Below are 135,192 nucleotides of genomic sequence, written 5' to 3'. Positions count from 1 at the left end.
TATCAGATCCATAACAAATTTAAACTATGGCACATACCAGAATATTCCAATAACCCTAAGATAGTGGTATCGAATTCCGGTTCGTCCAGTTTATAGATTCGTCAATACCACAGTCGTTCACGAGAATTCCGCCAAATTGATAAACGACCTGCATCACTTCGGACTTTCCTCCCACACCAAGCTGACACAATTCAAGCCTCTGAGATACTGTTCAGAACTGCGTTAAAACACTCTCTCACTCCACACCCTTTTCCCGGAGCCCAGTCAGACAATCTAGGGATCATGACATAACATTTGCATGCACCAGACAAACCCAATAACAGTATGTACTTGGCTATTCTGATACAACACTATTGCATAGACTCTACAATTAAATAGTTACAACGATGCGGCGCGCACCAATCAAGCATTCAAATACGAAAAGGGTTCTTGTTAAATATCATGCATCGGGGAATATTGGTTGTGAGTTCTCCCCTGTTCCGTCACACACAGCGTGGTCTATTAAACTGAACATGACCGCAATAGTGGCACCAGACGGCTTCCATTTGCTCCTAAAAAGTAAATTTGAACAGGCCGGTCTTTTTGTGCATGGTTTCAGATACTGTGAACTCGGAAGATTACGAAAAATGTCGCTCTTTTGATAAATAGTGTACGAGATGAATTGGTTATGAAAATCCAATTCCAACCATCACTAAGCGCATTTTCCCATTACGTACGTCAGGGAACATGGCATGGATCATAAACAATGTAAGCTGAAGACTACGAATGGCAGCTTTGACGATTTTCCCAAGTGCTGGTGAGTCACTGTGCCAACATTTCTGGGAAAAGACCCATAGAGCCTCACATTATCCTTCTCTCATGAGAGTATGTAACACCCCGAGAGCATAAAAAAGTACATCCCCTTTCTTTACGATTGGATTATAATTTTGTAATACAAAGAAATATTGCAGAGCTTCCAAACCCCATGATCGAAAAGCCTTGATCAAGGCCGTAACCTGCATGGGCGAGTGTTTCTATACCATAATTAGACACAGCCAATTCGATACCCTTTAGTTGCGTTCAATCGCAGGAAGTGACAGATTTCAGATACCAAACAGTGAAAGAAACAAAACATGGCGCGGATACATTTGCATACAACGCTGTCTCATTTTTAAGGCAAATATTTCTAACTTGATATTGTATTGTATTGTATTTGCGACCATACTGTTTATTTTTCAAGAGCACATGCTGGGTCAGATGCAGTATCTGACGTTGTAAAAATAACATTGTTTCATGGCTGGGGTATAATATGATCGATGAACTAAATCCCAATAACATGTATTGAATCTAAACTTTACAGCAACATGACAGTTGGTTGCATATATTTACAAACCTTATGACAAGTGGAATACGTGGTCATGGTTTTACTGATATGGTAGTCACTTTTGAAGATCTTCCCAAAAATAATTCTGTGGAAAATGGTTTTACTGCCGACAAAATGTAACTTACTCACACTCGATAGGTGATATAAACCATTGGTAACTAGTTTGCATCTTCAGGCAGACATAGATCCACTCTACGAACATATTCTGTTCCCTGCTGATGCTCAGTGTGAAGCGAATTGTCCAGAAGGTTCAAATTTTCATCTGAGGTTTATCCTACAGGCAAAACGACAGCCAGTTCTAACTATGTAAGATATAATTTTGTAATAAGAGACACCAATAAGACCCAGAAAGTAGCAATAGTATATGCTGTTCCCTTACGAAACTCACGCCAGAAGTTCAGAATGTAGTCATTTCGCCTTGCATTAAAATTTTTGAACGGTTTATAAACCCTTGCCATCAAAGCGGAAACAATATAGTGTAGTTGGCTTACACATACAACTGTTGATTCTGTCGCAAATCCCTGCATCAGTTTTCAGATATCCCTTTTGAAGTGAAAAGTTATAGTAATCCCTTGAGGTCAGTATCAACCTTTGAGATGAGAGTAATCTTGTCTTTCCACCTCCCTAGTGTTTGATGTCATAACACAAACCCTTGAGTGATCGCTTTCTATTGGTTCACTAGTGCTTTTTTACTTTAACCAAAGATAGAAACCCCTGCTTCTTCCTCTGATCATAGCTCCATCTTTGCAAGCAGATACTCATTGTGGCCTTATTTCTTTTTCAACTATGAAGAAGGAAAGTATTGAGATGTTCTCAGAGGAACAAGATTAATAACGTACACCCTTGTTGTTTGAAACTTGTCACAGTGATTTTCATCCGATTACTCAAGTAGGAATTCCTAAATAAATCTTTGTTTTTTTCATTCTTGGGGGAGGGGGGGAATCAACAAAAACGAAAACAGACATATATTAATAGGAACATTTTATCCCAGAAATTGTGTTCCAGTGATGTGACAATCTGGTATTTCAACACTCTCATATGCACATGAGCTGAGTGACAAAGACAAGATACATTCCATTTCCAATGACAGACATACGTTTGAAAGTTATATATATAAGAAACCAACACAGTGTTGCGGTGACTGTCTATATGTGCCTCTCGCAATTTCTAACTGTCTTAAATTTAGATACAGATGACATTGTCCTTCTAAGCCGATATTGCTATATGGCTATGTTGCTATGGATTTCAACAATGCTATTAAGTAAGAGAGCAAAAATCGTTCAGGAAGATATGTTTATGCCCCGGGAAACTAACAGATATACAGTTATTTGAACATTAAGGATAATAACGGAACATCAGCAATGTTTTTCCAGTTATGCATTCCTAGTAATATAACTTTCGCACGTGGTTGAGCACTCAAGCTCATGTTTCCACCAATTATTGCTGACATACATGGTGTACGTTCACAAGTGACTTAAAATAAAAGCGAGAAAAACATTGTCCACTGTACGATTCCGACTATTTGATAAGCATGTGTTTATGAATTGCTAACAAATAACGATGATACAAGGTTTTCGCAAAAAGGTCAGCGTTCCTGTCCGCTGGGGGCACCCATCAGAAACACATTCAAAGGCAAGTCAATGGTCCACCTGAAGAAAACACGGAAACATACGGTACAAGCAGAACACAACTTGATGTGTCAGAAAAAATAACTTTATATTTATGAGTGAATGAGTTGGGTTTTGAGCCGCTTGTACATTATACCAACAATATCAAGGCGCGGGACCCCCATGCGTTGAACCTTTGTAGGGAATTGAACACGGACCTTCGACGTGACGAGCGAATGCTTTTAACGAATGCAACGAGGCTAACTCGCCTCCCCGTTTTATATTGTAAATTCTGTATATCTGTTTACATGATGTGAGAGTCATGGTTACATTTGTGAATAATAAAACAGTTGTTGAATGCCAATGATTAGTCATCACGCTTAACAAATGAAAAAAAAAGTTGAAAGGAGTCCTAAAATAGAGAACTGGAAAACACATAATACCATAAAACAACTCATTAACATACATCTTTTTGGTACAACTAAATTGGAAATTGCATCTTACAACATGCAATATAATCCCACGTGGGATATCTTGATTGCTTGTTTTTTTTACCGCAGACTTTTGATGTCAAGACACATGTGTAGTCATAGAAACACAGAGACATGGATTTATCTGGAGCTTTGTTATAACAGACATAACCATATTTTGATGACGCTTCCAATGTTGTTTCAACGTGATCCATGTTGTGTAAACAGTGTTTTGACACGTACAATAAGATGGTAGCGCGAGGGCCTTGTTGGTCTAAGGCACTGCATCTTGTATTGCAGGGTATTGTCTCCCTAAGCTGCAAGTATCCACTCGTGGATTCGAGTTAAGATTGGCACCGATAATTAACGTTCGTCTGTCAAGGACTAAATACATGATTAAGCCATTGACCACGTTCTCTATCAGTGACAAATACGTAAATAGTAATGGCATCTGTGAAAATGAGGATTAACATCAAGGCTTCTCGATCTGTCATCGGAAGAGTACATTGAATCTAAATGTAGCGAATACATATGTGTGCTATTCATGGCAGTTCACTTATTTATATATAAAGGAAATATTGTCACCAAACATCAGCGACATACACTGGTAGTGGAAATACTCTTGTTCTTTGTTCTGGCCCCTCCCAAACAACCCAAAATAAAATGCTTTAAATTTTGAGGCCCAATGCGTGCTAATTGACGAATTGTTTTTGATGGAATGCTGTCCATCTCCTTCATTGAGTGGATGGCAAAGTAGTCTACTCCATAATCAGGATATACCAGTGCTAAGCTATCTACTTTTCTCAAATCTCATGCCTCAATATGAGTCCTAAAATTTCCTAACTCCCTCGTCCACCCATTCTTTAGCCTATGTTTTACAGGGTAATCTGTTTATTTTTTCTATATAAAGATTATGTTTTACATTACTGTTTTATGAGTAGTTATTGCAGTGATGCCATTAAGAACATTTACTGGTTCGTGTCATTTTGCTTCATGTACCAGGCAAATGTCAGCTTATGTGGGTGAAAAGCTCGAGGAGAAGCAGATCAGACACTTGAGGAATTCACCGAGCACGGGTATTGTGTTTGTAAAAGTACAAAGACACTGCCAAAAAACATTGACTTGAATACCATAATGAACCATGACAAATTTGCACCGCTATTGGTCGAGCATCACTGCGACGGATACACCGAAAATCCATTGCCGTTTTATTCCCATTTTTGCTACTAGTGCCGACAAGTACCTTTCCCCGACGCTGATTCATACACACATATAGTTCAGGACAATATGAATGAGCCAGAAGTGTTATGTGACGCTACTGCCGGAAGGGGTATTGTCACGAATCTCGCTAAGACGTCTGAAGAATACAGGATATTCTTATTCTCGGACCGTATATCAATCATACTGACATATTTTTTATAAAAAGGATCTTGTGATCAATCTGTCTAGATCCAAAGAACAAACACTACGTTCTTTTCTAAAACTGAAATTACATTGAGTTAGAAATATTGGATGTTGGCTTCGGTGAGACCGTCAAAGGATATTGGTAGTTTTGGTCACAGAATGGTCACAATTGCAACATAAATCAACATTTTACCAAGACTGACCTTATCAAGTTTCCTTTGGAGCTTATCATGACCAGTGGTTTATCCGTGTCTTAAAATAGAAGTTTACTTCTCCATCTTCACCATGGGCATTTACAGTTGTCAATAAAAATATGAAGTAGTAACGCCATAGAGCGTATGAGGTCAAATATGAGGTCACACATACCGTAACACAGCGCATGTGAAAAAGATAATATATATTGACTTCATTACAGGGGTATAACTAAAATACTCTGGTCAGGACATCACGTTGTCCTTTGATGTGTAAATGTCATTTCCATCCCCCGCAGCCAAGATAAAGCTCCCTTTGTTTGATGTGGCGACACGAAAGGCCTACTCATTGCAGTCAGACGCAACAGAGTCCACACTCCTTGGCGATGCATCTTTCAGACTTGTTAATGTCACCGATATGCATGGTAAATACAGTCGTGTTAGTGAATAGCATCTGTCTGGTTTTCTATCGTAAATAAAGGAATACACGACCTTAATCTTCATAACCGTCGACTATCACGTCTGTTAATAACTTCTAACATAATAAATTGAATGCTATATGCGCCTTCGTCGGGACTCTCTTGACATAACATGTCACATTTATGAAATAGATATTGGTTGTTTAGTTTAATTTGACGCGACTGATTGTACGTTAACGACCTCCGAAGATCGGTGTAGTTTTTATATATTAAAACATGATATGACTCGCTATTATGTGTAAGTGATATAAGTGGCTGCAAATGGTTGAAGTGGTAGTAAAATATTATGTGCTGTCGTGGTCAGATTCTGATAACGGTCGGCGAAGCGAGTAATTTAGAGTTATCCGACTTTGTGTAAACATGAACGATACTGAAAATCAAGTTGACCAGACACACACTTTCTTCCGATTAGGCCTACATGGTACCCGTTTCTATCTATTACCACGATGATATTTTGGTAAAACAAATTGGAGACCTCCAGAGGTTTCTGCTGTAAACGTTTTTACCAGGTGGTTCCTCAGAGATTTCGTAAAATTTGATGGATTTGGCCCATGATACTCTTATTACTCATATTGCAGTGTTAACAAAACTTGTGAGAAGAATTTAGCTTCTTTCCTCTGACCTATCTGCGTCAGGATGTGTCACAGATTTGTCATGTATATACTTCCCACCGCCCCTTTGAAGCCCATACCAGCGTTAGAAGAGCCGTTCAGTTGGTAAGTATTGATTGGGTTGGAGCCTTGCCTAAAACAAAGTCTGTTAATCAGTATTTGTTGACAATCATTTGCGTTTCAACCAGATTCGCAGAAGCTATTCTATTAAGGAGATTTATTGCTCTGGTTATCCGAAAGGCTTTGATCAAGTGTTTCACCATGGTTAGCTTACCCAAAGTATTTAAGTATAATCAAGGGTCAAATTTCATGTCAGGGTTGTTTCAGCAGGTCATGTATGAGGTGGTTATGGTTAAGAGAGAATTCATCAGATTCTTACAAATATGATCTTGATTTACTACTTTGAAAGTGAGGAGTGAGATGAAGGCATTCATTTATTGCTGCTTGCAGCTTTGAAGACTTCTAAGGAACGATTAGGGTTTAGTCCTTTCGACACACGGCTAGGGGACCACTGAAGCATCTGAAAGAGTAATGGCTTAATGACCAATCAGATTTGAATTTACGAGACGATGTGTCTACTGTCCGAAACAGACTTCCAAATAGACCACCAAATGAAGTTATAGCAGGACAAAGTAATAACCAGCCATAAAAAACATTTTGAAAGTTTTACCGAGGCCCTGACTATTGTAATCATGATAACTTTTTAGCAAGACTAGTATGACGCTCATTGAAATTTTCGAAGAAAGAGCATGCTCGATTGTGCTTCAAAAGTCGTGAAATGAAGACTCCAAATGCTGGAGTTGCTGGATTATTGTTAGACATAATGAGAAGGTTGACGTCTCGGGCATTGGTTTTTCCAATCTACATCTTTGTCATAGTTCCAAATATGAAACAAATTAGGCAATGTCAATGGTATCCTTTCTTTCTGGGTGGGTAAATCAGTGGAAGGGTGTTGGCTATTCGACCGTTAATGAACGATATCAGATCATCAGACCTGAAGCTTAAGTTAAACTTCTTGGCCACATTCGACAGAAGGGCGATCTTCTATCCAAGCGGGGAATGGATACCGAGTTGTAAACTCCCAATTCCTGTCACTATTCCGGATTCAAGATTGGAGACAGGGCTGTTTCAAGACAATCGACAGTGACAACATTCTGAACATTCGTGAGTGCACTTACATTAATTAAAGGGCCTGTTATCTGTTATTCTAATGCTGCTTTCACTTGTTTGACCAATTGTTTTGCCCTTTGTATTTGAAAAACTGGGTGTTTCGATACAATTTATTGCTTATTCAATGATGTTGTGTGGTCACGTACTCGTAACATCATCTCGTAACACTCACAAACAGGTATATACAATTGTGTCATATACGACTATGACCATCTGCAGTGGGTGGTCTGTTTAACACATTTCCTTCATTTTAAACTTACGGCTGTTTTAAGGACTACTTTCCTCCACAAGGCACCAATGCCTCGTAAACCACGACCCCAAAAGACACACATACACACACGCACACACACACATTATCTAACACCTGACCTGAAATAATACAAAGGCTTATACTATGCTCATGTATCGACAAGTGATTCAATACATGATGAAGGCTCTCAGATACTGCTTCTCACCAACGAATCGAAGTTTTTGTAACCAATAATTACTGTTCTCCCAATGAGATTAACAAGACTTGATTTTTTAAAAGGATATTGTTATTTCTCCCCGTGTTTGATTTCCAGACCCCATTCCATTTTGAAAATAGATATATTATAATTATCTTGTAACGATAATTGAAATTAATTCAGGAAAACGAAATGTCTTACATCGGCTCACCCCAATGCAAATTGGTTTTGTTAACGTTTTTAGGAAAAAAACTCCCATGAAAGAAAACCTGGACAGCTATCCTAGCTATACAGTTTATGTTTCTAGTCAAACACTCAGAATTGCGATTATTAAATTTAATAACTAAATATTACTCATATGCAGGTCCATCATAGATGATACAGCTTAAAATAAATCCCAAAATAAGTCTGTCCCAGTTTCGTTCCTTCAAGTGAGTGAGTGAGTGAGTTGGGTTTAACGCCGCTTTTAACAGTATTCCAGTTATATCACGGCGTGTCAGCTTAATGTGGGAGGAAAGCCCGAAGTGATGCAGGTCTCAGACGTTTACCACTTCGGTGAAACCCACGAGCACGGGTATGGTGCTGACAAACCTAGAAACATAATCGGGGCGAACCGGGATTCGAACCCACAATCATAGGTGTCTGGCGTGCCCAAGGGACGCAACTCTGCACAGCGAATCGCGGCGCCTTAGACGACTGGGCCACCCGTGCCCCCCGTTCCTTCAAGGAACAGAATATAAGCTTGAGCTGAGATGATCATATGTCATACAGTAATAATTATTTTAATTTCACGATTGTAGCAGATAGAGGGTTAACATCAGGAATTCATACCTAAATAATCCCAAAAGTTAATGTGAAATATATTTCTAGATCTGATGTGAACTTTGAAGCCCCGTCGATTCCAGTTAAGAATGAATCCCAGTAAACCACGCTATTCTGAGCTACTTTCGATTTGATAATATGCCCCCGAAAATAGCTGTGATTCATTGAACTGATAACAGCGAGGGGCGGTTCGGGAGCCAAGTGGTTAATGCATTCGCTCGACACGCCGAGGATCCGAGTTTGAATACCCACATGCGTACAATGTGTGGAGCCTATTTCTTGTGTCACCTTCTGTGATGTTGCTGAAATATTGCTGAAAGCGGCGAAAATCCATTCCCATCCACTGCTAACAGTGAAATACGCATTCTTGATGGTAACATAAGAATACATCTTCATATTTGGGTAATAATTTTGTGTTAGTTGAAGTGACCTCATCTATACTAGTTTGAAGCAGCCAACAGGACATTTATGACACAATGAAGGTTGTCATACTTGTAGTTTAAGGAAGCGACACATTAAGATAGACGATGAGTTTGGCTCAACCTCATTCTGAACGCTATTTCCGTTGTATATCAGAATGCCAGTTTAAATGAGGCGTAGGGAATACGTTTATCGCTTTGGACGAAACCCACGAGCTTAGGTATTGTGCTGACAAACCAAGAATCATTATTAGGGGAAATCTGGGTTTTGAATGCACGATCATGGGCTCGTGGTACGACTAAGGGAAGCAGCTGTACAAAACGAGCCGAGTGCAACAATTCATGCTTCTACGAACAGATCATAATACTCACTGAAGTTGATCATTTCCTGCCTACAGCAGATCCCGTAATGCGTGAAGGTCGGCATCGATAACACCTCAAACTGGAGTTGCTGAAGATGCATTACTGGTATTAATTTTATTTTAGATGTTTTGGGGTAAGTTTAGTCCTATTCTTTTATATTAACCGTCAGTCTCCATGTCTGGAGGAAATGCCAGTCACCTAATCAAATACACTTTCTGCCAATCTCCGTGCACATGCACAATGTAACATCGTGAGAAATGTTGACAGCAACACTGAACCCTTGACACAATTAAGATGGATGCATTTATGCAAGGAAAAAAATATATTTCTTCAACATACTTAAAGTGATATGCTTTCAGAACGTATTTAGAATCTAAATCCAAACTTTAAAAGTGACCTTTTTAATCATTGATCTTTTGTTTTTACAACTTCCATCAGAGATGTGGAGCTTACATTTCTCCTGCAAGGACGTTTAAATCGACTGTTAAGCTTATCGAAGTTTAGAATAAACGTGTGCATTTATTAACCGCGCTTAAATATGTTTTTCCAATGAAATAAGGAGACAAGTATGATACAGATAACAAAACAAATATTATGTATGCTGTGACTTTATTACAGTGTCACGTTTGGTGGTACCAGCAATTTATGCAAGTCATGATGATTCGTGAATATGTTTAGAGGCAGTATTCAGTATTCAGGCAATGTCATGTCGAGGAAATGATCAGAATGATCAACACACATTGTACCCATGGAGAATCGAGTTACAGAAAACGCTTAAACATTTCTCAGAGCAGTACACATGTAGTGTTTAAGCACTGACACTTATATCACGTACTATTAATATGTCCAGAATATGCGAATTCAAGAAATGATTATCTGCAACAGTATTTCAAAAATGGACCATCTCCAGAAAAAACTGTACGATATATTCCAAACCGAAAATGCGAACGTGTTATTTAAGTTATCTGTGTTGTTATGTTATGACCGCATATTTCTCATGAATGCTAGGAAGCATATATATAATTATATAATTATATATTAATTATATATATGTGTATGTTTGTAAACCCGTTCTACATGTTCTGAAACTACAATGTCAAGGTTGCGCTGCAACTTGTACTTTTCATTGTATACATGATGTACTATTGGTATTTTTCCCTTGTATACAAATAAACTGCCTAAATACAAATTGTCTGTCTAATACTGACACTCGACTGATTTATAGTTGGCTTAGACACTAAACAAACACTAAAAGACAGACAATATGTTCCCTTCCATATATTAAACTGCAGGACGAAAAGGAAGGGCCTTTATTAAAGACGAAATGAGGCGCATTTCAAAGTAATGGCGGGCAACTGCAACCCGAAATGATCTCATACATATTGTTCATTTTTACATCCAATAACAGAAATCTGCAACGTCTTATTTAAAAAAGAATTATGTAGTATCATTGTAATTAAAGTTGCTCAGGGAAAGTACTTCATATACAGTTGCACATGTGATGTAGGATTTGTATTATTTGAGAAAGCCCCAGACGTAGTACTGGCATTTTTATCCGAGTATTGGTCTTAAAACCTTAAATGCAATACTATGCTCATATATCGACAAATGATTCAATACATAATGAAAGCTCTCCGAGACATACAAGCTTTCTAACTAAGGAATCGCAGTTTTTGTAACCAATAATTACTGTTCCCCCTATTGAATTAACAACAATTGATTGCAAGACATAGTTATTTCTCCACTTGTTTGTTTTTCAGATCCCATTCCATTTTGAAAATAAATACATTACAATTATCTTGTAACGATAATTGAAATAAATTCAGCAAAACGAAATGTCTTGTATCAGGTAATTGCTTGAGTGTCACATGACGTACATGTTCTGCGTTCTCGTGGAATGTTCATTGTACCAAGAAGTCCTATTTCTTTGTCCTGTACAACGGTAAATACAAAATGATTAAGTGTCCGCCTATGTGTAGACTTAGAACATCAGACTACAATGGAAATCTGTTGAAAATATGTTGTCAACAGTAACACAATATTTCAATTACCACAGTCTTGTAAGCGCTCGTGTTTGTTAATGTCAATGGATTCCCTTATTATGATAAAAAGCTCCATTAAATACTCAAGGCAATTAGTAAAATTGTAGCATTTAAGAAAGCCCAAGATGTAGTACTGGCTGTCCAATATATGCACATAATATATGCAAATACAATATATTTGTCAATTATAAACAAAAAGTCGTCTCAAATGCCCACAAAAACTGCATTTTATTTGACCACACCACCATCATTCTATGGCAGCAGATTTTAGATTTGCTTTGCAGTCACCCATGTGTTTTACACTAGCACGTTTGACAAACAGATAGATAATTTATTCACACAAAACTCTGAGGCCACAGGCACATGGCATACATCACTCAGGAAGCTCTAACTAAGGGGAAGATCATACACATATTTCTGTTTTTCTTGAACGCCTTCCATCGATATTCGTCATGTTGAATCCAACAAATCTAGTGTCCAAACTATTGTGGTACAACAATGGATACAACAGAACACATTTCATTAATTCCAATTACCCTGTATGAGGTTGTACTGACCCATAACGGTGTCACACGCATACTCTTTTGTGAGGGTTGTAACTACTTCCCATGCATTCGCTCCCACGTACATTCATACATCGATTAACCACTCTCTTTGTGCACAGTCCTTGAATGCACAGAAAAGCAGTAATGTGACGGCAATAATCGTGGCTGTTTGGTGTATCTTTAGATAATCATGGTAAGTGTGATATTTGTCGGTTGCGGGTGTGAAATACAGGTTTATGTAAACGCCTGGTAGCGCGATTCAAGAGAGGAAGAGAGAGCCTCGGAGATTATCCCAAATCAGGAAAACTTTCAACTGCCGGTGACCACAAAGAAAAATGTTGATGAAATACATGATATATTCATGGATGATCGATTACTCGCGACGCGTCACCATTCCACATAAGAAACGCCCAAAGTCCATCATCTCTCGTGCAAATGTTCATCTTTTTAAAGCAGACCCAGGTGTTTTTTTGCAGCGATCTTTAACTGTGGATAGCTCTTGGGTTGAATACGATCAGCCACAGCAGTGGATTCTAAAAGAATCTTACTGGTGGACTACCTCCTGATGCGCCAGTGAGACCATTCATGGCGAATATTATGCTGAAAGGTATCTACGTTAGCGTATCAAGGCTAAATGTGTATTTTCCCTATCAGGACAACGCTCTTGTGCAGACGTCTGCAATGTACATATGTGGCTTGGCACCGTCAGATTTCCACTACTGTGACCATAATTTGATGAAAGGACTGCCTTTTCTGTTGTGTGACTTTTTACACAACAAGGAAAGAAACGTCTACGCCGGCGGGATCCAGGCACTTCCGCATCGTCAGCAAAAATGTGTGGACCTCGGAACGGATGCCGTTGATCCTGTATTCAATCAATTCAGTCCATCGTAATTAGGCCCAAAACTTTTCAGCTACCCCTCGTATGACTACTTTGATAAAGCCCCCGAGCACAGGTATGGTGCATACAATTCATTATCGGGTATTCGAACCCCAAATCATAGTATCATAGCACGCATATGGTCAATTACGGACATTCACAATATCCAGCAAATAAATCTCTTTTGTTCAACCTGAGGCAAAATTATATTGCAGATTTTTATGGAACATTATTTTTTAAGAATATATGAAACATTGCTACACAACATTGTACTGCCTGCTGTTAAAATTACATCAATATGACGGAGACATCGAAAAAGCACTTGTTGTCGCCTTTCCTTGGATAAGTACTTACCTAAAGCTGATTCATGGTTCATAATAATATAATTCGGAATTGTTTTGTGCCGCCGCGGCTGGAAGGGGTAGTGTCACGAATTGTACTAAGGCATCTGAACGATATTAGGGTATTTCATTCTCGGACGATATATAAATCATACTGGCGTGTTTTTTCCTATGTAAAATGATTTCTTTTTATTAATATATCTTGGTCGGAAGAACCATCTTCAACTCCTTTTCTGCAAAAAACTGAGACTGAATTGAGTTAAGAATATTGGATTTGCTTTGTGGGTGAGACCGTCTGGCGATAAAGGTTATCATGGTCATAGCGAGATCACAAGTGCAACATACAAGTGCATGAACGTTTCACCAAGGCTGTCTTCAGTAGCTGTCCTTTAAAACTGTTCAATGTCATGACACAAAGGTTATCCGTATCTTAAAATCACCATGTGGAATGGCTATTCTCCATAACCTAAAAGATTTATAGTTAGTTAATAGTTATATTGAAAGAATGTATGTTGGTCTTGAAAGAGGAACATCCCTAGTTAGAGCGTGAAAAAGAAGACTTGGTTACACATGACGCCATGCGACACGAAACTTTTACATCGATATTCTAACGTACGTTTGAGAACAAGCTAAAGGTGAGGTGAGATGAAATTGGGTTTAACGTCTCGTCCAAGATTACTGCGCTTATATAGCGACGTGCATGCACGTGTATGTGTGTGTGTGGCTGCTTGTACTAGTCCGGACTGCTTGTACTAGTCCGGATTTATAGTGCTAGCACACTGAGATATCATGCCGCAGTTTAACATGGATACCCCACTCAGACACAGTATACTGACTCCAAGCCGACCAGTCCTTGTTTTAGCCCCTTAATGCCGAGCGCCAGACAGGGTAACAACAAGTACCATCTTTTAACGTCGTTTGGTATGACGTGGCCGGGGATCGAACCCCGGACCTTGCGCTCTCCGGGCGGACGCTCTACCACTAGACCACGGAGGCGGCCGAGAACAAGCTAAAAGTGCTGTAATACAGGCTGGAAGCAAATGTTATAAATAGAGGAGTACGGGAGTGAATATCACTCTTCCTGTATAATGGTTTTTTTGTATCGCTGAGCACAATTAAATAAGATATATCTAATTGAAGAAAAGCGATAAAACCCTTTCCAAGGTTATACAAAAGATCTGCCAAAGGGTGAACCTGCCCTAAAGGTGGCACCCAAATACAAATGTTCACCTGACAAAAACACGGAAACATATGGTACAAGTCAAAATAGAGACAGCATCGAACATTTTTATAACGGATGCGTCAAATTTGGAAATGTCCTCCTCATTTCTACCATAAAACTTTTTTGAAAGCTTTACTGAGGCCTTGAAAGTTGTAAGTTTTATTTTTAAAAACAATGAAAGAGAGTCGTACATGTATGCTCTTTGAAACTTTGGAAGAAAGGGCATGCTCGATTGTTCCTGTAACGTTGTCAAATGTAAACACTAAATTGGAGCTGAAGGAATATGCCTTGACAAAAAGGAAAATGTGAAGTCCCTCTTGTCATACAGTCTTGTGGAGAGGTTTTGTTTCACCACGGTTTTCTCACCCAAAGTAGTTCAGTCTCATGAAGAGAGATTTGATCATACTCTTACAAATATGATCTTGATTTACTGCTTTGAAAGTGAGGAGTGAGATAAAGGCATTCATTTATTGTTGTTTGCAGCTTTGAGGACATTTCAGGAATCATTAGGGGTCAGTCCTTTCGACACACGGCTAGGGGCCACTGAATCATCTGAAAGAGCAATGGCTTAATGATCAATCAGATTTGAATTTACGAGATGATGTGTCTACTTTCCGAAATAGATTTCGAAATAGACCACTAAAGATGCCGCGAAAAAATGAAGTTTTAGCAGGACAAAGTAATAACCAGCCATAAACGCATTTTGAAAGCTTTACCGAGGCCCTGACTATTGTAATCATGATAACTTTTGAGCAAGACTAGTTTTGCTCTCTTTGAAATCTTCGAAGAAAGAGCTTGCTTGATTGTGCTTCAAAAGTTGTGAAATGTTGACACCAAAAGCTGGAGCTGGTGGAGTATTGTTCGACATAAAGACAAAGTTTACGTCTTGTGGATAGCTTTTTCCACTCCGAATCTTTATACATAGATCTGAATATGGGACATATGAGGCGATCTCACTGGTCTCCTTTATTTCTAGTTCAGGAGGCTAAATCCGTGGAAGGGAATTGACTATTTGTTGGTTATTGAACGATATCAGATAATCGAAAAACCTGAAGCTTAACTTCAACGTACTTAATTTGACTTTGCCAATCCGAGCTGAAATACCGATTCATGTGCATGAAGAAACAGATCAGCAGGAAGGAGAAAACAACTGGTACCTATGGAGACGCCTTCTTCTTGCCTAAATGTCTTTCTTCAATAATGTATATAGATGATGTCAATGAGGAAGTCCAGCATTTCACATATTGCTTTCTGAGTAAACTTCAGATGGCATTTGCTTTCATTTGTGACAAATTAACCTGAATCACTGAGATAGATATGTCACTATACCTATGGTCACCACGTTTGTAACAAGAGCCCCATGGGTCGAGCAGTGAAGTTTTTCCTGAAGTTTGTCATGTGAGATAGTGGTGTACAAAGTTAAATTAATTAATTATTAATTCTACTTGTCTCAAATACCTTCTGTGAATATATAGAAAGTCCATCCTTGATTGTATTAAGGTTTATGGTTAATCTCTGAAACAGGTATTTGGTGGTACATATTACTAGCTATAGACCCAGCAATATGTATCCCTTTTTTATGTTTGTGGAGTTTTTCTTAATCAAATACAAAAGATGAATGGAGACGTCTTCTGGTTTTAGAATCAAGTCAAAAGTTTATAGTACTGATACTTGGCAGACTCCTTCCTCAGTTAACTAACTGACCTTTTGTGTGACGTTATGTGACATGTCACTTATATCAAGTTCTTTGATCAAACAATTAATGTAGTGATGATTACATGTAATGGTTATGTTATTAAAGGCCTTGTCTGTGGGAACAAGTTGTGTGACAAAACATACTCAGAAACAACGTCCATTCGTCTACCCAAGATTGGTTCCACTTACGTTTTCTTGTGCGAGACAGACATGTACATGTACATAAATATTTCCATGATGTCAGATCCAGGCATGTATCTAATGGCCAATTTTGATTGAATTCATGAAACTTCAATTACCCTTAATGCAGATTTAACGTTACATTTGTGAAACTCGTCCATGCACTAATCAAAGAAGACTTCATGGTAGCAGACAAAAGAATACATTTTGAAAACATAATGTATTGATTTGATAACACACATATGACTAAAATAGTCTGGTAAGGACATCGTAGTGTCCTTTGATGTGTAAATGTCATTCCCATCCCCCGCAGCCAAATTAATGTCCCCATTGTTAGATGTGGCGACACAAAAGGCCTACTGATTGCAGTTAGACGCAATGTCAGGTTATTCTACGACAGACTACTGCGCTAGACGATGCAGCGTTCAGATTTGTAAATGATAATATAAATATCATTGTGTCAGTGGATTTCACTTTCACTCCACATGTCTACCAACCATTGAACGTTTTAGAAGCTCTGCTCCGGTTTTGAATGCTAATTAAATACAAAGGGACTAATTCTACGTTATGCACAATATTAAACTTTAAGATGTGTAACATGAACACTAAACTTGATACTACGTATCATATTTACCCTCCGAATACTATCCTGCCTCTTTCTGTGTGTACAGTCAGCATATTTAGTTCATAGCTGACATTAAATGTGCTGAGCAAAGACAAGTCTAACATTAAACAATACATCCATTAAAAGGCAGATTATGAACGATGGCAAATACAAACGGTAATGTACTAGATTCAAATTGTGAACTTTGCTCTTTCATTCATGAAAGATATCAGTTATTACGTTTTGTGGTTCAAATGTACATTTTGAATAAATCAAGTACCCTTGTTACGTTACATTCTTTACATTAACATTTATATTTACCACTAAAGTATTGTCTGAACTACATGTATACATGCATGAGTGATGTTTGATATACTCAAATCTCAGTCATGTATCACATTCTGAGGTAACAAAGCGCATTGATGAAATTAAGACTGATATTTTATCATAAAGGTTGGTTTCCTTTTTAAATGCTGAACTCAAGTGGTTAGACACTGTTCTCAAACGTTCAGAAAAAGCATGAACATTATCATTACAGCGTTGTCTGACGCACAAATCAACACATTCAAGCAAATTGTGTTGCAAGGGATTCAAAAAGATGCATCTTCACATTTCAATAAAAATTAATGTGTATAATGACTGTGTTCAATTCGGCATCGCCGTAACACAACTCCATCATGGCGATATACACCAGAATTGGCCAGATGGCATGTAGTTTACTCACAATTTCTAATAGAATGTTTCTTATCAGAATACGGGAAGTTTGTGTTGAAGAGCAGCTTTTGTCGAGGCATCGACTTTACAGTTGCCACTGATGCCAACATGACTGTGCAGCCTACAACCTACACCCCGTTATTTTATATTCGGCAATAGCAGAAAGAATTCGGCAATAGCAGAAAGATTTAAATATGCATCTTTGATGTGGGATTGCATGCGAATGCCAAGTGGTTGAATTTTGTTTGGTTTTCTGTCATACAAATGCTGAAATGGAGGACAGGATATTGGATTAGATGGATTGGAGTGAGGTTTTGTGATGTATTGTAAAGCCAGTTTTATTCGTCTCAGATTAAGACAAGCCCACTGTCAATTGGTGATGTTTAAATACTCCAAGACACAACCGAAGTCCCTGATGTTGAATCGTGTCAAGTTCTCGGATATATTATATACTTGATGAAGTACCGTTAATGAAGCAACCATAATAACGTTTAGACCTGATCAAAGTTCTTTAAAAATGCAGTGTTTCTCTATATCTCCATCCCTCTTAGCATTTGATATCACCATAAGAATAGCAAGTACTTTCAAACATTTTGCTTTAGGACTTTTTAAAATCTGAGGTAAAACTCAGATGTAATGCCCAAAACCTTGGTTTCTTTGACCACTTTAATTGGAATATTATTTAAAGTCAGTTTTGGATCTGTATGTAATTTCCGTTTATTGCAAAAATGAAAACAACAGGTATTAGTTTTGGAAAACAGTAAAACCGTTTCTAGAGACCATTTATGGATTTTAATGACAGAAACTTGAAACTGTCTCTCAATGGTATTCATATTTGCACCACGGCATGATATATTGAAATCATCAACAAATAACGAACCATTGATAATTTCATTTGAAACTTTAGAAAGACCGCTGATTTTTATGCTACGAAGTGTCACTGATAAAATACTGCCCTGAGTGACTCCCATTTCCTGGTCATATATCGCATATAATGTGGAGCAAACTCGAACTATCAATTTTCTATTTTCCATTTATTGTATCATGATAACAAATTCCAAACATTTGTAGACTATATTTCAGCACCCACTGACTGAATATGATAGTATTGCAAGGAAACGAAAGTCAATGTATATTTTTTGGCTTCTAATACTGGCATAATTAGTGTACTGTGATGTTTTATACCCTTTTGAACTTCTTATCAATTCTGAATCAATCTGATGGAAAAATAATTGTAAGAAATATATAGTCCAACACTATTCAACACTAATCGGGACTTAAGGTATTATGCAGTTTATACATTTAACTGTATCGTTAGTATACTTTTAGAGAAGTACTTGAAGTTGATTGGTTTGTCATATATTCATCAACGGTTGGGTGGGGGGTGGAGAAGTTGATTGTACTATTCCGACGATATCATAAGCATGTGTTTATGAATGACTATCAAACTTAATAGTGCTGACACCAGGTGTTTGCAAAAAGGTGAGAGTGTTCTGCCCCGCCGGTGAACGTGGCACCTTTGAGCTATGGTACATGTTCGTGCGGGGGTTACGGAATGGGTGGTCTATACGGAGGCTACGGAATGGGAGGTCTGTACGGAGGCTACGGAATGAGTGGTCTATACGGAGGCTACGGAATGGGTGGTCTATACGGAGGCTACGGAATGGGTGGTATGTGCGGAGGCTACGGAATGGGTGGTCTATACGGAGGCTGCGGTATGGGAGGTCTTTACGGAGGCTACGGAATGGGAGGACTGTACGGAGGCTACGGAATGGGTGGTCTATACGGAGGCTACGGAATGGGAGGTCTGTACGGAGGCTACGGAATGAGTGGTTTATACGGAGGCTACGGAATGGGTGGTCTATACGGAGGCTACGGAATCTGTGGTCTGTGCGGGGGCTACGGAATGGGAGGTCTTTTCGGATGGGGTGGGAGGACTGTACGGAGGGATTGGTGGTTTAGGAATGGGATTCGAAAAAGTAAATGTAATTTATGTTACGTCTTTTGGTTTTTGAATGAGTGTCTTCCCACTTTACTAATCTAAGCTGGTATTAACGTGATTACAAAACGTGACAAATGACTTCGTAAAGAACGTTGATTTCATTTCCTTGGAAACCTGTTTTTTGTGGCCGGCGCTGGATACTGCTAGTGCTAAGCTAGTCACAAAGTCTGCTTCGTCAGTGTTTGCGCATATTGTATTTAGGTATTACATGTATCATGTTAACGACCTTGTTTTTTATTCATGGTGGAAGCACATATCTAGTCGAGCTTTATACTAGAGTATACATGGAAGTGTGTTCCATTAAATCTCCAATACAGTTACTAAACAAGCTTCAGACTAAAACATCCTACCAAATTGAATAATCACTGCAGTCATCTTTTTTTCCGAATATCAAAGCCTTCTTCTAACCACGTGTCAGTCAACCACTGCATGAAGAAAAGTATAAATGACAAGACGCTAGACTCGCTGTTCAGCTCGATATTGTGGCGCCAGATCTTCCTAAACACTACATCAGATGCTCAATCTATTACTTTTACTGTCTTGCAAAGTATATCTCAGTATAAATTACCCATGAAGAGCCTTCCGTCGATCAGATTACTAAAAACAAGTAATATTTTCTTCATAATATTCCGACATTAATATATTTCTACAAGAAAAATCAAAACTATTCCTTCAATGCAGCCTATTTCGATACATCTTATAACTACTACATGTACCACGTATTATTTATCATCATCAGTGGGGCGGTCGGGTAGCCTAGTGGTTAAAGCGTTCGCTCGTCACGCCGTAGACCCGGGTTCGAATCCCGACATGGGTACAATGTGTGAAGCCCATTTATGGTGTCCCCCGCCGTGATATTGCTGGAATATTGCTAAAAGCGGCGTAAAACCAAACTCACTCACTCACTCACTATCATCATTAGTTTTACATTTTGAATTGCTGTTGGGGAAATATACCTTTAAGGGCGGTCATTTTGGGATACTATGTTGGATAATGCTGTGGTTGGTTGGATTGTTGTTTAACGCCACACTAAGCAATATTCCAGCTGTATGACGGCGGTCTGTAAATAATCGAGTCTGGACCAGACGATCCACTGATGACATCATGATCATAGATCCACGCAATTTGGAGACAATGACATGTGTCAAACAAGTCAGCGAGTCTGACCACCCGATCACGTTAGTCGTATTCTACCCCGGATCTTCACGGGGCGTTGGTTATGTACGATGTGGTTTTGTTATCGCCAAGTCCACGAAGGTTTTATTGGGTTTAGTTAGATGTTTAACGCAACAGTCAGCAATGTTCCAGCTATATAACGGAGGCCAGGACATCTGGATAGCTGGCCGCATCCAGTGCATAGATAAATCAATTTACGTTATCCAAGGGGAGTAAAGTAGGAACCTACAATTGAAGAGGATAACTTGTAGGATAGAAATACCATTTCACGATAATGGCAGCAACAAAAAGTGAGGTATTGGTTATGTACAAAAAGGTTTAGTTTTCAGCAGGTATATATGGAACACGAGGAGAATTTACCGAGGGACAGCCCTTAACGACATAATTAGTTTATTATTATTGTTAAATGGGAACTAGGCTCTCGGGCCAATAAGCGGTCTCAGTAAGTTTGCGTGTAGGTCAGATTTATACTCGATAGAACATGCATGGGACGAGTTGGATCGCTGCGTACGATACCGTCATCCTGAACCACAGACAATATACCAGTTTCACATGTACTACAAGCCCAACGTGTGATGCGTTCATAGAATGTATGTTGATGGTGCCAGGTGGTTCTTGGCGGATACGATATATATTGAGGTCTCATTACCTTATCCTGTGTAATTTTCTGGCTTTGGTGAGTTATAGATAAGACATGATCATTTGCCATGCCTGATTATCTACAAGAATAGAGACATTTGTTCACCGAAAACGCATTGCCATTGTTGTTGATATTACGGAGTCCTGTATGAAGCTACAGTACTGCAGGAAGGTGTGGTGTCACGACACTTACTAAGACCTCTGAAGAATAAGGTATTCTTGTTCTCTGATCATATGTCATGTTTACAGAGTTTTGTTTTAAATTAAGGCAAAACGGCTCTTTTCATATGCCCTTGACTCAGAATGGCTATCGTCAAATCTGGAAATAAATTTGCTTAAACATATTGATATCTCTTTGTGAGTGAGACCGTCGGGTGGTAAAGGTAATCATGGCCACAAGAGCAACATACATGTTCGTGAACTTTTAACCAAGATTATCTTCTATCATTAATTTTTCTTATTTTATTTTATTTTTTCGTTTATCAATATCTAAAACTAACCAGTTTGGCTGGTTATTTTTCATTTAATAAAGAATACGTACATCAATTACATAAAATGAATTGTTATGGCCTTGAAAAATAATATGCCTGTGCGATAGTTTGCAGTTATGCCATAGACCGTTATGATGTATTCAACCCGTAATACAGTTAAGTGCTGAAGTGAAACATCGAGGTATATTTTGCGATAGCATTTTCTTTCGACGTACTACTTTCCGTCATAAGGCAACGCGACTAACGTACTAAACACAATGGTTGTTTCTTCCGGTACGACTTTTAATATCAAAATTGTTACCCTGCAATTATAGTGAAAAGTTAATTGAAATAATTTAATCAAAATGAAACGTCTTACCTGGAGCATGTAATGTAAATGTATGTTTTGCGGAATAAACTACAGCTTTCCTGAAATTACGCCTGAACAATTTATCTCAGGCTATTCCATCAACGTTCGTCTGTTTCTCGTCAAACAGTGTCCATTGTACGTTTTCGACTATATGTCAAGCATGGCAGAACATAATTGAAATAATGAGGAATGATTTTAAAAAATCAATGCTCACAAAATGGCACCATTAGGTTTTCGTGGGAATTGGCTATCTGACAGTTATTTAGTAACATCAGATCAGCAAGGAGAGGAGCACAATTGGTGTCCATGGGGATGCCAACATGTACTTCAAGTTTAAATTACCTATGCCCAAATTTTACAAACAGGTTATATAAGAGGAAGTCCAGCATTTCGCATATTGTTTTCTCAGAAAACTTCAGATGACATTTCATTTTTGACTCACTGAACCTTTGAAGATAGTGATGTAACGATACTTGTGTGACAAATGGAATGACGTTTTTCCTTAAGTTCGTCGTATAGGATTGTGGTTTTAAGAATCCTCATGCTACATGTATTAATTCCACTTGTCTCGAACACCTTTATGAACATGAAGTGCTACGTGTCAACTTCCAAATTGAAACCAGTCAGAACAGATATGTATTCGCACAAGAATCCAATGTTAAAAAGAAATGTTCCTTCCTTCAAAGTAGTATGGTTAATCTTTGAGACAGAGGTTTGGTGGGTCATTTACCGGACCCTTTAATATATATTTTTGTATGGACTTTTATGGAGCTTTGGAATTCTGTACAGAACATGTGTTCAGGTTTTAGAGACGTAGTAAAAACTGAGACGGGCCAGATTCTGATTATTTGGGAATTAAACCACTAGACCAGCGACCATTATGCCCGCTTCTGCCTCCTCTAACGTATTATAATAATCATAGACAGTGACCATTTCCTGCCTCATGTAACATCTGAAAGGAATCACCTGAGAAAACCACAAACGACCTCAAACTGGAATTTGATACCAGTTACTGACGATGCGTTATTAATGCCTCATGGTTTTCATTTTAGCTTCGACAGTTTGTCAGCTGAGATATTTTTTATGGTGGGATTAGACTGACTGTTAATTCAGGTTCCTTGTCTTGAGGATATGCCTGTACTCCATATGCCACTCTTCGTGCGCATGTAAAAATATGTTGACAGCGGTACAGGTGTCTTGGTAAGTCTTAGATGAATGCGTTGTGAGACGGAAAAAATGTAGTTCTTTAACACACTTAAAGTGAAATGCTTTCAGAAAGTTGATCCAAGCAACGAAACCACTTTTTATTGTCTAAAAGCTTTTTTGTCTGTGTGGTGATGTTTTTGTTTTTACTTTTTCCGTCTTACATGTACGAGCTTAGATTTCTCATTGAATGTCATTAAGAATCGAATAACATGTATAAGATATTTTTTCAAACAGAACAAGCAAATAGTTGTGTGCAGTAACTGTTGATAAATGCACTTGAAAAACAAGATTTCGCTGTCAGCTATAAGAAGTTTTTTTATTGATTGATAAATGTAACAACACATATATTACCATGTTACGATTTGTTATAATAGCAATCATTTTTTCTTCCTGATACTTCAGGAATAATCACAAACGCCAAAATGACAAAAATCACATACATACAATTGTACACGATACCAACATATCTTTGCCACTTAGGAAGCAAACAAAAGTAGATCTAATCTACTGCCGAGTGTATATCGCTCGAGTGTACTTAATCTCACATTAATGTGAGGTGGTTGTAATATACTGAACAAATAAAGAAATGTGGTTGTACGTTAAAATCGCTGACACTTCTGTGTAAATATTTCAAGTTAAGATTGTCTTCGTTCCCAACTACCTCCCAGCAAACATGAGTACCACGGTCGACATCTGGAGAGCGAGGATCGGCTGTTATACTCACCTCCTAGGGCACAGGCAGATCGAACATCTTCAACCCTAATACCCAGCATCAACATGGACGAATGGCACAGACATGGCTTACCGGCTTCTACTTCGTGCAGTATTACTACTCAGTTGAGGCATGCAAATGTCTCGGATCATGCAGTGTATACAAGACATAGTTTCCAGTCTTTGATATGAATATTAGCTTTGTGTCACTGATTACAAAAGGTTCCCATTGTCTACATATCGAAAACCGAACAGCTATAATGAGGGACCCGTGAAGATCCGGGGTTAAATAGGTCTTCAGCAACCCATGCTTGCCGTAAAAGGTGACTATGCTTGTCGTAAAAGGCGACTAACGGGATCGGGTGGTCAGGCTCGCTGACTTGGTTGATGCATGTCATCGATCCCAATTGCGTGGATCGATGATCATGATATTAATCACTGGATTGTCTGGTCCAGACTCGATTATTTACAGACCGCCGTCATACCTGTTCGCAATACCTCCCCACAGCCCTCCAAATATGACCTTCATGCCACAAACCTTCATTTTTGGCAATTTATTACCTATATCGGGTGATTTTATCGAAATATTGGCTCAGTCGCGGCTCAATGTCCCTGAGCGCTCTGATTGGTAAATATCCCCATGTGTGTTTGTTATGGTTGGAGCGCGGACCAATCACAGCACTCGACGCCATTGAGTGCGGAGATTTTTGTATACTTCCGTGACCCACAGCCGCGACTGAGCCAATATTTCGATAAAATCACCCGATATAGGTAATAAATTGCCAAAATTGAAGGTTTGTTGCATGCAGGTCGTATTTGGAGGGCTGTGGGGAGGTATTGTGAACATGACATGCACACATTTCCATTTAATTTAAACGATACAGCCGATTTCAACTTCGGCCAAGATGGCGAGTGACGTACCTTGTCTATTTATATATATGGGTCCACTGTTTCAGTTATATCCCTATCCTGCTTCAGGGGCCTGTGGAGAGAAGGTGCGACATCAACAAACTACAAAAGACAAAATTATCACAAGGAAAGAACAGAATATAATCCGATTGGATGTTGAAGCGGTTCATGAAAATGGGGAGTATGTTACGAATGAGTTCAGAGAACCAGAAAACCGTGTGGAGGACTTAAAAAAGACAGAGCAGGAGAACCCACATCATCTATGGTATTCCAGAAAGTACGAACGAATCCTATAATACATTTAAGTACAAAACTGATGTTATTCATTCAGTCAGAAAATAACTATGTGATCCTATTGACATTGAAGGATATGGAACGGGCACATCGAATCGGACATCAGACACCGGATAAACCACGACAGTTGTTGCAAGACTGATTCAATGGGAGGATAAGATGAACACTCTGAATGAATGTTTAAAATCTAACGGTTATGGTGTAGACACGGAGTCAGGAAACAAGAAAATGTAAAAATAAGAACCCGGATAGACAATATTTCTTTAATGAGGGAATCTGTTCCGAAACAGGGGTAGTCGGGAAGCCTTGTGGTTAAAGCGTTCGCTCGTCAAGCCGAAGACCCGGGTTGGATTCCCCACATGGGTACAATGTGTAAAGCTCATTTCTGGTGTTCCCCGTCGTGATATTGCGGGAAAATTCTAAAAGCGGCGTAAAACCATACTCACTCACTCACTCAATCTGTCTCAGATTGTTAAGCCCTGCAGACATATGCATTATGACCTTGCCCAGTGAACACTAACTTTGAAGACTACACTGGGCAAAGATAGTATAATGCTAACAGATCCGTGACGTGCAAAGAGTGCTTTTTACACACGAAAGTAGATTCTGCTTATAATATTCCATACGATGGTCGTGCTCGGGTTAATTGTTGTAGGAACGACTGGCACAAGGCTGCATTTTGGGTGTGCATCCATATGGTGGTGGTGGGGTGATGGTTTAGGGAGGAAAATTCGTGACAACCAACGGACGAGACTTGTCAACGGCCCGATCTACAGGGATGACGTTCACCAGCCAGTAGTGCGTAGTGTTGCCATTTCCTTCGCAAACAGCAACACGGAACAGTACGACAACGCTAGGCCGCACACTGCAAGTGTCGTCCAGGAATTCTTGGCTGCGCACAAAATCACCGTTCATCCATGGTCAGCTCGCTCGTCAGATTTAAACCCCATTGAACATTTGTAGCATCATCTGATCAGGAGGCGTCCTCCACAAATCCGTCAACAGCTGGACACCGCTCAGAACGGATTCCCAATGACATCATCTGTCGGCTGACAACGATGAGAAGGCGAATCTGGGCGTGCACTGGGTGCTCGTGGTAGCCACATTCGCCATTGAGAATGTCTTATACCTGTGGACCAACACAAACTGATCATGACAATATCTGCTTTACTCTGCTCATCATTGTGTACTGTGTACTGTGAAATTGCCTCTGAGATTTTGTGTTAGATACTCATTGATATGATACATGTACATCTAACGTCGAATAACCTTCTCTTGTTTCATGTTTAGCCACCATCAGTCAAGGATGTATACTTTTGCGGGGCAGTTTATGTGGCAACAGAAGTTTATTTATGGTAATAATAATAATTGTCAGTAAACTTCCATTATCTATTATTCATTGTAGCCTACATTACATTTAACACACAATGGATGAATTCATACTTGTAATGTAAAGAATCGACACATTCAGAAAGAATATGACTTGGGCGTGTTGCGGTGATGGTAGCATTATTGACAATAGTTTCCCCGTCAGTCGATCAGTGTGAACTCGAATTTCATTCTCATCCACCTGGGGAATAATACTACGGCATGTCAGCTCAATGCGAAGCAGGATATACACGTTTACCCCTATGGAGAACACCCAGGACCACTGATATTGTGTCACAAACCATGGATCAGAATTAAGGAGAATCTGGGATCGCAATACACAATGGGGGGAAAGAGCATTCCAGTATCCTTAGGAAACAATAGTTTTACATAGAAAATGTGCAGCGCTTAACCTAGATATACCTTTTACTCCAATACACCAAAATGTAACATCCCAATAAATAAAAGCGACAAAACACTTTCCATATTCAATAGCAATCTCTGCTAAAAGCAGAATCGGTTAAACGATTCCGACCATATGAGCATGTGTTTATGAATCACTATCATACATTGATCAGAAATGTTGACAGCAACACATATATCTTGTTTCAGATGATGCATGTGTTAGACGATCAACTGTTTTCTTCTTAAAGTGAAATGCTTTCAGAAATGACATGCATTAGAAAGGTGATCTAAACGTTTTTTTTATCATTGAACAGCATCTTTGTCTGTTGATGGTATCTTTGCTTGTGCTAGCACTTCGGGGTTGACGTTTAAATTGAGTTTTAAGATACTATTCTAAAATGGAATAGTAAAATGAATGTTACACCTGCACTGCAAGAATGTTATCCCAAGCTCTGTAATAAGATAAGACTAGTTTTTAGTGGACAAACAAAGATATTATGTTTACTGTGGCTTTATTACCATGTTACGAGCGATGGTAATAACAATTAATTAAAGTCATGAAAATTCGTAAATATATTCAAACGCCAATATCGATACAATGTCACACAATACCACCATATATATCTTTGCAAATTAGGGAAACATACACCCTTAGAAACAAAGTCAAAAGCAGATTTACAATGCAGTCATCCCTTTATTAATATTGTTGTTTTAAGCTGCCTGACTACTGGCATGTCTGACTAAAGGATACCTTCACACCACATTCCAAGACACATCATGTTTGTGTGGTTCCAATATTAAACGGAGTCCAGTTTAATTTTCAAGTGTCTGGTTTAACTTCATTTATTATGCCTCAAAGTGAGATCACTGATCAATCAGAAAGCAAAACTACTATCCCCATATGAACCCGTTTACCGTCAGTAAAAATCCCAGACGTTGTTACTGACCTAATATGAGACCGTCTACCGTCAGTGACAGCCATCTTGGATTTTCCAATACCGACGTCACATATTTCACATGACAATTCTGGTACAGAAAATCGTTATTCGACGCTATTTTTATAATACCATTAATTGTGATGTGCAAAGACATTATTTGTTAAAGAAACCACTTTTTTAATAAAAGTATAGAGAAAAAAAGGCCCACAGCGGAGGTCACTGAATTACAAATAGGAACGTCATAGAACATAATATAAGATGACGTCATAAACAAGAAACGTGACGCCAATGACGTCACATGGTAAGAGAAAAGATAGCAGCCTGTGGTCAGGGAAAAACGGACTGCTATCAATTTACAGTAGCCTCCAGATTTCTGATAAAATGCGGGCATATTTGTGATAATTCTATCTATTTTAGCTATAATACCTGTTTAAACGTTCACATTTATTACACACATTATACATTCCATTGTTAAAGTTTGTGTTTACATTAAAGCGTTGTATCGGAACAGATGTACTGGTCCTGTCAGTACCTGTTGTAAGTGTCAAATGTTCATTTTGACATGACATATGCGCGATAAAGATACCAAAGAGTGTTTTGAGTGAATTGGGTTCAACGCCGCTTTTAACAGTATTTCAGTTATATCACGGCGTGTCAGGTTAATGTGGGAGGTAAGCCAGAATTGATGCAGGTCTCAGACGTTTACCATTTCGGTGAAACCCACAAGCACGGGTATGGTGCTAAAAAACCTAGAAACATAATCGGGACGAGCCGGGATTCGAACCCACAATCATAGGTTTCTGGCGTGCCCAAGGGACGCAACTCTGCACAGCTAATCGCGGCTCCTTAGACGACTGGGCCACCCGTGCCCCGCAAGTAGTGTAAACTTTTCGGCATAATAATTTTTTTATGGTGTCTTTAGATGCCGTATACGGTGTCATACGGTTAGCAGAATACATATTGGGCTCGGCTCACGCCTCAGCCAAATTGGTTTCTGCTGATCTAATATGACAGCGTATACGGCAACTAAAGACACCATAACTGATAGTATTCCCCCTTGCACATAATACTGGTGTCTTAATTTGTAACGATACCACGTCTATATTCTGCATGCACCACGGGGTGTTTGTCAGGGTTTATTTGTCCGCACCCATACACATAAAATTTCTTCAACATTTTGGGTTTCTTGGTACCTGTTCCATAGTCTGTGAAACATTGAACGTATTGGCCACTGGACCCTGTCTTCTCCCATTTTCCAGCATGCAGGTGTTACGTTTTACAGACATAAAGGTTCTTGCATTGGTTGTTTGTCGTCAACTCATCTTTGTTCCAATACTTGGTGATAACGTTTATATGTCATGATACCCTACTTTGTCTTAAGAGTACATATGCAAATAATAGTCGATATATGATCTATAAGAATTTAAAGACATCTTCTCTTGTCTTTTATGGGATATTTAGCCTGTTCCTATTAACGTTGAATCCTCTAGACATGTTTCATGTTTTAAGATCTATGAACTCTGTATTGATCTCACAACACATACCTCATAAAGCTATTTAATGCCACATATTTGAAAGTGGTCAACAGCGATCACAAGCTGGTATAATTATATTATGATCGATCTGGTGTTTTTTCATCGACAATGTAACAACCGCATGTAGCCTGTATCAATAAAAAAATATGTTCATCCTTTTAAAATGATAGTTATCGCCCTCGTTGCCTGCTTGGCTGTCGCCAGCTGAGCGTTTGAACTATGGCCTGTACGGGGGCTAAGGAATGGGAGGACTGTACGGATGCTACGGAAAAGGTGGCCTGAACGGATTGGGAGGACTGTAAGGAAGCAACGAAATGGTGGCCTGTATGAAGGCTACGGAAAGGATAGCCTGTACGGATTGGGAGGACTTACGGAGGCTACGGCGAGGCTGCGTAAAATGTTGATCTTTACGGAGGCTACAGATTGGGAAGACTGTAATGGGGCTATAGGTTGCGAGGACTATACGGAGGCAACGGAATGGGTGAATTGTACGGAGGCTACGGAAAGAGTGGTCTGTACTGAGGCTACGAAAGGATGGTCTGTACTGAGGCTACGGAAATGGTGGCCTGTACGGATGTTACAGATTGGGTGGACTCTACTGACGCTATGGATTGAGAGGACTGTACGGAGGCTATGGATGGGTAGTCTACACGGAGACTACGGAATGGGTGGCTTGTACTAAGGCTACGAAAGGCTGGTCTGTACTGAGGCTACGGAAATGGTGGCCTGTATGGAAGCTACGGATCGGGGGGATTGTGCGAAGGCTACGGAAGGGGAGGCCTGTACGGATGCTACGTATTGTGAGGACTGTGTGGGGGCTATGGAAAGGGTGGCCTGAATGGAGGCTACAAATTGGGAGTACTGTACGTAAGTTACGGAAAGGGTATCCTGTACGGAGGCTACGGATTGGGATGAATGTACGGATGCTACGTAATGGGAGGAATGTAAGGGGACTACGGTAAAGGTGGTCTGAATGGAGGCTACGGATTGGGAGCACTCTACGGAGGCTACGGATTGGGTGGACTGTACGGAGGCTACGGAATGGGAGGACGGCATGTACGGAAGAACTGAAGCTTCCAATTAGGTTTTGGAAAAGGTAAATGCTAATAAGCAGGTCTGACCCTCATATTTACATAGAAGTTAGTAATTCTTAATGTCTACCTATTGTCTGCTTTTGTAATTATCGTGTCTGTTTTGCATTACTTATCTGTCGGTATGTGGCGATAACTTGACAAATGTCACTCCAGCGTCATACTTTATCTACATCATCAATATGTGTGCACATTGTACATTTATGTATCAGTTATGACATTTTAAAGTCAGTCATGTAAATAATGTCGTGTTATAATTCATATCGGTGATGGTTGCATGTCATGAACGAATGAACGCAAAATTCGGTTCACGAGTGGTCGAGTGTTATAAACAGTATGCCTGTTGGTGCGTTTTATTTTATCAAAATTACATTTACTGAATAAGACTTCGCATTGACCATACCTGTCATTAAATAGTCCTTGAAGTCATATATACGTCTGATTTCCGGAATTCACAGCCATCTTTACGCCACGAATGAAGAGAACACTGGTTGAAGAACTGGGCCAAGATCACAGACGCACTGTTAACTTAGTTATCGGGTGACATATCTATCTGCTAAATGTTCTAGCATCAATACGAGGGCTTGTCACGGAGTTCCAAGTCTGAATAACTTTTCAACTATGGGCCCTTACAAAGTGAACTAGTCAATGTAGTACAATGTTTGTGTCGTTCATTGCAAGTGTATTTGGTCTGTTGAGGTCGTTTCTGTGTCAGTGACAGCCAGTTGAACGTGACAGGGGTCCAAATGGACACATGAATGAATAGAACGAGTACCGAGCAGTCATTACGTTTTTTACTTCAGAGAAACGTAGTGCCCACGAAATGCATGACCGCATGTCACAAGTGTCATGGGATAACTGCCCTTGGAATTCCATTTTTTAAACGTTGGGCAGTTATGGTTAAGACTTGGAGAACTAGCCTTGATGATGAACCCTGGTCTGGACGTCCCTCAACTTCCATCAATGAAGATTCAATCAAGGAGAAAGAAAAACTTATACTGTCAGATAGACGTATTACCATTGCTGAACTAAGCTGTGGATCCATTGAAACTATTATTCATGAACATTTACAGATGAATAAGATATCTGCTCGTTGGGTGCCAAAGTTTATCAATTCTGATCTTAAGGTTTTTCCTAACATTGCCAGGAAAAATTTAGAGCTAATTGAGGGGGATTTCGTCAAATTCAAAAAGAGATTTTTTACGGGTGATGATACATGCATGGATCTACCACTATGATCCCGAGTCAAAACGTTCATTCATGGGATGTTTCCATCCCATTTTTTCCGACACCAAAGAGATTCAAGTCTTCAAGATCAGTGAAGAAACTTATAGACACTGTATCCTGGGGTGCAAAGGGTGTGATCCTTGAAAGTCAAAAGACGATTACCGGTGCCTATTTTGCTGATTTGCTTCATCGCCTGAGAAATCATATAAAAGTAAAGCGGATAGGTATACAGACTGCTTGAGCCTCTTCTCTCACCTCCCGACTTGCAAAGGCTGCTGTGCGACATTGTGGGTCTGAAGAGCTTCCTCACCCTTCATACTCGCCAGACCTCCCTCCCGTTTCCTAAACTAAAAGAACACACGACAACGATGACCTCAAAGCTGCCGTGAATGGGTTTTTCAGGGTGGCTTCAGAAAACTTCTTCCCGACAGGAATTGAAAAGCTTCACTATCGATATGAGAAGTGTATTGAATACAGGGAGAATTGAATTGAAAAACAAAATAAAAAACACTTTCACAATTGTTGGTTTTGTTTGTTAGGCTAAGAACGTTTTCACCAGCCCTCGTATGACAGACACAGAAAATGCATTACCACTTCATCGCCTTTGATGATTTTCACGGAAAAGTTCTCCTCTATCTGAAGCTGATTTAGAGTTCAGAATAATGTGAACGAGTCAGATGTGTCGTGTGACGATGTTACATACAAACGTAGGATAACAATCTTCGAATATTTTCAAAGTCCCTTGTCTGTTGCAGGTTTGCTCACTTCGTTTTCAGAAAGAGAAATTTCTTTGAGCTAGAGTTTTGCTGACTGACGGCATCTCGCACTGCAAGTGTTTACGTGTGGCTTAGATGTTATCAGCTATCTGTCAACCTGGATGATGAAGAGTGTCCTGCCCGATGGTGTCTCGGGTGCCGATTAACGACTTGCGTGCTTTAGGAGGTCGCGATGGGTCGGATTGCCGTTGCTTACATGGATCCATTGGGTTGTTATCGGCTCTTTGTCTACCAGGTATCGGCAGTTACAGGATTACGTATCTGATAGCGTCTCGGCTGCCAATAAGAAAATGTTCAACCTTACTTGCACTAAAATATAGGAATTACTAAGCTTAATTGTTCGTGATTATTATCTTGTTTTATGTTATTTGATATGCCGCTCAATTTGTAATGTGACGAGGAAAGCCCTCCATACGGACTTAGAATTCCAAGTTTGTAAAAACTTTAGTCATTCTTAGTTATACTAAATCGTAAACATCATCAAATTAGACATTCAGCGTATTATTCCAATTAAGGTGGTTTATATATATATATATATATATATATAATTTTATATATATATTATATATATATATATATATATATTATACTCACGACAAAGAAACGCGAATATCATGTATGTTTTTAGATTGGTTTGATGCACAAACGAACATACTTGCTTATTGTGTGAACCGACGCGCATGTATGCATCACATGTAACGTCATAGATCCATGGCTCGAGATGCACCATTTGCCTCGTGCAGGATTAGTTCAGAAATCAGGTGCAGCATATCGTGATAAGAATAAAGACACGCTGTGGTAAAACATGACTGATTGTTGGTTTTGTCATTAATTGGTACACATTGGAAACATCTCTTCTTAACACACAAACTTCTTTGTGTGTTTCTATGGTTTGTATATTTACGTAGGTGTAGGTGTACCTTCGTCATAAGTACTGAGTGCCCTGTTCTGAGAAAGGACATATTAAAGTCGTATATTGTAACGCGTAAGCACTGTAAGTTCTAGAGGTAAACAATTAACACCCGGGATGCAAACACCCGTAGATTAGCAAACATGCAGTAGCCGATACCCCAGTCTATACTGAAAGGACAAAAGGAGCCGAACACAACCTATCCACATCAACACCAGCTATATGTCCTCTGACCGTCAGTTAGCAGCAGCCTAGCTACAAAATGCTGTAAGCAAAGCCTTAACAGATTTGTGGTAATCTGACTAACAGGCTTTTGCAAAGGTGAGGCGAGGTGAAATGGGGTCGCGTTCAAGAATATTGCACTTATATAATATAGCGACTTCCTGACGACTGATCACTGTCCAATCACAATGCAATGAGCGTCTACCGAATCCCAACAGAAACAATGCAACATAGCTACAATCACTGTTGAACAATAAAATGCACTGCCACACAAAACTATTTTAGATTTCAATTAGAGTTATCTGTCCTTTACTGTGCGGCCGCCATGTTTGAAATATTAACGACAGCACCTATTACAGTTTGGTTCTTTTCAATTTCCATGTTGGCATTAAATATTCATTCTTCGTTTTGTTGCCTCTGTTTGTGTTCTTGTAATAGCTTTTTTAATACAAGACCATGTACACACAAAAAGTTTGAAAAGGAAAACAAAAGCCTGGTCAACGTGCCATTTCTAAAATCTGGAATTGATGAAAAAACAGTATGAACAATAAGTGGATGCGAGTGTGTGTGTGTGTGTGTGTGTGTGTGTGTGTGTGTGTGTGTGTGTGTGTGTGTGTGTGTGTGTGTGTGTGTCCTATATATTCGTATGTCAAACATTGTTTTTAAAAGAACTATTTTTGTAAGAACAACCATCGTGAAGTACCTTTTTTCGAGTAATATATTTTGTTAAATATATTGGATTTTCTTTGCAGGCAAAGCCGTCAGGGGATGAAGGTGCAGACATGTATGTAACAGTGGTTATAGAACAATCACACGTGATGTAAGTGCGTGGACATTAACTTACAACATTTATTTCGAATCAGAGCGAATCAATAGCATGACACCAATGTTATATATTTAAAAATTATATTGGTTTATTAAAGTTTTATTAAGTTAGAAGGGATATCAACACCTTTTCTGTAGTTGAGATTAAATCGAGGTACAAACATTGAACTTTATGTAGGTGAAACAGGGACAAAGGTGAGATCACAAGTAAAACAGACAAAGTGCATGATTGTTTAAATAATTCCCTCTAGGGCTTATCAGTATCAAAAAGTTTGTCATAAGAATACCCGTCCTCGTGGGTTTCACCAAAGTATGCTAATATCAAGTATTAGAACAAAGATAAGTGTTGACAACGTCCACTGCAAGAACGTTTATGTCTGTAATACTTAACACCAAAACACACCGTATAGTTTGCCTCAGGCAGTAGTGCCACACGCTCACGGTGCCATTCCTGATTTTGACATTTTCAAGGAAGGTCGATGAATCTCTGTGGACCACTATTTCTGTCAATCTTATTGATTCTGCTTATCAAACAGTTATGATGCTCATCATACAGCGATCTTGGCAAGATGGTATCCGTCAGAAGTCAACATGCAGTGACCAATACGTTCGATGTTTCACAGTCTATGGCAGCAGGTTATGGAACGGGTACCAACAAACTATAATTGTTGACGATCGACCCCGATCAGGGCGTCCCAGGTCAAGGACAAGTGTACAGCATCGATTGATCCGAAACCAGGCTCTAAATTGCTGCTAACGTTCATTTGGCTATTTGAGTAGGAGTTACGGGTCAGAAATCGACTACAAGCAGCTCATCTCCATCCGGCCACTCGTTGTGCCGCCTCTTACAAATCGTAATATTGCCCACATACGTCAATGGTGTAGACAACGTCGAAAAAGTTGTAATCGTCGCTGGTCACGTGTCATGTTATCTGATGAGTCCCGATTCAGTTTGCACTTCCTTGATAGGCGTGGTCGTGTTTGGCGACGTTGAACGAACATCAAGCCAATGTCAGCCTGAGACCTCCTAACAGATGGTGGATTGGTTATGGAGCAGGGTGGCATCACTGTACCTGCGCGAACCTCACTTTATATTGTGCAATGAAGTTTCACTGGACAGTACCATCGGGACAACATTCTGACACCCTTTGTTGTATCTTTTTCATGGCGCGTGGGTCTACGTTTTGTCTTTCGGACGATAACGTCCGTGCTCACCGTGCACAAATCGTCAATGCTAACCTCCAGCAGCACGACATCCATAGAATGCCATGGGCAGCAATGAGCCCAGACCTTTCCCCCATTGAACACGTCTGGGGCGTGATAGAGAGACGTGTGCCTCAACGTCATCGGCCACCGACCACGTTAGCTGGACTTGACCAGGCGCTGCAATAAGGGTGGGGCCGACTACCTCAAATCGCAATAGTGAGACTCGTTCGCATCGTCTAGTGAATGAATGTTTCAAAAAATAGTTATTACTACTCACTGCGGATCCGAAAACGTCAAATTTGAAATGCCTCACCCCTATCGTCCTTCAACATTATTGGCGGTCATAACATCTATTGTCATACTTATCTACCGGTTGTAATGTTCATTCATTTTTTCACTAAACTATTGCAGGAAATTTTGGAAATTTTGAGGCTAGTTTCGAGTATCCTCGAAATGTTCAGGGATTTCATGAAATCCTTTATTTCACAATCTTATTGTAACATATATCCATGTATGCAGAAGCATGTAGAGCGGCAAATGATTCAATTTATTCGAAACGTCTCTGATAGTGATAGAAATACAACAGTTTCCATTAAAAAATCAAGGGTTTTTTTAATCGGTAATTGTTCTCCCTGTGGGGTTAGCAACGATTTACTTCTCTCTCGTTCTCATGACACAGTTATATGTCTCCCCGGGTTATATTTCCGGGGCTCATTTCATTGTTAACTTGTTACATTGCAACATCCTGAAAAGATAATTGAAATAATTTCGGCAAATCTTTATGTCTTGGATCGGATCCTCCCAGGGCAATGCAATAGTCAATTAAACGTTGTGCAATTTCTGTGAAATAAACCACTGCTTCCGTTAAGAAAACATTGGGCAATTGTCTTAGGTTATTCCAATGTTTCTTGTCAAAACCTCTTCATAAAGATTGTTAAATTTAATTGTATTTTATTCTAACTCCATGTGAAGAACATTTTTCTTCCCGATATGAACGTAAATCACGAAACAAATGAGCATGACGACTGAGACTGACGGGATTCTTGTTTTCACAGAATAGAACAAAACCTAAGGCTGAATTTTCTTAATGTATCAGGTACAGTAAAAATAAAATTCAATGGCATGATCTTGGCAGAAAGAAGGTTAGCAACAGGGATTTTGGCTTTTCTACGAGAGCCCATTGGGACCATATTAGTATTTTTATTTTTGGTTCACTTTTAAAAGTCGTAATAACGAGAAAAAGGTTGTAATTACGACTTCTCAAAACTCGTAACTACCAGAATGTTTTCGTAATTACGACTTTTCAAAACTCGTAATAACAAGAATAATGTCGTAATTAGGATTTTCAAAACTCGTAATTACGAGAAAACATTGTAAAAGTCGTAATTACGAATTTATTCTGGTTATTACGAGTTTTCAAAAGTCGTAATTACGACTTTTAAAAGAGAAAAAACAAAATGGCAATATGGTCCTAATGAGTTTTCGTACTTTTCAGTTATTAGCCAACACAGTTACGAAGATATTTAAGTATACTTGTCCATTGAAGCCCTGTGGTGATTCTTATTAGGAATTGATCCTCAGTAGATCATGAAATCCTAGTCTTGTTTCGATTCTATTATATGCCCCCTTGAAAGAGTTAGATTAATGCTGATTGTTACGACAAACTCATTGTCACCCCGTTGAAAAAAAGGTCTAGTCACGGTCTAGTGACCGCACTGCTTCTCTCGCTTTAATTGTCCGGCCTCCATCACCACTCGGGAAACCCCGGCGGTCGTTGTTGTTCAGTGCCTTTGCATTCCTTGTTTGAGAATTAGTGCTTGCTACCTTATTCATGTGTTGGAAATGTTGTTTTTTGTGATTATGATTTTCACGCGGGATTATCTAGTACTATAGATATTTGTCATGTATTTATGGTAATTTTTGCCATCTCAATAATTGTACATATCTGGTTGTAAATCTTTAGTGATACTCTATGTTCAGCGCTTTATTTTGGTAGCTACATCTTCCCTATTGGTTTAGTAGTTAGTTTGCTACTTGGGTTTTCCCTATGTTAAGAAACACACCAGGCTGAGTCCGCCAGGCTATAGCATTACCCGGCTGACCCGGGAATGTTGTTCTCACTGAAGTCCGCGCACATGCACAAAGCCCTTGTCAAAATCTTTACCCTCAGGCTTTGTTAGCCTGTTTACGGGTCGTCTTGCTACTGTGTGGTCATTCGAAACTCAGGTTTCGTTCGTAAATGATTACGGGGCAGCGTTAATCTAGTACTGACTTACTGTGGTTGTATTGAGCTAAACTTATTAGCTAGTGTTTTTCATGCCCAGTTTTTCTACAAATCTGCGGATGACCAACCTTCCTGCGATTGTCTAATGCTAGAAAAATGCTTTTCTGGCTATTAATAAATACGAGTCATAGGGATATGAAAATAGCATATATAAAAGTAACGAAAATTGACCTAATCTATCCTATCCTAACTGACACTGTGATTGCCATTAAAATGTACTTTTACAACTACAATGATGATAAACTTAGAAAATATTTGTGTGTCGCCATGCATATATGAAACGGCCTATAACCTGAAGTAATTACCTGACACCGGTACCTGTCCAAAGGTGATGACCTCACACCGCCCCGTGCATTCTCACAGGTGCAAATGTCACCCGAGTTGGGGGTGGTCTCAAACTACTTTCTGTTGTACTTAATTGACATATGCGTTGATAGGGTAGCAATTAAGGATATGTACTGCATTATATTTGCTTTGGAAAATGATGGAATAGTTAAAAGCTGTGAAACGGAATTAGTATTGGAAGGTTGCGGTTTTGGAATCCAGAAGTATTTGCTGTTCTACAGATCATTTTTTGAGGTAGCATCTATCTCCCCTGATCACGAATATGAATCTGTACTATCACCTAAAGGTATGATAACTGGTTCAACAAGGCTGATGTCTAGCAAAGACTGTGTTGATCTTCCCTTTGACATGTGTGAGTTTATATGTTGTGTTATGTCTTGTCACATACCTTTCACAGTTAGCCAAGATAGGCACTACAGGGTTGAGCTCACAATGTTTGACTGGCGTACTTAAGACAACATTACTAGTTTCTTATTCACCCGAATTTGCTCCATGATGGTCTGAAGTCGACAATGTCATATATTCCTCTACAAGCAGCCTTCCGACTACTCACGGTTTTCGCGAAAGTATCTGATTCCCGGACGTTATATAAACAGACGTTCTCCATGACAATGACACTGAGGTTGTTTGAAATGGGCAGTAGCTAATGTTCCAACCAGTCTATGAACACATCACCTCCTATCATTTCCTTATGAAAATCACAAGTTTTCTTTTGCGCCTCGAAAACTAGAATTGTATACCAGTTGCTGAAGATGCGTTATTAATGCCTCCTAGTATTCGTTTTAGTTTCGATGTTTTTTGTAAGCTGTGCAATTTCTTTTTTTAGTGTGCTTAGGGACTGATTGTTTAACTGGATATTGTCTGACAGTTCCCATGTCTGGAGGATATGCCTTTTAGCTGATCTTATACACCGTCTGTCACTCTCAATATTGACAACACACAGGTTTCTAGGTATGGTTTATAGAAGTAATCTGCGTAGAACGCAAACGTATTTCTTTAATCTACTTAAAATAAATGCTTCCAGAAGTTTCTGACAGTTGATCCGAACATGAAAGTATCTTTTCTCCCTTGAACAAGCATTTTTGTCTGTTGGCTGGTCATTTTTAGTTTACTGCTTTGATGTACACCATCTCACATGAACCAGCTTGAATCTCTCCGGTATTGACGTTTTAATCTAGTTTTTTAGATACCTTTGCAGAATAGGATTTTTAAAATGAATGTGTTCAAAAGATGCTCCTGAGGGAAAAAAAAGATGCGGTCTTTAGCAAACATAATAGTGATATCAAGTGATGAAAAGTGCCAATATCACAGAATGAAAGAAACACAAATAGGTAACTACACTACACTTGATGTCACCATTTCTTGGCTAAATAGATATCAACCGTTGAATTACAAAACCACTAATTATCAGTCCAGTTAACCCAGTCTACTATTCGGTGAGAGACGTTTGCACCACGTGGAGAATGAAATCCTGGTGACTCCAAAAGCTTCACCCTCTGCCGACTTTAAAATGCCCTTTCTCATAACAGAACAGGGCACTTAGTACATATGAAGAGGGTACACGTAAACTTGTCAGTTGACTCTACCAGAATAAACTATCTTCTCTTGGCAATAGCCATTCTAGGAGAAACAGTGGGACAAACCAAAGCTTCAGCTTCACGTTCTATCCCCGCGGGACACATGACCTCTGAGTGCATGCCATTCAAGGCGCTGCTTTACTTCTGTTGAGAGCCTTATAGATATTCCATTTGGACATTCACGTCCAAAGAACAACGGAATACTATTACCTGAAACGTAAGTCTCATACATTTTGTCGTTTACAGGTTACAAAAATATTGATGCTTTAGTGTAGACCGATTTTAAACGATACATATGTACAAAGTTTATATCGCACCACGCGTCGGTCGGTATCATGATTCATCATTATCCGCCCTGTTGACTCCAACACCTGCTGGTGGCTTAACCTTAATTGTTCAAGTACGTAAGTGTTACAACGGAAGTCATTTCATCAGTAATTTAGTATTTTTCTTCAATCTTAAGTGAGTGAGTGAGTATGGTTTTACGCCGCTTTAACAATATTCCAGCAATATCACGGTGGGGGACACCAGACATGGGCTTCACACATTGTACCCATATCAGGAATCGAACCCGGGTCTTCGGCGTGACGAGCAAACGTTTTACCACTAGGCTACCCGACCGCCCCTTCAATATTAAGACGAATTAAAAAAAGAATTACTCAATATGTCAATTTTAAACTTAAACCAGCCACGATGTTCCATCATGACTAATAATTGGATGTAATGCTACCTCGTCCACATAGACTTACATGAAGGAAACGAGGCTTTGCGAAGCTTTACCTGTTGAGATAAGCAAGCTACACGTCTGACACAGTCTTCGTGTTGGAATCTCTTGATCCATCTTAACCTCCGGCTCCTCATCAACGCTCCAGGACGGGGTCATTAGAGATGAAATAAAAATCGAGTTATTTATTGGTGTTTAACATTATATTGCTGTCTGCATTAAACCTTTTTTCAACCCCTCACCAGGAACCGTTGGGAGTACACCGTGCTGCATACCAGAGCTACGGAAACAATAAAGACCCAGCTTTTAGCATTTGTTACATTAACAGTCATGTGTGGCGAGCGTAAACCGCACCTCCAAAGCCCAGCTTTCCGTGTTACCGTGTGGGGAGAAGATTCTGGTTTAGTTTGTCTTATGTTTGGATCGACCACGTAATCGATATGTTCAATTTCTATTTGCTACCCTTAGAGGGCGTTGTTTATACTCGCTGACTACCAAAGTGTAAAATATACAGCAGGTTTGGTTGACGGCGATGCCATACTATCATATTGATCTGAAAAATATTTTCCTTATCGAACTGCATTAATTATATTGAAAAATCCCTGTACACAGGTTTTCATTACGCAATAATGACCCGGGGTTAAGCATTGGGTCTTAGACTTTTATCATTTTATGGCATGTTATCTCTTTATTTGCATCTTTATCATCACTGTTCTTGCTTCTTTATCATCTCTGAAATTTGTCATCACTGATTTTTAGAGATACATTCATATAATAAATTCACCGCTATTTACTTTTTCTGCCCAATAGAATCTGTTTCAGGGGACACACGTTATTTTCTGTCGTTGAAGTTTTACTTTATTAGACTTGAACTGTACTCGGGGAGTGGAGGGACTTAGTGGTTAGCCCTACTAACACCTAGTTAACAGGCATTTTTTCTTTGTCGGATCTATATGGTTTTGGTTTGGTTTGTTGTTTAACGCCGCACTAAGCAATATTCCAGCTATATGAAGGCGGTCTGTAAATAATCGAATCTGGACCAGACAATCCAGTGATTGATATCATGAGCATCGATCCGTGCAATTGGGATCGATGACATGCATCAACCAAGTCAGCGAGCCTGACCACCCGATCCCGTTAGTCGCCTCTTACGACAAGCATGGCCTTTTACGGCAATCATGAGTTGCTGGAGACCTATTCTTACCCGGATCTTCACGGGTCCCGATCTACAGTCCTGTACGTTGTTAAAATGTTTAATCCCGTTTGTGAAAATATATACTGTTAATCAAATAAAAGCGACAAAAAGCGATATTTTCATAAATATAACAAATATACAGAGACCTTACATTGAAGAGGGTCACAGAATCTGATCTGCTTGGTTATTCTTAATACGTTTATTATGGTCGGGCAAAGGTGAGTGTAACATCACCCACCGGAAGCATCCGTCACAAACACATGCAAAGCTAAGTCAATTGTTCACCTGAAAAACATAGTAATTTAAAAAGTAAATACAGGGAATAGCCAAAATTGAAAATAACGGTTGTCCCCCGTGGGGACCCGGGGTAGAAAGTGTCTCCAGCACCCCACTGCTGGTCGTAAGAGGCAACTAAATTGACCAACCTGTTTGCCGTGGGTTGCGTCCCTGTGTCGGCAGAGGAAGGGAGTCTAGCTGCTGGTTGAGGGCACTGGAGCCGGCAATAGTATTCCTTTGACCAACTTACCACTTCGACCCTAAGTTTGCCTAGACGAGTGGTAGAAGTGGATCGATTCTATCCATCGGCTGGTCATGTCATGCCCTGTGCATACAATCGTTTCCCAAAATTTGGTGATTTAAATTTGTATTCATTCTAATCGTCCGTTAACATACATATATATGTATCCATCTACGAACTTGCTTTGAAGGCGTTGGGTCATGTCTCCAATTAATTGTCATGGGCCAAACCAGCCTGGTGCTGAATCATTTTCCTTTCGACATGGCTTCCCAACACCCTGGTTCAAAACGAAGACATATAGATTTTGACAATTCGTCTTACGAGAATTCACCCTACCGATCTGAATATTGTCCACATCTTTTTAATATCGACGCTTGTGACAATGAACTCATCAAACATAATCCGTTTGCCATCTCCAAAGGTATAGCTGGTATCTGCGGTGAGTTTAAAAATGTCACTAAGCCTAAAACCGGTTCTCTCCTTGTGGAATGTGCAAATAGACAGCAATCCGTGAATCTGCTCGACTTAAAGAGTTTGTTAATATCAAGAAACTGAACTCATATAAGGGAATTGTGGATGACAGAGCCCGCTGCCTGTTCAGCATGACCAAAGAACAAATAGTCCCAGAACTTGTCCAACAGTCTGTCACAGCTGTAAAGCTATTTACTTTCACGAAGGCTTGTTTAGTTCACCCGACCAACCTCTATCTCTTCACTTTTCCCTGTTCATTGATTCCACAATCGAATAAAGCTTGTTATTGTAGCAATGGAGAGGTATTGTATATCGCCAATCCACTCCGGCGCTACACCTGTAAAGCGTTTGGACATGGATGCCAAGTCCTGCCATGCCTCTACTGTTTGTTACTACTGCGGTGACAAGCACGAGAGCACTGACTGCAGATAGGATGTGAAGTGTTCAAACTGCGGAAGGAACCATATGGCCTCTTCTAAATATTGCCCTGTGTGGCAACATAAATTACAGATACTGACAATCGAACATTAACAATACATCTCCTCTATAGAAGCTAAGAAGAGGGTTGCGGGTCTTACTGCAACCATTTCTAGTATTTCTTACTCTGCTGCAGTCTCCCGTCCTGCTGTAACCACTGGCCTCTATACATTGTCTGCCAGACTGATACTGCTTCGCTAGAAAAAACAACTTTGACACCACCAACTGTAACACCTCCCAAACCAAAAATTGTTAAAACCATGCATCAATAATATAATGGAATTGCAGAGGTATTAAGAAGTATTTTAATGAAATACAACTTTTCAAGATTTTAAACCGTCGGCTTTTTGTCTCAAAGAAACTTACCTAAAACACAGATCAATTTGACATCCGTTAGTACAGCTCTTGCCATTTTTTTCTCCTCCTTGTGAAAACGCCACAGGGGTTCTTCTATCTTGGCGAGTCAAGGCATAATCCATAACACTTCACACTGTTGCTGTCCATGTTACTTTGATCATAGTGTACACATTATCTTCATTTTCAACCGTCCTCAACTATCACCCAATCAGATCTTTAGACTTTTATGGTCAACTCCCGAAGCCCTGTATAATCATGGGCAATTTAAACGGCCATGATCCCTTATGTGGGAGTACTGATACAAATAATAAGGGAAAAGTCCTACTACTTATCTCCATCCTGCCACCGGCACAACCTCTACCCTTGATCTTTCACTGACAGATTCGAATATTGTAAACGAATATGAATGGTCAGCCATAATGACCTTTGTTGAAGTGACCATTTTTCAACAATACTATTCCAACAACTATAAGGCCCGCTGATGAACCACCTTCAACAAGGTGTAACTTTACAAAGGCCAATTGGTCTTTATTGTAAACACTATGTACAAAACAACTAACAACTTTCATGAATGTTCCTGACCCCATACAACTATTTTCAGATCAATTAAATGCTGTTGGAGACGAAAGCATTCCTAACTCCTCTGCAAAGGAAGAAAGCTGAGAAATATTTCCGCCGACACCCCACCTTGCACAACCTGAATAACGTTAAAATCGCCAGCGCCAAGGCGAGACGTACTATTAAACAAAATGAACGTCAGTCCTGGAGGAACCATGTATCAGAATCTAAAGATTAAGGGCAAATTTACCCACGACTTCCTGCTTAAAACAGATGAGGACGAACCTCCAAAGTGTATTCCTTGTGATGAAAGGTTCACCGTCAAGCATATTTTGCTTGACTGACAAGGGATTTACAGTTTAAACACTCTGATAGATCTTTTTTCCTGTGTGAGTGGGCATTTCATTTTCAGTTAATTAAAAGAAATTGGTCAGCATCATAAATTTTAAATATGTATGTGAATAACTAATTGCTTGTTTTTAATATGGTGCGATGCTATGATCAATTGACATTATCGATGGTTCCGTCTCTGATGTTTAAGTACAGTAGAATGCTTGTCCCCCTGTGTGAAATGTAATTCCTATAGACATAATTTTGATGTAACTATCATCAACCTGTGTTTGAAGCAACTCACAAATGAGCATTTGTTTAATATTGGCAAGTAGTGTGCACAAACACTAGTGGCTAAATTGATAACGTAAATTCTGCTAGGGTATCGTGCAGGAAGCTGAGGCAACGTCAGTCCCAATGATACCCAGAGAGGTGTCCTAGCTTTGCTTACTGTTTTATACAGTTGTAGATGGTATTGTTACGCCCAAATATGTTTTAATGACTTAAGTGTATATATCAACATATCAACATGGCTGAAATAATGCCGATGCGACGTTAAATTTTAATTCGCTATCATTGTTGTCACTGACGCCTCACATTTAGAAATATCCTTCACATATCTACCATAAAAAGTTTTGAAACCTTTGCTGAGGTCCTCACCCTGCTCAAACAACTTTTGAGCAAGTGTCGTATGACGCTCTTTTTCAAATGTTCGTAGAAAGAGCGTGCTGAACACGCTGTGTCGGGAGGTTTCTGCATCAGAATAGTATACGACCAAAACGGTCAATAAACATGTAAACACGGTTGCATATTTTCGATCTATTCTACGTTAGATACCACTTGACTAAACATCGGGTTTGTCTGTACAGGTATCCACGGAGAGCTTGTATCATTGGATTGAACTGTTCACTGTCCCCGAGTGCATTGTGATAAATTGGCAGTTGAAATCTCTAACTTCATCAGAATACATTGCAGTCTCTTCTGATACTTTTTGTAAATACTTTAAATGTCAGTTTCTAATAAGATTACCAGAGAAAGAGACGATATTAGTAATGGTTGATTCAATTTAGTGAAAACCCTCATGATTGATGGCTTCATTAGACATGGGCACCCGATAAACGCCCAATGCTTACTTCCTCAAATAATTAACATGATTTCCTGATACACATCGTTTTGTGGTTTCGGGAAACTTGAGATTTTAAGTTTTCTGAGTTAACGTAAAGACGACAACATGCACTTGTTTCAACTTCAAATGAAGTGTTCAAAGATACATGACCTTCGGATCAGAACATCAGAATCTGTTTCGGCAGATAATTGAGACTGATTTCCCTTCTGGGGTTGATGTTTAGAATTTAAAAGATGGCTAATTAAACTCATGATTACCAGGGAAAACATCTGAGGAATTGATATCTTTGCATTCAGGTTTATTTTTGTGGTATGTGTAAACAATGACACACATAGTCTATTCATCATATTGTCACGGAGTTGTGCTCCAATGATGAAGGGTATCATTAAACAAGAATGAAGTAATAATGAAAACGTGGTAATAGCTTCACATGTTTATTACCAGCAGCTAAATGTATCAATAGGCGACAATATGAAGTATCAAATAAACCCAATCTGCACTGACAAAGATAACTGATTAATAAATCAGAGAAAATAAACAAGCGGCTTAGCTAAGCAACTGTATTACAGTAATGACACGAGAAGCTAAAACAATACTTTGACAAGACACAGACAAAATAGACAGCTAATTAAGTCGGCTGCGACCAATTTAACACCTAAGGCAATTAATGGGTGAGTGAGTGAGTGAGTTGGGTTTAACGCCGCTTTTAACAGTATTCCAGTTATATCGCGGCGTGTCAGCTTGATGTGGGAGGTAAGCGCGAAGTGATGCAGGTCTCAAACGTTTATCACTTCGGTGAAACCCACGAGCACGGGTATGGTGCTGACAAACCTAGAAACATAATCGGGGCGAACCGGGATTCGAACTCACAATCATAGGTTTCTGGCGTGCCCAAGGGACGCAACTCTGCACAGAAAATCGCGGCGCCTTAGACGACTGGGCCACCCGTGCCCCCCAATTAAAGTCACTTCAACTATGAAATAGACGAGAACATATAAATATCCAATCGACTAAAGTCTCAGCCACTTTGACTGAGCAAGGAAATTCAAAAATTCCCCAAAAGCTAGACAATCACTTGGAGGTTGGTTATCCATGGATTACTTGAAAAACTGACAATGAAAAACCTTAGCTGATAAGTTTCGCTCAATACAACCAGAGTAAGTCAGTACAAGATCAAAAGTGCCCCGTCATCACATGAAGCTGGAATATATCTGAGTGAGGCGCTGAACAAACAAACGCAATGATAATACTGTTCAAAGCTCTGTTAAACCAATATCATGGCTTACCAATGCACATGTACATCCTTGATCCATGCTGTAAGTGTATTACAAACGATGTTTTACACTTAAATTGTCTAAAATCTGCATCACTTCGGGCTTTCCTTACCCATCAAGCTGACACGCCGTGATAAAACCGCTAATCAAAATACACTTTAAAGCGGCGTTAAAACCAACTCACTCACTAAGACTTAAAATAAATTCCCACTATCACATCCAACTCATTCTCTGAAATCAGAACAGTATTTCAACCACTGAAATAACAAATCAGATGTTTCCACAACTAACCATTACTGATGTAATAACGAAAAGGTTAATGTATCATTACGGTCACAAATTTGATTTGATGGATGGATCAAATAAACGTCTCCTCTGTCACTCTGCGATACACGGAAAATCATTAGCATTCTGCCGTTTGAGTAAAACCAGTGTCAAACGCGTAGCCAGTGCAAACACTAGGCATCGCAGCGTGTGTATGATCAAGGAACATGCGCCCGGTGTTTGATCAACAGCATGACACAACCAGGTACAGTGTGGTATTAACATGTAGCACCCGCAGTCTTTCTCACGTTCTGGAAATACCCTTACATGTAGTTTATCATTCTGATACATGCATTAGATCATGCAGGCAGAGCGCCGTTGCATGATGCATCATTAGCCGTAGAATCTCACGGCTTAACTACCTCAGCACATACGTGGCGATAATATATTGATTTGCAATGATTGACACTAAACATTCTTTGAATGAACATGGTACAAAAAATACGGTTCTGTTCACGGACAATCAACGCGGAGAACAGTCTCTAATGAGCCTAAAAAATCATTTGGCCATGTCTCATCATTTCAATTCTAAAGAAAAAAATATTTCCCCGGGTTTACTAATGTCTTTGGTACAGTTGGCATTTCGCTGAATCCCACTTCGTTAAATTCCGAGTATGTATATATGTGGCTAAAATCAGCAAACAAGCCTATGCGAGCAACTAAACGAGCTTCAGCTATATTCAGCTATAACGCTGTTCATGAAACTGACCTTATGGCAAGTATGGCGAACTCTCAACATGCCAACCCTTAATAGCTGATTACAAAACACACAGTCGTGGCAGCTTGCTGACAGCCTCTTTATGCGGAACGGAACACATCCCAACATCACGCCGTGAAAAGGGGTGAACAACAATAGAGAGACACGTTGGCCCATTTGTCCTAAGGTGTTAAATCCTGCTTTGTAAAGTTGCGGAAAATCAAAATCTGGTAATCTTGGTTCGACTACTAATCCTGTATGGACAACTGGTGTCATCACTTATTCTCAGTGATCCATTCACAGTATACTGACTCCGAGCCGACCAGTCCTAGTTTTACCCCCTTAATGCCGAGCGCCAGACAGGGTAACAACAAGTACCATATTTTAACGTCTTTTGGTATGACGCGGTCGGGGATCGAACCCCGGACCTTCCGCTCTCCAGACGGACGCTCTACCACTAGACCACGGAGGCGGTCCAAAGTCTCCTTGTCCTTCCCAGACCTGCATCAACTACTGACACGACCTCACATAACTGAAATACTGCTTACGGCGTCGTGACAACCAAACTCACTCACTCGAAACAGACAGTGTTACGGAAGCAACATACTTTCTTAAGTTCATGGTCTATGTTAGGTTTCATTCACTTGTGTTTGGTCCATACTTTAAGATAGGCTAACGGTAGTCGTAGCGCTAAGATCGCTTTTCTGAAAAGGATCAGGCGTGTTTCGGTAGGAAGTTGACGAGAATCTTCATTGTATTTAGAAACATGTTTCAATGTAGGACACATTTAGGTAATAATATTATTTCGTGTCATTTCAAGTAATGGACATTTCTAAATTAGATCCAAACATGTCAAATTCTATCAGTTTGAATGCAGTAATGAATATTCGAATATTCATAGCTCAAGATATTGTTGCAGTAAATATATTGAAAAACAACCGATACATCTCCGTTCTGCTTAAGAGGAAATTGTTTAACTTAATGCACTTTACAATAACAATCCCCTTATGAATACTACTGACATCTTCAAAGACAAAACACTCCTTCAATTAGATTTACGTGTATCGTTACTTTGACCAATTCTTTCCAATCGTAATACGTTCTCTATAGCTAAGTCAATTACAAAGAGCAAGCACAGTCGACAGCAGCATCGCCCACATGAAACAAGGGCGGATGCTGCTGCGGTCACCCCAGTGAGTATTGTTCGACGCTTCACACACTGCAGTGATGAGGAAAAGTCAATATGTCAGGTCGACTGCTCAGCTCACATCCCACTCACCCCTTCACTGCAGTAGAGTAAAGATGAAACACCAGTCTGCCTTTGTCAGGACACTGCAACTGATGCGTGGGTTCAGTGGCTGCCATTTGTTTGATGGGCATGGTCGCTCTACAAAAACATACTCGTGTTTCAGATCACCTTGATTTCCGTCAACACTGACCTCAACCGTTGGAGTCTCGAAGTGAAGTTACTGTGCTAATACTTCGCTTTTGAACATTGAAACCGGTCTGTAAGTGTTGATGAATGGTGACTTGGAGTGTTGCTGTGACCTTTAGACAAGACTCGAGGTACCGTTTGAACTGGTTGTGGTAATACATCGCACAAGTTTCAGTTGTCATCAATTTACGAAAGCTAGTAGTTACGTCAATCAATTTAAAATCTACTAATTTATTTTTTAATGTAACTGGACACATATGACCACAGGATAATGACGTAAGTAACCAATGTGAAGTCCTGGCATATACAGTGTCATACTTTGTTTGAAGACTATTATTGATGTATCCTTAATTCAGATTGACAACCTCCTCACAGCACTGTACTCATTTCAAAGGCGACTATGCTTGTCGTAACAGGCGACTAACGGGATCGGGTGTTCAGTCTCGCTGACTTGGTTGATGCGTGTCATCGTATCCCAATTGTGTGGATCGATGCTCATGATGTCAATAAACTGGATTGTCTGGTCCAGACTCGATTATTTCCAGACCGCCGTCGTATAGCTGGCATATTGCTGAGTGCGGCATTAAACAACAAACAAACAAACCCTCAATGCCTTTGCCAACACTAAAGAGTTTATTTTGTCGTGAAGACAAATATACCGTTTTCTATATGGGGCTAGGTTACCAAAGTTAGTTAAACATTTGACACCTCACGCTGTGCTGTTGTTTCCAAATTCAATTAAGCGGTTATATTGAAGGATACCCCAGATCTACATTGAAAACACTGATGTGTATCTCCTAATTTAACGCATCATCCTTTCAGACTACAGGTCATTGTTTGAAGTGCGGTGCAGCAGTAGTCATCAGAGCATCAATCAGTTTAAGAGTTAGCCATGCGAATGATGTCTTATTTGCTCATCAGTGAAGATATGTCTACGATATGTAACAGGTTTAAATCCATTTATCAATATTGTCCAAACCCCAGTCTGACGTCGTTGTATCCTGTCCTCCAGGTCTTGACCAACGTAACTTTGACCGCCTGGCTCAAAAGCAACTGTCAAAAAGAAAATTGCCCAAACTAGACTTGTCATCCAGCAAACTGCTTCCCTGTCCATATTTTGTCATGGCTAATTGGCGTTAGATCTCGCTTATGTCGAATGTGACCTGAAATTATATGTGACATGTCTACAAATTGAATTGTTTTGAAAACCATCAATATTCTTTGTAACCGGGATCCAGCATCATACTATTTGCAGCCTGGTCACTCCACCTTTAACTTATAATTCTCAGTTGACGGAATGGGATGGTTACACTATAAGTGCATGCATTTTATAAACACTCTGAGTCTCCAGCAGCCGAAGCAAACATATTATCATGTAATCATTTTGAATATAAGCATATAGATATTAAACGTATATTTTGGGCATGTATGCGCAATTCAACAAATGTAACTATTCAGAACAACAAAAGTTCCTGTGACATTGAATACGATTTAATGCAAAGTTATGTGTTTTACCAAATCTGAAACAATTTCGGGTTGCAACAGATAAAAGACTCATGTAAGTGTTCAAATGGTTTAATTTGCCATACTGACTTCAGAAAATGCGTGATTTCATTAAAAAAACAAAAAAAACATGAACATGCCAAAATGTCAATTTACAAATCAATAGCGTGTGTGTCCACCTGTGATTGCGATGCAAGCAACACATCTTCGTCTCATGGAATGGACCAGGCGTCGCACAAAGACCTGTGGGATATCTTTCCATATCTGCTGGAGCATGTTTCGAAGTTCCTGGAGTGTCTGTGGAACACGTGGTTGACGTCGAAGGCGCGGTTCCATCTCATCCCACATGTGCTCGATTGGTGAGCGATCAGGGGAGCGAGCCGGCCAGGAGATGACATTCACGTTGTTTTGTTGAAGGGAATCCTAAACAAGTCGAGCAATATGAGGCCGGTCGTTGTCATGTTGAAAGGTAATGCCTGGGCCGTGACGACGCAAAAACGGCAGAACAACAGGGCCGATGATCTCGTCGCGGTAGCGCTGTCCATTGAGATTTCCCTCTACCACTATCAAACGGGTCCTCTGTCTTGCTGTAGTCCCACCCCATACCGTAACGCTGCCGCCCCCGAACCGATCTTCTTCCATGACACAATGATTGACGTAACGTTCACCTCGACGTCGGTACACTCGAATCCGTCCATCGCTGTGGCTGAGGTGAAAACGAGACTCGTCAGTGAAGAGAACTTGTCCCCACTGCATGGCCGTCCAGCGTAGACGCTGTCTGCACCACTGACGTGCTTGACAGTGGTTTCATGTCAAAATGGGATGTCTGGCGGGTCTTCTGGCGACATTCCCTGCATATCTGAGGCGACGACGTACGGTTTGTGAAGATATTCGTCGAAGGCCAGGGATGCTTCTTGCAGTCACTGTTGGTGGCTGGAATCGATTTTGGAATCGAATCCAGTTGTCTAGTCGATTATTGGTAACGCGTGGCCTGCCACTCCAAATATGGTCTCTGACTGCATTCGTCGGTTGCCAACGTTGCCATAAACACCAAATGGTGTTTCTGTGGACGTTAAATTGTCTTGCAACATCACGTTGACTCGATCCTGCTTCAAGCATACCAATGGCTCGCAGACGCTCATTTTCGGACAGACGTGGCATTTCGTAATGTTGAATAATTGCGTAATTTTGTTGTTTGTCTGAGTGGTTGTTGTCAGAACGATGCTAAACAATGCATATGGACTCCCGTTAACGCACATGTTTTTATACCCATTCTTGGGTAGTGAAAGCATGGGGCTTGCATAAAAGTCAACTTTTGCATGGAATGCATGCTTTTCTGTAGCAGTTGCGTTTTTGTGACTTGATTCCATAATGTACTACAATACTGAAAACCAAACTTTACTTGTTTGAAAAATACACTAAAATATTGGTGTCACAGGAACTTTTGTTGTTGAGTATATAATGTCCAAATGTTCCAAATGTTCCTAGAAACAGGGAGCACGGGTGGCCCAGTCGTCTAAGGCGCCGCGATTCGCTGTGCAGAGTAACGTCCCTTGGACACGCCAGAAACCTAAGATTGCGTGTTCGAATCCTGGTTCGCCCCGATTATGTTTCTAGGTTTGTCAGCACCATACCCGTGCTCCTGGGTTTCACCGAAGTGGTAAACGTCTGAGACCTGCATCACTTCGGGCTTTCCTCCCACACTAAGCTGACACGTCGCGATATAACTGGAATACTGTTAAAAGCGGCGTTAAACCCAACTCACTCACTCACTCACTAGAAACACGTTCTCAGCAATGATGTTTGTCCCGGCCATTTGCTGTATCTATGCTGCTTCAGCGCAAAACGAACTACGGTTATAACGAACTAAAAGTAGTGATCCTTTGAGTTCGTTATAACTGTAGTTTAGTGGAAATAGAGGGATTGTCAAAGACGATAGATCAAAATATAATTTACACGTGTGAATGTGCGTCTCCTATGTCACCGTGTCTTGAATCTACCCTTGTCACGGTCTTGTGTCCGCTCCGGTCCATCGCTTTATTTCCGACACCGCTCGGCAAGTCCGGCGGCCGTTGTCGTACAGTGTCATTGCATTCTAAGAATTAGTGACCCGACTCTTTCATTGTCTTCTGATTTAATGGCACACTCATACCATGTATTGACTTGATATTATGATGTTTGTTATTTGCTATATGTTCGCTACCTTATTCATGTATTGAACATGTTTTTGTGAATTTATTTGTACACACAGATATTTTACATGTATTTATGATAATTTTTTGGGCTCTGTGTTTTTTACCCGCTATTTAACCCAGCCGAGGTTATTCACTCATGAGAGTCTTAAGTTAATTGACTCAGGTGTTAATTGGTCGCAGTCGACTTAATTGGCTGTTTATGCATCTGGTCGGTATCTTGTCAATGTGTTGTTTTAGCTACTCTCATTTAATTACTGTAATACAGTTGCTAAGATAAGCCGCTTGTGTATTTGCCCCTGATGTAATCAATCAGTGATCTTTATAAACGCAGATTGGGTTTATTTGATCCTTGATTGCCATGTATTAGTACAATTAGCTGTTGAACCTGTGAACTTATTGCCACGTTTTCATTATTACTTTATTCTTGTTTAATGACACGCGTGATCATTGGACCACAGCATCATGATTCGTGTTAAAGCTATTTGTCATTCATTTTGGTGTGTCTTTATGTACATATTATAGTCCTTATTCATAATTCCAGTGATGTTGCAAGTTAGTTAGGTTCACGTTGTTTTCAGCAATATGCCATCCGCATCACGATGGGGAACATGAGTGTTATATTTTCTCGCGTATTCATTACATACTCACCTCACTCAGTCAGAATGTAGTCCCAAAGATGGAGACTATTGGTCTCAGTAACTGATGCCAACATAATCAAAAGTCCACATCGTCTCGTGTACAATAATATGTGATATGTTTCGCAACCTCTGCTTTGAAAAACGGTTTAAATGGTAAAAGATGTAAGAAAACATCGTTACGTCAGGACTTTACTATGAGTGAGTGAGGTCGGTTTATCGCCGCTTTGAACAGTAGTTCGGTTATATCACCGTGTGTCAGGGTACTACTTACTGATGCAACCAGCCATAACGAGTGTTGTTTTAACGGGTCTGCGTTTTGGCAGGTCTACGTTTTGGGAAGATACCGTGTCAGCATGATGTGGGAATAAAAGCCAAAGTGATGCAAGAATTAGAGGTTTACCACTTTTGTGAAAACACGAGTAAGGATATGGAGCTGGGAAACCTAGAAACATAATCAGAAATTCGGATTCGAATCCATGATTATAGGTTTCTGGCACGCCAAAGGAATGCAACTCTGCAAAGCGTTTTACGGTGCCTTATACTACTGAGCTACCCTTGTACCACCATTGTACTGTAATTTTCCAATCGGTTTTAGTAGACTGTACTTCCTTAATGCAATAACGGGGAAGAGACGGATTGATTGGCATATGTCTAATGTCAAGAGCGGACAGAAATTTAACACTTCGATTGGTTCACGTGATCAAACGATTAATTTCATAAAGGTTAGGCATATTTCATATGTGATCGTTCCATGTGTTACCAGCTACAGGCTGCCACGAGTATGTTACTGAATGTTTAAACAACATTCGCTCGCTAACGTGACCATGAGTAAAACAGCTGTCACATAGCAATCTTTTAGTATGTGTAATAAATGGACCCTTGACCAGAAGGTTTTATCTCGCTTCTGTAATGTCGTTCATGTCAAGACAATTAACAGGGAATCTAATGACTGTTCATCCGGTTCAACCCACTGCTCCCATCGCCCGAGACAATCCGCTGTTGATCAGCTCATAACATGCCCACAAAAACACTCAAATTGCTAGTATATAATAGCGAGGCCTTATTTACAGACATAATTAGCAACAATTTCCGCTCTTTTGATGTATTTGTTGCTGGGCGAAATAGACGCCACATGAGATCAAATGGCTTAGCCGTGCAAGATCACAATCTCTGCTGCTTCCACTATGTCTCTTTGCAACAAATCTATGATCATTCAAAAACAATTTATTATCCACCAAAAAGGGCCCATATTGTAACGGACCGTCTTCTATTTACGTATTTTCACTATTTTAATACGAATTTGGAAACATAATAGGTTATTCATCGACATTGTGTCTTGGACATTGTCGTGTTTAGTCTAACACCATGAAGTAAGCACCTTGTCATATTTATGCCAGCGTGTAATACTTCTGACAGAAGCGCCTTTTTTGCACAATTTTGCCAGTTAAGACGAATATTCACAATTCTTCCTGAAACAGTCAGTGGTCAACTGTGTGAGAAAATATGAGACATGGCTGACGTTTACTGAATGGATTTATTGGAGTATAAAGTATGAATTTATTGCTCGGAAAATGTAAATCTCTGACAAAAGCCCTAATCTTCTACAACAAAATGGGATGCAAGCGTGACATTTCGAAAGCGAGATCTGCATATTTGCCATGTTTTTCCTCAATATTGTCAATCACATTTCTGTCAAAAGGGACAGAAATTCAATGATATAAATGATTTCATTTGATTTATCAAAAAGGACAAGATCAGGTCTGTTGGCCTGGATATGTCTGAGGCTGTAAATGGGCCTATTCCAAAGGATTTTGTATTTATCATTTTCCGTGACGCCCTCTACATATTCAGGGTCGTACCATGGATGGGCCTCTGTGTCAAAACCACAGGCATGGCGAAGACGGTAATATAATGATCGAGCCACCCCATCATGTCGCTTAAGATACCGTTTCTGTGTCAAAGCTGGGCATCCACTGACATTGTGCTGAACAGTCTCATTAAATTAATTACAAAATCTACTGATCTCCTCATCACACTGCACATAATTTTTATACTCGATGCAGTGGTCGTTCAGAAAGCCACGCCTTTAAAAATTTAGTCGGGGCCGATTTGATATGGCACTTCGCTTGGTTGACACTCATTTCTGTACCGTCCAGCAGTACAGAACCATCAATAAAATCAACACCGACATTGAGATTATGTCCCACATCCTTGGCTCGTTTTAGAAATTATTATTATTATTATTATTATTATTATTATTATTATTATTATTATTATTATTATTATTTATTTATTTTAAAATCACAATGGATACACTTGTATTTTAACGTGTCTCATAAGCCTAACAAAGCTGGATGTACAAGCTTTTGTTTTGAACACATATTATGTCAAATGTTTAACCTCATATGACGGCTTGTGCTTGTGACACAAAAATAAACATTTCTTTCTCCATGTAAATCCTACTTGACCCAAGCCGTGATAATGCTGATATGTTGCTAAATGTAAAAGCGGCGTAAAACCATACTCACTAACTTCTGTGTATAATTTCTGGTACGTTTCAAATAACGTTTGTTTATCTTTACGATGTCCATGTACACCTGCTTTCAATTATAATATTTGTACTGGTATTTCTGTCTTTCAAAACGTATTCAGATGTTCGGATGAGAACATGTCCAAATCCAGTTCCCATCATGGTTTGACTGAGAATATCTAACCATGTTGCAATTAATATGATGATCGGGTGTAAGCAATAGCTGATGCAGGGTATTTTAAGTCTGGCATTAAAGAAAATAGCTTTCATGTGTAACCTGCCAGCATATGTTTTTGCATTCGCAAACTGTAAGCCGTTTTCTTGTTGATAACAATGCAGATCTCGAGTGGATACAGCAGAAGTTATTTCGGTTGACACTGGTTTGATTCTAGCTGTTGCACATCGTCGATTCGCTCAAGATTGTATCCTCTATTTCAACACGACATCTATTAGAATCCCTGACGGATGAATGTTTACATGGGACGACATAGGAGGGCACGGTTCAGTCATGCAAAGCATGTTTTCATGTATAAATGGAAATCTGGCATGTAATATGTGCGATTGCTTATCTTGACCATAAGGTTCATCGGCGATATCCATCCCTTCAAAATGTCTTGGGTGAAACGTTATCTCCTCTATTGCCAAAGTCTTCACGATACATATTACGACATGGATCAATAGTAATAATACATTGATAAAGTTGTAGTGGTCACAAACAGCTGATTCGTGAATGTTGAATATCAAATATCACCGTAGTCATGAACACGTTTGTAATTTTATTGAACTATATCAACACAATACAATGATAATATTGTCATATATCAACCCGTTGCATATATATACTCTCAAAATAAAGTAGGGATCATGAAATACAATTAATGTTAAGTGTTGACGACAAACATCCAATCATAAAACGTAACACCAAAACATATCCTATAGTCTGCACGTGCCCGACGCAGTCGCGCCACCCACGTGCGTAGAGTCACTTCTGAAGGACACTTCCAAGGAAGATCGGTTACTTTTTAGGATCATGTTTGACCTAGGAATGCGGAGTCTACAACGCGAGGAGTGTGTGAGTATGGTTTTACGCCGCTTTTAGCAATATTCCAGCAATATCACGGCAAGGGGCACCAGAAATCTGCTTCACAAAACGTACCCATGTCGGGATCGAACCCGGGTCTTCGCCGTGACGAGCAAAGGCTTTTACCACTAGGCTACCCGACCGCCCCACAAAGCGCGGAGCCTCTATGGGCTATTGGCATGGTGGAAACTGGAAGAAGTCAGCGTGCAGACTATGGAACATTTGCCAACAAACCCAAAATGCTGACGATCGATCCTGTCCAGGGCGTCCCACGTGAGCAACAAAAGATCAGGATCAATTGATCCGAAACCAGGCTCTACGAAATCGAGCTCAAACGGTGAATCAAACTGTTGCAAACTTTCATCAGGCTACTGGAGTACGAGTTATTGGTCAGACGATTAGAAATCGTCTCCATTCTCGACGACCACGTGTTGTGCCACCCATTGCAAATCGTCATATTGTCAGTCAGTCAGCCCGATTTAATGGATCGGTCATGGCGTAGGGTGGTATCACTATGGCTGACCGAACCCCACTCCATATTGTGGAAGGAAGGGTCACTGGACAGTACTTTCGGGACAGCATACTGACTATAGAATGTCACGGCCAGTAATGAGACCAGACCTTTCCCCCATTGAACAAGTCTGGGAAATGATAGGGAAACGTGAGCGACAACGTCATAGGCCGTCGACCACGTTGGCTGCACTTGAGCAGGCGCTGCAAGAGGAGTTGGACAGAATCCCTCAAATCGCCATTGGGAGACTCAAACGCAGTGTGCATCGTCCAGTGAATGAATGACAAGTCGTGGTGGTATTACGCACTGACGCACTACTGATAAAATAACGTCAACTTTGAAATTTCCAATCCCACCCCTATCGTCCTTCGACATCTACTGTCATACTTCACTACCTGGTGTAATGTGCCCCGATTCGTTCATTAACGAAACAAATATATGTTACAATGTTGGAAATTTTAAGATTCAAGTATCCCCTACTTTAAGAGTATATAATGCAGGAACATCAACATAAGTACATAGTTTACACACAAACAACGTAAATACTGTTACATTGTAAACAAGATAATCACTTCTTCACTACGAAAATATCCACTTTCTATTTGCAAATATAATGCATGTTATCAAATGTTTTAATGGAAATCACGTTTCCCTCTGAGCAGTGTCATGGCATATCAAACCCGGGAAAATAGATCTATGTACAAATGTATACACCGATTTGAAATAGGTGATTATTAAAATATACTCAGAACATATATTACCAATGATAATGACAAAATGGTAAGTCCAAAACACACAACTGTGTATTTTGTGTGAAATGGAGCCAAATGTTTAACTGGGATTTCACTCTAAACGGAATGAATTTTGTAGTAAGTTAGAAACATGCAATGGTGTGTTGTTTCAAAGGTCAGTATTAGCGGAGGGAACAAGACTGGTGAGCCTTCCAAATCTGGAACTGGTACTGAATGTAGATTGTCTTCTTGGAGAAGATTTCTTCACTTTCCTTCTGATGTAGCAAACGGCCATATTGAAACGGTTTCTAAAGTTCTGGCTGAAGATGCTGTAAAGTATAGGATTTGCAGCTGAGTTGACGTAAGCGATTATCACAACGAACACTTGGAATGTCCAGTTGTCCTCGAAATGCCTGGCATTGAAGGTATGATAAAACAGAAGAACCTGGTTGGGCGAGTAGCTGATGAAGTACACGATAACACTCATGATCAGCATCTTAACAACACCCTTGCGAGCCTGCAGTGCCTCCGAAGTGCGTTCCTTTGCCGTACCGTTTTCGTCGAGAACTGTCAATCGACGGTGTAGCTTTTCAGATCCGAGGAACAGCTGTTTAGACACAATAGCGTATAAAATACATTGGATGACCAACGGCATGACGTAAAAGAGACCAAACTCACTGTATTTGAAGACCATGATGTAGAAGTTATGACTGACTGGGAAGTCCAGCATACAATATTCGGTGGTACTTTGAGGGTGGCCTCGCTTGACAGTGTTAAACAGAAGAGTTGGGGAACCGCAGAGGATGGAGAACGGCCAGATGAATCCGACAACGCATGCTATCCGGCGTCGATTACACAAGATGTGTGCCTTGATTGGATGTATTATTCCAATGAACCTGAAATATCCAATTTGATCATTTATATTATAACAACCATCATTTTGGCAGATATTTTCTATGAATATGGAAAGAGTTGTGTCGCTTTTATTTATAAGAGGACAACAAACTATGAATTCACTAACTTAATATATCGGCGTGTATACTTTATACCAATAATGTTAAATGGCGTTAAATCAAGCCGAAACAATAAGAAATGTCTTCAATAATTTTCTGTCTTAGTATAAAACATAATTCCAGTAACACAAGATCCACTTTCCCTGTGTACTGAGTTACTTTGTAAGTGAATGATGTTTTACACCATTGTCAGCCATCTTCCAGCTTTATCAAGTCGGTCTGTTAATGATCGAGTTTGGACCACATAGACCAGTGGTTGATAACAAGAGGTACGATGACACATAATAATAATAATAATAATAATAATAATAATAATAATAATAATAATATCTGGAGTTCAGAGCTGAACGCTTTCAAAAAAGTCAAAGCCACAAACACTTATGCTGTGCCCGTCCTTTCGTATTCTTTTGGTGTTGTTGATTGGACGAAACAAGAAATTCAGGGTATTGACACCCTCACACGAAGAATCATGTCAGACAATAGATCCCCCCACCCTCGCTCTTCCCTCAATCGCTTATATTTACCAATTATGATGGGAGGGCGTGGTTTGATTAATGTGGAGGCTCTTCATGATAGAATTGTTTTGTGCATTTTTGCACACATATCAAAATCGTCCCAGACTCAATTATTAAAGGAGAGGCTTTCTGAACGACCACTGCATCGAGTTTATGTGCAGTATGTTAAAAAGATCATCAATCCTGCAGAGTCCTTCACTTCGATGAAGTCGTCTGGCCTGAAAAGTGAAACAGAAGGCTTTCTGTTTGCTGCTCAGGACCAGTCACTTCCCACTCGAAACCGTCAATGTGTGATTTGGCATCAAAATGTGAATATGAAATGTAGATTATGTAATGAATCTAATGAGACCGTCCAACACATTGTCAGTGGATGCCCAGCTTTGACACAGACAAACCTGATCTTGTCCTTTTTGATAAATCAAATGAAATCATTTATATCATCGAATTTTCTGTCCCTTTTGACAGTAATGTGATGGACAAAATTGAGGAAAACGTGGCAAATATGCAGACCTCGCTTTCGAAATGTCACGCTTGCATCCCAAGTACCAAGTTTTTTACGACTCCCCATTGTTCTCGGTGCCTTAGGTTTGGTCCCTCCCAATCTGTTGACTGACATCGGGAGAATACCCGGGTTTGCTAGCAGGAATACAGCCCTTCTGACAATCTGGGTAATGCAGAAGGCTGCAGTGTTGGGGTGTCTTCACATTCTCCGAAAAGTTCTTGGTGGGTTTGACTAGCTATAGGCAGCGCTTCCTGGGAGAAGTCCCATTCGCTGTCTGGGCTGCGTGTAGAACGGGCAAGGGCCCTGAGCTGATGATGAGCCTAACCAGCCTGACTGTGCCAGGATCACCCAAACCCTCTTTGCTGCATTTTGTTATTTTAATCTGTAAATAATAATAATAATGATGATAATAATAATAGGCTATTGACATTGCGCATATTTTCACACCACACAGGGGCATCCTCAAAGAGCTATTATTACCCCGGCCACTGGATCAATGTGCACTCACGAATCATTCTCAGCTCCCTGGAGAGTATACAACTCAAGCTGCGTGTTAGGCAACCCCATTGTCATCCTATCCTACCGGGTACCCATTCACTGCTGGGTGAAGAGAGGCACATGTACATGTATGTGCATTTAGAATTTAGTGCCATTCAGTCTTAGTGCTACATCATTATGATTGAGTGAGTGAGTGACTGTGTTTGGTTTCACGCCCTTTTACCATTTTCAGGCAATGTCACGACGAGGGACACCAGAAGATCCCGATCCACGATAAAAAAAAATGAGTGGTAACGTGACTTAATCTTCTTGCTCTCTATATATTTCAACTACCGGAATATTCACCAAGGAGAATTACAATGTTTCTGTCATTATTTCCTCTGTCACAAAAGGAACATCCTGCGAAAATAAGTAAACGGTGGAGGTGATTTGTGTGAGGATGAGTGCAATGATTTCAATGGTGATATCCGAATGGTTTCAGCATGTGACTTAAACATCAGCTTGCACGTATGACCTTTAAAATAGACATAATGTGTCCAACCCAAGGGAATGTGGGTAAATTGCCTGCATCATTAGACGGTCTGTGATGTTGCTGACCCGAGCTAAATCTCTTATTGATATGTTGTTTGTTCGTCTTGTGAGGCGATTAATCATAAAATCTGCTGGGGAGATTGATCAAGAAAATATATAATTTGTACCTTTGACGTTGCTCACCTCAGTTTAGTCATTTCCACTAAAAGTGTTGTGATATACGGCTTTATTTCCCGTTGAAATTGGCATATCTGCTTGTGTTTTTATGTCGCGTGTGGTCCATGTACATGCATTTGAATATTCACTTTTCTTCACTTTACATGTGAACAAATCGGAGTTGTTTCGATTTTGATTTATTCAAGAAAAACACGATTTGATTTCTTAGAGCATTTCCGTTCTTCAATGATAAATGTGACGATTTTATATGTGTACTTTATCCTGCCAACCTGTCAAGATCAGGTGGTAGTCTCACTACTTATCCCTCATTCTTGGATAAATGGGGTTGTGTAACCTAATTTCCCGGAACCTAGATCACAATTATTGACGCTGATTGTGATAAACAACTTGCAAAAACCATTGCTATGTATATAATCTGTCTCGACGAAGAAATCCCACTCGCATTACTAGTTGTCCTGTCTAAAGTATGACTTCCTTATAATCAGGTTTCACCAGCAGTATTCGACAATTGCCAAAATCGTGCACTAAAGCGGGTCCGCATATCTGACCTCAATGTTAGTTTTCTGAAAGCTGAAGGCTCAGATGATCGTGCCTCATGTTTATCAAATTATATTGAATCGATTAACTTCTATGAGGATTTTTTGCTTTGGTTGTGGTCCACAGAAGTCGTATGCGCCTGACACGTCTGTTTGGGAAACACATAGGGAAGTGTTTTGATTTGAGTCATGTATCCCACCATCTGCAATCTAATTCAAAAGGACATCCACTATCATGCGTATGTTATAGAGGGGTCACGATATTTTTTTCTGTGTCAAGCTTTTTCGATAACAGAATAATATCTCATGAATTAAAGAAAGCTGCTTTATCAGAAATAGACAATGAGCGTTTCTTATCAACTGATAAACAATTATTCATATGTATGACGTTGATTCTAATATATAAGACGGTTCGTTGTAATGATTCACCAGATGTAGTCAACGTTGGCAGAAAGTTCATTTTTCTCAATCGGCAAAGGGGAAGCGTTGGGATGATGAACACTGGATAACAAATATAGTTTTCTTTAAACGATCTTTCAACGTAATATTGTTTCGGAAAAAAACTGTGTTTCTCACACTGTCAACAATATTCTATTTAACTAAACTGCATTTTGAACACGTTGAGATAGGGACATACATGTATGATTATTGTCCTTGATCAAGACAATTGTGTCAAAATCAAGACAATTGTGTCGTTGCACTGTAATGACCTGATTATAAACATTGATTTCAACGGCTTGAAATGTCATCGGAAGTAACCTACTAACTCACTTCATGAGCATAATTATTCGGATACCAGGAGTGTGTTGCATTATACGTTTACGTTGATTTTTGTTTGTTTGTTTGTTTGTTTGTTTGTTTAACGCCGCACTCAGAAATATTCCCGCTATACGACGGCGGTTTGTAAATAATCGAGTCGGGAACAGACAATGCAGTCCACGCGGTCCACGCAATTGGTATACGATGATATGCATCAACCAAGTCAGTGAGCCTGACCACGCGACACCGTGAGTCGCCTTTTGCGACAAGCATTGGCTGCTGAAGGGCTATTCTAACCCATTTCATCACGGGTCTGTACGTGGATGTACACTCTCGACTTTTGGAACTTGTGATTTTACAATTGTTTACTCATAAACAGTGACTGACATTTACCTATATTTACCTATCATGAATAAACAGTGACTGACATTTACCTATATTTACCTATCATGAATATGAAAAATCTTTATGAAAATATACTGCTATAAACAACTCTTTGGATTTCGGTTCAATTCTAGTTAACAGTTTGTGTGTATGGAAGTTGAAAAAGCTTAATACATGTTTCAGCAGAGATACGCACGAGGTTGTTCATACGAGTTTCTGTCTAGTTCAACGTTTATCTGTATGAAGTCCAGTGCTCCATCAGAATGTATTACAAGAGAGAAAACTTCAACTTTCCAAAAGTCAGCTTCCCTATTATGTCGAATAATATAATATAGCAGTTCCAGTCTTTGGTGTCTACCTTTCACAGCATTTGAGGTGCGAAGATTACAAAGACCGTCATGGGAGTCTTTCTCAAAATTTGTTTGATCAAGTTTTTAATATTCAAGCTCTCAGAAAACGTTCCAAAAGTTGTTATGGTAAACTGGGTGGGGGGGACATTTCCAAATTTGACGCATCAATGGTAATAAATGTCCAATTAAATGCTTTGACTTGTACCATATTTCTTTCAGACGAACAATTGCCTCTGTTTGTTATTGTTATCAGTTTAGTATTCAGTTTTCCAAGAGTGAGTGAGTGAGTTTGGCTTAACGCCGCTTTTGAACAGCATTGCAGTTATATCATGGTCTCTCACCTTAGTTTGGGAGGAAAGCCCGAATTAATGCTTTTCTCAGACGTTTACTACTTTGGTGAAACCCACATGCACGGGTATGTTGCTGACAAACCTAGAAACATGATCGGAGCGAACCGGGATCGGGACCCACGATCAAAGGTTTCCTGCGTGCCAAGGGGGAATTACAACTGACGAGAAAACTGAGTATAAGTCTTTTTAACAAATACTGCTTGTAATCAACGTCTTTAATGACACAAGGCTGTAATACGTCCAAAAGAGAAACCTCGCTCACTACTCCAGACATCCAACGCCCACATAGAAAATCCAACACTTTCATGCCATCCCTGTTTGGATTCATCATATTCAAGGTGATAGACCCTTCGCATTCAGAAAGCGTGAGTGTGCTGTCAATTACTGGTTTTCCTGTCCAAGTATCAAAGTGTTACATGCCACCTTCATATTCCTTGAATATTCGTGACTGCTGCGTAAAACATCTATTCATTCACTGATTCAATCAAATAAAACTGATCGCATATACATGCACTAAACACAAACAAGCTCAGTCACAAAACGGCATCAAGATAATTGAATATTTTCCAAGATAAATATGACAATAATTCGAATTCCAATATTGCACCAATCAATCTACCAAAACTTCAGATTCATAGCTTCACTTTGCACGGTTTGAATAGATGAGGTCAGCAAACGCATGGTTCCCGAGGAGACAAGTTGGAAAATCCTTGTGGGGGTTTTTTCACATAAGATTTTTTTTGCCAATTATGACAAGGAGCCCAGTTTCTGAAGAGAAGATGTTGACAGATTTATGTTATTTGAATTCAATTTATTTTAGATTAGCATCGTAGAGTAACGATTGTGCATCTGCACCATTTGAACACTGTTTGACGTCATCATGGCCATCTGCTTGCCAAGCTTCAGCTTCTTGTCCAGTGGTTTAAGAGGGTGCGAAGGTTAACTGTTGTTTTTTTGCGTTAAACTGATGTTTCTTTAAAACATGGACGACCAAACTTGAACTGTCAACACCTCTGAATCGATGTATCTTGAAATTCAGCATTTACCTTCACATACACCGCAGGGCGCGAATACGTCTTTAAATGTAAATGTTCAGAGAAACTTAAACACCTAAAACATCTATTACCCAATAGGCGTTACACGTCATTCTGAAGAATAATGGCATTAAGTATCTGCCATTGGGTAATGAAAGCGTCGACACAAGCTCTTCAGGACATTTGTTGCTTTGCAGTGACAGAGTTCATAACATTTCCACAACCACAGGAGACCAATAATCAATATAAAAAGGTTTATCGTTTCTCATATCAGCGCTGATATACTTTTCAAACTGCGTCAATAGCATTAGAAACCGGACTTAAGTACACACTAAAAGCAATCGCGAATGGAATTAGTAGCGGAGCTGTAAACACTCTCTGAAAAAAATGTCGGCTTAGTCGTAATAACATTGTGGCGTCGACTCTCGGATATATTGCGCAGCCTGCTATAATCTTGGGGTTGCAAACATCAAAACTCAGGTTCCGTCCTGACACTCTTGGCCATGGAAGTTCCAGTAATTGGGACACCTTCAGCAGCGTGTTATTCAATATGTAATAGTTGGATCTACTGCCCGTTATTAATATACTTGCATTGAGACCCTTCCAACTGTCTGCTTTGACCCTCTATCCCCTCTTTATTTCCCAACCTATCCGTTGCTCTGATCGCCTCTACTTCACCATGTAAAGGATAACGTCCGTCTCAGGGGGCCAATAGCTTACCAGATCAATAAGCCGTCTTGACGGACGAAATAATTAACTGATAAAGAATATCGTCATGGTTCGTATTTTCAGACAGGGGATGTAGTTGCTGACCAACACGTTCAGAATACCAATAGGCCATTCCACATCAATGTCGCCTCACAATGGGAGGAAATGGCTCAGTCTGTCTGCATGTAGAAAGAGGAATTCATGTCAAATCAATGGTAAATTCTTAACCAAAATGGGATTTAACCAAGCATATTTCTACCCTGTAGGGTTCTTCAAATTTCGTAGAAATGTTTGTGTTTACGTTTTTGCAAGGTTACGTTACGTTTTACTTTTGAGGAATGAGGAATCTCGATTTCTGGGCTTTTTTTTAAAACATTGTATTTGACTGCTGTGTTATCTCTGTCCACCTGGTAGGGAATAAAGCGTCCTTTCAGAAACAGTATCCGCCCTTTTGGCTTACCAAAATTTGCCCTCAAATCATCATGGGTTTCCTACCTTCGACTGGCACGCCCTGATATTACCAGCTGCCTTAACATGCGCATTTACACTCAGCATCGAACAATTTCAAACATCAGAGCTCGCCTTTTAGTTGTGATTGGACGTGCGTCCTTTGAGTAAGGTATGGATAGAGGACTATCACAATTCAAGATAATTTCAAGAAAACTTGCACACGAATGAGTAGAATAGCAAACACAATTGCACTCGAACCTTCACTTAAAATACCAGCAATAGATTCAGGTATAGTTTATGAGTGTGCAACTCCTTTGAATGTTGCATTGGTGACGTTAGTTGCATGAGTGGCATCCATTACCGACCATGTGGTATTACTCCAGACTAAACTTGAATGTGTCACCTCTATCATCTTCCCAGAAATTTGATTTAAAATTAGCTTGTGATATAGTCTGGGAATGATATATAGCAAATGAAAGCTTTATTGCATTCTTCGAATTTCACTATCAGATTGATGTAGTTTATGATCAGTTTCAAGAATGAATATTGATTATGATATGAATGATTATACTTAAACTTGGTAGTCATAGCCTAGCAACAAAGTATTATTATTTAATTCTGATCCAAACTGATGCAATAATTACTCAGACAATTATCTGTTTAGACGTGGTTTTTATGTGTTAATGTGTTTAATTCGCCAGGTAAAATTGGATGTTTGTGGTTGTGATTGCCGTGAATTCGACCCTTTGTGACCATTGGCTAATGTTGCCCAATACAGCCGCCTGTACTGTCACACTGTGAAGATGCCCAGTTGTGTTTGACAGAAGACGCGTGTGTTCACATTGACAGTAAACGGTAATAACACATCACAGCACCATCACTTGTTTATTTTGTATCCTGCAAACAATAACATTTTCAATTGCCTTTTTGATTGCTAGAATTCCCCATTCCCCAATTATTTATATACATGACATTAACCGAAATTTGTAGATGCAAAGGTATTCAAAGTCCATGTTATCTTATCATATTCAAAACGGTTTGTTGGATTCGGGTAAGTAGCATTTAATTTGCATTATTTCTAGTCAATTAAAGTGGTTCAGTACTGAATTAAGTTATGACGAACGGATGGCATGCGACATCCCTGCCGCCAGTCACAATTCACTGAGAAGCAGAAATGTTACATAATTAGTATCTTACGATTGGCCATACGATGATGTTGAACATGTCATGGTCATGAGTGTTGGGATAATTAAGTTACAAATTACGGTGACACTATCACATGGACTAATAATGTATTCGACTTCTTAAGCTGTTAAATGTCGAACGTGGCACGCTTAAACCCCTTTAATGAGTTTTTTTTGTATAATCAGTAGTGATAATATTTATCTTTGCGATTATTGTCTCATGGGTGTGTGGAATCAATACGAGTTCTATTATAATGAACATAAAGATCTATTATAATGAACATTAACACGATTATCTTGATAATCATATTATATATTACAGTGACAAACTGTCACATAGTAAATTAGGTTGTTGACTTAAGCCGGAGGGACCAAATGGCGAGGACTGATCTTAATTCATTCTCATGTTGTCTAATTGATTGGACTGAATGTCAAACACGTCAGTGATTAACGATGGCAAAGCATTTTTCATTTTATTCAATCGGTCAGTTTCAGTAGCCATATTTATAATTCAATAATGACGCGGCTTAACCATGTAACCGCTGACACTTCTGTGAATGCATCGCTTCAAGACTGGGAGTCATGAGTAATGCGCGAAGAGAACCGCATTATGGTGAAGTCATGTTCCGATTTATTACTTCAGTGAAATTGAATAGATACTCACCCCGTGTGGGCATGCGATACGTGTGAATGTTGTGGCTATTAACGTATGCGTTTTATAGACAACCCAATAAGTTTTTTATCTGTTAACAATGAGTTAAACACAAACTCACTCACTCAGTTTCTCTTCATGCCATCCATGAAACGCGAAGGGGGGATCCGAATGTACATGAGTTAGGTCTATATCTAATGTTTCTATTTACTGTATGTAATATTCAAGTTGACGAGTTTTCACTATCATTTGTCACGACCGTTCTGTCATCGTTATTATCAATACCTACAGTGTCAATTAACGTTTTACTTTTCTTGCAGTTTTTAAGTAAACCTCCAACGCGAAACCATCACTGAAAGCTTCCTTCCATAATTGTTTAAATCTCCAGTTTATCACTCACTTTGTACATTGTGCAGCTTCATACAAGCCGTCATTCACCATGCTGACTGATTCTATCCTGGGATATTCACAATGTTTGTTGTGAGTATGGCGTCTCTATACACCCTGTCATTCACCATGCTGACTGATTCTATCCTGGGATATTCACAATGTTTGTTGTGAGTATGGCGTCTCTATACACCCTGTCATTCACCATGCTGACTGATTCTATCCTGGGATATTCACAATGTTTGTTGTGAGTATGGCGTCTCTATACACCCTGTCATTCACCATGCTGACTGATTCTATCCTGGGATATTCACAATGTTTGTTGTGAGTATGGCGTCTCTATACACCCTGTCATTCACCATGCTGACTGATTCTATCCTGGGATATTCACAATGTTTGTTGTGAGTATGGCTTCTCTAGACACCCTGTCATTCACCATGCTTATATCTGATTCATCTCTTGGATTTTCGAAATGTGTGTTGTTATTTTAGCTCAAAGCACTGAACCTATTTCTCACCTTTATACAATATCCAACTTCATCAGCATTAATCGTTAGCAGTTGGTAAGACCGTTAATGAGTCCCTTGATCTCTGTTTATGGTCATGTCCTCCATTGATATGAATAATGACTGTATTAAACTCTCCCTAAATGAAGTCATCATTGACTGACTTAATTCTGTAACTCAATTACTAACGTATTCAAAGAAGCAGGTCGAGGTAAAAAAAACAACACACACAACAAACACTGTTATCAGTGGTCATTAGATACATCGTATGTCATACTTCAAAACTTAATCACTATACTTAACAAGACTCTTCACGATATGGCTGAAATATTGCCGATGTGACGTTATATATTAACTCACTCACTACTTAAAAAGACAGTCATATGCTGTCATATACATGTTTGTATCAAACAGAAACCTCAGATTGCCACCATGTACAACTGTCAAACGATTTCGTAAATGTATTAAACGATAGAAAAATAACAAACAAAATAAAACTACAAACGGAAGGAAACACAAATGACACATTTGAATGAAATTTAGTCATGCAAATATATGTACGTATACATTGTGAATTATATTTTCGGATCGACAGTTAAATGTGATAATGTTGAGACTGAAACCAACGTTAACATAACATGAGAAATATCAAAGCCCAGGACGGTGTTTTTAAAAAACTACATTATCCCATATAGATTCTAACGCCTGACCTTTCCACCCGGAAATACATTGAATAGGTGTTGATATTTGGATCTTACTGGCGTCCTCCGAGATGTTATATAATAGGAATAGCTTTAAAACTTTAATAATCCTAAAAGAACGCCTCCATGGTCTTGTGGTAGAGCGTCTGACCAAAAGGTCGGGGGTTCGATCCAAGGCCGCGTGATACCAAAAGACGTTAAAAGATGGCACTAAGGGGTTAAAACAAGGACTGGCCATCTCGGAGTCACTACACTGTGTCTGAGTTGGGTAATCAGATATAACTGCGGCGTGGTATCTCAGCGGGCTAGCACTAAAAGAATCGGCGTTAGTACGGACTAGTAGCCACACACACACACACGTGCATGCATGTCGCTATATAAGTGCAATAATCTTGAACGCGACGTTAAACCCCATTTTACCTTCACCTAATAATCCCAGAGCTAATAATATTTCTGGAAATGCAGGTAGTTCTGTTATATAGATATAGATTATAGATTATAGATTATAGATTGTATATAGATTTGTTTGCAAATTGTGTTCACAGCTATGTATTTTTCTGTTAATTATTGTTTCCGGACATTATAAGACAGGTATATCAATCATATATAACGGCATCCTAGTGATAGTTGTTTCTTTTGTTATATTTATGAGGGAAACGTATTTGGAATTATACGAGTGTGTCATATTAATGTTCCAATTCAGCAACATGTTCCAATTCAATGAACAAACTTAATGTTAATAGTTATGCAAAATGCTTAAAGCAATTAAGCTACATCACCAACATCTTGCAACGTTTTATTATTCATAGTCTCTTCAAAAGGAAATAGGGGCTTAACTCCCAAAGGAATATTCAATATTTGCATTGTACGACTTCTCTGTTTTCTCCCTATGACATATTACATCAAACTGAAGAGACACAAATTGGATTATGATTTCACGTTATCTGCTTCCGCCATCTTTGATTGCAAGTAATTAAGTGTCAAAATAAGAAGACTCAGACCTCAATCTGCAATCGCAGGGACACAGTTTGCATACAAATTGTTCTTCATCCGATATCACTGGAACATGATGAAATATCAATGTAAACGCATGCCTCTTAAAATCAGTATTTATGCATTTGCTTAATAAAAGGACGGATATCGTCTTGACATCAATAATGCTGTAAATCATTGACAAGAAAGCTAGAAACGTTGTATTGATGTGGTTTAGAAAACTGGATGCGTTGTGTGAAAATCGCCTGTTCCGTTCATATTTTCATTTCGCTATCTGTTGTGGTATTGAAATTTGGAGAAAGCAAATTCACAGTATTGAGTACCAACTCCACTCCAATCATGTTTAACAAACTGTCTCCACAAGATCAGAGAAAAAAGATTAATTTACGAAATATAAATTTCTAAGAATATTGTTTGCGCACACTTTTTCAGTAAGGTTTGTTTTCGGATCTTTTAACATGAGTATTTTGAGGATTGGAATTTAACCTTATTTCATCTTAAAGGTGTCGTTGTTGTTAATAAATATATCAATTGCCCACAGGGATTCACACAATATATTACATAACATTTACTGCATTAATTGTTTGGAGAACACTCAGTCAAGAAAGAGTTGAAAAGGAATTAACAATAATCCAGTTGTATTATTATTCATCATGTTTTGTTTCTTACTTTCATTTCACGTAAATAAAAGGGACAAACCCTTAAAGTGTCCATAATCATAAGAAATATCTGCTTAAAGCAGACCTCATTAACATCAGAGGTTACCACGATTCCATTATGCACGAGGGTTGATTGACATTAGGTTCTGAGCCTTACATAGATGAAATAGCGTAATCGTGCAGTATGTTGTTGTGGACAGAACATGATGCCTCAGTATTATATCCACAAAAACTTGACTCCATTGAGCAAATGTATTTGCTATGACTAGTCAGTGCAGTAGGCAGGGGGCTGCGACATGTGGAAAATGAACAAACTTGAGGAACGTGATTTGATCAAGTACTTGCAGAAAATGGGCTTCACGCCAAAATGAAGATATGATAAGGGAAAGGTGCACCTTCCCACGACACCATCAAGAGGTGGACGGCAAAGTTTAGGAGTTGCAGGAACAAACTATGGGAAGCTGTACAGCATGAAACGATTGATGACACTTATTCTGAATAGTAACAGAGATATTACCAACAAAATAAGAACTGTACTCCATTTGAGCCGATGTACAGTCTACCCCACTGATTCGAAAGATGTGTACCAGCTGATGTGGAGCAGCACATTAAACACTGTAATCATTTATTTGTACTGGATTTACTGGATGTTCAGCTATACCAGTGCTTCAACTGTAAAAGTCCAATCAAGGGCAGTTTCAGAGATATAAAGTATCACACCGCTGAGGAACAACCAAGGTGAAGGTGACAAAACTAACAGCAAGTGCAAGAACTGGACGATCAGGCAAACTGTTGTATTGTGATGCTAATTTGCAAGAATGTGTTGCCTTCTTATGGAAAGCAGAAAGTAGTCCTCACCATAAATATACTGAAAAAGGAAAACAACTGGAAATATCTATACTAACAGAAAAATGTGACTGTGTTTATATAATTTCAATAACAATGTAATTATGCTGAAACTAAATAATACAAATTTCAATACATATTCATGAAGACATCTCCCCGACTTTAAATTCGTGATCCACAATTTGCATCTTTGAGTGTTTGTTTGGAGCATGATATTCATACACGTGTGCACAGTGATCATTTAGGTATCAGATGCTCATCAAACAATGTTGTTTTACCGCAAATAACGTTTACGCAATGACACGCGCTAAGGGTATGCTGCAAGCAGGAATGGCGCAAAACGAAGTTTCCAGATAATGTTCATCGAAACACAGTAGTATCTCTTTGTAGACGTCATCTACAGCAGCGCAACAAAACTGACATGCCATGGGCCGGTCATGCACGCCACGTCAACCATATTCGGTAAGTGCATCTACGGAATCGATACCAAACTGCCACATTGACAGCTCGTACAATTCCTGGGTTGAGACGATTTAATGGCAGAGCCGTACGTAACCGGTTGAGGGAGCCCAAAATGCGGCCCCGACGTCAAGCGATATGCATAAATAATGCTTCCAGGTCATCGTTATAGTGTAGACAGAAGCCATGACTGGGACAGTCTACAGTTCACTGATGAGTCCAGGCTTTATCCGGCCTGCTCTGTTGGTCGTGCAAGGGTCTACAAGCGTCCAGGATAACGTCCAGGATTCACTGACACTTGGGTTACTCAACGTCGTCTGTGCAGAGGTGGAAATGTAATGGTATGGGGTGGCATCACAACTCATCGGAACTCATTTGAGCAGGATAACGCCAGCCCACACGTTGCCTCAGTTGTAACATACTTCTTGAGGCAGCATAACACTGCTTTTGTGCCATAGCAGTCTGTTTTATTCAGGCCTCCCTCCCATTAAACATGTCTGGGATAAGATAGAACGACGCTTACGACAGGACCAGAACCAGCTGATCACGCTAGCTCAGTTGTGACAATCTTTGGTTGACATTTGGAACAATATCCTCCTGGCTACAATCACTCATCTGGTGTCTTCAATGCACCACCGTTGACCCCAGAGGTTCTTGAGGAAGTAAGGAAACACAAACTCATTACATGGTTTCACAATTTCTTGCAGTTAACTGCACTGGAAAGAATGCCACCAAATAACATTGACAACTATGCTACTATTTCTGGATGTTGTTGAATTTTACAGTTGTCATGAGATACAGTGAAACTGTTAAACGTTTCTGGAGATTGGCATACAAATTGTGTTACGGTCCTTTATTACGATTCATTAGTGGCTAAAGATATTACGACAGGCAGACAGACAGACAGACAGTTAGTTCAGTAATTTAGGCATGAAGGCCCATAGTACAATGCAGATTGGATATTAACATTTGTCAAGTGATGTACATGATTAGATTTTAAATCAAGTTACACATTCCTCACTATAAAGACATGTTTTAAGAATACAGAAACAGTATGGATCATATCAGGATTTTCAGAGTTTTGCAGAATTATCATTAACTGACGGTCTTTAAAAATACCTTGCTACATGGGGACAAATGTATACTTTGAAAGTTAAATATCTTTTAGTTTAGTGCTGTAATTGCTAAGATAAAGTGATTCAGAAATACTTTGGTGCCACTTTTGACAAAATATATCCTTTAGTCTTTGCTTAAATAAATATAAAAATAACTGTGGATCTCCCACATCTTGGGAAATCCATACACTGACCAATAATACATTTTCTGAAAACCAATCATTTTTACCATTATCATCAAGTACCTTTAACATTTTGAAACACCGATATGGGTATCTATCAGGCACAAGAAATTAAGGCTACATATAGAAGAGATTCTAGTGGTAATTACAAACCATTTTCGGCCAAGATAAACTTTGCTCTCCCAGATATTAAAGAAACTGGAACAACTAACAACCCATTGGAAACAACGAGAGAAATCTCTGCTGGGCTTTCACCTGAAATAATGGTTCCTTTTGTTAATTAAAACGCTTCAAACGAAAATTACAAGGTTTACTTTGATGGCATCCAAAAATTATAGGAAGATACTCAGATTGTAATTATTAGTGAAATTGAAAATGTTGAGCAAAATGTGCTCCCTATCAGTCCTTGAATGCACAGTGGATCAGTGAGACTGTCATTTCCGCGGTGTTATTTCCGAATCAGGGGGGAAGACTGTACATCAGCTCATTTTGAGTACAGGTCTTACTTTGTCAGAGTCAGAATAAAAGGTTGCAGTGTTAACATGACTGGGAATTACATCAATAATTTGGGAACCAAATTGAATGTTTATCTTTCGGATGCCTATTTCACCTAAATAGGGATTTAAAATGCTTTTCTCCGCATAAAAGGCGAATCCATCAAACATACAGTAAAGTGTCACCTTAAGTTATAAATGAAGATAAGCATCATTAATATTTCTGTCATTATGTCCCTATCCTGTCATGTTCATGCCAATTGCTTTGAAAATGTTCCACATCAGTAATACAGCTCCGCAGTTTCCCATAGGGTAAGGAAGAGCCTTGAAGATGATTCCCATCCTGGAAGACCTTTGATGTCAGCAACACCAGAAATGATCCAGCGAATCCACGATATGGGGATGTTCAACCGGTGAATCACTAAGCGTGATATTGCTATGTCAGTAGGCATATACCAGGATAGGTTACGTTCCATTATCACAGAAATGTTGGCAATAAAGATAGTATCAACTCGTTAAGTTCCAAAGCTTCTGATACCAAAAATAAAAAACGCACCAAGCACATGTCTCATGATAATCTAGCTGTGTTCGAAAATGGTCCCGAAAGGTTCTGGCAACATTTTGTGACTATGGATGCAACCGGGCACACTTCTTCCAGTCTGCGTCCAAACAACAGTGTGCAAGTACTAGACTTCTCTTCACGTCCCACATGTCTGTCCATTTTCCAATACCTGCTAAATTTACTGAATTGTCAGAGACAAATCTCTTGCTTAAGAGACTCATATATTTGTGGATATACCTCTGTGATATCATGTTATGTCCACTATCACGCAAGTAATCCTATGTGAGACGTAGAATTTATCTATCAACGCTCGTAGCTCTTGCAAGGAACCTAAAAGTTACATATAAACGGGAGTAGCCGGATAGCTCAAAATGCGATGATGCCATGTGTTCTTGAAAATGTAAGAGCATCTAGCCCCTCTAATAACACCAATCACAAATACATGCAAAGGTTAGTCACGAGTTCACCTGAGCAAAAACGGGAACAAGTCAACACCGGGTATTGCATCGGACATTACTTTGGTCACTGGTGCGTCAAATTTGGTAAATTCATTGCATTAAAATATCATTAAGTGCCTCTCCGCAGAAAAAAGGTTCATACAACTGTTACACCTTATGCACCCAACCAAATTTTATTCCATTTATTCCTTTGCTCTAGTATAGCATGTATCCAATAAGTAAATCATCTGTTCAAAGCGGTCCAAAACCCAACTCATTCACCCACTCGTTTAACCATGATAAACTACATGATGTACCTGTCATGTATGTCCATATGAAAACATAACTACCATAAATTTCGCTTTCCGTACTAAATTCATTATTTTTCATTTTATCAAACTACTTCGATGGACTGCCATGATGGGAGTTTGTTGCTGATTATCCTGCCAACAATACTGCAGTGCCTGTATCCCACTGCTGTATCCCATGGTTGCAAATCGCTCAACACAATCATTTGGGTCTGCTTCAAAATGACGTTAATTCTCAAGAGAGATAATGCACCTGGCGCGCAGGATCAGGAGTCAGAAGCCTTGAAAATCGGTGTGCTGCAGCCTTTTGTCGTGTCCAGTTCATTCCCCAGGATGTTTTTAACATTTTCATGAGAGACCCATTACTGTGACGTGTGACGAGTCATCGGTTATCCGTAATCATATCTTGCATTTTATCAACATTTTCCTTATTGGTGGCAGTTGTAGGTGTTCCTGATCTTTGGATCATCTTCGAGGCTATCTCGTCCCCTCTTGAAATTCGCTTCCAACCTCTTAACAGTCTCAAGGGAAGGAGCATCATCCCCAAAACTTGATATCATGTCCGCAGGAATGGCTGTAGGGATTAGCCCTTTCAGTTGGACTTACTCCATCACAGCGCTGACGTTTTGTCCATTTTCATCAACAGAGAATACCTTGTCACTCCAAAGCCTGCAGCAATATGAGTCTGGTTGGGTAGTTATCACGCATGGAATGTATTATATTTCATACATGCCAACAGTTAAGGTCATACTGCACTTCCTTCGTAGTTCCATGTAAGTTAACACACGCATACATATAAGTAACCCCACATGCATACACGCACATAAATACACACGACATACATGTGTACGTGTATTTAAAGGTACTTAAAACTGATTAATTTCATATTATATATTGTATTCTTACCTTTCAACACAAATTGACACAAGGGTGAGGACTGATGCGTAGAGGGCCATGACAAGCACAAAACGATTAACTTTACAAGCTAAAAGGTCCAGTATCCAACCTCTATTAATCATAAACTGGATTATCTCTGGTACGCCGAAAACCATAATCAAGAGGTCTGCGACTGCTAAGTTGGTTATAAGAAGATTAGTGACGGATGCCCTCATCTTCCTGTCGCAGACCACAGCGTAAATGACCAAGAAGTTTCCAGTGATGCCAACAGTTCCGATGATAAAGAAGAGCACACTGAAACACACGACTTCCGGTAGTCCTGCACCACCCGAATGTGGCGTGTTGTCTGTGGACGTATTTGTTATTGATTCATTGAGTGTTACTGTTAGGTTTTCAAACTCCGTGATGTTCATTTTGAAGCCTGTGAGCTGTTCCAACCCTACCTCCGTCTCTCACCTACAAAAGAAAACAAACAACCGTCATATATTTGATTGAAAACCTGAAAATTGCAAGTTAGTGTATGGCTGAAAGCCATTGACATGGCGTAGTTAGCAAATATGTCATGATTTAATCGATTTCGATTTCTGTGTTTCCGCGTGGGTATTTATTTGTCAACAACTAAATACAGAATACGATTTTTAATCTATCATTATTTTATATGCAAATAATTAATGTTTCAGGTGTTAAATCAATTTCCAGTTCTATATAACTCTAACTCTAAAGCACAAAATATATACATGTAAGGTATCACGAAAGTCGGTTAACTTCATTAACCTTTGCGGTATGTCATTAATTTCTGATAAGGAACATGCTATCTGTCGTATGCTGTTGTCAAACGTTACTGCATGGATCGATCAATCAAATTGGTACCTTAAACATCATTTGGCGGTGTCAGTGCATGATATATGTTTCATGCAATCTAGTTATGACTCTGAGCCATGCAAAAAATAAAAGATACATGAGATATGATGAAAGATGGTTACATTTTCTTACGCATTGCAGTATGTCAGTTACTCCTGGTAATGACTATGCAATCTGTCGCAAGTTGAAAAAATAAACGACGGGTACCGCATGAATCGATCAATCAAAATGATAACTTAATTGGAGTTGTCCCATGACATTTTCCCCAGCTCACAGCTACAGTGATTAAAGGGGAAATCATGAGATATGTTGTTTATATCTAAAACATATACTTCATTGATGGACACATGTACATCTTGAAAATATATTACAGTATTCGTTGTTATTGTATTATTAATTCAGTTTGAGAAAGAAAAAGTATCATGAATCTTAAGATAAGTACGCACTAGTTAGACAATCACCAGTCCAGGAACGTTGGGATATCTGGGGAAAAGTTCCTTAGGAAATGCAGAGGTTGAATTGTAACCATGGAGCAATTTTGGTCTTCACATTCGCAAACATAATAGCAAAATGGGTAGTTAATAAAAGTAGGAAGACATATGTTCAAATTCCAGTCCTTGGGTTAGATTTTATCACGAGAACCAGTGGTACTACTTTTCTAATGGAACCACTTTTTTTCGGAGAGTACTTCACGTCGATCTCAGCTGATTGAAGAAAGTGTGATAATTGAATGTTCCTCAAAGAAAACCCTTTTATGTTTACACTTCTCAGGCTGGCAACTTACATTTCTCGCGTGACTAGATGTTTAAATCACTTGAGCACTAATTTGAAAAAAATACTAGTACTTATCGATCGGTGCTCATAAGACCACCTTTTCAACTACCGTACTGAGGTATAATAATGAATGTTGTTCTGAGAGGTGAGGTTAAATTTAGTTTAACGTCGCGTTGAAGATTAATGCAGACAAATAGCGATGTTCATGCACGTGTGTGGCTGCTTGTACTAGCCCGGACTTATCCCGGTTTTGTCGTGATAGCTCACTGAGATACATAAGAAGTTTAACATGGGATATCCCACTCAGACAGAGTATACTGACTCCGACCAGTCCTTGTTTTTATCCCCTTTATGCCGAGCGCCAGGCAGGGTAACAACAAGGACCATTTCTTAACATCTTTAGGTATAACGCGGCCAGTGAATCGAACCACCGACCTGCCGCTCTCCGAGGACAGACACTCTACCAACTAGACTACGGAGTCTGTTTGGAGAGAATTTCAAAAGCTATATAAATAGATCAGTAATAGGGATATCATACAAGCTATCGTACCTTCGATTTTATAAATACAAGCGCCAAAACCTTTCCCATATTCATCAGAAATCTGAGGCGATTATACAATGTCTCCATAAAACCTTTTGAATGCTTTACTGTGGCCTTGAAGTTTGTAACTTTGATGATCAAACAGCTTCTAAGCAAGAGTCGTATGACGCTCTTTGAAATCTTGGCAGAAAGAGCATGCTCGATTGTACTTCAAAAGTTGTGAAATGTAGACACCAAGAGCTGGAGCTGCAGGAATATTGCATAAGTTGAAGTCACCCCTCTTGTCATACAGTCTTGTAATGTGGACAGTGTCACTCTGAATATGTATGCATGGCTCTAAATATGAAACAGATGAGGCGGTCTCACTGGTCTCCTTTATTTCTAGGACAGGTAGGTAAATCAGTGGAAGGGAATTGGCTATTTGATGGCTATTGAACGATATCAGATCATCGAGCTTAGGTTAAAACCTCTTAGCCAATTTACCTTGTGTTGACTTTGCTAATCCGAGCAGCAAGTCATATGCATAAAAAAACTGATCAGCGGACACAATTGGTGCACATGGGGATGCACCATCTTGACTAGTTCCCACATCGGTAAAGGCATTTTCGAAGGTGAAGAAACTAGTGTTTACCGTGGTATTAGTCTCAACATTTTATTATAATTAATTGCAACTTGGATCTAAATGATAGCATTCCTGCGTTCTCATTGCCTCTAACGATAACGAAGAGTTGCTTGTAGCGTTGCTGCTACCGTTGCAATACATTATATGAATCAGGTTAACGCACCAAATGGCTCATAAATACTGCCTGCAGATACGGTTTATAGCCATGGGCGAACACCAGGCCTACATCTCAGGGGAAGGCACTTCTCTGTAAATATTTAATCTTCCCTCGCCCACTTAAAGATGTGGATGGCTTTAATGGGACGAGTATATACAGTTACATTGGGGCTGTATGTAGAGAACACAGGCTCAAATCATTTTATGGTTCCTGCTGTGATGATTTATTTAGCTACTTATATGTGTTCTTCAAAAGACACTACCACTTGATTAATTGCATATATTGATACCTACCCACAGAACACTTCCAAGTGCTCTGGTGTCCAAAAATATTGCCTATTTTTTATTACATCTGTTCCTATCTACAACGCTTCCAGTCAACTTTTATGTTAAAAAAAAAGAAATTTATATACAGAGTACATGCTTTTAAGGAGGTATTTAGGTATCAACGACAGGATTTCTTTAGCGTTGTAGCTATAAAACATTAATTCGCAAAGAATGTTACATGAAAATACATTTCCCTATTAGAACAGTAAATGTAAGGGTCTGCAAGCCATTCAATGTCAACCACCAAAATGTGTGAGTGAGTATGGTTTTATGCCGCTTTTAGCAATAATCCAGCAATATCACGCGGCGGGGGACACCATAAATAGGCTTCACACATTGTACCCATGCCGGAAATCGAAACCGGGTCTTCGGTGTGGCGGGCGAACGCTTCAACCACTAGGCCGACTAAAATGGGGAACGACAGGTCAGGCTCTTTGACCTGACTGATTGTATGTCAACGTATCCAAACGGCGTGGGATGTTGACCATGCCATCAACAACAGGTTTGCATCCCCCTAGACACGATATTTACAGGACAATGAGATACAGCTGGAATGCGGCTAACTGCGATCGATGTAGACCATTAACCAGTATCAAAACACGACAGACATCCTCGCGAAGTATATGGATGCAATGGAGAAGGAAAGGACAAGTTTTCAGGAAGACTTTTATGCGTGCCATTGACTTTTTAGTACATCTTAAGGTAATGATTCAACTAAAGATACAGCCAATGCACCGTTCTCTCTCTAATTCTGTGTAAAACTGTAAAATAAAGTATTGCTCAACTAAAATTAGTAGTCCAATCATTTTGAAAACTGTTTGTTGTAATATACAGGATTGTGTAAATATTTGGCCTGACATCAAGCACGTTATATTTCGTATTCAGGTAAGTGTCAAATCTTTAAGACATTAATTACTGTAACAGCAACCATATATTAAACTAATGTAGCCGGGTTGGTTCCTTAGCTTTAATAATCTCAATGAATGAAACGAGGTAATATGTCTCATATATATTACACTGAACGTGTATTTGTGTGTTCTTTACTAATGTAATTATGACATCGACTCTGATGTTACGAACAATGTTTACTGTTTGTGAGGAAGTGCCTTAACACGAAAGAAAGTTTAATATAAAGTGTACTTTGTAGCGAATGCATTCATAATTATTGACTACCCATGCCACTCATCACGGAATTATACACAAACAATCATTGCATGTGTCGTCTATGTTTACGCTATGTAAAGTAATCCTGTACTCCCAGCACTTTAACTCTTCTTCAAGGGGCGCAGAATATTCGTCAATAATCATGAAGCGATTGACTGACAAAAAGCGCTTGATTGCAAGCATAAAGATATTAGCACACTTTTCCAAGTGTGCATACATATTTTAAGCTAAACGGCAAAGGAAGGTTGCTATTTTGATCCACTCAAAGTTAGTTTTTCATGCGTAACCGCGCAACTTCAAGTTCAACATGGTGCTTAAGTAAACATGACGCTTTTTCATATTGAATATTTCAACTATGATATCGGGAGAGCCAGAGTACAAGTTTTCAAAAACAGTCCCATGATCTTGTCCATATGTCTTTCTGTTATTCACGTGTACTTTTCGACAATTTAAGAATTATAAACTTGTGGAAATGTACGTTAGGACAACACCTTATCTTTAATAAACACTCATTAAAAACAAAGCTCACCTATTCCAGACTTGCCATTGACATTCCTTCACTGCAGACAACGGTATGACCGCCCACATTACCAGGCGTCAGAGTCCTATCCAAAGTAGCATTTCGAAAACGAACATGAAAGACAAACAAGTGTTGTGTATTTGGTTTTCCTCACTGGCAATTACTTTGCTTCAACCGTCATGTAAACAATCGTGTTTTAGTTTACAAACCTTTAAGATGCGTTACTTTTGAAGTGATTGTCAAAATAATTCTTCAAAATTACCTTGCGATCATTGCTGACAAGCAATGACACAAGTTTACTATGGTAACATGACATGTACAAAACAAATATATGTGGGAACGAAAGCGACAAGAACCTTTCCATAATCATAAGAGATATCTGCTGAAAGACACGTGTGATGAGACGTGTTTATTTTAAGAAGTTTCTGCTAAAACAGAGTACTATACCAGGTGTTCGCGAAAAGGTTAGCGTGTAGAGCCATACTGTTGGTACCCGTCACATACACATGCAAAGGCATGTCAGTGTTCACCTGAACCAATACGGAAATATGGGATGGTATTTGTCAAGACAGGGAATTGCATCGGACAGTATCTTTGTCACTGATGCGTCAAATTAGGAAATGTCCTTTTTGAAAGCTACACTCAGGTCATGAATATTGTAACCTTGATCAAACAACTTTCAAGCAAAAGTCGTGTGACGCTCATTGAAATCTTGGAAGAAAGAAAATCCTCGATAGTACCTCAAAAATTGTGAAATGTGGACACCAAAGGTTGGAGCTGTTGGAATATTGCGCGACGTAAAGGAAAAGTTGGGTATTTGAAGGTTGAAGGTACCTCTCTTGTGATACTGTCGTGTGGTTAGTTTGTTACTCTGAATCAGATTGCGGGGATCTTAATATGAAACAGATGAGGCGGTTTCCCTCGCCTCTTATATTTCTAGTTCAGGTAGGTAAATCAGTAGAAAGGAATTGCCTATTTGGCCAATATTAAACGAGATCAGACCATCGCAATAACTGATCATTCATCTTCCATAGGCAAGGGAGTTAACTGACTGTAATAGTCCAGTTTCCATCCTTGCCGAACTTGGCTGGAATTACTGGGCTCGATCGTAGCGCCACCAGTGGCTATTACGAGTTATGCCCCTTGTATGTCCTTCCTATTAACCAATCAGATCATATCACTTGCATTTGCTTCAAACAAAATGAGCAAGACGATCCGATTCATAATCAAGATCTATAATCTAATAAAATGGGTCTAACTTCGCGAAGTGGATCAATTCACGTGCGCACCTTGATTAAAACATAAAAACATTTCTAAAATATCAGTTGACGCCCACTTGACGGTACACATGCTTTGCAAATCCTGCAATCGACCGAAATATCTGCACGGCAGTTTACGACCCGGATGTTGATTTCATTTCGCGATTTTCATTGGACTATGCATACACTCGTTAGTCCAGCCAAAATATAACTTCAAAATTCCAGCCTAGTTCGGTAAGGGTGGAAATTGGACTTGATAGTCAGTTAACGTCCTTGCCTCGGGAAGATGCTGATTATGAAGCTTAAGTTTAACTTCTTGGCCAAATTCCCGTGTTTTGATTTTGCCAATCCGAGCAGACATTCTAATGCATTAAAAGACTTATCATCAAGGACGGAGCTCAAATGGTGCACACTGAGATGCCTATTTCTTGCCAAAACGTCAATCACCAAATTTCACATTGAAGTTTTTCATATATGACAAATATACATGTAAGAAGTCGATTTCTCAGTACATTTGGCGTTTCTATGTTTGTCGAAAACAAAGTAAAAATAGGCTAAGACAGTTTGACTTTCCGTCAACAAAAGTCGGTATCAATGTAACGACCTGTAATCAAAGTTCGCACAAAATTGGATCACTTTACCTGGGAAAAAATGTGTTGATAGATATGTTACACGAACCACAGATATCACTTTAAACAATCATTCTCAGAAAATAGCCGACTGAGTCTCTACATCATATGCCTCAGCATTAGCCCACACGATGGCAATGGTAAATGGATTCCGACGTATTTGATAATCAATTCATGAGGTCTCTCTCGTACATCAAAAGAAATCATACAGAAAATATCAGTAATTACATTTACAGAAACACTCCAAGGAAAATGATTGTCATAGCTGTTACTCCTAAAGAAATTGTAGGAAATAACTTAGGTGTTATCTTCAGCCAAGAAATTGACACAGGATTTTCATTGGATGGATTTCAAATGTATAATTGCTTAAAGCGTTCCTCACAGAAAAATGAAATTTGTTCCGAACAAAACAATTTGGGAGGCGTTCTCTATGCTAACGCTCAAATGATCCCCAAATTCCTGTGTCTGATGGGTCTGTTAATTATCTGTTAGGTGGCTTGAGACAGAACATAATTCACGTCCAATGACATGCACCAAAGTCATTTATTGACCAATGTAATTGGCTAGATCTAAATCGAATGACTTTGAAATATGGCAAGTGTAACTGAACGATTAGCTGCCAACTCTAATAAATCTACAAATAATAATTCAACGAAATACATGTCCTTCCATTACAAAAGGAGATATCAGCTTGAAAATATAAACTGAATTTCGAATAGGTGGACCAGGTGATGAATCGTTTCATTGCCCTGAAAAACGTAGTTCACATGAGATACGGCGTACCTTTTTAGTGTCTGTAGAATTGATTTGACAGATCTACAAGTAATTATTGCGAAAGATAAAACTGGCCACCTCAGGCTTCTCTCCAGATTACTACATTAACAGTCGTGAATAATTAAAATGCCTTGTACCACGTAGGAACTCACAAGAGAATAAATTCTTACCTTTCTTTCCGTTTTGGTAGCTCTTAGGTTTACAATAAAGAGGGATAACACGTCACTCTCACAATTTCTAGGTTCAGGTCTTCAGTGCAGGGCAATTGCCTTGAGTTTCATCCTTACTATGTCAGCACAGTATCCCAAACACCGTATGTTGGAATAAATTACCGATCCACTACAAATATCTAAGGTATCCCCACATATCTACATTGCAGCTCAACTACACACATGCCTGTCAAATGGTCTAGGTAATCAGTGTCAATGTAATCGTCGTCAAACGAATTCAAAGGTCCGAAAAAGACTATTTACCTGGATGCACCAGATGCGAGTGAACACACGTATTAACCTTGAAGGTAAATATCAAACACATCACGTAAACATACGACTGGATTTGACAACGTTCAGTCTCTGCCTAAATGTACACCGGCGACAACCCAACATGAACGAACTTTAAAATAATGGCGATAAATGACACTTTTATTATTAAGTCCGTGATATTTGTCCATATTTTCAGTAACAATTATCAAATATCAAATCTTACGTCTTTGAGAGGCATTTATACTTATATCAAATTTCAGTTTCTTATAATATTTTTTAGCATGTGGCCTTTAAGTGCCGCGATTCTTTGTGCCGAGATGGGTCCCTTTGATGTACCAGAATCCAATAATCTTGGGTTCAAGTCCCAGATTCGCCTTCATTATGATGCTTTGTTTGGAAATGCTTCATGGGTTTAACAACAGTTATAAACGGCTGCGACCGGTATCACATTCACTTCCTAAATGAGCTGGCACACGGTAATATAATGTTGCTACAGTGGCAGACAGACATACAAGTGTATGAGGAGCTGATTGACCCAGTACATTGCATGTTTTTTTAAGATATCATTCATGCAGTCACGCTTTCCGATGTTGTAACACTTATTAGGTCCACTACATCATCACTACAATGCATACATCTAAGGGTTACAACGATTCATATATGTAGCTTTTATTAACTGCCGTTTCTATCTGTCTATATGTTTGTTTTGAATATCAATCATTTTTTGTTGGATGAGGAATTAGCGATATTTTTGATATTTCAAGAGGAGCGCATATTATATTTCATAAACATCATTCTAATGTTTAACTTTCCTTGTATAATGTTGATTTAAATTCAATGTCATATCAATTTGTCAGATGTAATATTTTCGCTATTTAATCGCATATAATCTGTTCATATTGCTAATGTGATCTAATTCATGAGTGAGGTGAGAAGAAATAGTTAAAGTTTAATAGATTCTGGTACGTGGTTTCTTTTCACTAAATTACCTGATACGTTAACAAATGTTTGCGTTTTTCAAGTAATTACGAGAGAGAATGTGTGGCCAAGGATTTAGCATCAGGGCATCGACAAAACCTTCACATCAGCTTTGATGTTAATCTTTCCTTTGATGTTTAGTTTTATATAAACAATGAATATTCTTCATAGCTCAAGTGTCCAGGTGAAGGAGATTTTAGGGAATTTCAACACATTCACAACTTCAAATCAAACAGAAAAAAAGCCGCGTTCAGGTTGCGTGCTGTGTGGCGTTGAAAGTTGTTCTGCGAGACGATTCAGTCGAATGTGTGTGCAAAAGAAGAAGACTAGCTTGATAAAAAAAATCCAACAGCCTCTCATATGCAAACAGTCTTTTACACGGTCTTCCGTTTCGGAAGAATCAAACATAAGATGAGCCGTAATTCGTCGGCGTGTCTTTGAAGACGCTTCTGTGTGTTCGGTTAGGTTTACGTGACATAAATCTTCACTGGGGTACACATTCGAGGTTGCCTTTGATTTGAGTGATAGGGGATTTGTCTTGTTTCAAACAAATAACCCGGGGTCCATGGTGAAACATGTATTTACTAAAGTAGGAAGAGACAATGTGATTAAAACGTCTCTGTTAGCTGAATGACTGAATAATGAAGAAACCATGAAAATCACTGTGGCGTATAGTGAATGTTGAACTCAAAATGATGATGAATACAATCACAACAATAAGAGCAGAAATTATGTACTTATACTACATACATGTATATACTAGTAAGTGTGTATATGTATTTTCGTGTGTGCGAGTTTTTTTGTGTGAATAATACATGATTTTGCTCATGCAAATTTATTTTATGTTTTTACTTAGTATCATATATTACCTACAACCTTCTTTGTTAACACTAATGCCTTTTTCTGTATCCCGGGGAATGAGGTGTTGAGGTGAAATGGGGTTTAACGTCCAAGATTATTGCACTCATATAGCGACGTGCATGCACGTGTATGTGTGTGTGGCTGCTTGTACTAGTCCGGACTTAGCCAATTTATCGTGCTAGCACACTGAGATACCATGTCGCAGTTTAACATGAATACCCCACTCAGACACAGTATACTGACTCCGAGCCGACCAGTCCTTGTTTTAGCCCCTTAATGCCGAGCGCCAGGCAGGGTAACAACGAGTACTATTTCTTAACGTCTTTTTGGTATAACGCGGCCAGGGGATCGAACCACCGACCTGCCGCTCTCCGAGGACAGACGCTCTACCCACTAGACCACGGAGACGGTCTGTTCGGAGAGAATTTAAAAAGCCAAAAGTACCTTCGATATTGTAAATACAAGCGCCAAAACCTTTCCCATATTCATCAGAAACCTGAGGCGATTATACAATGTCTACCATAAAACCTTTTGAATGCTTAACTGTTGCCTTGAATGTTGTAACTTTGATCAAACAGCTTCTAAGCAAGAGTCGTATGATGCTCTTTGAAATCTAGGCAGAAAGAGCATGCTAAACTGAACCTCATTAGTTGTGAAAGAGCTGGAGCTGCAGGAATATGGCATAAGTTGGAGTCATCCCTCTTGTCATACAGTCTTGTGGTGAGTGTGATTGTCACTCTGAATCTTTATGCATGGCTCTATATACGAAACAGATCTTTTAACGTCTTTTGGTATGACGCGAAAGACGGGATTGAACCCCGGACCTTCTGCTCTCTGGGCAGACGCTCTACCACTAGACCACGGAGGCGGTCTCCAGGGGAATGATATGTACCAATGTTTGTGGAAGCAGCCGACCAGTACTAGTATACGGATCATGTTCTTAGAATGTGAGACCTTTCTGAAATATGTCACCGTAAACGGATGGCGAGGAGCGTAGTTCAATCAATCAACCATGAATTCCTGTTACAACATGCCATCGTTACGTAGCTGGAACACAGCTCACTGCGGCATTAAACAACATTGCAGCGACTCAATAAAAAAAACAGTAATTATTTTAAAGCATAAAAGATATATATCCAATTATGTACTGTGTGATACACACATATATTGTTACATCTAACTTATCAAGATGCATTTACCGAGCGGAGGGGATATTAGTATAAAGCGCCACAAGTCGCTGTGTATAGTTGAATGCTTCTAGGCGTGCCAGAAACTTTTGATCGTGGGTTCAAATACTAGATTCACCATGATTATGTTTCCATGTACCCGTGCACGTGATTTTCACCGAAGAGTAAAACATCTAACGCCTACATGAATCCTGGCTTCTGTCCCACATCAAGCCGTAATATAACTGAATATTGTTAAATGCTGCGTTAGACTAACCCACTCACTCATTAATGTACGACCGCCTCCGTGGTTAGATCCCCGGCCGCGTCATACCAAAAGACGTTAAAAGATGGTACTTGTTGTTACCCTGCCTGACGTTGGGCATTAAGGGGCTAAAACAAGAACTGGTCGGCTCGTAGTCAGTATAATGTGTCTGAGTGGGGTATTCATGTTTAACTGCGGCATGGCTTCTCATGGACTAGCACTGTAAATCGGCATTAGTCTGGACTAGTTCACACAGCCACACACACACACACACACACACACACACACACACACACACACACATCATCGCTGTATAAGTGCAATAAACTTGGACGCGACGTTAAACACCATTTCACCTCACCACTAATGTCCGTACATCATACACGCTCTACATCATACAGTCTCCGCGTACATTATGATGTAAACATTTACAAATTACATAGCTTTGGTCATAACTGCATTTAATGGGGCATTAGTAGAAGCAAGAGTTTTATCTCCTCGATGCTAAATTCCAATCCGTGAATAATCAGTCTTTACGATCCCTTTCTGCACTAGACCTTCTACCCTATCCAAATGGATATTGTATTTTGCACACCTATCATGCGTACTGGACAAAACATGGCATCTGTCTTGTGTCCTTTGTATCAATTCGTTGTGAAATGGCATGTGCACTTGAGCATTCAATCATTCCATACGAGATGTTTTATCAAGCATCGCATAATGTCGGATTTGGAACATCTGCTTGAAATTAAAATTATCAAATGTATTGCCTTATAAAAATTTAGTTTCTTTTTTTCTTTTTCTGAAAACAAAACTTCGGAAAGTACTCAAATGTATTTTCCTAAAAGATAAAGTTTGTAACTCTTTCTGAAAACAGTCATTACGAAGTATTCAAACGTATTGCCTTTTTACCATTAAGTATAAGAAGTAGTGTTAACAAGGGCGGATAAAACTTGAGAGTCTTGATAAAGGAGAACTGGCTTTCAAATGGATTAATGTGGTATAAGGAATCAGCATTATTGCAATATTAGCTAACAGAGTAAATACTACAGAACTAATATGTGCTGACTTTTTTTTGGATACGAAAAGGTTTCGAGGCACGTTCTACAAACATCTTTGATGTATGACTGTGGTATCTAATTCCTCTGTTCTGTGTCTTATGCAGTGGAAGGATGGCACCAGTCGGATGGAAAGACATCACGAAAGTGGAAACCACACTGACAGTTATTGCCTGGATCTCAAAGGGAGTCCACGGATAATTACTGACAGGCTTAGAGTTGCCTCAACGTTGGTTTATTCACAACAGCGTAATGAAATTCATCGCTGCACATTGAATTGCGGTAACGTTCACGACTAACTTATGCCATATGGGGTATGAGTAAAACATGAAAACTGACTCCCTAATATGCAATGATAACCTGAAAGACTTAATTAGAAAATGCAATAGCGTCTTTCAACACAAGGTAAAACCCAAAATGTCTGACACTGTATCACTGTGAGCAGTTAGTATCTGCTGTGCCTTGTAATGTATTCTTGTGTGTTTATAGTGTCTTAGATATCATGAATCAGGAATAAAGGTCGTACTATGCAATGTATATGACATTTAGGATACCGAAACAAACGAGGTGGAACCTTCTTAATCATATTATCATATTAGCATTCTTATAATACCGCCGTCATATAGCTGGCGTATTGCTGAGTGCGGCGTTAAACAAAAAACAACAAAACAAACATTCTTATAATAATCGAATGTTTAGAGCGACTGATATATTTTCATTCACTAAAGTAACTTTAGACACCTCCCACAATACAATGCATGTGTGACCGACCTATTTATTACATTGTGTATAATTACAGAAACATCCACACATCTGGCAACCCCTATCTAAACTTTCTTTCACGCCAGGCAATAGTCTTGCCATCACGTTGGCACCTAATTGATGTATGGAGATTTTTAGAGGATTTTATGGGATCATGATACCCAGTTTATCAGATTGGTTTATCGCATCGATAACACTAGTCTTTATATGATAATGTATTGTGTTGAATAAGGTTGTAGAATCTGAGATGGACATAAGCAAATAAACTTGGTTACAGCTAGAGTCAGGTGCACCAGTACTCATTAACTACTGTAAAGATTGCAGAACCCTACCCCATGCTGGCCATTAAGTTGGGATGGGCGTCGGCAATACCGGACGAGTGGGGAATGACTTGGAAAGGGTTTTGACGCTTTTATTTGGCAGTGCTGTTAAGTCATGCTGATTATGTGAAATTGTGCTCATAAGTCTTTAAACGCTGCTCTCACTTTCGGCAACATGGTCGGTCGCTGTGTCAGAAATATTGGTGTTCCAGAAACCCATTCCCTCTTCATACAAAACATCCTTAACTTCGGGATCAATGACGTTCATACACTTCTACGAGGTAATTTAATTTTAATATGGTAAGGATAAAATTATTATATCATAGTGTTATTGAGTCAACAATATAACTGAACATGTTTACAAACGTTACTTAAACGTATAAAGTGTAAGTGAACCTTCTACGTACAATCTTGTGAAATTACAATGTGTGAATCACAACAAATCTGTTGACAATGAACTCTAAGTATTTACTATAAGTAAGTTATTTAATATTTTCGACGAGGAGAACATCACGGTCCTACTGTCGAACAGACAGTATGTCTTTTAAAGCGACAAAAGTAAATAGGTTATTGGATATGAAATCATATTTGCTCCGACAAACTATGCAAACATATTCCAAATTCCTCTGTGTTGACAACCAATTCGCAAATACGTGCTCTGTCGCCATATGCCCTCCTGGATTAATATCGATGGTTTGTATACACTTGCTACGTTTGTGGTCCCATTTTGGCACAGAGCTTTCCGTGATCACAACGCAGAGTACATCTTAAAGTGGCCACTGGTGTCTGCAATGCGTTGAATCTGACCACTCTTCAAAACATGGCCAGTGGGGTGTAAATATTTGCTTTATCACTGATCATCTGACTAGACAATCAATACCAGTCACACATATAGTCCACCTAGCCTTCAGTTCTCATATGCTGTAAACCAGCCTTCGGGCGTAGATAATAAGGGATTGAAACGAAGGTTCGGCGTCTTCAACACTCCCTTGGCAAATTCAGAACCATTATAAAGATGTCCACAAGGACGACCACAATCGATAGCAGAAGAAAGCTCAATTAAATTAGCGAATTGGGCCTTGATTGTCCAGTTGAGGCTGTATACTAAATGCAAGATTTATAGATCGTATGGTAAAGGAAGGAATTGATTAGTCGCATTGAGGTGTGACAGTAAAGATCGACTCATAATTGTGCATGCACTTGGATGTGGGATAATAAGCTTTGTGTCGGAGCGGGGAACAGATGCTCACTTCATTTTCACGTGTTAATCAATGACATGTCCAAATATATCATACGTCTGGTCCCTTAATCGTGTCCCTTGTGTATTTTACCATCTACTTTCTCAACAATTTAAGAAGACAGCTTCCGTGGTCTAGTGGATAGAGCGATTGCCCGGAGAGCAGAAGGTCGGTGGTTCGATAGCGGGGACGTCATAACATAAAATGGTACTTGTTGTTCCTCTGCATGGCGCTAGGTATTACGCGGATAAAACAGTGCCTTGTGAGATTGGAGTAATTATACTGTGTCTATTTGGGTTATCCATGTTACATGGTATCTCGGTGGGCTAGCACCATAAAATGACATTAGTCCCGACCAGTATAAGGAGACATATGCTCTTTGCTAAATAAGTGCAATAATCGTGAACGCGATGTTAAACCGGATTTGTATTTCACCACGTGTATACGTGAAGATGATATGTTTCGTTATGGTGGAATGTAATTGTGAGAATAGAAACAAAAATGTTAAACACGAAAGTCATTCTCATATATAGAACTGCAACGAGTGGGTATTTGCATTCTCGTGCACAAGTGGGGATTTAAATATTATCAATACAGAAACTATAATTGCTTTGGATTAGTCGCATTGACTACTAACAAATAAAGACAAAGACGTGTGGAGGGAATTTATTACTTGGGGCGTTGATCAGATCCAATACATGTAAATGAGCTACACAGCTAGCAATTACGACCTTTTGATCATAAGCAAGAACGACAAGGAAAGTTTCAATTCATTATCGCCAAAGCTGTGTTCATCCCCGATTGGCTCCTCAACACAGTGTGTGTTATTGAAGAGTTGATGACGCTACCTTAGACTAAAACAAGTTTAATTTCAGTTGGCCTCTAGCAACTGAAATGTTGACAAATACGGCTTTGAAAACTCTGTCCAAATGTCTGATGAAATAAATTTATTGCAAATCTTCCAAACACGTTCCAATAGGTGTATTTGTGTACGGATTTGTTTCGAGGCTTACAAATCCGATATTAACAAGAGTATGCATGCAAAAACATAATTTATATTAGTAAACGTGTTCTTACCAATTTACATCAAACACATATTTTTAACAACAAATTAAGTTTTCGTCATTAGTTTAGCTTTGGAGACTTGTCCCTTTTATTCTCAAAATTGGATCTGAGACCAAATAACTGAAAAAGACGCGATTTCTTGCTAAGATAGACAAGCTAAATATATGAGTAACTTGTGCGCTTTATCGGAGCCGACAGTTCAATTAAATGCCCTACTAATGCCCCTATGTAGGGTAATAGGTTTCTCTCAGACAAAGGTAATGAACTGTGAAGCTTACTGACCACCTTCTCTAATGTAGTATGACATTTTGATTTACAGCATATGGACTGTCAGAGATGACAATCAGATCACACAAGCTATACTGGAATTTTTTAGTAGTTCGATATTGTAAAACTAAAACTAGAAATCTACAATTTAACATTTTAACATTTGTTTGGATGGGTAAACTTACACATATTTTTCCAATCGTTATGAATCCAACTGAATGTGACATTTCCAGGAATAATGGTTCATCTAGTGTAAGTCAAGAAAAATCATTAAACATTTTATGCATTCTGTGTGCAGATGCGAGTTTCCATGATACGTCTCCGGTGCACGCCTATTTCGAGCAGAAAACAAATCAGCTTTTCAAACTCATAAATCAAAAGCCATGAATTGACAAATATTGACTGATTTAAGTGATCTGCCCCATGTCAGGTGTAGTTACATGCAAGAGGTATGTGAGTAGCATAACGCCAAATCACTTCCGGGCACGTGCAAGATATTTAATGCAAATGACAGGTTTCGGGTAGTTGTCATGTAAAATTAAAATGAGCTTTGTGTCAGCTGTTACACGAAATAAATACTAACCGTAAATGCCAGAGTATAACTAGTTTCGAATAGCTGAAATGAGTCCATTGGGCGAAAAGGACAAAATAGCGGTAAAAAAATATATGAATGGATCACTGAAAATCAGTGAGGCCACCTTTTTTTCGCGAAAAGGGTGTGCATGTCCTGCTCTGCTGATATGCATTTCACTTTAATTAGAAGCAATACCGACAGAGTGGTTCTACGCAGTCGGTCTAAGTATTAATTTTACGAGCTGATATGATTTATTATTATCATAGATTTATTGCTCTGAATCATTTTAAAGAGACCTACAACACTATTCTATTTGATAGTATTAATGTCCTACACTATTGGTTATCCTTACATGTAGAAACGGAGCAAACAAGTAACGTTATCTTTTCGAAAAGAATATTTATAAAACAGTATCAATTCAATGAAAAATGCCCAAAACCCATACAAATTGAGCTATTGTGATATCTCATATAAGATTTTTTTTTTAATGATTTAACTTAATGTTAACTCCTGCTACGAAAATCGAAGAGGGATAAACCGGTTATATTGTAACTGCTTTACTGGAGTAAGAAGATGGCAGTAATTCTTACCTCACAAAAGCAAAGGGTAATCAGTCATCGGACCTCAGAAGCACTGATGAACATCAAAGTTCGTCTGTTGCTGCTACAATCTTGCTTCGGCAAACTGAAGCCTACTCAAACCAATGCCACACTTCCTTGTAGTTTATCGACTGTAGTGACTAGCAGCTGTTCCTAGCTCACCCCTCCGACTGCACACATCGACCAGTTGTATGAGCCTGTAGGAAGTGCCCGCAACGGAAGATGGGGATCTGGCTGTGATTTTTGCATATGTATCAAATACAGATCGTTACCTTCACTTGATTCATAGAAATTAATGTTCGAATGAGGGAACGGTTACACAAAGCAAAGAATAATGATTGATACAGGGGAACTTATTTATACCAGATTCAATGCTCAACTATTAGGATGCGTATGGGAATGGTGAAAATTCTACATGACGATTAATACATAACGCAAGAAAGCAAAAAGTTACTCAACTGTTCCGTCAAAGCAGTAGTTAAAGGCACATAAATGAATACGTGTCATTCACATGCATCAATTCAGGGGATGGAATCATATCCATAATGTAATCATTGTATTACGGGTTAATACATTAATAAGACAGACAACCAGAATTTAAGGGGTCTTTTCTATCACATTAGCTTGAAGCCTTTCGGAGTTATAATCCAGAGTGTTTCTGTGATCCATTTGTGTTAAGGCTAATCTGAAAATGGCACAGCTGCACTCACGACTGAGTACGTAGGGCAGCAGTATTATTAGTTTTAGTTCTCCTGGTTGTTCGTTGTATATATTGATTACCAATGTATTGTGGTATTTGGCTATAACGTTTGTTTTCCGTTATCGTCATGAGTGGCCAAGTGCTAAAGGGGCTTAATAAAGACACTCTGAACACCATTTCACTTATAACACGCCATGTGAATTTAATGTTCGAGTAGAAAGTTAAAAAGAGGTCGGAGACGTTTAAACTATTCAGGAAACACACGGGTATGGTGTGGACAAACCGAGCGACATAAATAGGATGATTCTGAATCGGATGGAGACCGCAACTATGCACAGCGAACTCGGATGCCTAAGAGCATTAGACTAACAGTACAGCCTTCTTCTCCGTCAAAGGGTTATGATGCAACAATATTTATTGTATTTTGACTATACACGTGGCCACCTTTCCTTTTACTACTGATTAAAAGAATATTGATCAAATGTAACTTATGTTATATTTGGGATTAAACCATCTTACCTAAGTGCAAATTCTAGTACCTTTTTGAGTGGAGTCACTGGCACGGTTCCCATGGCCAAAGCTATGAATAGACAAAGCTTTTCAGAAAGTGGTCAATAACCCATCCTGTTATAATTGGGAGCCCTGCTAATTTACACTCATCAGGGGGATACACAAAGTACGTGATCTGTACTACCTAATTGGGCGATCAGGTGCGTTACTCTGAGAGTGTCAGTTCGAATATGGGATAGGACTCCATCCCACAAAAGCACAGTGCAACCTGTTTATAATGCCTACATTGTTATGATACCACGTTAGTTGTTGCAACGGATGTCTATGTAGAAGAATGAATGAATGAATGAATGAATTTCTTTATTTCCTCCAGAGTTGAATCCGAAGATTGTACATGGGCAAGTACATTATTTACAATACATCAATGAAATTACTTGACTATATACAAAGAAATCATGTTATACACTGCTATGAATAAACAATTTACAATGTACATTTTGAGAGCAGTAAGGTATCTAGTAGATATACATAAGGTATTTCTTTAAATTCCATATGAAGTGGGCGGTCGGGTAGCCTAGTGGTTAAAGCGTTCGCTCGTCACGCCGAAGACCCGGGTTCGAATCCCGACATGGGTACAATGTGTGAAGCCCATTTCTGGTGTCCCCCGCCGTGATATTGCTGGAATATTGCTAAAAGCGGCGTAAAACCATACTCACTCACTCACCATATGAAGTGGCAGAAAGACAGTATGATGCTTTGCCAAGTATCGTAATCAAGTTCGTTTGTCAATTCATGGACATCTGCACCGAGAAAGAAAGAAAGCATATCATCATCGTCAAGCATATCTATTTTCACGTATACATCTACATCAAGTTTATCAATTAGGCATGAGAAGAAATTATTTCTGTCAGGCATAAACATTTCACAGTGCAAAATAATATGGCAATCATAGTCATAGCAATGTCTTTTGCAATGGTTACATTCTTTCGACACTTTTGCTCTTGATCCGATTTTAATACAAAGTTGCAGGGGTTGTCTTAGATGTGGATAGAGATACATTACATTATAAAGAACATGCATTTGTAACCGTTTATGAATTTTATGGTATCGTGAAAGATCCGGTCTCTGTGCTAGTCTCTCTCTCCAGATGTACTGTTCATTCTCTGATAGACGTCTGATTACAAGAGCTCGCCAAGCCGATTTTGTTGGGAACGAACCGCTATCAGTATATCCCTTTATATAGTTATCCAAATGGTATTTTTTAGCAGTATATAGAAGGATGTTGCATATGCTTACTGGACGGCTAATATTGACAAAAGCGTTGGTAGCAATGTGAGCACAAAATAGGTCTTTTGTTATTGTGTATATTTTGTATGTTTCAGATATTGCAGTAATTAACAATTATATATTGTATTTCTCATTTTAGGCTGCATACTTAAGTAGTTGTAAGTCAAGTATCAGCAATAAAGCCCAACTCTTTTGTTATGTTTTGCTTTGTGGGTCAGTCGACTTCTTGGTGGTCAATTAGAGTGTAAGCCCAGGCGTCCTCTTGATTGGCTAGTTTTATATCTCTGTGTCCCACTTTTTAAACACTTTGTTTTCACCCTGCACTTGACATTTACACTTCACTGTGCACTGGACTGAGAGAAAGGATTTACTTACATGAAGATTATCAAGAGGGATTTACTTTATTTTCGAGGGATTGTGACCATCCAAATACACCCCAGTGGGATTCACCGGGGTGTCGGTTTATCATCACAGAAAAAATAATGAACACCCAAGCCTGTGTCGTTATGTTTTGGCTACATATGCACGTATTTATGGCTCTCCATAAATTATGACAGTCAGGTTTATCTTTCACCAGTGCCGCATTTTCCAATGTACAAAAGGTGACATTAAAACCAGGTTGTACTGTACTAAAATTTGTACTTTACTAAAAGGGCGTAATCTCAAATATTACGTTTCTTACATACGTGCACGCACTATCATATGATCTTAAATAAGTGACATAGATGCAGGACACATTTCTTGTTCATTGCAATTGCATCAAGCTTTGTGAAGCATTGAAACTTCTGTCACAGACGTTAAGCAAACATGCTTGGTGTGTTTAATGTAGTATACGGCTTCAAACTCGATGTATATGTATCGATCTCGCTGCCTCAAAAGAAAAGTTCTTGGCAGACTTTGTTGACATGGTCAAATTACAGCACAGATCACATACCACAAGTGGAGGCTCCAGAAATGTGTCTCATATTCCCCCATGGAGCTTTGTGTCATAGTGAATAACTAGCCAAGTGTGATGTTCTAATACAGCCTCGATTATCTAGAGACTAACTTTCGAGCCAATAATCTGGAGAGTAAGTTACGAGCATCGTATATTACGGATGGCCTGTGATTAAATGACGTGGATTGAAATCTTTTGGTGCGGGACTTTCAGCATGCGTTGACGAGTTTTCGTGTGAATATCACCCACTGTCATTTAAAGAGCCAGTGTTTTAGTAAAAAGGGAGGGTTCAATGCCGCTTTTAGCAATATTCTAGCCATATCTTGGTGATGTGATAAACACTTTTATCATTTAACTAAAGCATTTATCCATGACATAAGCTTATGACATAAAAACATGTATGTCATACCCCAATGACATAAGTATGCAAATTAGATATGCAAATTAGATAACCCGAAGTGGGACTTTTTTTTGTCGGTGCACGTGAGTAGGTGTTTACAAACAACATGGATACCTTTGATGTTGGAGACATTATTTCAATTATTCTGCAAAAGTCTGTTCAAGTATTTTGTTTAAAATAATCCGAGGAATTATTTTTCTCAGCGAAGGAATATTCCATAAAGGAGTAAAGAGGTTGTTTATTTTGGTTTACACGGCTATGGAACTCATGTATCACTACGCACGATCTATACGTAAGATTTCGACAAGTTGCTGATGTTAATGTTTAATGCAATTATTCCTTAATTGGGAAGCAAAAATGTGAAAATGATAAATAGAATTCATCACTCGTGTTTTTTTAATATGGGAAATATCAACCTCGTCCCGTTAATCGGTATTTGCCTCGCCAAAGGCTAGGCAAATACCGATTAACTAAGACTCGGTTGATATTTCCCATATTAAAAAAACACTCGTGATGAATCCTCTGTGTACTAATCTGGTAAATAAAATCCGGGTCTAGTGTTCTAAACTAAGAGATTATGTCCTATTGTCCTCAGGAACCAACACTGTTACGTCATGTTGCCTCCATTAACCAATCAGTTTGAGAGCCTCTACAGGTCATATATGCAAATATCGGAAGAGTCTCTCATTCGATCCTTCAACCCTTATGGGTAGTTTTGCCATGTCAATTTTGAGATGTAACTGAAGCAACATATAGCAAGTGTTACATGGGCAGAAAAGACTTCGGCGTGGGTTGTTATTTCAGTTGCAATCGCTTGAAGGTCGTGAAGGACTGGTGTAGTCTATCAATATCGGGCGGTCAGGTAGCCTAGTGGTTAAAGCGTTCGCTCGTCACGCCGAAGACCCGGATTCGAATCCCGACATGGATACAATGTGTGAAGCCCATTTCTGGTGCCCCCCGCCGTGATATTGCTGGAATATTGCTCAAAGCGGCGTAAAACCAAACTCACTCACTCACTCACTCACTCTATCAATATCATCATCAATTAAACAATCAATCTCTTTGCCAGGGCAACTTTCAAGTGACGTATAGTTCTCCTAAATTTTGAAGGATCATGATTTTCAAGAGTTTCATTGTCTGTATCTCAAACTTTGTTACATGAAAACATCTCTTATTTTAAAGTAGCCTGTGGTCCCTTGTACTAATCTAAATTCTTGTCTCATTTTGATCCCTTCAAATTGGAATATGAAGAACCGGCGACATTAATTCATGGAGTCACCAAATTAAAGGACCTATATTAATTTGAGCTTTTCAACAGGTGAGATCACTCTCTTCTCTTCTCTGTTACTCGTGCCATCGCGATAAACGTGTCATCTATTTATCATTCGAGACAGAAAATGTGTCTTCACTGACCACGTAGCTGTCTCCAGTGTAGTCGATCACGCCCCCTCGCAGTAAGTTAGTTACTGTAAACGCCTGCAGTCCTGACTGTCTTTTATCAGTGATGGTCTCGTATCCTGCGATCCCATAGTCTTTCCTAGATGGGTGATGATGTTATAGACAATTTGTTTACTGATATGCTGTTTCATGTAACTTGTCTGCGACGGTGCTCGCGGGGATAGAGTGTATGTATACATGTGGTGGATGTAGTTCTGACAACTTTGAAACACAGTCGTGAGTGAAAAACAATTTCCATACTCACAAAGAAATCTCTGCTGAAAGCAGAGTATTCTGTGAAAATTCGACTATTTCAAATCATGTGCTTTTATCTTTTAGTGATGATACCAGCTACAGGTCTTCGCGATACAGAAGTGATTGTTGCTTTACGCAGCCATATTACCGCGTCCTTTAAGTATAAGTATATGGACCAGACACACATCATATAATAAGCGACGATGGTTGGGTGCTATGACAAATTAGCAGCTGACACAAAGATGACTTCTCGATGTTTCTTTCGAAATGAATGGATTGTTGTGGATTCGCTGCCTGTAAATATGAGTATTTACATGTAGTCCAGACACATACATATAATAAGCGACGATCGTTGGGTGCGATGACAACTTTGCAGTTGACACAAAGACGACTTCTCGATGTTTCTTTCGACATGAATGGATTGTTATGGATCGGTTATGACCCCTTTTCCCCACTGCTTTGGCACCAATTATTATTTAAGTGAACCGAAAAGCGTTTACTCTTCTGCGGTCTGCATTGGTTAAGAGCTAAAGGCGAAATCTTATGTTATTAATTTGTCTGGAATAACATTAAAGGTAACAATATGTCGTTTCCTATACATACATACGAATAGACGGACACTGCCCATCCCGTTTGGCGAATTGAAAGACGATATATTATTTACATGATTTCCAGCCAGAAGCTTCTACAACCGACAACATCCAGCCAATAATGAATAAGGGCATTGAGGCCATTGGTAATGTTTGAGACCATTGGCGATATTTCTTATAGTTGACGTTGGTGCCTAACAATTGTACTTATGACATTAACATAATTGCTCACTCCTGTAAAGGGAAAACCTGTGTTATACTCTCGAGAGTAGTGATTCACAAATGTCACTGTGGATTTTGACTATGGAACTTTTCCATGTAGACAGGCAAGCTATATTTGGAGCATTTCTATATCCACAGGCACATTCTATATGTAGCACTGATAGCAGACTCTCTATGAAGCATTGCTTATACCTTAGGCATGCTCTATGTGGAACATTGATTAAACATATACATGCTCTGCATGGTACATTGATTAAACATATATATGATCTACATTGAACATTGCTTAATATATAGGCACGCTCTTTTTGGAGAATTGATTTAACACAGGCATACTCTGTATGGAAGATTGATTAAAAATCTACATGCTTTATATGGAACGCTGATTATACATAGGCATGGTCCATATGGAACACTGATTAAATATAGGCATGGTCTGTATGGAACATTGATTATACATAACCATGGCCGATACCGAACATTGATTATACATAGGCATGGTCTATACGGAACACTGATTATACATAGGCATGCTCTGTATGGAACATTGATTATACATAGGTATGCTCTATATGGATCACTGGTTATACATAGGCATGGTCAATATGGAACACTGATTATATATAGGCATGGTCTGTATAGAACATTGATTATACATAGGCATGCTCTATATGGAACAATGATTATACATAGGCATGGTCTATATGGAACACTGATTGTACATAGGCATAGTCTATATCGAACATTGATTATACATAGCCATGGTCTGTATGGAGGACCGATTATACATAGGCATGCTCTATATGGAACATTGATTATACATAACCACGGTCTATATGGAACACTGATTATACATAACCATGGTCTATATGGAACATTGATTAACCATAGCCATGGTCTATATGGAACATTGATTATACATAGGCATGCTCATGCAACACTGATTACACATAGGCATGGTCTATATGGAACACTTATTATACAGAGGCATGCCCTATATTGACCTCTTATTTTACAGAGGCATGCTCTATATGGAACAATGATTATTCAAATAAATGGTCTATATGGAACACTGATTATACATAGGCATGGTCTTTATGGAGAATTGAATTAACAAAGGCATACTCTGTATGAAACATTGATTAAACATATACATGCTCTATATGGAACAGCGATTACACATAGGCATGGAACATATGAAACATTGATTAAACATATGCATGCTCTATATGGAACACTGATTACACATAGGCATGCTCTATATGGATCACTGGTTATACATAGGCATGGTCTATATGGAACACTGATTATATATTGGCATGGTCAATATGAAACATTGATTATACATAGCCATGGTCTATATGAAACACTTATTACACATAGGCATGCTCTATATGGAACATTTATTATACACAGGCATGGTCTAAATGAAACATTGATTATACATAGGCATGGTCTATATAGAACATTGATTATACATAGGCATGCTCTGTATGGAACATTGATTATACATAGCCATTGTCTATATTGAACACTTATTATACATAGGCATGGCCTATATGGAACACTGATTATACATAGCCATGGACTATATGGAACATTGATTATTCACTGGCATGGTCTATATGGAACATTGATTATACATAGGCATGATCTGTATGAAACATTGATTACACATAGGCATGGTCTGTATGGAACATTGATTATACATGGGCATCCTCGCTATGGAACAGTGATTATACATAAGCATGGTATACATGGACAATTTGCATAAACAAAGACATGCTCGACATAGAGCTTTTGCACATGCCAGTGCACAGACATATGGATCATTTGCATATATAATGACACACTCTCCATAGAACATTTGCATATACATAGGCACGCTCGAAGAAATTTGAAGCATTTGCATATACATAGGCACATTCTATATGGAACATTTGTACATATATATGCATACTTTATAATGAGCATTTTCATATATTTTGGCACAATCCATATAGATCATTTGCATATACATTAGAGCACTCTAGAACATAGAACATTTACATATGCATATGCACGTTCTATGTAGAGCATTTGCATAAACATAGGCATGCTCTATATAGCGTGGATATACATAGACTAGATCTACATGGAATATTGCTTCTACTTTAGAACGCTCTTAATGCAGGATTTCCATATACATAGAAAAGGTCTATTTGCACATACATTGGCACGATCTATATAGAGAATTGATGTTTGACAAATTGATTTGTCCATACCTAAAGATTTATTGGCAGATACAGGTCTTAACCACGGGTATAAAACATGTATGCAATTTTGGATGATAACTCATTGCATAATTCGTTAGCGCTGCATACAAAATGTAATACGTTATACTTTGAGGAATGAAAGCCTTCCCTACGTTGTGTGTTGTCTGGTTCTCATATCCTGGCGAAATTACTTGAAACCGGGATTGTGTCCAAAAAAATTGCATGTACACGTACACCGTGCAGGAAAATAAACGTGAATGATGTTGAAGCCTTGAACATATCTTTGATGACAAAACATATCTGTAAATTGGAATTTCCAGAGAGGATCAAAGAACACAAAAAGTGAGACGACGCGAATGCTGGCAGTAATAAATCTCTGGTGGGACGTGTTCCTAGCAAAACCCATAAATAGAACGAAAGTGTTTTCTGCATATTGTACACACAATTCGTCTGCAATTAATGAATCCCCTGGGTTGTGTTTACTGAACAATTACGTGTGCTATATATTAGAAGGAACTCTTCATGCCGCCTCCTATCGGTTATTGAGTCAGGGATTCTTTGTTGTGCATGCTTCGTCACCAATTCGTTTAATCAAACGAGGGGTGGCTGGAGAGATCTGGGCCTATGTTTTGTACACCCTTAGCAGTGTTATGTATTACGTACAATACTTTCAAGTACAGACTTCAAGTGAACCAAAAATACGAACAGGCAGCATATTTCTGCAGGCATTAAAGTGACTAGGTATTCTCTGTTGATGAAAATGGAGAAATTTCAATTTGGCTTCCGCGCCGAGAGAGTGCATCAAAGATGGTACAAGATCCTGAAGACCTTCAGGCGCCACCACGAAGGAAAATATTGATCAACTACATTTAATGATTATGGATGATCGACGACTAAGCAAATGTCACAGTCAATGAAGAACTTTGAATTCTCTCGTGAGAGAGCTGAGACCATTCAGAGGAATGAACTGGACATGACAACGGTGCAACTGGTATCATCACTGTTTGATAGTGATTCACAAACTCATGGTTATGATATAGTCGGAGTCGAACAATGGACTCTGCTTTTAGTAGAGATTTCTTATGATTGTTGAAATGCTTTTGCCGCTTTTACTTACACTTCTTGGCCAAATGTCCTTATTTTGATTTTGCAAACCCGAGCAGGAATTCTGACTCAAATGCACAAAGAAACAGATAAGCAAGGAGGGGAGCACCTTCGGGTCCAAGGTGATGCCTTCTTGTTACCTAAATCTTATGTATGAGGAAGTCCAGCATTTCACATATTGGTTTTTCGTAGTATAGTTCAGATGACATTTGCTTTCTTTTTTAGCGAATTGTCCTGAAGACAGTGATGTGACTATATCTATGGCCACCACGTTTAGTGACAAATGCCTCATGGGATGGAGGGTTTACTTAAGTTTGTCGTGCTGGATATAGTGGTGTACAAAGTTGAAAACTCGAACGTTTTGACAAATTTGAAGATCAAGCAGCCTCACAGGATTAGGTTTCCTTCAGTTAAATCTCAGTACGTTGTTTATTTTACAAACTCAAATTCGTTTATTCTCAGAAAAACTACCCACGGTGGTACATGAGATACAATTATATACAATTTTTATTATGTACAAAATGACAGCATTTAACAAGAATGGGTTTCGTGGATACTAGTTACAATTTACCAATTGAATTGAACACATTGTTAAGGAATTTAGATAGGCCTTTTAGATCTCTTACACTGTGTGTGGTCATAATTTTTATTTAATTGGGACATGTTTGGAAACTGAAGATAATGCTTATTTAAGAGTTCATATCGCTGTTGGTGAAAAGCTTCACATCGGAATAAATAGTGAAATTCATCTCCCACAGCGATTGAATCACAGAGTGGACACTGGCGGTCTTCCCTGGGAATGTTCAGCCATCGACCAGTTTCAACGGGGAATCTATGGTTAGAAGTTCTGAATTTTAATATAGGGAGAAATATTGATTTTGAGAGCAATAGATTTCTCAAATGAAGGTTGATTCTTCAGGAACTGGTAATACGACCCTTTGGAGCTTGATTCGGCAGTGGATTTCAAATTCTGACGGAATTGAGATTTATATATATTTTCAACCATTGAGGCCAGCCATGGCGTGGAACGTACCGATGGGTTTTGAAATACATATGACAGGCCGCAGTTATCTAATACATTCTTAATAAATTCTAACCATGGGACATTTTCAACTTCTATATGGATAGTATACATGTATTTGTTAAGTATCTGGGACGGTTTATGATATACTTCTGAGATAGCAAGCTTATGCCAAAAGGAGATAACACGTTTATAAACTTTAATACTTAGTGGTTCCCTACCCATATAACATAAAGTTTGGGGTTGTGTTTTTCGGTCCAGAAGCTAATTTAAGAAATTTTAGATGAACCCTTTCTATAATAGTTAGATTCTCGTATCCCCAGATCTCGACACCATATAATAGTATAGGGACGACGATTGCATCAAATGCAGATAAGAGGCAATCTAATGGCAAAGTAGCATTTCGGGACTTCATGAGTAGGCTGAACATGACTCTAGTTGCGTTTTCTGACAGCGATTTGACTGCTTGTATACATCGTCTATTCCTGTGTAGTTTTAGGCCAGGGTAGTTATATGAATCTACAGTTTCGATAAGGTCGGAGCCGATAGTGAAACATAATTTCGATTTGTTTGCAGGTCCGGCACCAAAGATCACCACTTTTGTTTTTGTTAGATTAACATTGAACTTCGATAGAGCACAGTAGTCGGAAAACTGGTTTAACGATCTTTGTAGGTCTTTAGGGTTATCACTTATTATAACTGTCATCAGCATAGGGCAGTATTAGGAGCTGGAAAAATACTGTTAGGTTAGTATCGATCAGATTTTCAAGATCAACACCTTTACATTCATTGTTCAACAGATATTGTTCGAGATCATTTAGGAATAATGAAAACAGGAGAGGGGAAAGGTTTTCCCCCTGTCGTACACCATCATGACAAATGAAATCGTCAGAGAACTGTTTATTAATGCTAATTTTAGATTTGATGTGTTGGTACATAATCTTGACCAGGGTGAAAAACAAGTTTTTGAAGTTTATGCCATAGACCAACTCTCCATACTTTACCGAATGCTTTAGTGAAATCTATAAAAGCCGAACATAATTTCTTTTTTTGATATTTTCATTATTTGCATCAACATTTGCATTGCAAAGATGTAATCACAAGTAGAAAACCCTTTTCTAAAACCTGCTTGTGCAGGATTTAAAATGTTCTTATCATCAACAAATTTAGTTAATCTGTTATAATTTAATACTCGGGTAAAAAGTTTGCCGAATCAACTCAATATAGTTATGGGTCTGTATGAATTAGTATCTAGGCGATTGCCCTTCCCTTTATAGATTGGGTTCACAATCCCCGTAAGCCATGTATCTGGCAACAGTCCAGATGATAATATAACATTAAAGAAATTTGTAAGAAATGGGACTAGGGTGTCAATAGCATCTATAAAATAATCTTTCTCTATAAGATCCTGTCCTGAAGCTTTAATCCTCTTCAGGCCTTTAATTGCAAATGTAATTTCTTCAGCTGAAAAACAGTGTTAAGAACTGTAGTATCTAATGTAATACAAGGACCTCTATGTGAGAGGGCGTGGGCACTAACTGGATACACCGCTATGACCACTAATTACCGCTAATTACCAATTAACCGCCCCTCGTCACGCCATCGGTGCTGGGGAGGGTGCTAATAAATATTTTAGTTGTATGTTAGTTTCTGGTGACTGAAAGTGACAGTGAATATAGTTTCATAACATCGTTGTTTGCTTTGAAACCATGTTAATCTTCTGAATCGCATCAAAGCACTGGAATGTGTCACAGCAGCACACTCCCCAGCACTGATGGCGTGACGAGGAACGGCTAATTAGTAATTAGTATAGTTAACTTATTGGTTTAATAAACATCTCATTGTTGTCATCATTATTGTCGTCATATCTTTACAATTTGATCACACTTATGTATCTGAAGGCATTGACTTGAAATGTGGGAACCAGGCCCCGAGAGCGGCGATATTCTCGTCACTCGACATATATCTGGATTTATGTCTCGGATTGATTACGCTATCTCACTGCTTATGATAAATAAGTTTCGAGACCACGACAGATACAGTGTCGATAAAAGGTTATCGCGCCAAGGGTGAGCATTGAAGCGTGATACCGGTGTCCACCTCCCCTGTCCATGTAACGGAACCCACTCATCTGTTGATAGTGGATCCCATGGAGACATATTTTCCAGTGCAATCATCCATTTGAATATATAGCAACACTGTGTGTGTGGTTATAGGCTGATAGTGTCATTTGGACGCACTGTACCTCATGTTATAATTCCTTGGAAGGTCAGTCCTGAAAGGCTTGCTGACACTAATATCACAGTAGTGCGTTTGGGCAGATGTTTCTGCGTACTTGTCTTGTGTTAAAACTTGATCCAAGTTATTTTATTTACGCCTTCTCGAAAATACACGAAATGCACCTTTGCAAAAACATTCAATGTGTAAATTGATTGCAAGAGAAATTGAGGATTCGGCAATCATTATTGAAATAAATAAGACTCTTCCAGTTAAACTATTTGGAGGACCATATTCTTCTAATATACCTGTGAACCAATGAAGCGGACACAATTCTTCCCTGCGACCTAAGCGAAAGACAACATTAATTACATTTTAGATATAGCTGTTGGCCTGAGCAATGGTAGTTTAACCGGACATTTGTGGTAAATTCAACCACAACATATAACATGTAATGTTAATCTGCGTAGCGGAGCGAGTGTCATGAACGTTTCCGTCTGTGTACTTTTTGGTAAACTTTTCAACCCTTAACGTTAAGTTACCCAGTCAGTCAATGTATGCTATTTAATGAAACAATGTCCTAGATACATCACGACGGCCTGTAACTATTTCAGTCACTGAAAGCACGAGCAACTATCCACGAGAGCCTGACCACCCAATCTTACGACAAGCAAGATAAACTAAGGACCTATGCTGGCCTAGAATTGTTATAGATGTACAGTTAAAATACATTTGACCTTATTTGTTTTAACAGCAAGTGTCGTGCGAAATGTTAAGAGGGCTTTTCAGTGAGTCTTTTTATCAATTACATCTATGATCCATGCATATTTTTTCACACAAACGCTCTCTTAGGGCAACGAAAACAACATAGAATTCGTTATCTTGCTTCATTCAAAAAGCTTTCTGCAGTTGATCCGGGAGATGCTACCAGATTGATTCGAAATAAATCCCCACAAGAATGGTTTCTGCAGCACACTTCAATGTGACACGACAGTTCCTCAATTTTTTTCTCAAGCATATCGATTTCAGATTTGACCGGCAAAATCAGCTTTAAAATGCTGTCATAAGTGTGGATTTGGGAAGGGTTGTAGTACCAGGAAAAATCCTTGCAGTACCATGTGCTTGCGGCCACAATTAATCAATCAGTTTGGAGAGGGTGAGGGAGTCCTCTGTAATATTTCACTCATACAAACCCTGTCTCTGTGGCTCAACATACATTCAAACACTGTCAGAATGGATTTTAGAAATTATATTAATTCAAACGCAAGAGAAATGCGAAAATGACCACGCTTGTTTACAACATAGCAAACTAGCACACAGAAATGATGTAATTTCTTTTAGATTAGCGTTAAATATTAGTAACTATGTTTAACGATACTTTATTGCCCGAAGACAAATGGATCAGACACATGCTTGTAACAAATTGTGAAGCGTACATGGTCGACTCAACTATACAAACGTGTTTCCTTGCATATTAACCATTACATGATAGAAACAGAAGGAGATCCCACTATTCTTAGTATATATTACTCGTCACGATATGGCTGAAATATTGCCGATGTGACATTAAATTTTAACTCACTCACTAGTAGATACATGTACAATGAATCATATTTTTATTCAAAACAGTCCTGCTATCAGCGCCAACATGCACTTGGCCATCTTCAGGATCAAGGTGGTAGGCTACCCTATCGACCATAGGGTAGTCTAGTGGTTATTAAAGTGGCCTTAAACTCAACTCACTCACACTCACTCACACTCATTCACTTTAGTTTTCAACGCGCTTCTTCGAACAATCAATAAACTTCGAACAAATGCGCGTCTTTTCTGTTTTCTTAAATTGCATCAACTCACATTTATTTTGCAATCCATTTAACTGGAGTCAAGACGTCGACAATCAGCAATAGAAATATTAATAGTTGACAGTTTGCTCTTCACTGCAGTTGGAAACGTGTCATTAGTCTGTTAATATGTGTCTTTGTCAGTAAAAGATCATCACTGACAAGAGCTTCCCAAGACTATTTCCTGTTTCTAATTGCTATGATTAATTGTGGCACGACGTGTATTTCCAAACAGTAACGTTCGCAAAACAAATATTAAAGTGTCTCAAAACGCCCCACAGCTATTATGATCGAAGACGTATGTGGACAGTCCAAGACTGTATGGCCAACGTCTCAAGAAGCTCCCAGTACGACAAGCTCAAAGATACCATCAACTTCTTCGACTCATATATCCTCAATAACAGTACCATATAAGTAATAGTGAGTGTATATAAGGTGACAAATCGTCAGCCTGGCGTCTCAGAACCAATACATTGGCTTAAGTTTACCTCTTTCCAGGACATACATTCATACATATTCAAAGAAATGATATCGACAATAATATCCTAATTACCCCTACAGTTTAAAATTGAAATGTTTACAAACTCTCATAAAGATTATCTTCTTATGTTCTTATTGTATAAGCTCATGAACCACACTTGGTAGTTTTGAGAAATAAACTAATATTCATCCGTTCTCGTGGTATCAAATAATACCTCGAACTCATTATATCTAGTTTTTCGTTAGTTTTTTACTTATTACCCAATAAGTAAAATGGTCGTTCGTGTGATTGTCTGTTTATTTTCTCTCTCAATGTCGATTATAAAAGCAGTTGTAATTCCAGAGGGGATATGTGGCCTATTCTAAATATCATATATTTATTCCTCATTCAATGCAGGAACGTTAGTCTCCTAGAAATGTGTTCAGAATCACCGCTGCAATAATCCATAGCACCTGCGACATCACAACTTCATTTATACATTTCGCTGAAGGAGAAGTACACAGGAATTAGAAACAATTCCTGAGTGCTATTTCAGGGGTTTTGAGAAACAAACATCGATAAAAATACGACTAGGTATTCAATATAAATTGACATTTTAACCATATACAAATCTACAATTATATTTACATGTAATCATCGACCATACATCTGGAAACTTGTGAGGTCAGAAAAGTTTCCTTCAAAAAGTTATAAGAATCTTAAGCTTTTTCATTACATTATTCCTAGAACTACAAGTATGCATTGAAATTGTCCAACCTTTTAAGGTATTGTAATAAAGAGGATTAATTTTTCAGTCGCGAATCATCAGTTTCGTTGTTGGTGTGAAGGTTTTATTTTCTACAATGTGTCATCATTTTCGCTTCCAAGGGCACGCCGAGCGTACAATGTATAAGCCCATCTCCTCAACACTAAGACATGGACAGATACAAGGGCCGAAAGTGACGCAGCTGGTCACACGTTGGTGAAATCCACTAAAACAGAACTTTATTTGTGCGGATCACAATCTCATTAAAATCAGATCATAGTTCTCGCTACCGCAAAACAAAGATCTGAGGACATCCCATTAGGGGTCACGTCAGTACGACCTTTCATCCGACCAATCAGAGCGTCGCTTACCAGATCATGAAAATGACAGTCGGAATGTGTTTTCTATTCATGCAGTTCGAAAACTTTAAAACGGGGTATTCCGAACGATAATTACAGGTTTAACGACTGTTTTTATACAATCTGGACCATATATTAGCCATTCGAGAATGTTCTTTTGTTCAGGTTTCAAATTTCTAAACGAGAATTTGTCCAAATATGTTTCGAAGCGTAGTCGCCAATTTGTAATTAGTGCCGTAAAGCACGAGAAAGCTGCCATCTGATTGGCTAATGACTTCTTGTCAGTTATTCCATTGGGATGTCCTCAGATCTTTGTTTAGCGGCAGCGAGAACTAAGATCTGATTTTAATGAGATTGTGCAGATCATGAACTATTTCAAATAATTAGCCGTGGACTTATGATGCAGCAAAGTGAATATGGGATGTTAACTTGTATGTAGCTGCAGCTGTGAACGAGATGCAGCGGGATAAACTAATGACGCGCCCGTTATTCCACATCTTTCAGAGCGGGATCTCGGCCCTCCCTATTTTTTTGAAAGTCATGTAATGAAAGGAGCATTACTATTGCCTCAATACCGATGATTCGTTAATTCTGAGTTTTGTCACTTGGATGAGCTCCGTCCTGAATGATAGGGTGACCCTGTAGGCGTGATTGTCGAGTTGAATCATGAATATATATAGTTTAGAATGCAACCAGACACTGCCAATGATCAGTGCTGTCGTGGACTAATAATGATGCAACACAATATTTACTGATGGAAATGAATAAGTCCATACTTAGTTTTAGACATAGTTACATGATATGCTATCTGGGTACTCATCCTTGCCTACCAAATACGCGTTGGAAACAATGCACACAAAAACATTTCAACATGTGATTCTTACATGTGATGAATTTGCATGCGTACTATTTCAAATGTACTGACAGTAAAGTTTATTTCTCTATATTTGTCGTTGTTCCCCCATTCGTTTTCACCAATACACAATAACACATATTATTTGTGATGTAGAGACCCGTTAAGATCCGGGGTAGAATAGGTCTTCAGCAACCCATTCTTGCCGTAAAAGGCGATTATGCTTGTCGTAAAAGGCGACTAACGGGATTGGGTGGTCAGGCTCGCTGACTTGTTTGGTGCATGTCATCGTTTCCAAATTGCGTGGATCGATACTCATGATATCAAACACTGGATTGTCTGGTCCAGACTCGATTATTTACAGACCGCCGTCATATAGCTGGAATATTGCTGAGTGCGGCGTTAAAAAACAAACAAACAAACCAACAATCAAACTGCAATGTAGATTCTAAATATGTGCATTCATTCGTGCATAGATAAATGGACATTCCATGGAATGTGACTATCATGCTTTTGCATGCGATGATAACTTGAGATATCTGTTCATGTTATCGAAGGCATACAAACAATAAACAGCGTTAATAACACATATTTAAAACGTGTTACTACAAAAGAACATTAGCAGAAGGAAATATATGTCTGAAATCAAGTTTGGTAAGGTTATTTAGGAATTCTAAAATTAAATGCTTTCAGCATAGAGATTCGTAAACACCAATATTGCCGTCACGTCATGTACTTGTATTTGATGCTACATGTAACATTTACCATAACTGTTGCCTTTTATTGGGCCGTTTAATATCGAATATACGTAAATTTAATAATATAATCAAACTAAAGACCTTAAGACTCAAAGACTGAAACAACTGAAGCGCTTGTTGCAGTTGTCTTGGAGCCTTTGATGTATTCCACTTGAACACAGATGAGTGTAACCTCATACGTGCCCTTCACCTTGAAACAATTCTACGCAGCTTGTAAGAGTAATTTTAAAAATAAAAATTATGACAGTTTGAAGTATGCAGAACATCAACAGTCAAAGGAGCAATACCTTTAATGATCGAATGAAGAGTGTTGTGCCCTTATAGAAAAAAACGTATGATCGATAGGCACATATGCACAGGACATGTATGTCTTCCGCTGGTGTGTTTTTTGGAAGCAATTCTTTTCATAATTTGACTGCTCGCAGTGACAAGCACCTGTCATTTACTTTTAAAAAGCTGCGGCTTAAAGTACATAAAGTTCTGAGAAGTGTCGCGTCATTAAAGTGGAAGCAAGAGAGCATTTGTGCGACTCTGTTCGTGACTTTGATATCTTCACTCTCACCATCACATGTCTTGTCCTCAGAACATTATGACATCAAAAAGAGGACGCCCGGTTGTGTCCCGGGGTACGATATTTACGAGTACTCCATGCCTAAGGTAAATATCCACCAATCATATGTTCTGATATTTCTTACAATATCTAACACGGTTAATATGTTTGCATAATCCATAAGATTATGCTACCCCTGAGTTTCCTATGCAATTAACGCTTGCGAGTAAGCAAGTTGAGTTTGAACATTATTCAGCGTGTCAGCTTACTGTGTGTGAGTGTGTGTGTGTGGGGGGGTGGGTGGGTGGGGGGGGGGGGGGGGGGGTTGGGGGGGGGGGGTGGGGGGGGGCTAAGTGATGCATACTTCATACGTTTACCACTTTGGCGAAACCCACAAGCACGGGTATAGGGCCGACGGATCCAGAAACATAATCGAGGCGATAAGGGATTCGACCCCCCCACGATCTTAGTTTCTGGGGAGCCCTATCGCTTTTGAAATTCCTCGGACGTTACTCTAGTTTTTATTGTGTCAGTACTGAGTTCAGAAATATGTCTTGGTCATGCGTGTGCAATTATTATCTTCCCACTGATACCACATTTCACAGACAATATGAAATTTTACGATGTCACATTCACAGTGACCCACATGTACACATCATGTGCACATATTCTGTCTTCAAAGTTGCAATTGGGAAGTTGTGTATTATGACTCATTGTGTTGTTTCTAACGTGACCGGACACATGCCTCATGTGTCGCGAAGCCAATCCTGTTCTGTTTCAGTTAAACCAATTCGGCCAGTGTGGCAGACGAGGAATAGCCATTATGTGCGTTGTAATTGTCCTGGAGTTTTTATGTACTCTGTAAATGAAACTCCGGCGAGGCATTGTGTTAGAGACAGAATAATGTTCGGAAACTGCCTCAAGACGTTCAATTGCTTTCTCCGAAAATCCCCAATAATCCAAGCAGAGAGAATACCATATGTTTTACACCTTCAATGGTATAACTCCGCACTGATTTATGTCTCGAAATGCGAAGCTAATAACAAACATATTTGAATGAATTAGACAATGCAGACTCTCCCGTAATCATATTTCAGCCGTTGATGGTGATTAAATCTTGTAGAGGATAGACTCTTTGACTGGGAAGCAAAGGTAACAGATTAATTGGTGCAGTTGGTCCAACAAATCGATGAATCAAGCTGATCAGACGCCAGATCAAAACTGTATTTCTGTCAGGAAGTATAGACATAAGTTAATACATACCCACCCGCGTTGGTATTCAGAGTTAGAAATGACCCGTGAAGATCCTGGGTAGAATAGGTCTTCAGCAACCCATGTTTGCCAAAAAAAAAGGCGACTACGCTTGTCGTAAGAGGCGACTAACGGGATCGGGTGGTCAGGGTCGCTGACTTGGTTGATGCATGTCAATTGTGTAGGTCGATGCTCATGCTTATTGTCTGGTTCAGACTTTATTTACAGACCGCCGTCATATAGCTGGGGTATTGCTGAGTGCGGCGTTAAACAAGAAACAAACAAACAAAACAGAGATAGAACTGGACCTCTGCAATCTATGCTGGTCGGAAATGGCGAGCAACTGGGTCAGGTGGTCATGCTCGCTGACTTGGTTGATACCGTTTCATCGTACCCCAACGACATGGATCATTGCTCAAAATATAATATCATTGGATTGTCTAGTCCAGACTCGATAATTTACAGGCGGCCGTCAAATAGCTGGAACACAGAGGGGTGCGGCGTCAAACAACAAATAAGCAAACAAATATGTATGTACTAACGGAAAAATGTAACTGTACCTGCGTCATGTAATGTTCCATAAACTTTTGTATCTTTTAAAATTACGTAATGCATCTTTTAATACATATTCAGGAAGACATCTAAAGACACCTATAAGATCGTGATTTACGCAAGTGTTAATGTGTTTGTGTTTGTTGAGAGCATGATACACGTGGTTTTTAAATGTGAACTGCACACAATGGTTGTTTTGCTGAAAATGATCGTCTACCAACGGCTTGCTGTAATCAATGTCAACACGCCGTGGGTAAGTGCGCAAATGGCGCAAGGAATGGCGCAAAACGAAGTTGTTAAACAATCTAATGTTAATCACAACACAATATCATCTCTCTGGAGACTTTTTCTACAGCAGGACACCACTCATGACATGTCATTGGGCGATTGTTCACGTGTGACGTCACGTCAAGAAGACAACGGAATCCACTGAATCGATACCAAACAGCCACATCAACAGCTCGGACAATTCTTGGGTTGAGACCAATTAGAGTCACAACTGTACACAACCTGTTCATGTAGCAACCGGCCCCGATGTCAATGGATCCACGTCACCGTCAGGCTCGACTGGCTTGGTGTAGACAGCATCTGAGGTTCAAATGACAACATAAGACAGTATCCTGTTCACAGATGAGTCTAGGTCCAGAGAACGTTTCAGCGACGTTTAACGTCGTCATTTTAGGGGTTGAAGTTTAATGGTATGGGGTGGCTTCATGGGAGAACACGACTCATCATTGTTAATGGCAATTTGAATCGCGTACGCTACCGGTAAAACATCGTTAGAGATCATGTTTTCCCTTTGTGGAAATGCAGGGACGTAACGTCACATTGCGTCAAGATAATATCTGCCTACATGCTGCATGTTGCACGGGACCGTTGTGACTGTGTTACAGCCTTTTTGAGGTAGCATAACATTGCTATACTGCCATGGCCGGCTGTTCTCCAAGACCTCTCCCTCATAAAACAGGTCTGGGAGGGGATGGAGCACCGCCAACGACAGCGCAATTTGATGACATTTGGAACAACATCTCCCAGACTGTTTTCAATCATGTGGTGTCGTCAATGCGCCGCCGCTGCTTCGCCTGTGTCAATGCTAATGGTGGTCACACCCGCTACTGGCATTGTTAATTGAGTTGTTACACCATCCCTGTTTGTTAATATGAAGCACAGTTAGCTTTTCCGCTAGTATATACGAAGTTGCTATGTAACAGCTCCCTTAAACTTTCCTTTTTTTACACTTTATTAGCTTCAAAACATATTTTTTACCTAGGGCTGTAAATCAGCATTAGAGAGGCATTGAGTGTCGGCGAACGTCGCAGGAACAGCACGTTATTACTCTACTCCTCGCATTTACTTAACAAAAACAATTCTCAAATATCCATTGTGACAGCGCTGTGGTAATTCCGCCAAACGCCATAATTAATATAATTTCGCTCCTAACATACCTGTAGATTTAATCGCACTAAATTTAATTTGGAACCGAACGCTCAGCGTGAGGTTTCAAGTTGGTAATCCAGCTCTACATTGAAGACGGGTTTATAGTGTTAGGTTTATCGCCATTCCACCATGACAATATTAATAGCCACGATTAATAGCCACGCGGAAATATAACGTCACAATCGGCTACAGAAAAGCGTTAAATTTCATTTACAAATGTCTAACGACAATGGCTGAGAAGGAAGTATTTTTCTATAAATATTAGCGAACGCGGTGACGCAGCGGTCAAATCGGCTGTTTCAATCAGAGGTGGTTATTATGATTTGACAGCAAGTTGATGGTAGAATTCATATTAAACTATGTTACCATTTTCATGTAACATACACACGATGTTTGACGTTTGCAATGACGTTTGTTCTTATATTGGAGACAGCTACGCGATAAATCACCAAAAACAATGAAGAATAAAGTGTGGTTTATTATATACTTCAGTGTGAAAGACTGAGTTTTCTGATGTTGAGAAAGGTGATCTTTCCATTGCAGTGAACTTAACACTTGATATGTCACTGTTCGTGCCACATTGACAAGGCAGAATAATGACAGATCACCTGATATGGAGTTAATATCACTTCTTGCCATTTGTTATACTCTCGAAAATGTTGCGTGATAACCTGTAAATGTCTCATTCAACTCGTCCATCGAAATTGTTCGTTCCGCAAAGCGCCATTTTTGTTACTTGAACAGCGTGTATTCTTTCGCTTCCAACAGCGCTCTCCTTGTTTTCAAGAATATATTTTGTTGATTTTGTATATGATCATATCCAAATGTATCTTAAAGAAATTTCGTGACCCGAAATATTTGTTGATACTTTTGTTTATATTGTTTAAGATTTTGCAAACACGAAACTACTTTTTAAGTCGCAAACACAAGAGGTGGTGGACCGCCCCTGTGTGTTAGGTAGGGAGGACTTATGTTTCAAGGTTTTCCATTTTTAATGAAATTATTTAATTTTCCGGTAGACACCTACACAAACAGTATATACTAAATAGGATGAAAAATCTGAAATATCATGTTTCTCTCATCTCGTGAGGGGCACATGATATTTCACTCGACACATGAAATATCCTCTAGTTATTTCACGATAAAACATTGTTCTATCATGACGTCATTTCTGGTCATTCGAATATGCGCTCGCAGCTTGATGACGTCATATATTGGACGACGTTATTTTTAGAGGGAAGTATCTGGAAAGTTGTTCCCCATAGATGTAGCTGGGCTACGCAGATAAACGAAGTGGCCGAATGATCACATCCAGAAGTGGGGGAGATATGACGATGGGTATGAGGAGAAAATTTACCGATAATCGCGAGGATTATGAGTATATAAGGGAAATACTTAACTTAACCCACCTGTTCGTTTAATGGACTTGTCCGACATTTCAAAGGTCGGATTCTATTCAGGTAGTCATCATTATTAATATCTGGGTAAATAGTTTCAAAGCTAGAACATTTTATCAACACCTTTAAAGAGGCTGTACATAATGTTGATATCTTATATAAGAAATAAATACTCGTGGTCGTTGTTTATCGTACAATAAAACAGCGCAGGGAGAATAAACCATGGTACCAGAAACAGTTAGACACGCCAGAGTACAGTTAGGGAAGATACCTGGTATATTAATGAAACAGTGAAGCCTCAATCAATCACACTCCATCAACACAATAAATGTTTTAAGAATATTTAACATTGTGATTCTTTAACATAAAATTTGATGTCGGCACTCCGATTGCCTCGAATCTGGATAACTCGATAAAGAGCCCTTGCTACCAAGGTATATTTGTTGTGTCCGTTGATTTTGAGATTTAATATAAAACCCATATCAAAATTATGAGAACGAAATGTATAGAGAAAATGATACCATGAAATGGAACTCGGTGGTACTGGGATATTATGATATTATACACTGTAATACGATCTGCATTCATGTCTGTCTTGTCTTCTAACAACCTCTATCATTGATCAGCTGTTCTGCATCTGACGTCACTGATGTCAATTGACTTATTGGTTGCTTGCAAATCTCCACAAAGTACAAGGAATCGATAGCATGGGTTTGATAGCCATATAATTACATGATGTAAATTATACACAGCCAATTCGTATGTTCATTAACACAGATCTATGGACATTTCTGTGAAAGGATTTGGGGAAGCCGGATAATATTTGACGTGTGATTACTTTCCTTGTCAATTAATAGGTTGCAATTACTATTATACTCAAGCATTAACACGATGATGATGTAATAATATCAATAATATTTATCCTCAACCAAAACCTAACCATCACAACTGATATGGTCTTTAAATACGCCCTTACTTCTCAAATGTCTAACAGTCCGGTACTGATGGAACATTGATGATTCAGAAAACAGATCCACATAGCTACGTTTTCCATCACTCAGACATGTCCCTTTTGCTGTGGGACTTACCGCTACTGCCGTGGCTGCAGGACAACCGGAGACGGCATTGTCATGTACGTGTGCGGCAGATTTAACCGCTCCCTGACTATTCCACTACAATGTATCATGCATGTGGGCCATATGAATGCATACATCATTACAACGCAGGGAATGATATTATAATCAGTAATCCAGAAGCAACCAAATGGATGGTTCCAATAATGATGTATTCAAAATAAGTTTGGTATAAGTAACTGTTTCTAAATCCACAGAGTGAGTGAGTTGGGTTTAACGCCGCTTTTAACATTATTCCAGTTATATCACGGCGTGTCAGCTTAATATGTGAGGAAAGCCCGAAGTGATGCAGGTCTCAGACGTTTACCACTTCGGTGAAACCCACGAGCACGGGTATGGTGCTGACAAACCTAGAAACATAATCGGGGCGAACCGGGATTCGAACCCACAAGCATAGGTTTCCGGCGTGCCCAAGGGACGCAACTCTGCACAGCGAATCGCGGCGCCTTAGACGACTGGGCCACCCGTGCCCCCTAAATCCACAGAGAGTCTCAAGACAACGAACAAGTAAACATATGACGTCAAGGACAGAGAATATTCAGATTCGATTGTCTGCCGAAACATTCCATTAGGCGTAAAAGGCACAAATATTAATGAAAATTATATGTATGGATCACTGCAAATCAGTGGTGACACCCGGTGTTTGAGAAAAGGGGAAGCAGGTCCTGCTCAACAGGTAGCACCCGACACTCCCACAATTTGTATAACAAAATATGTGTTTGTGAGTAAAAGACACACGTTATACTAAAAACTATAAGTTAAAACTCGTTTATCTTCCACGAAGTTAAAACAAATTAGAAATATTATTAGTTAGTGTATTACTATTGTGAATGATATGTTAAAAGGATAGGCTTCCATAAACACACTGTGGCATCTATGTCATACTGTAACTATATATGTCTTTGTGTTTCTCTTTCTATGTATACATGTAGGTATATGTCTTTCTGTCAAATTAATGATACGTTCAAGAACGGTATTAATCATGTGTACATGTGTATGCTTACTATTATTACAATGGCTAGCTATCTTACAAATTTGGTTCAAAAGATTTTACTTTGTATCGAGTCAGTTATTACCGCGGGTGTTGTCAAGAGAATAATTTCTTTCGATTTGATTTATCAGTGTACATTCATAGAGCTAATATAATGTCTTTCTTATTTTTTTCCTAAACGGTTTTTCATGAATTTAGCTCATTAATAAATTACGTCACAACGTCAGTGATTAATCAGTCTGACAGTGAGAACAGTCAATATAGTTCAAGCTGAAACCTGTTTTAGACTGTTGCGTAGCAACCATATAGGCAAAAACAGAATTGCTCACATATCATTTTTCAACTTTTTTCAATTTTCAATTTTCAGTGATCACCTTTTGCGGTAATATATCGATTCATCCATGAGAGTAATTCAAAGTAATTCAAGGGGAAGCAAATCTAGTCTATGAGGCGTCACATGTATGAGTCTGTCTGGCTTTGCATAACGCTATGAGGTGCAGTCAGATGCCCCACACAACAACAAAATGAAACAAGGTAACATTACATTTGGGAGAAGACGCTAAGCCGCAGATTTGGAAACTGATTACGTTAGCGTCCTCGCCTTATTTCTTTACAAGTATATCTCCAAAGTTGCTCCTTTATATGATCATGTAAATGCTGGTATTTAGAGAATATGGTATTAACATTGAAACAATGTTACAAACAGTTGAATCTGTTGAGACAGATGCTATAAAAACGTGGTTATCTTGCTATTGCAAAGACTATATCTGTATGACGGATTTCAAATGACTTTGCAATTGATTGAAACAGATCAATATTTGCATTTACGTTGGTATTTTGTTCAGAATAACAACCACGCTGTACTTCCGTCGATGCTGATTTGAATACTTCTCTGCTTTTATCTGTGTCGTTTACGTTATTCAACTCGAACACATTTTTCTACACTTGGGAAACAGCTGCAGGAAATATGTCCACACACAGTGTTGTAACACTGTAAAAGCCTACGTAAAAGGATATTGCTAAATAACAATCTACAATCAACAATCCCCATCCTTACTATAGATATTTGCATTTTTTGCTGTTGTTTAACGCTGCAGTATTCCAAATATATGACAGAGGCCTGTAAAAATAATCGAGTCAGGACCAGACACTCTAGTGATTGATATGAGAAGCAAAGTTCCACGCCGTCAGGGTACCATTATGGCACATTCGCAATCAATGAAGTTACCGAGCCTGGCCACCAAATCCGTTTGGTCTCTCCTTGCGACAAGCAATTCTAGCTCGGAATCTCCAAATTGGGGTATTTAGAGGAAGTACCTTGTCATTATGTGCCCTAAATCCATTGCAATCGCCAAAATACAATAAAGTATACGTGAGTGAGTAAGTTGGGTTTAACGCCGCCGTACTCAGCTTGCTTTCAATTAAATCGCGGCGTGTCAGCTTAATTTTGGAGGAAATTCTACTGGGGTTTTAGACCTTTACCACTTCAGCGACACCAGCGGACACGGACAAGGTGCTTAAGGATCAGTATTCATTATCGGAGAGAAACCTAGGATTCGAATCCACGACTTACTGATCCAGGTAGCTTTGTGTCGCAGCTCTGCAGAGTTAAAGCTGTGCCTTGCGCTGTCGAGTCATTCCCCTTGAACTATTCATATGAGGTTTCGATGTGCAGGTTCGTGTATCTGTTTACACATGTAATGCACTACCTTGTTAAATAATTATTGATCCAAGCATTGTGTTATGACATATTAGTTATCCCATTTTCAACCAATTTTAGAATAGGTTCAAGCGATACATGTATGTTCTTGGAGATAAACCTATTCCATATGCATAAGTCGTCACTGCTAAAGGGAGAACCCACTGTACGATTCCAACTGTCATGGACATGTGTATATAAATCACTATCCGCTGGTGAGGATACCAGGTGCTCGCGAAAAGGTATAATGTTGTTACCCTGATCGAACAACTTCTCACCAAAGGTTGTTAGAGGCTCTTGAAATTCTCGTTTAGAACATGCCCCATTGTACCTCACAAGTTGTGAAATGTGGAATCCTATAGATAAGGCTGGAGCTGCTGGAATATTGCACAACCTGAAGGAAAGTTGACCATAGGAGAGTTCAAGTCACCCCTCTTGTCATACATTCTCGTGGATTTTTTTGTCTCTCTGAATCGTAATTCATAGATCTAAATATGACACAGATGAGGCGGTTTCATTGGTTTCTTCTATTTCTGGCCCAGGTGGTTAAATCAGTGGAAGGGAATTGGCTATTTGGAATCCAGTTTACAAGAAGAATGGACATGTCTTCAGGTTTAGAGTCAAGCCAAAAGTTGATAGTACTGATGCCTTGCATTGGCAGATTTCTTCGTCAGTAAACATACTGGCCTTATATGTGACATTTTTTATATGTTACTTATACCAAGTTCTTTGATCAAACAATTAATGTAGTGATGCTTACATATTTTATAGTGCTCGCCCATGCCGCAGTTTAACATGGCTACCCATATCCAACACAGTATATTGAATCAGAGCCGACATTCAACGCCTTTTTGTATGACGCGACCGGGGATAGAACCCCGGACCTTCCGCGGACGTTCTACCACTAGAACAAGACGGCGGTCGTATGCAATTTGAGGCCTTGTCAGAAGGACCAACTAGAAATTTTTCATGTGGGACAGCCAGATTTTGGATGACAGTTGGCTGGGACAGAATAGGTTTATTCAAATTCTGTTTCCTCTTTTTCAATTCTACCAATTCCAGTGACAACATCGATTCGGGATTTAACACATTAACCATGTTGTGTATAATCAAACATCATTTACCATGGTATCCCATTTTCTCCCCCATTATTATTCTTGATCTGCCAACATTATACCCTTCCTCGTGTATTTCACCAAAATGACATGAGCTACTGTAGATTCCCCACATTAACCTTTTACCAAAAATCTGCTGAAAAGGTCCTTAAACCAAAGTCACTCACTCACCCAAACCCACCAACCCACACACATTCACTCACGCTCTCACTCACTCACCCAAACCGATCCACCCACTCACCCACCCATACACCCCCTTACAGATACTGCAAACGTTTATGTCAACGTAAGAGGCATATGTCGGAATGTTAACCAAAGGAACAAGGAAATGTCCGAGTTCCATCAACTGTTGTGTGCTACTCTCTCCGTGTGACCAATACATAAATTCAAACGTAACCCCCGTTTCCTTCCTGAGCTCGTTACCATGTCTCCATGTACATCTTCAGACAGCACTAATACCACTTTATTCTCCTTCAAACGCAAATAAGCCATCATACTCTACATTCATCCTGGGTTAGTGTGGCGTATTACCTCATTACAACCTTCGTGAGTTGATGTCCTGCTTCGCCATTACCAAGCAGCGCTAAAGCATATTCGTAGATAACGAAACGCTAAAGATATGATAGTGTCGGAAAAACATGACGAAATCTTTATACTGTATGCAAAAATTCAGCCAATGCGACCACGTCGTGACTAAAAGTCACAATTGTTGTATACATAAGCATGTCCGCAGAACCGACAAGACGCGTTCGTCTTTTATGTGCAACATATCAATTGACCTTATTAAGATAGATAAGATAAGACTTTATTATCCCAAGGGAAAATCATATTGCACAGTCGAGTATCACTAAAAAACTATTTTAAAATATCAGACTTGGTGGCAATGCGTGTACAAAGAAAATGGTACTGTATACCAAACAATTTAATGAGCACCAAAAAAAAAGAATGCATTGCGTCGTACAAACCCAGCCTTTCAAGTGGAGGTGAGGTGAAATGGGGTTTAACGTCGCGTCCAAGATTATTGCACTTATATAGCGACGTGCATGTACGCGTGTGTGTTTGTGTGGCTGCTTGTACTAGTCCGGACTGATGCCGATTTATAGTGCTAGCTCACTGAGATACCATGCCGCAGTTTAACATGAATATCCCACTCAGACACAGTATACTGACTCCGAGCCTACCAGTCCTTGATTTAGCCCCTTAATGCCGAGCGCCAGACAGGGTAACAACTAGTACCATCTTTTAACGTCTTTTGGTATGACGCGGCCGGGTCCTTTCAAGGCGAAGATGATAACACAAACATTCACCGGTAATCTAGGAGCTATAAGGTTACATGATAAGTATCTGAATATCCGAGTATGTATTGTATGCGGCTGACGTGTGTATTGCTCCTGTAAAACGTTTCTGGCAACATGTAGTGTTGCAGTGATCTTTATTGTCAGATATACCAGCTATACGATCCTACATCTAACTCTAATAAACAAGAGTGTGGTGTTTAAAGACGTTTCACCCGAAGATATCCAAAATCTAATCCCTTCCAGAAGACTTCATCTACTTACGACATTTACCAACACAAAAAATCCCATTTTCTTTCGCGTGAAAACCCTTTTCCAGATAGTAATGTCACTATGCACGAGAAGAACGCAATTACCGAAGAGGGCACTGCAGATGCCCCCAGTCCATCGTTGTTAAACTGTGTGTTGTTACAGGAAGGAGGTAAGTTACTTAGCGAATGAACCAGTGTTTCCGCTACTGACCACTCTACCAGGTGATGGAGTGAACTGGTCATTGTCCTGGGAGGGCGAGTGCCCTGGGTTAGAGGGGATGTTTACGTCAATGATAATGCAATGGAGGAATTCTATCAGAGTAACCACATCAAAGTGTCTTCAATGTCAATATCTGAACTCATTTGCAAACGGTTCAGTTAACGTATTGCGGAACTCATTTATTGGCTCGCACATAATGTGACCTTTTCACGAAGTTCATTTGTATAATGTTTTTATGATATACACTCATACTGACGATTTGAAATTGTAACAGAAGTATCGCATTGCATTATTTGTTTATGGATAAAATGTAACATATTTACAGTACATCAGTTGTTTGCACGCGATGTGTAAGTTGTTTAGTCTACTCCGTGGGCGTTTGTTGGCGTCTATTGACGTGACAGCGACACAATATCACATAGCTGTTGGTAAATGTATTAAATCATGCGGTGTACAGACTGCAACACCGTAACAAAAGGTCGATAACACGTTAGGTCATAACAAGATCATCTCCATTAGACTTCATATTAGGCCTTGACCAGGAAGGCCCCGTGCACCCTGAGGCCTTTTCTATGACGTATGTAATATTATGGTGCTGAATTACACAGAGATATCACCCTAATATCCAAAGGTGTTAAAACTTTTGTAGAAGACGCGTCGACTAATCTATTATTCTTATACATATTTGATATACAAATTGTGGTACTTTTGTTCCATTAAATTGTGTTTAAAGATTGTTTACGAACTAGCAAAGAAATGTTGGTCTTTTGCAGACATAAAAGCCTTCCGCAAATCTTAATATCCGATGTATTTCCTGCATGAAGCACCCTTCACATATATTTTCAGATATGTACAAATATAGTCTCAACATTCTCAGGAGCTGTAACTTTATAGTGTGAGATCAATTTAAAAGAGACATTTCCATTTTTATCAACCCCGAACTACTTTATTCACATTTATGACAAGTCATCGAAAATGAAAAGATATTATTAAGACTTGGATTTCATGACTGTCCTGGCATACACACTCCCAACAATCACCAGTCCCAAACTCGTTGATTGTCAGTGGTTCTGATGAGAAAGTGACTACAGCTAGGCCATTGAGACACACTTCAGACCATAGTAATCCCTTTGTAGATTACCACAGCTGCTGCTGGCAAGACCAGTTGATAACTGGAGATTGTATCCTGACATTAATAATGTTGTTATGCAGAAATAACAGTGAAAATAACCTATTTGCGCAACACGAATGCATAACCTTTTTAAAACATTATTTTTTCTCTGCATCGGTTGAATAATTGCCACCAGCGCACGACCCACGTGTAAACTTGTATTGTTTGGCTTTTGATCCAGTTCAATACACCACCAGGAAATCAAATAATCACATGTGTTGAATGCAGCGTGCCTTGATTGCAGTTGGCAGGTTGGAGTGGGGAACGCAGCCTTTTATGTTGCTCCTCATCCAATAAGGCACAACACTTTACCAATATACATCCGCTCGGCGTCTTGAGATAGCTGTGTAAGCCTCAGTGAGCTGAAAACAAATTACATTTTTTTATCAAGGATATCGGATCCAAACAATGTGTTTTCTGCTCTATTGAAATATTGCAAATTCTCGTAGCTATACATACATGTACTTAGAGCTATTGAGGTAGGTGGGTGGTAAATAAAAGGGACACAACCATAATCATAATAGTTCCCTGCTACAAGCAAATCCCACTGTACAATTCCCACTATATCATAAGCATGTGTTTATGAATTATCATTAAATAGTCATGATGCATGGTGTTTGCGAAAAAGTGAGCGCATCCTGCCCGACCTGTGATACTTGTCACAAACACTTGCAAAGACAAGTCAGTTATTCTTCTGAAAAATAATAATCAGTCAAAAGCGGAAATTGCATAAAACATCATTTTTGTCACCGATGCGTTAAATGTTGAAATATCCTCCACATATGTACACTTTTTTAAAGCTTTACCTTGGCCTTGAATTTTGTAACCCTGATCAAACAACTTTTGATAAAGAGTTGTGAAATGAAGACACCAAATAAAAGGAATGTTGATTATTGGAAAGTTAAAGTCATCCCTCTTGCCATATAGTCTTGTGGATAATTTTCTATCACTCTAATCTTTATGCATCGATCTAAATATGAAACAGATGAGCCCGTTTCGCTGGTCTCCTTTATTTCTAGCTCATGTGAGTAATTCGGTGAAGGGGAATTGGCCCGGCCATTTTGCCATAATTGAACGATATCAGATCACCCACATACATGTACCTGAAGCTGAAGTTAAACTTCCTGGCCTAGCTAATTCATGTGTTTTGATTTTACCAATCCGAGCCGCCATTCCTGTTTATATGCATAAAGATACAGATCAGTAAGGAGAGGAGTACAATTGGTGCCCCTTCTTCTTGCCTCAATGTGGGGGCACGGGTGGCCCAGTCGTCTAAGGCGCCGCGATTCGCTGTGCAGTGTTGCGTTCCTTGGTCACGCCAGAAACCTATGATTGTGGGTTGGAATCCCGGTTCGCCCCGATTATGTTTATAGGTTTGTCAGCACCATACCCGTGCTCGTGGGTTTCACCGAAGTGGTAAACGTCTGAGACTTCGGGCTTTCCTCCCACATTAATCTGACACGCCGTGATATAACTGGACAACTGTTAAAAGAGGCGTTAAACCAAACTCACTCACTCACTCACTCTTGCCTCAATGTAGAGTTTCCCCTTTCGGATTTGGTTTCAAGTTGAAATTGTTGTAAAGTAATCAATAGTCATCGTTCAGAAACCCATGGTCATTCTGATCACTGTCATGTGACTTCGTTAACCTGACCTGAATTCACATGTTGAAGAGTTACAATTGAGCTAAAAAAGTAAGTTACAATTTGTTGATGACAGGAAAATATATTTATACAATAGAAGCGTCTACGTAATAATACCATCCAGAAATCAACTTACACTAATTTTATCACCGTCATGATGTGATCTTAAATCTTAATGTTTTGAACCTTTTTGTTAATGATTATCGATCATGACCCGTGTTCTACCCCTGACCCCGTTACCTTTGACTACATTGGTTGGTTGGTTGGTTTGTTGTTTAACGCCGCACTCAGCAATATTCCAGCTATATGACGGCGGTCTGTAAATAATCGAGTCTGGACCAGACAATCCAGTGATTGATATCATGAGCATCGATCCACGCAATTGGGATTGATGACCGTGCATCGAGCCTGACCACCCGATCCCGTTAGTCGCCTTTTACGACAAGCATAGTCGCCTTTCACGGCAAGCATGGGTTGCTGAAGACCTATTCTACCCCGGATCTTCACCGGTCTTGACTACATTGATTGACTTTTGATCTTGTCACCCGTTTTATGAGGAACTACATCTAAATTATATCATATCTATATGAAGTCCAGCCCTATCTGTTTAATATAATTTGTATGTTTGTTTGTTGTTTAACGCCGCAGTCAGCAATATTCCAGCTATATGACGGCGGTTGTAAATAATCGAGTCTGGACAAGACAATCCAGTGATTGACATCATGAGCATCGTTCTACACAATACGATCGCGAGTTGAAGCAACTCTATTTGGATTACGCGTACTGACGACACAAACATGTACAGTGTAACATATATACCCATTTATACCCGTAGTCAAACATAGAGAATTTCATATAACTTTCAATTACGTATATATGAGCCCTGCAAATGTTTCAATCATCAGTTGCACGACCAACGCTTGTAAAATAAATGTTGTTTAAAATATGCTCTTCAAACAAAGTCGGGATCACAAAATATTAATGTTAATACTAAGTATTAGAACAAAGGCAAGTGTTGACGACCGACGTCTTATGTAAGAACGTTCACGTCTGGAAAACCTAACACCAAAACACATTTGATAGTTTGCACGTGCCTCAGGCAGTAGAGTCATACACAAGCGTACTTAGGGTGTCGTTCCTGATTTTACTTGATTTCTTTCACTGTGTGTGTATGAACTAGCGATGGGGCGTCTGCCACGCGCGGAGCGTCTGCGGGCTATTGACATGCTTAGATCTGGTAGAGGTCAGCCTGCAGTGGTCAATACGTTCAATATTTCAGTCTTTCATTAGTAGACTATGGAACATGCACAGGTACCAACAAACCTAAAATATTGACGATCGACCCCGTTCAGGGCGTCCTAGGTCAACAGTATAAAGGATCAATTAATCAGAGGTGAAATGGGGTTCAACATCGCGTTCAAGATAATTGCACTTCTACAGCGACGTGCATGTACGTGATAGTGTGTGTGTGTGTTTGTGTCTGTGTGCGCGTCTGATTGTACTTATCCGGACTAATGCCGTTCATATACTGCTAGCCCACAGAGAAGCCATGCCGCAGTTTAACATGGTACCCCACTCAAACACAGTATACTGACTACGAGCCGACAGTCATTTCTTTAGCCCCTTAAGCCCAGCAGCAGGCAGGGTAGCACCAAGTGCCATCTTTTGACGTCTTTTCCGGCGGGGGGCGGTCGGGTAGCCTAGTGGTTAAAGCGTTCGCTCGTCACGCCGAAGACCCGGGTTCGATTCCCGACATGGGTACAATGTGTGAAGCCCATTTCTGGTGTCCCCTGCCGTGGCCAGCAATAAGCCCAGACCTTTCCCCCATTGAACACGTCTGGGACATGATGGGGAGACGTGTTAGTCAACGTCATGTTGCCGACCACGTTGCCTGATCTTGGCCAGGCGCTGCAAGAACTCGCTCAAATCGCGACTGGGAGACCCATACGCAGTATGCCTCGTCGAGTGAATGAATTTTTTTAAAAATCGTATTACGCACTACTGATCCAAAAACGTCATCTCTAACAATTTCCATCTTACACCTAACGTCCTTCAAGATCGTTGGTGGTAAACACATCTACTGTCACGATCTCTTCCGGTTGTAATGTGATACCAATTCGTTCATTATTATCATACCACTATTGTACTAACAAATATCTTTTACAATTATGGAAAGTTTAAGTTACGTCCGGGTGTCCCCTACTTCTTTTTTTAAGAGTATATATTATTTGAACATAGTTTTTTCATGTGTTTCGCTGCAGTTATGAATATTCCAGTTACATCACTACGGTCTCAATTGTATGATTAATGTAACTATCATAAAAAGCTATCGTAATAAAAGAAATAAAATGTTACCACATGAAGGAAATAAGACACTTCTTTTCGCTCTAGAAACACCTAACATAAAACAAAGTCTTTTTTGCTGATTTTCTAGCAGCCGATTCGCCAACTTAATCAATACAGGCTATGCAATCGTGGTATTCCAGTTGATGAAATAATTGATTGTTTTTCCTGAAAGTTTTAATTCAACTTTCAGATTTAAAACGTGTCCAGTTTCAAATTGTTTTCGCCAATGTTGGCGATAACAGTTCAAAGATGAAATTAGAACCATCTTGGGTCACAGACCTGCATAAACAGGTAGTTAGATTTTCCCTTTAATTATTAGTCATAATTCTGTACTTCATTATATCATCAGTTTATTACAATTGTTCATGATATTGTGGGAATCGTACAACGTGCTCTGCTTTAAGCAGAGATGTTTTATTATATTGGAAATGGTCTTGTCGCTTTTATTTTTACGTTAGGGGAAAACGCGTGGGCTAGTTTTCAGTTATTAACATGATCATGCGGTCATATTCGATTATTTACAATCCGCCGTGATATTGATGGAGTAGTGCTAACCAAAATAACACCAAACAAGCAAAGAAACAAACAAAGTTTTCTAAAATATAAAAAAAATGACATTTCCAGTGTTTCATGATGGATATCACTGTTATTTTTAACCATATGCATGTTATAACAACCGCCATCAGCCAAATCCAGTGTTATTTCAAGACTGCGTGAATAATTTTACCATCTTACTGACATCCATGATACCAAGTGTGATGGTGAAAAATGAACATTTCCTGCAAGAATAGCAATCGTAATGACACGTATCGGAAACATCTCATGCCATCTGTTTTATCCCTATTTTATTTCAAACTGTGAAATGTCTGTAGGACAAGGTTTCAAAGAAACTCATGACATAGAACCACATCAGCACTGACGACTCCATATGGCGCTTCACACAGGCCAATCTCTACTTAAAACCTTCTCCGAATGGATGCGATGTGCTGTCTTTATATACGACGGTTCTTAATGTAGGTTTCCGGGGCTTCTTTATTCACCGACGACTGAAACCGAAAGAGCATAAAGTACCCTTTTTATCTTCTCAATTCGAGTTTCTCACGCAGTACAAAGAAGTCTTAAATTGATTTTGTACAAGACAAAATCGTCCTGGTTTCATGGTTTGTCACGTTACTTTACGAATTAGAGTATAGAAACATACTTCTCAAAAGAAGAAACGCATAGTTTATATGGAAGGCAGTACTGAATGCTTTCCTGTATTAGGACTTAACACTGTATTTAGCGACCATTGGAGGGCTAAATACATAGTGTTTAGTCATAATAAAGGCTATCTACCGCCCCCAAACACAAGCGTGATAACTTCTATAACATATGTTATTCTCTTAAACTATAGCGGGGAAACGGGTGGATTACTGGTCTAAGGCGCCGCAATTCGATGTGAAGAGTTGCGTCCCTTGGACACACCAGAAACCTATAATCGCAGGTTCGACTCCTGGTTCGCCCCGATTATGTTCATGGTTTATCAGCACCATACCCGTTCTCGTACGTTTCACAAAGTGATGATCGTCTAAGAAATGAATCACGTCGGGGTTTCCTCCAAAAGGAAGCTGACGCGCCGTTTTTTTAAATTGAATACTGTTCAAAGCGGCGTTAAACCCAACTCAAACTCTCACTCTTAAATTCTATCGTCAAAAAAACTATTCTTATCTCACAATCTGTACCAAAACATTGGTAGCAAGTTTTCCTGAAATGAGCTCATTGATATATTATGTCACAAAGTCAGTGACAACATGCAAGATAGGCCCTAATATAATTTGTTTAGGACACTGATTTACGGTGTCTTAGGTCATTCTTTTGATACTGATAACAAACTAAAGGACTGATGTAACAATATGCTTCAATGAACGTTTGAAATTAAATAAATCGAAAATTTGTTGTGGTTCAAATTTCTGCACGTGGATTCGTCTCTATGGAGACAAATATGGCTGTAGGCGGACGAGGGATTGGTGGTGGTATCTCAGTTAAACGACTTCATGATTGAGCCGTGATCTGTTATCCTAATAATGTGTCCAGATGGTCGATTCTGACTCGATAAGCAGACGGAAGCGACGCCATGTTTGTTTGTAAACACTGAAAGTGGTACCTACGTGACCTTTTTTCTATTTGTATATTTATCCGTAAGTGAGCCTACATGACAATGCATCACGTTTTAATGTCTCCTGGTTACACGAGGGTTTCAAAAAGTCACTTTGCCATGGAAGTAAAGCTGACAGTCTTCATGTTTGATTTGGTTCCAGATGACTAACAATGTGACTCTGATTTTGAGGATTGGAGACATTGGGGATTTTTCGCCGTTCTTCGATCGTTTAAGTTGAATTCTGTTGCCTGGGGATGGTTGTTGGTCTCTAATGTTTCTGTCCAAGTGGTCCCATTAATGTTCAGTGGGATCCATATCCGGTGAACATGGTGGCCATGCAGGCTGTACACATTAATATTGTCAGTCCTAAACAATTGGCGCTGTATGAGGCCTTGTTTTCATGTCAAGACGAATGCATACAGTATGAATTATCTCTTTAATAGCCCTTAGAAAACATTGTCTACATTTTGCAATTCAATTTTGGCTTCATTTAATAAATGAATTGCCTGTTTGGTAAAAAACTGTGTTTGTCTATGTTCTGTATGTATTTAGTGTGCATACAGTGTGCATATAGTGTTCAAAAAGCGCAGATATGTACATATGCATAACTTGTACAGATATATTAAGTTAAGTTCATGATGCAGGTGTGTTCCCTTGGGCTGCCCATGTACAAATGGCAACGCTACTGGCTGGAGAATTGTATCGCTGTATTCTTGAAAGTTGAGGTTGCCATTCATGATCACTGGTCTTGTTTTCCGGTCATCGCAAATGCCTCCCTATACCACGAATCTCCATCCTCCATATCGGTGGACCTCTTGAATGCAGCCAGGCATCACGCACCAGGCGTTGCCCTCTACGTCTATACACACGGACTCTTTCCATAAAAGGTCTTGTCGGGTGAACCCTGAGCCGACTTTGACCGCCTAATCAAAACAAAGGCTATTTGGGTTTTTTGTGTCAATCATCTGTCAACTTTCCAAAACGATTCGGCTTTTCGAATCACAAAACACCTCGATTCGGAAGTTTCGATTTGTACAAATAAAAACGCCGTAGAAAGGACACGGCGCTTAAAAACGACAATTTATGAAATATCTACAACAATATAATGGCGCCGCTAAAGTTCCTTCTTTCGGAACTCGTCGTTTTAGTTCATTTTCTAGACACAGAAATCATTGCTAGTTTGCGTGCTTCGTTCACTTTTACAGAAAATATAGAAGCATCGATCGACGGAGATTTGCTGATTCGAAAGTTTACCTGACTCGATTTCCTATGGAGAGTAACAGGGTGAAATGGGACTGGAGACACATATTCTGTGAAAAAGAAGACGTTCCGAGAGCTGAAAGGGAACACGAGTCTTAATGCTTTAAACAACTAAAAAGATATCACTCTGTCGCTGTCTTAGTGTTAATGTTCATTATATCTTGGGTGCAAAATAGAGATGAATGCATCATCACGGCCAAACGGTGGAACGAGGCAGGAAGGGGCGAGCATGATGGTTTCAATCACGCTAGTTAGTATGCTAAACCACAATGTTATCAGTGGTCGATAGCGCGGGCAAGTGAAACTGATGGTTCTTGTAGTGAGTTATGATTATCCATTCAGTAATGATAAAGGAGAGAACATGTCCATGCCCAATAACATATTTGCTTGACGACTGTCTTGGTGTGACCCACCAAAGATTAATATCTTTATTCAACAAGACATGACTGTGGCCGGTTTCGCCTGGAAACTTAAGGATTCAACGTGTGGTTTTGTCATGGAAGTCGTTATCCTACCGATTAGCGTTGTTGATCCCAACAATAATGGTATCGTGATGCAACAGCTGAGGAAATATATACTGTGAATTTTAGATTTGAAAACACTTTAACTCTTTTTAAACAAGGCCATTTCAATAAATATTTTTTCAATCCCGATTTTTGAATCGTATTAATTTTTTTTATATTTCTCCCTCATACTCGGATGGCAGAAGACGTGCCAAAATCGTAAACAAAATGACATCTCAGATAGAACGAAGGTTCTTGAATTTTAAATTTGCAAACAAGGGAATTGATGCCTTAAATTTAAGTAACATTATCAGACAAAAATCAGTTTTAAAATGTGCTATAATATTTTAAATTTTAAGAGACCACCAACAATTTAATTTTCCTAAACGATCACAATTTCATCCAGGTTGTTCGATTATAGGGAAGTGTTGCAGAACGTGGACTTGGCAGCTCATGATGTAAATTCCATTACTTGTGGCTTCCAAGACTCATCATACTGCTGCCAACATCATAGGTCCTATAATCACAGATGACATGTCTATTATTGACTTTAACATCCTTACCAACATATCGTAAGCTGTCTCCCACTAGTTGGGATTAAAACTTTAAAATCATTATGCATATGTTGGTTGGTTTGTTGGTTAACGCCGCACTCACCAATATTCCAGCTTAATGACGGCGGTCTGTAAATAATCGAGTCTGGACCAGACAATCCAGTGATTGACATCATGAGCATCGATCCACGCAATTGGGATCGACGACATGCATCAACCAAGCCAGCGAGCCTGACCATCCGATCCCGTTAGTCGCCTTTTACGACAAGCATAGTCACCTTTTCGGCAAGAATGGGTTGCTGAAGACCTATTCTACCCCGGAATCTTCACGGGTCCATTATGCATATGAATGATGTCGAAGCATATGCTAATAAAAGGGCCGCAAGAGAAGAAGATCCTGCTGAATGTTTTTCAGAAAGTCAAGGCTTGATGTTGTCATTGATAGAATGCACAAACTGTAAGAGACGAAACAGAAATGGAACAAACCCATTCTGAACCAGCGAGCTGCCATTTTAAGTCTGGCTGCCCAACATGATTTTGTTTGTTTGTTGTTTAACGCCGCACTCACAAATATTCCAGCTATATGACGGCAGTCTGCAAATAATCGAGTCTGGACTAGACAATCCAGTGATTGACAACATGAGCATCGATCCATGCAATTGGCATATTATGACATGCATCAACCACGTCACCGAGCCTGATCCCGTTAATCGCCTCTTACGACAAGCATAAAAAGCTTGTAGTTGTTCCCACTGACAAGGCCTCAAATAACATAACCGAAATAAATTGTTTGATCAAACAACTTGGTATAAATGAAATACATAGGGGCATGCGTGGCCCCAGATTCCCTGTGCAGAGTTGCGTCCCTTGGACACGCCAGAAACCTAAGTATGATTGTGGGTTCGAATCCCCGATTATGTTTCTAGGTTTGTCAGCACCATACCGGTGCTCGTGGGTTTCACCGAAGTGGTAAACGTCTGAGACCTGCATCACTTCGGGCTTGCCTCCCAAATTAAGCTGACACGCCGTGATATGACTGGAATAATATTGAAGGCAGCGTTAAACCCAACTCTCACTCACTATAAGTGAAATATAGAATAGTGCCACATACAAGGCCAGTGTGTAAACTGAGGAAGAAATATGCCCAACCCATGCATCAGTACTATCAACTTTTGATTTGACTCTAAAACCTGAAGACATGTCCATTCCTCTTTTGTAAAGGATTCCAAAACTCTGTAAAAATCCGTACAAAGGGAGAGATATTGATGGGTCCAGCGAATGTACCACCAAATCCCTGTCTCAAAGATTAAGGTCGCTATATGTCTGAAATAATGCCGATGCGACGTTAAATTTTAACTCTCTCTCTCTCTCTCTCTCTCTCTCTCTCTCTCTCTCTCTCTCTCTCTCTCTCACACACAGATTAAGCATAATCCTTAATACAATCAAAGGAGGACTTTCATTATATTCCCTGAAAGTATCTGTGACAAGTGGAATTAATACCGTGTGTATTCTCAAAAACTCAAAGGATTTGGTTGAC

General features: G+C 39.3%; 2 protein-coding genes across 2 annotated transcripts; one reads left to right on the top strand and one right to left on the bottom strand.

Moving 5' to 3' along the window:
* Window positions 1-19,123: 19,123 nt before the first annotated feature.
* On the top strand, window positions 19,124-26,398 carry LOC124136951 (acanthoscurrin-2-like). Its single transcript, XM_048381261.1, has 3 exons — window positions 19,124-19,496; window positions 25,121-25,316; window positions 26,323-26,398. The coding sequence occupies exons 1-3, from the start codon at window positions 19,124-19,126 to the stop codon at window positions 26,396-26,398; spliced, it is 645 nt and encodes a 214-aa protein (XP_048237218.1).
* A 30,779-nt stretch (window positions 26,399-57,177) lies between these two features.
* LOC124136971 (neuropeptide receptor 15-like) lies at window positions 57,178-94,340 on the bottom strand. The gene is made up of 3 exons (XM_046503052.2): window positions 94,170-94,340; window positions 76,926-77,372; window positions 57,178-59,624 (listed from the first exon to the last, which is right to left on the bottom strand). The coding sequence occupies exons 2-3, from the start codon at window positions 77,327-77,329 to the stop codon at window positions 58,898-58,900; spliced, it is 1,131 nt and encodes a 376-aa protein (XP_046359008.2). The 5' UTR covers window positions 77,330-77,372; window positions 94,170-94,340; the 3' UTR covers window positions 57,178-58,897.
* Between the last annotated feature and the right edge of the window lie 40,852 nt (window positions 94,341-135,192).

Source organism: Haliotis rufescens, unplaced genomic scaffold (assembly GCF_023055435.1).
Source record: "Haliotis rufescens isolate VD_foot unplaced genomic scaffold, xgHalRufe1.0.p SCAF_1, whole genome shotgun sequence".
NCBI classification, from domain to species: domain Eukaryota; kingdom Metazoa; phylum Mollusca; class Gastropoda; order Lepetellida; family Haliotidae; genus Haliotis; species Haliotis rufescens.
Note: the sequence above shows the minus strand (reverse complement) of the source record. Positions and strands in the feature narration are given on the sequence as shown.

What these genes read in the sequence shown, in the direction of transcription:
- LOC124136951 (XM_048381261.1), top strand. Translation starts at nt 19,124, where the DNA reads ATGGGTGGTCTATACGGAGGCTACGGAATGGGAGGTCTGTACGGAGGC. An exon ending in GGGAGGTCTTTTCGGATGGG is followed by an intron (nt 19,497 to 25,120) that starts GTGGGAGGACTG and finishes ATCCTGCTTCAG; the next exon opens with GGGCCTGTGGAGAGAAGGTG. An exon ending in GAGAACCCACATCATCTATG is followed by an intron (nt 25,317 to 26,322) that starts GTATTCCAGAAA and finishes TCATCTGATCAG; the next exon opens with GAGGCGTCCTCCACAAATCC.
- LOC124136971 (XM_046503052.2), bottom strand. Translation starts at nt 77,329, where the DNA reads ATGAACATCACGGAGTTTGAAAACCTAACAGTAACACTCAATGAATCA. An exon ending in GTGTCAATTTGTGTTGAAAG is followed by an intron (nt 59,625 to 76,925) that starts GTAAGAATACAA and finishes TGGATATTTCAG; the next exon opens with GTTCATTGGAATAATACATC.